This window comes from Giraffa tippelskirchi, chromosome 2 (genome assembly GCF_054371585.1).
Source record: "Giraffa tippelskirchi isolate mGirTip1 chromosome 2, T2T-mGirTip1v1.2.pri, whole genome shotgun sequence".
Taxonomy (NCBI): Eukaryota; Metazoa; Chordata; class Mammalia; order Artiodactyla; family Giraffidae; genus Giraffa; species Giraffa tippelskirchi.
The window spans coordinates 112,823,569-112,924,977 of NC_137276.1; the positions used below are offsets into that span (position 1 = coordinate 112,823,569).

General features: G+C 41.1%; 2 protein-coding genes across 9 annotated transcripts; one reads left to right on the forward strand and one right to left on the reverse strand.

Annotated features, from left to right (window-relative positions):
- Positions 1–11,569: 11,569 nt before the first annotated feature.
- Positions 11,570–23,008, forward strand: AGT (angiotensinogen). The gene is made up of 5 exons (XM_081574375.1): positions 11,570–11,606; positions 15,923–16,779; positions 19,754–20,021; positions 21,421–21,565; positions 22,306–23,008. The coding sequence occupies exons 2-5, from the start codon at positions 15,951–15,953 to the stop codon at positions 22,492–22,494; spliced, it is 1,431 nt and encodes a 476-aa protein (XP_081430501.1). The 5' UTR covers positions 11,570–11,606; positions 15,923–15,950; the 3' UTR covers positions 22,495–23,008.
- Positions 23,009–26,762: 3,754 nt separating this feature from the next.
- COG2 (component of oligomeric golgi complex 2) lies at positions 26,763–69,562 on the reverse strand. 8 transcript variants are annotated; one of them, XR_014078074.1, is made up of 18 exons: positions 69,367–69,562; positions 59,673–59,834; positions 58,483–58,548; positions 54,074–54,154; positions 52,169–52,272; positions 50,541–50,649; positions 49,321–49,500; positions 47,524–47,648; positions 44,584–44,710; positions 39,863–40,002; positions 37,313–37,374; positions 35,937–36,088; positions 33,517–33,714; positions 32,655–32,727; positions 32,249–32,392; positions 30,613–30,752; positions 29,227–29,410; positions 26,763–27,424 (listed from the first exon to the last, which is right to left on the reverse strand). XR_014078074.1 is itself a non-coding variant. In XM_081574377.1 (18 exons), exons 1-18 carry the CDS (start codon positions 69,436–69,438, stop codon positions 27,323–27,325), a joined length of 2,217 nt encoding a protein of 738 aa, XP_081430503.1. In that variant the 5' UTR covers positions 69,439–69,562; the 3' UTR covers positions 26,763–27,322. The 8 variants fall into 8 exon arrangements, 6 of the variants coding, with proteins under 6 accessions (XP_081430503.1, XP_081430502.1, XP_081430507.1 ...); XR_014078073.1 differs by having other exon boundaries at positions 32,249–32,395; XM_081574377.1 differs by having other exon boundaries at positions 32,253–32,392.
- Between the last annotated feature and the right edge of the window lie 31,847 nt (positions 69,563–101,409).

The window sequence follows — 101,409 nt, forward strand, 5'->3', positions numbered from 1 at the left end:
CTTCAGGTCTGTTCAGGGCCAATCCTGAACTAGGGAGGCACCCACAAAACAAACAGGATATGTGAGAATGTGCCATTTTAAATAAGAACACTGTATTCACAATTATATGACTCCTAATGAATTTTCATTGAAAAAAGTATTTTCTGGAATAAATTCTCTCATAGCTCAATTGGTAAAGAATCCGCCTGCAATGTGGGAGACCTGGGTTCGATCCCTAGGTTGGGAAGATCCCCTGGAGAAGGGAAAGTCTACCCACTCCAGTATTCTGGCCTGGAGAATTCCATGGACTATACAGTCCATGGGGTCACAAAGAGTCAGACACGACTGAATGACTTTCACTTCACAAGCCAATTTAATTCCTTAATCAATTTCTATATACTGTGGTTAAATCATTTTTATTTTTCTAAAATTAATTAATGAAACATTTTCCATTTTGATTTCTCAGAAGTACCTTTCATAAGGATAAATTCTTTTCCATTTAGAGTTTACAATGAAGAGCCGGTTAATCAATTAGACTCTGTCATCATTAAGTTTTCCTGATAATATCTTCTGCCATTGAAAGTTTTCTTTTATGGCCAGATACAAAATTTCCTTTTGTTTTTCTTTGTTTCCCCACTTTCGTCAAGTCCAGTGTCCAAGGCTTAAATTTTGCAGCTCTAAATTCAACCAACTATATTTTTTTTAAATCAAATTTCATCTGGTGACTAAGTTTATAACATGATGTTCTACCCATTCTCTGTGGATAGGCTACGTAGACAATTTCTACCTGTCATATTCATTATGTTATCTGACTTTTGCTTGTGTCATTATATTCAGAATTCTCTGCGTAGTAATCCCTTCATCTAGAAATGAAATAGTGTAAATTATACACGAAATAAGGGCTATAAATATAGCATACGTTTACAAAGCTAATTTTTAACTAAAAGGAGAGAATATACAAGTCTCTCATTGGCAATCTGAATTAACAGATTAGGTTAGAGTCAACAAGCTTTTTCTAAAAAGGACCAGGTAATAAATATTTTAGACTTTGCAGGTCATATGTTCTCTGTGGCAGCCAGTCATCTCTGCTGTAATAGCCTGAAAGCAGTCATAGACTGTATGAAAACTAATAAGCATGATCGTGTTCCAATAAAACTTTATTTACACATGGTCCAGATTTGGCCCATGGGCTATAGTTGGCAAATTCCTGGAATGGATGTTCATTCTATTTGTTTTATAAAAGTATCCTTTACTTGCCAGGATTGACCATAGACGACTACAAATAGGGAGCTCCTAGAATACATGTTAGAGATGGTTTCTTTTCACCTAGTCATTCAGGATGGCAGCTGTGATTGAAAGATTGTACACCAACAATGTGTGTATCCTGAAAGTCATACCTAGCTTTCTTAGAAGAACTCAACACCTTGAAGCATTACATTAAGAACCATAAACCTCCTGTGAATGGATATAGGGATGGTAATCATCTTCCAATCTTATTGAAAATGGAGGCAGAAATATTGTCCAGACCCTCATCACAGGGTTAATTATGGATGAAGCATATTATATGATAAAATAAAAACTAATAGCAAAGCAAAGTATAATACTAACCTTGTTATTCATTCAAGGTTTAGAGTCATTAACCTCATCTGGGCATAGCAGATTAAGTTCTGAACTTAATTGGGAAATTGCTATAGTTCATTATACTTTGCATGTTCCCTTTAAAATAAAACCAACTGAAACAAACATAAAATGGAAAACCCATTACAAAGAGGTTGAAATTTGACAGGAAATATACTATATCAATGGAATTGAATTTTTTTTTAATGCTCTTCTGGCCTCTTGGTGGGATTAAAATTTTTTTTATTTAGTTATTTACGGATGTTTTCAGCTTCATGTAACCATCTAAAAATGCCCCTAATTGTGTCCAGACAAGTAGATGTTAGAGACAGGCAATTGTTGGTACTAGTTTAGTAGCACTACATGTTGGTCAAAAGCCCAGGTGTTTTTCTGTCCCTCCACTCTAGCATTCTTGTTGGCCTTGGTCCTTAGGTTTGTTGTTTTTATGGTTGCAAGATGACTGCTCTGTCTCCAGATATTACATCAACATTTGAGGGAGGAAGAAGGGGTAGAGTCTGAGCCACTGACTCTGCTAATAAAAGGAAAGCAGAAACACTTCCAGAAGCCCTCAACAGAATTCTATTTATTTCCCATGGGCCACAAGTCTCTTACTTGGCTACTAATGGTTACAGAGGAGCCTAGGAAAGTGAGTATTTATTTTTCTCGATTTCTACGTGGATGTGGACAAAGGAGAAAAGTGTAGGGGGAGAGGAAAATTCAGTATCCATTTGTGTTTGGCATAAAGTTTATCACCACTTTTCACAAGAACGTGGAACTGAATTCACGAATTTTGTCACCTAATGTTAAAATTAATAGGGACAAATAACCCACTTCTTATTTATACAACTGCACTTGATGACCAAGAAAAGCCATCAGTTTGGCTATAACTCCTGAAACATAATCCAATCACATTTCCCAGAACTTGCTATCCCAAATTACTATCTTCTCCAGTCCATGACTTGCTGCATCCAAAGCAGCTGCCACATTTCTGCCAGCAAAGGCTGCATACAGCAGTCTGCAGGTGCGGCCCCAAGCATCATTATACGGATGATGAACTGTCTTCTCCCCCTACAGATTCCTCCTGGGGAAATGGGGAGCCTAGGACTATTTTGTTTTATTTACCAGAAATCTAAAGCTCATTGAACCAACTGAGAAAACTCTTTGTATTAATATGTGAGTGCTCTTTATTGGAAAGAAATGGGCTTTCCCTTAATGAGCCTTTTTTACAAAGGCAGAACCCTCGGGTCTGTCCCAAATCGCTTGATGAAGGTGAGCAGCAATGAGAACTCATAAAGGGAGGGAAGTGTCCTTATCACAAACAGAAAAGCTTGGATGTAGGACAGGGAGCTTCTCCCCATCCCCTGGTTCCAGTAAATAATGAGTTTAGTGGTTATGTGTCTTGAACAAAGCATACTCATAGTAAAACTGTCTGATTCAGGCAGAGACAAATCCTCTGTGAAGCAATTAGCTTTGTCCTAGGTATAAAAATAGAAACCCAGTTCTTGTGTTTACCCTTCATTGTTTCCTTACCTCCTGCAAGCTGGTTCCAAAAGGGATTGCCTCACATGTGTAAATAAATCACTTCTTCTTTCCTGTATTGGCTCTGTTTTACTTCGCAGTAGTTCTGTGTGTATTTGTCCCATGACGGGATGGTTGATCAGGAACTGGGAAAGCTGGAGTTCTGGTTTGGATCAAGCCTCATCTCACAAGTGCAGAACAGACTTGATCCACAAAGACCTGAACATCATCAGCCTGAGGGACATCTTTCACCACTACTTCACTGCAGCCCACAACTGCTGACTGGGCCCATGCTGTGTCTGTGGATCCAACTCTGAGTGAAGTCCTCCACAGCCAACACTTACTTTCATTCAAATCTTTATTCAGCCAGAGATAAATTGTCCCTAACTTCCACTGCTGCAGTGAAAGCACAAGAAATGGCACCTACTGGAAAGAAGTTGTCCTAAATCGTGCATGCTAAGTTGCTTCAGTTGTGTCTGACTCCTTGGGACCGCATGGACTATAGCCCACGAGGTTGCTCTGTCCGTGGGATTCTCCAGGCAAGCATCCTGGAGTGGGTTGCCATGGCCTTCCCCAGGGAATCTCCCTGACCCATAGATGGAACTCATGTCACTTGTGTTTCCTGCACTGGCAGCAGGGTTCTTTACCACTAGCACCACCTGTCCTAAATCTGACTGCGTCAAAATTCTGTGGTTTGTTGGAATGGGTGCTCCTTCCAAGGATAATTTACATTCTTGATAAAATGCTCTAGCAGTTTTCTGATTTATTTTAATGAGTTTAAAAGCCTCACATAGGAAACCCACCCAGCTGATAGTCAGCCTTGAAAGTTGATCAAGGGTGCACAGTCCTGCAGAAAGTGTAAGCAGATATAATCTATTGTGTTCTACCTGACAATGATTATTTCCTTATTTTTCCCCAATAACATATCATTACCAAGACAGAAACTTCTTCATTGGTTTAGAGCCTCTCTCATCATGACGAAGCTGAGATGAACTTTGGTATGAGTTGTGATCCCTGAGAAGCTGCTTCAAATATACTAAAAGATGTATGATCGTGGGCAAGCTCCCTCCCAGCTGAGAGTGAGCGGGACTCTCCAAGGAGAATTACTCAAGGGCAGGGTTTTCAGAAGCTCCCAGAGGAGGTGGAGGTAACCTGAGTCTAGTGGACATGGCCAAGGCTAGAGATGGGGAGGAGAGCCTTTGAGCTGAGCCCACAAAGGAGTGGTCATCCAGCAGAGTCAGGGCTAACCTGGGCATGAACTGGGGAACCAGTGAGTCCCCAGTTAGATGGATAGAAGGGGTCAGGATCAGCAATTCCTGGACTCAGGGAAAAACTGGAGAACAGAGGAAGGAATTGATATTTATTGGGAATAAACATGGTGTTTATTCCCCTCCAGTTTAGAGAGGACTGGGTGAGAAGCCAGGAGCCAAACATCTGGATGAGTCATCCGGGGAAGAGTGGGTTCACAGAAGAGCCACATGATGTTTGTGTGGGTGGGGAAATATCAGTCAATATGCCCAGCTCCCCACCACTACACATACCCCACCACATACATACAGACACACACCACACATAAATCCTTTACTGCACATTTACATATATATACCACATCACACACACACAAACTCCCCATCACACATGTACATACACACAAAAACATACATATACATATACAACACAAACACACTACTTACCACACATAAATACACACAGAATACACCACAAATATATATATCCCACCACATACATACATGGCTTCCCTCATAGCTCAGTCAGTAAAGAATCTGCCTGCAGTGCAGGAGACCTGGGTTCGATTGTTTGATTCCTGGGTTGGGAAGATCCCTTGGAGAAGGAAATGGTAACCCACTCCAGTATTCTTGTCTGAAGAGGATAGAGGAGACTGACAGTCTACAGTCCATGAGGTCGCAAGAGTCTGACACGACCTAGTGACTAAACCACCACTACCACATACATACACAAACACTGCCACACATACATAGATATATTACACACATACACACACACACACACACACACATACCACCACACACATATATACATATATCCCATATGTATATACATATACCCTGAACACATACATATATACCACACACACATATCACATCCTACCACACATTCACATACACATAACATCAGTCAGTAAGTTCAGTTGCTCAGCTGTGCACCACATACACTCTTTGCAATCCCATGGACTGCAGCACACGAGGCTTCCTTGTCCATCACCAAATCCCGGAGCTTGCTCAAACTGATGTACATCGAGTTGGTGATGTCATCCAACTATCTCATTCTCTGTCATCCCCTTCTCCTCCTGCCTTCAATCTTTCCCAGCATCAAGGTCTTTTCCAATGAGCCAGCTCTTCTCACCAGGTGGTCAAAGTATTGGAGCTTTAGCTTCAGCATCAGTCCTTCCAGTGAATATTCAGGACTGATTTTCTTCAGGATTGAATGGTTTGATCTCCTTGCAGTCCAAGGGACTCTCAAGAGTCCAACACCACAGTTCAAAAACATCAATTCTTTGGCACTCAGCCTTCTCTACAGGCAACTCTCACATCCATACACGACTATGGAAAAACCATAGCTTTGACTAGATGGACATTTGTCAGCAAAGTAATGTCTCTACTTTTTAATATGCTGTCTAGGTTGGTCATAGCTTTTCTTCCAAGGAGCAAGCATCTTTTAATTTCATGGCTGCAGTCACCATCTGCAGTGATTTTGGAGCCCCCCAAAATTAAATCTCTCAGTGTTTCCATTATTTCCCCATCTACCTGCCATGAAGTGATGGGACCGGATGCCATGATCTTAATTTTCTGAATGCTGAATTCTAAGCCAGCTTTCTCACTCTCTCTCCTCTTTCACTTTCATCAAGAGTGTCTTTAATTCTTCTTCACTTTCTGTCATCTGAGTGGTGTCACCTGCCTATCTGAGGTTATTGATATTTCTCCCTGCAATCTTGATTCCAGCTTGTGCTTCAACAAGCCCAGCGTTCCACATGATGTACTCTGCATATAAGTTAAATAAGCAGTGTGATAATATACAACCTTGACATACTCCTTCCCCAATTTGGAACCAGTCCATTGTTCCACGTCTGGTTCTAACTGTTGCTTCTTGACCTGCATACAGATTTCTCAGGAGGCAGGTAAGGTGGTCTGGTATTCCCATCTCTTTAAGAATTTCGCACGGTTTGTTGTGATCCATGCAAAGACTTTGGCACAGACGATAAAGCACAAGATGTTTTTCTGAAATTCTCTTGCTTTTTCTATGATCCAGTGGATGTTGGCAATTTGATCTCTGGTTTCTATGCCTTTTCTAAATCCAGTTTGAATATCTGGAAGTTCTCAGTTCACGTACTGTTGAAGCTGAGCTTGGAGAATTTTCAGTATTATTTTGCTAGCATGTGAGATGAATGCAATTGTGCAGTAGTTTGAACATTCTTTGGCATTGCCTTTCTTTGAGATTGGAATGAAAACTGACCTCTTCCAGTCTGTGGCCACTGTAGAAATTTCCAAATTTGCTGGTATATTGAATGCAGCACTTTCACAGCATCCTCTTTTAGGATTTGAAGTAGCTCAACTGGAATTCCATCATCTCCACTAGCTTTGTTTGTAGCGATGCTTCATAAGGCCCACTTGACTTCTCACTCCAGAATGTCTGCCTCTAGGTGAGTGATCACACCATCATGGTTATCAGGGTCATTAAGATCTTTTTTGTATAGTCCTTCTGTGTATTCTTGCCACCTCTTCTTAATATCTTCTGCTTCTACATATACCATACTACACCCATATACACATGCACACCCCACCACACAGATATACACATACCACACACACATCACTTCCCCTCACACACACACATACACACACCGTGCTATACCATACACATACACACAGCACATACACATACACACACCACATACACATGCACACCTCATCACTCATATCACATACCACATCACACACATAAACCATCGCACACCACACTACATCCACACCCAAACATAAATACACACATTACACCATACATACCACTCATCTGTACACACACAAGTATGCACACACACACACATCCCACATCCTGATACACACAGACAGTGAAACCAATCTTGTGCCAGCAAGCAAGAGTGATCTCACTAGTGGACAACCTTCCTCTAACTGAGATGTTCTATAGGCATGAGTCTCAGAGCTACTTTGACATATGATCAACCCCTTGTACCATTTGAAGAAGGAGTGCACTGAAGGAGAGAAACGGAAACCAGGGACCACACAGGTCATGGTCCTACCACTCCACAGGTCCCAGGAGTCAGAGAACTTAGAACATTTAGAGGAACGTGCCTGGAGAGTGGCGTGTGGGATCTAAGGGTGAAACTTTTGGGAGGCCTTTTCTAGTTCTGGTCCCAAGATTAAACTCTTCAGGACTCAGCTTTCCCACTGCTGTTGAGCCATTTTGAAATGATGCAGCAAAATCTAGTTACACACATATTTGGGGTTCAAGGCCCTTCCCCAAATTCACCAGTTCAATAAAAATATGTGCATTATGATTTGTCTAGATAGCAGATATCCCCCCATAACTTAATACTGTCATTTTTGTGAAACATTCTGGTCCTTTTGAGAGCTAGGCTAAGACCCATTTCAATTCTACGTTGATGAGCACAATCTAAATTTTATTTGTGATGCCCAAAACAAGTGCCTGAAGGGAAAGCAGACTGCCAAGTGGGATAGCACCTTTCTCAGCCAAGACCCTCCCCTGGGCTGAGTGCATCTTTTTCTCAATGCAGGGATATCTGCAGGGCCAGGTGAGTTTACTAAACAGATAGTAAGGGAGTCCTAGGGCTAGAAGGAGGAGAAGGCAATGGCACCCCACTCCAGTATTGTTGCCTGGAGAGTCCCATGGACAGAAGAGCCTGGTGGGCTGCCGTCTATGGGGTCGCACAGAGTCGGACACGACTGAAGCAACTTAGCAGCAGCAGCAGTAGCAGGGCTAGAAGGGTGCTCATGGTCACTCAGGGTAGAGAGAAGAGTGAGAAAACACTCACAGCCCAGCAGGATAGAGACCTGCCCAGGATAGTATGGGACTATGTCATCCTTTAGTCTGTCCCATCTCTGCAAGAATCATAGACTGTTATCACAGACTTAGAGAACGAACTTATGGTTCCAAGGCAGGAAAGATGGGGGAAGGGATAGTTAAGGAGTTTGGGATGGACATGTATACACTGCTGTATTTAAAATGGGTAACCGACAAGGACCTACCATTTAGCACATGGAACTCTGCTCAGTGTTATGCGGTAGCCTGGATGGGAGGAGAGTTTTGGGGAGAATTGATACATGTACATGAATGGCTGAGTCCCTTCACTGTTCACCTAAAACTATCACAACATTGATAAACGGCTATACCCCAATATAAAATAAAAAGTTTTAAAAAATCACTGACTGTTAGATGTGGATCCAGGTTGACCAGGGCAGTGTGGGCCCAGCCCCACTAGCACTGCTCCTGGGACCACTCCACTCATTCTCAAGGTCTTGTCCTGACTTCTCCTTTCTCAAGTGAGTCTTCCTGACTGTACAGGTTAGATCAGGCTTACTGTTACATCCTCAGGCTGCTCACGATTATTTTTCTTCCTAACATTTATCCAAACTGCAAATAAATCATTATTTATGTGACTATTGACTAATCTTGACACCTTGCAAAACTGTAGGTTTCATGAAGGTAGTGATCATGCCTGATTTGTCTCTAGTTGTCACCTCAGAGATGAATTCCAATCTTGGCATGTAATGGGTTTTCAATAAATAGTTGGTGGACAAATGAACAAAAGTGATATGAAAAGAATGGGTGTTGGTTTCAGACAAACCTGGACTCGTTCTGTGTGACATTTAGAAAATAGCTGAGCCTCTTTGGACCTCAGTTTTCTCTCCCTGGATAGTGGGTATGTTGCAGGAAGGAGGACCCCCTTCCAGGGCCCGAAAGTGGGCTCTTGTCTAACACTCAGAAGTGAATTGTCGGAGGAGACACATGTGCTGACAAAGCAAGAGATTTTATTGGGAAAGCCCACCCAGGTGGAGAGCAGTAGGGTAAAGGAACCCAGGAGAATAGCTCTGTCATGTGGCTTGCAGTCTTGGGTTTTATGGTGAAGGGATTAGTTTCCGGGTTGTCCTTAGCCAATCATTCTGACTCAGAGTCCTTCCTGGTGGTGCAAGCCTTGTTCAGCCAAGATGGACACCAGCAAGAAGGATTCTGGGAGGTGGTTGGACACACGGTGTTAGACCTTTCCTGAACTCCCCTGGTTGGTGGTGCTTATTAGTTCCGTGTCCCTTACCAGGACTTCCTGTCGTAAAACAACTCATGCAAATGGTTACTATGATGCCTGACCAGGGTGGGTGGTTTCAGTCAGTGTGCTTCCCCTGAGAGGTATAGTAAAATCTATATCGTAGCCTTGTTGAAAGATTTATATACCCAGCATGTAGCAACCGCTCAATAAATGTTAATTCCTTCATCCTTCTATTTTAGAGTTGAAAATACAGAATAATCCTCTTTTTTCATGATCACATTTCAATAAAGAGCAGCTCACTGTTCAATCTACCTGCTTCTCTTTCCGAGGTCTTATCAAACCGTCTCAGCCTGGTCCCTCCCTCATCCTTCCCTGAGGCTGCTCTCCAACTTGCCTATGATCTCGACTCACCTCCTCCTGGCCTTTGATGAGCAATAAAATGTTAGTAAATGATTCATCAAAAATAGTTTGGGAGGAGACATCTCAGTACTAATGACGCTGCCCAAAAGACCTCTTTTAGGCCCTAAGTCCTCACCTATCAAAACTACCTCCTGGCTTCTTGAATACCACTTCCTGTTTCTTTCACTGCCTCCTTGGATCCCTCCTGTGGTGGCCAACTCCTTTCCCATTCCCTCTCTCGCTAGATTTTCCTCTCCCTTCTTCCCCTCTCCTCTCCTCTCCTCTCCTTGCTTTGACTCTCCCTGGGTAAAACACCTCCTCCCACAGGCCTTGGATTACATGGTGGTGCCATTGCCTTCCACATCTGTGTCCCCAGCCTGGATCTCCCTCTTGAGCATCGGAACCATCTACGCAAGTATTCAGCACTGAGTTCCAATAGACACCTCAAAAGAATACCATCCAAACTCAGCTTTGCACAGTCCTTCGGCAGAGTTCTTGTACCTCCTGTGTCTCTCTCGGGGTTATTGGTTTTATTATTCTCTCAGGAGCCTAAACTTGGAAATGTGATGCCTGGACCATCTCCATCTTTCCTCATGAGAGTATTGCTACCAGAGAACATTTTTTAAAGCAGAAGTCAAGCATCATGCCCCTTGCCTCACCCAGGTATTTTCAGTCCCTCCCACAGCATTGTCTCACCCCTCCCATGTGGTGTCTGGCACTAATCAACAGCCTTCCTTCCCTCACTCACTTTACACCGCCCAGACCCAGCCTGACATCTTGTGCATAAGCTCTACTTCCTGCAGACCCTGGCCTGAGGCTCTGTGTCTGGGGTCCTCTCATCATCACTGAGAAGGAGGGGGAAGCCCAGAAGCAGGAGTAGTTTTGCTGCTGTCACTGCACCTCCCTCTCAGTCCCTGGGCCTGCTGGTGACCCCTAGACAAGCCCCATGCTTTCCCACCTCTGTTATTGTCTTATCAGCCTCTACCTCTGAAAAGCCCTTCTTTAACCTCAAAGAACCAACTTATTTATCCTTCAAGGTGTGACTCAAATGACAGAACTTTGAAAGCTTCTCCGGCTCTAACAGACTAACTATCTCACAATCTGAAAGCATTTGTGAGCACCTTTCCATCTCCCTATTGTTGGTGTCTAGTGGTCTCCCCAGATAAACCACGATTCTCTAGAATGTGCTTTGCTGGGTTGTGTGTTTCTCCCCATCTCCATCAGAGGCCTCTACATGGAGTGGGTACCCAATGGCTATTTGGACAGCTGCTGAGCCACTCAAGACCATTGGGTCAGGTGACCCCCAGGCTACCTGAGTAGGGCTTTCCCCTTCCCGCTGGGCCCATGAGCCCACATGTTCTTGGGGCGTCTCAGAAGCACACCCCAAGGGGGCTCAGTCTCAAGGCTTGGATGGCTGACCTCAGGCCATCACACCCAGGGGCAGAGACACATCACAACCCACATGGGATGCTCCCGTGTCCCATAACAGCAGCCCCAACTCGAGCAAACTTCAGTAAATGTGTAACTTGACTGTGTACCAGTTCACTGTCAGCAGCAACAGTGCATCGATCACCCTGGATTCCTGGAAGGAGGCCCATCCTAAGAGTCGCCTGGCCTGGCATTTGTCCCTCTAGTTGGGAGGCTGCTAAGGCCCCCACCCCCATGGCCTGGCCAAGTCATGTAAACACCCTCCCCCAAGCCTGAGCACAGGACGGTCTGGGAACCGCTCCATCCCCACCCCTCGGACATAAATAGGGCCTCGGTGGCCCAGCCAGAGGAAGAGGCCACCCTGTCTTGAGGACAAGAGCAGAAGGTGAGTGGGGGCCCTCTCCACACACACCCCTCCCCAGCTCTTTTCACGCGGCTGCCTTGTTTGCTGGTAGGAGAAAGCTGGGCGCTCTGGTGGACAGGTGTGGGGGAGAGCTGCTGGAAACCTGTCGCTAAATTTCACCTAGGAACCAGGGGACAGCGGTGACCTGGGCTGCAGGTGACATTACCACTGCAGATTTGGAGGGTGCCTCTCCCCTAGGCATGGGCTGTCCCTCCCCTGAGCGTATCATGGGTCTCACCAGAGGAACTGCTCCCTTCAGCAGCAGGCAGGCTGGCTGGGTCCTCCTCTCTCTCTGAGCAGGACTGGGTCCTAGGGGGCCGGCACAGGAGGAGTCTCCTGGGTCCTCCTCCAGCCAGAGGACAAGCAAGGCTTGTGCAGGCAGTGGAGCTGGGGAGAAGGGCAGGCTCAGTGGGCTCAAGGGAGCAGTGGTCTACTTTCCTGCCACTCTTTTGAGACAGTGCTGGCTTTGGTCCTGGGCTCAAGGCCCAGGTCTGAGCAGTCAAGCTCATCACTCTGTCTCCTGAGCCTTGGTTTGCTTGTCTATAAAATGGAACCAACAGCAATACCTGGTCTCCCTTTCTCGGGAACTATGCTATAGATTAAGAGTGCTACTACAACCTGATAGTGCTTTCTAAACTTTAGAATAAACTAAAAAGACACAGTCTTGTGATTTTTGTTCAAAAGTAGTATAGATCAGTGCTTAAGTGAATGAAGCATGTAGTCAGGGGCTCTGGGTTCGAATACTAGATCTGTCTCTTACCAGCTGTGTGAACTTGAGCAAGTCTCTGAACCTCTCTCTTCCTCTGCAAAACAGCATCATTTAGCCACCACTTGTTGTATTTTTGGAAATGTGGGACACATCAGTAAGCAAAACAGAGCAAGAACCTCACTCTTACGGGATTTTCATTCATGTGGAAGGAGACAGGCAATAAATGCTAAACATAAGAAACACATGAATAACTCAGTGATCAGAGTGTTGCAGGTGACTAGTGCCATAGGGAGAGGAAAGGAGGGCGGGAGTAGTGAGTTCAGAGTGCCAGGCAAGGGGGACCAGTCAAAGTGTGAAATCGGTGGTGAGGAGGCCTAGAGAGGAAGGTAGGGCTGCTGTGAGGGTTCAGACTTGACCCCTGAAGTCACTGAAACCGTGATCAACCTTACATTTGTGTTTGCTTACCGTCCTCATTATCCTTAAACACAAGCCCTGAGATGTAAGAAGCCTTGAAGGAGAGGCTGGTGAAGGGGGAGGCCAGGTATAGGCAGGTGGAAGAGAAAACCCAAGGTGTGGCTGTCAGGCTGGGAAGCTGTGTGCTGACTTAGTACCTAGGCCAATGAGACAGACCACAACTGAGAGCAAACAACAGCCTCTGTTCTACCTGGTAAATCACCTGAAATGGTGCCTGTGCCTGAAAGAAGCTGGGAGGCGGCTGCGATTACCTATATGGCCCCAGCCCAGGACCCTTAGGCCTGTTCCTGAAGGATTCTCCACACTCAGGCCCCGCCAGTTTCCCCTGGAGAGGCGTCAACAGGAAACTTAGGCCTGCCTGACAGGAAGGCCTATAAAGAGAGAAGTTTCTGTCCTTTTTTTCCGTGTTGTGTAACTCCTTGTGGGAACAGTGGGTTGAGTCAAACAGCTTGGAAGGAGAATAGATGGGGGTTAAGATCAGAGGTCAGAGTTCCCTTGGCAATTTGACACTGAGAGCAGAATGAGTACACAACGTGTGTCACCCAGATGCCCTCACCAAGCAGCTGCAGTCACTGCACCTGACCAGGCATGCGTGGGTGTGTAGGAACCAGCTAGGCTTCAAGGCGACCTGGAATTGGTGGTGATGTACCATAGCTCCAGGGAGGCCCAGGCCAGCTCTGGGAGGACAGGGGAGAGAGAGGAGGGAAATGGGAAGGCTGAGCGGTTACTTGGTAGTACAGCATTCCCCTTCCCTCAAAATGAAGGTGTCATATAAAAACTGCTAGAACTGAATGAACCCATAAAGGGAATATTCATTCTCTCAGTGAGGACCATTGTGGAAAAAGCCAGCAGAGCCGACCCAGGAGCCTTTTCTCCCAGGACCTCAGCCTACGCCCATTCTCTTGGCTAGAAGTGAGGCTGAGGCAGAGGTGCTGAAGACTGTCCCACCTGCCCTGGGTGAGGCAGGGAAGGTTTACACTGTTGATGCACATCTGCACCTCCTGGGAGAACTGGGCACAGACCAGTGAAATCTGGCTGTTGATGAATGGGCTTGGGCACAGATGACTTGGAGCCCCTTGGGGATCTACTCTGCAGGGCGGGTGAGAGCTAGTGAGGGGGTTGAGACAGGCAGGGATATCTGGGCTTCCCCAGGTTGAGTCTATGGTGCTTATTTCCAGCTGCATGTTAGGACCACTGGGAGACTAAAAACCCTTTCTCAGACCCTTCCCAGGGTCACTTAATTAGCATCTCTGGAGGTGAGACTCAGATTGTCATAGTTTCTCAGGCTTTCTGGCTGAGTCCTGTGAGCACCGGGGTGGAGAATAACCTATGAGAGTAAAGTAGGTTGGAATCGGATCTCTGTTACATCCTTGCAGTAACATGAGCTTGGGGATGTTTCTCTGTATCTCAGAACTCCCCTTTCTGTGTCTGCAAAGAAGTGAAACAATCTTAGCTTATGTGACACGTTAGATTGGATAATCTACGGGAAAGAGCTTTTGTGAACTGTCATGTGCCAAACAAATATGAGATCTCCATTCTAAATTATACACCTTAGCTGGAGAAATAAGGGAACATTCCCCAAACAGCTGGATTATTTTCTTGTCAGGCTAATTTGTAACACAGGAGAAACCTCTGTGTGAGTTGGTCTTGTATTCCAAAATGGTTTACCACCTACCCTAGGGCTTGGAGCCCCACAAAGACCCCTGCTGCCCCACATTTTTTTCTTTGGGGAAAATTTATAGCCTTGAACAGGTGGGCATATTGGTGTTATGGGCTGCCACCACAGAGCCACAGACTAGAGTCTTACACAGAAGAAATCTGTATTTTCATGATTCTGGAGGCTGGAAGTTCAAGAACAAGGTGTTGACAGGGTTGGTTTCTTCTGAGGCTTCTTTCTTTGGCTTGCAGGTGGTCTCCTGGCCATCTTCTCCTTATATTTTCATGTGGTTCTCCCTCTGCGTCCTGATCTCCTCTTCTTATAAGGACACCGGTCAGACTGGATTAATGCCCATCCTAAAGGCCTCATTTAACCTAAATTACCTCTTTAAAGACTGTCTCCAAATACAGTCGCATTTTGAGGCACCAGGGGTCAGGGCTTTTTAACAAAAATAATCAATAAATAATCTATAATAAGAATAGACAACTGTTCTATTTGAGCCAAACTGAGGCCTATCGCAGAGAGACACAGATTCAGGAAGCACTTGAGTTGTGTTCCACCAGACAACAAAATAGAGGAGGCTTATGGAGGCAAAAACTGCAAAATTACGTAAGTTGTTTGTCAAGAACTAGGACTGGAACTGGCAAGAAGTAAGGGTGTTTATTAAGCAAGGATTGGTTGGGGTTCAAAATGGTTGCATAGTTACAAGGGGAGACCTTGAGACCAGAAGGTTGCAGCTGGCAGCTACGACTACAGTCTTGAGTCTGATACAGTTCAGAAAATTCAAGTTCTCGGTGATATATGAACATGTCTGAAACAACATCCACAATGGTCACCCAGCTCCATTTTGGATAAACCAGAATGACTTCTCCATACTTCAGTATGTAAAAATTTCTTCCAGCAACTTTGACATATGAATTTTTAAATTTTTGCATAACAACTATCATGATACTTTTTTTTTTTACTCAAAGTGTTCCTTTAAAAATAAATTAAGATGCTTCCATATTACTCTTTTGTTAAACATGTAATTATTAACTGAAGCATCATAGCACTAATCAACAAAGGTAAAAATGGTATCAGCCGCTTACATGTTCTTGACAAAAAACACCTGCAGTATTTTGTGAAAACATGTGTTTACCTTAAAAATAACCCCATTTCGTATTTTTCTTTAAAATCTACAAATGTCTTAATATTCAGACATCCTTACCACATTAAAATTTAAACAAAATAAAACCCAAACCCAACCCCAGAATAAAGCCCCAGAAAAGCACAGCTCAGCCCACGATAGTGTACTTGCAACTGGAGCATATCTGTAGATGTCTTTCACAGAGCTTTGAGCCACTTATTCTCTTTGAAATTTATGAGACAAGGATGGATGTCTCATGTGCTGACTGGTTGCAGGGAATATTGCTGGAAGACACGTAATAATCCCCTTTAACTCTTCACGAAATATTTCAGGATAGCAGAAGCAAGTGCCTGGTCAGAGATGGCTGCTGCTGGCCTGAGCCTAGGGGCTTCCATCCTTTGCCTCTTGGCCTGGGCTGGCCTGGCTGCTGGTGACCGGGTGTATATACACCCCTTCCACCTCCTCGTCTACAGCAAGAGCAACTGTGACCAGCTGGAGAAACCCAATGTGGAGACACCTCCAGACCCGACTTTCACACCTGTACCCATTCAGACCAAGTCATCCCCAGTGGACGAAGAGGCCCTGTGGGAACAGCTGGTTCGAGCCACCGAGAAGCTAGAGGTTGAAGATCGGCTGCGGGCCTCAGAGGTGGGGCTGCTGCTCAACTTCATGGGCTTCCACATGTACAAGACACTGAGTGAGACACGGAGTGTGACCGGTGGGGCTGTGTTCTCCCCAGTGGCCCTCTTCAGCACCCTGACCTCTTTTTATGTGGGGGCCTTAGACCCCACGGCCAGCAGGCTACAGGCATTCCTGGGCGTCCCTGGGGAGGATCAGGGCTGCACCTACCGGCTGGATGGCCACAAGGTCCTGTCCTCCCTGAAGACCATCCAAGGCCTTCTGGTTGCCCAGGGTGGGGCCAGCAGTCAGGCCAGGCTGCTCCTGTCCATGGTGGTTGGCCTGTTCACAGCCCCTGGCCTGCGCCTGAAGCAGCCCTTTGTGCAGGGCCTGTCTTCCTTCACCCCCATCACTCTCCCACGCTCACTAGACTTGTCCACGGACCCAAATCTCGCTGCTGAGAAGATCAACAGCTTCATGCAGGCAGTGACGGGGTGGAATATGGGCAGACCCCTGACAGCGGTCAGCCCAGACAGCACCCTGCTCTTCAATGCCTACGTCCACTTCCAAGGTAAGGTCAGCCCTCGGCGGGGCTCTGCCCCTGGCCAGTGCAGGAAGGTGGCAGTTCTCTGTCTGTATGAACTTACTGTCCAGCATCTCAGCTCAGCTGAGCAAGGCCACGCCTGGAGATGGGCAGGGGGGCAGATGAGCAAGTACCTGGGGCCACCCTTACAGAGGACCAAGTGGCTGCCCCACTGGGCTCCTTGGATGAGCATTATCTGAGCATTGGCTTCCCCATCTGCCACCCTACTATGTGAAGCTGCTATGCTGAATCCTTTTACTTTCATCATTGGACCCCCTTGAGATGCAGTGAAGAGGTATGATTGCCTTTCTTTACCAGTGATGAAGACTCAGACAAACAAAGTGACTGCTCCTGATGGCACAGCCACAAGCAGGGTCCTGGCTTCTAAACACACATCTCGTGGCCCAGCTCCACACACAGAAGGGATGGGTTCCTGTCTGTTGAGATCAAGGGATCTTGTCCTTGAGAAGTTCACTGTCCCATGCAAAAATAACCAGTTTGTTTGCTGGGATCATTTTCATATTGGGAGAAGGTTATTACCAAAATAATGCCTAACACACAAGTTGTTCATTCATTCAGAAGTAATGATTGGGGATGTATTACTTGCAAGACTCTGAGCTGGTATCTCAGAGGGGAGAATAGGGAGACCACACAAGCCCCGACTCAGCTTCCTGACTGTGGTTAACCAGAAAGCTGGATCCCACAGGCCAATGCCTCAGCCCCAGAGCTGAAGGCAACGTGCTTTGTGCAGGTGCCTGGGGCTCAGAGTGCTCGGGGAAGGGTGTCACCTGGGAGAGGACAGAAGGAAGGCTGGGAAATGGTGCAAGACTGCAAAGGTCAGGGTGAGGAACCAGAACAGGGGCAATTTTGTTTGGCCTGAGCTCAGAGTGAGAGAATGGGATCAGTGTTAGGGAAGGCCAGAGAGATGGGTCAAGGCCAGATTTTGAGACTCTGAATGTGCTAATGGGAGGTTGGAGTTGTGGGTGGCTGGGAGCTGGGCGCCAGGCATTCTGCTCAGAGGTCCCTGGCCTGTGCTATGGGGACTGGAGGCAGGAAGAGTGGTTGGAAGGTTATGCAATTGCTCAGCAAACGGTTCCAGGAACAAGACTCTGAGGCTCTGTGAATGGATGGGTGGGCCAGGGAAGCTGTGTGTGAGGTCCCATTAATATATGCAACAAGTGGAACTGAGAGACAAGGACGTCGGTGCCGGAAGGCAGAACTATGGGGACAGAGGAAGGTTGAATGGAACAGTTGTTTTCTTACTCTGACAATAACCTGTAAGTCTGAAAATCTGCCAAGAAGAGGCAGCAGGCTGCCCCCGGGAGCAAAAGGAAGGTGACAGCCCAGGATCGCACAGATCCAGCACTGACAGGACTTGGGTGCAGAGTCCAGTCAGGGACCACGTAGCTGAGAGTGGCTGCACCCCATGTAGGACCAAGGGGGCCCCTGGGCTGAGCCAAGAGTCGTTAACAGGTGCCCAGGAGGAGAGCTCATTGAGAAAGGCCTGCTTCCCAAAAGGCAGAGTCAGAGAGAGCCACTGGCACCAGAAATGGGCCACACCTGTTGTCCTAACCTGGCGAGATGTTCTTAATGGATAAGGACAGTATGCTGTGCGATGAGATGAGCAGAGAGTAGGCGGCAGCTACCCTCGTTTCAGACTCCCATATCTTTGTGGAGGTAGCATCCTTTTTTCCTTTCAGTTAAAGGAAAAAATATTTTTTCCCTATAAACTAACAAGCCTCCTGTCAGTCCTGTGGGCCAGCTTCTTGTGTGCAGCCCTCCTGGGAGCTGAACTTGTCTCCTGTGAAGACAGAGGGATCCCAGGCTAGAGGACAAGGTGGGGCTGGGGACCCTGCCACTCCTGTCTCACAATACCTGTGCTCCCTTCCCCAGCTTCCTACTCCTGCTCCTCAGAGAACCAGAGCCCTGACTCATTTAAGTCACCTCTGCTCAGACCTCCAAGTGCCAGGGGCCCAGGGGCCACTCTGTGATGGGCTCATCCTCAACTTCACCTTGTTCTCCCAGGAACAACCACAAAATGGGCCTTTCAAGGGGCTAGGAAGACTGCAAAGGGAGGGGATATGCTTGTGTGCCCAGCTGCTGCTATGGAGAAGGCCCGAGTGACAGTGCTTTCAACAATTTGCTCAACAACAGCTGAGTCAGCTGGCAGCTCAGCACCACAACCCCAAGGCCATAGCCTACTGGCAGGGGTGCGAGGTGACAGAGGGCTTGCCCCTCCCCTCAAGGCCCAGCACAAAGGTTTTACACAGCTCACATCCACTGGTCATCCTGGGTCTCTAGCAGCGAGGGGTACCAAGAAATGTGAAGCAATTCTGTAAAACAGCATAATGGTAAATACGTCATTGTGTGTTTGTCTAAACCTGTAAAATGTCCAAGAGTGAACTCCAATGTGAACCATGGACTCTGGGTGATGATGATGATGATGTTCATCAATGTTAACAAATGTACCATCTAATGGAGTTGTTGGTGGGGGAGGCTGTGTGTTGCTGGGGAGTAGGGGGTATATGGGAAATGTCTGCACTTTCCTCTTAATTTTGCTGTGAATCTAAAACTTCTCTAAAAAATAGTGTTTTTGTTTTTTAAAGTGAGCATGGCAGAGCCCAGGCTTGGGGCCAGGACAGCTCTGGGCCTGAGTTTACCTGGTCTGTTAATAGTGGGGTAAGATTTTCCTCTGTGGGCTTCAGGTTGGGGCCTGGTGTGTTCTATGTTTTCAGCATTGACAGTTGGTGGATTTTGCAGGAGGAAGGCTTTGTCGGGTGCCCGGGGGCTGGTGAAGTTGTGGGGCCAGGAAAGGGCAGAGCAGCCTGGGGCAGTGGGAGGGAGAAGCAGGAAGGAGGCTTTGGTGGTGGTGGAGGCTTTAGAGGCAGCCCTGCACCTCTGCTCCACCAGAGCCCCGTCCTCTCCCTTACTCTTCCCTTCCTGTCTCCTGCTGGGTCCCTAGGAAAGATGAAGGGGTTCTCCCTGCTGCCAGGGCTCAAGGAGTTCTGGGTGGACAACACCACCTCAGTGTCAGTCCCCATGCTCTCTGGCACCGGTACCTTCCACTACTGGAGTGACAACCAGAACAACCTCTCCGTGACCCGTGTGCCCCTGAGTGCCAACACCTACCTGCTGCTTATCCAGCCACACCACACCTTCGACCTGCGAAAGGTGGAGGCGCTCACCTTCCAGCACAACTTCCTGACCCGAATGAAGAATCTCTCTCCTCGGTATGGCTCCAGGAAACTACTTGGACCTTCCTGGGCTGCCCCCCACCCCGGAGAGCGGGGATCTGCGTGGGCTGTTCTGCCTAGGGAGTGGGGGGGCGTGGGTGGGCAAGGGCGCAGTGTCGGCTGAGGCTTGGGTGCCCAGAAGGCAGGGGGGGCTGGTGGGAAAGGTGAGTAGAGGCCTGAGTACCCCCACACAAGCACTCCCTCCAGTCATGGACTCAGCTCTTTTTATCTTCTCTCTCTAGGTGCAGGAGAGGTAGGGGAGGAGGAATCCACTTTGCCTTGTGCTGACACTTACCTGCAGGGTTGGGAGGACCACATTCAATAGGCCCTCTGCTCTGAGACAGGCACTAAGGGGCACAGGGGGCCTTTTGAGGTCAACACTTTTTAAGTATTTAAAAAAAATTGTGATAGACACGTAACATAAAATCGAACACCTGAGCAATTTTTAAGTGTTTATCAACATGACATCAATACCTTCACATTTTTGTGCTATCCACCATCCATCTTCAGAAACTTGTGCTCTTCCCAAACTGGAACTCTGTACCCATTAAACACTTACTCCTTATTTCCCCTCCCCCAGCCCCTGACAATCACCCTTCTACTCTCTGTCTCTATGTGTTGACTCCTCAGTGTACCTCCAGTAAGTGGTATGCCATGTAGTATTTGTCCTGTTGTGTTGGGTTTATTTCTCTTAGCATCAAGGCTCATCCATATTGTATCATGTGTCAGAATTTCCTTCCGGCTAAACAGTATTCCATTGTGTGTATCTGCCACCTTCTGTGTATCCATCCATCCACTGATGGGACACTTGGGTTCCCTCTACCTTTTGGCTGCTGTGAATAGACTGCTATGGACATGGTGTGCTGACAGCCATGTACAGTCACTGGAAACATCAATGGGCTCTCAGGGATGCCCAAGGAAGGCAGGGCTTCTGTGTGGAGATGAACTGACCTGACGTAAGTGACACGCCCACACAGAGGCTGACCTTACACCTGCCCCCTCCCCTTTCCCTTCCACAGGGAGCTCATCACTGCACTGGAAGGTAATAAAACATGACATTATTTTAGAGGATAGCATTTTAGAATTACCCACTGAGTACGCTTTCAATGCAACCAACCTAAAAAAGGAACAGAAGATAGAACTGACAACTATTCACATCAATCCCTCAGAGAGCTCCATTGTTGAATTTTGTACCTCCCTCTCATAGTATTTCAAAGAAAATGAAAGCTTGTTAGTGTATTTATTGCTTAAAGTTTTCCCAAGACACCCTAGCTGAGTGAGCATGGCAAAAGTTCCTCATTCAGGAGCACATGCTTCCTGGGTTTTCTGTGAGCCCAGTGTGCCCCAGCGCCTCACACTATGAGACACCCTTGGTAACCATGTTTCATCTCCCCAGGGCCATCCACCTGACTATGCCCCAGCTGACACTGAAAGCGTCCTATGACCTGCAGGACCTGCTTGCCCAGGCCAAGCTGCCTACCCTGCTGGGAGCCGAGGCAAACCTGGGCAAAATCAGCGATGCCAACCTTAGAGTTGGAAAGGTACTGGGCAGGCGGTATCCGTGCCTGCCGTGGGCTCTGTGTGTTCGTGGAGTGGGAGGCAAGGGCGAGAGGGACACAGAGGAGGCTTCACTGAGGGGGTGGGGTGGGGGGTTGGGTAGAGGCAGTTAGGATGAAGAGGCGTGAGCACATGGCCAGGAGGCTGTTGGCCCAGGGCTGGGGAGAAGTGACCAGCGCTTTCTGGGTCTTCCCAGGGATAGCTGGAGAGCAGCGAAACTCTCCCTTGCATGTGTTCGTGGCTCTGCACAGCCAAGCCTCACCTTGGGTCTTCTCCAAATCCTACAGCAGGGTCAGGACTAGGGCCTGGAGAGCAGAGCCTTTAGGCTGGCTACCGGCCCTGGCACTCAGCTCCTGGCTTCAGGGAAGCACACAGCAGTGGACGGACTGTCCCAGGAGCACAGGGGTGATGCAACCCCACAGCTGAGAAGTGCCTTAATGCTGGGAGGGTAAGAAGTTGGGGGTGGCTCACAGCCCTGGCCTCGGAGCCCTCTGTGCTGTTAGCAGAGAGGGGAAGCAAGCCCTGGCAGGCCATGGTCCAGGGGCCAAAGACTCCACCTGCCCGGGACAGCAGGGGAAGGTGGAGATGGGCGGGTTTGAGGGACACTTTGGAGAGGAGCCATCGCATCACGTGAGTTGGGTCAAGTGAGGGTGAGCAGCCTGGAGAATGGTCCCCCCTGGGGCCCAGGCCTTCAGGAGTGACCCCCAGGCTCACTGCTTTGCAGGTGCTGAACAGCGTTCTTTTTGAACTAAAAGCAGATAGAGAGCAGGCCCCAGAGTTCGTCCCACAGCCGGCCGGGCCAGAGGCCTTGGAGGTGACCCTGAACAGCCCGTTCCTGTTGGCTGTCTTGGAGAGAAACTCAGCCACCCTACACTTCCTGGGCTGCGTGTCCAACCTGTTGAGTGCTGAGTGAGGCCGTCACCCGTGTGTCACCACCAGTGTCATTACACATCCCCGTTCTCTTCCTCGGAGTCCACCTGGAGCTGAGAGCAGCCGCTCCTCTCAGGAAACGTGCACTGTGTACAGTGAGCAGCCTTTGAGTGGTGGTGGTGGATGCAGGGCCATGAGCCCATGTTTTGCTCAGGCCACTGCTTCTGATAAGAGTTTGAATACATCAGCTTGACTGTGAAACCAAAAATGGTTTCCTTTTTCACTGAGAACAAAATTGGGCATTAAAATTAAAACACCCCTTTCTCATTGCCCCAGGCTTACCTTTGGCTTATTGACGGTGACCATGACCTGCAAGTGGTCCCCCAATGCCTTCCTTTCTCTGGGTTTCTCTGTTTTTCCTTCCCCTGATATTTGCGGTTTCTGAAAAACACATTATGAAAAAAACACAAGTGTCTGAATATGTTAATCCATAATCCCTGGCTGATTATCCCTGTGTTATTAATAAATGTCTTGCAACAATAAACAAAAGAGAAAAATTCTTTCACTTGGCAGCAGCAGGACAAATATGTGTGAGGTAGCTAGCAGGCTGTACCAAAGTAAAGGCTTTTTAGGACCTGGAGCCCTGTTTGCATGGGGCTTGCATGGAAGGCACAGGCTGTCCTCAGCCTTGTCTGGAGAAGTTCTGGGTGGTGGTAACCAGCTGCACAGACCCTGCTGGGCAAAACTGGGTGGGGGACAGCTGTCACTCATCCTCCTGGACACCCCCTGGAGTGCTGTTCACACTGTGCCTGGAATCAGATGGAGAAAGGTATCTTCACTCATGAACACGGGCACATATCCCCCTCAGTGGGGACCCCACCTTCTAAATCTTGGAAAGGAGGTGGGCCCGTGCTGTTTCCCCTGTGAAATGAACAGAAAGCACATTCTCTCCCTCCCTTCCATGAATACTCAGAGGACTAAGTAGGCTTGCAGTGTAGCCACTATCCCAGCCAAGGAGCAGGGGAGGGAGGACAGGGAGGCTTGAGGGGTGGAAACGGGTGGTGTCTGTGGCCTGCTTGTAGGAGCTGCCCAGTCTGCCCTGGCTGGGCCGTTGCAGCTATTCCAAGGGTCTGGTTCATCCAGAGGGAGCTGAGGATGGAGGCAGGGTCTGCACCTGGACCAAGGCCAGCACAGCAGAGCATCTCAGGCTCTCTCCCTACACAACCAAGTGCCCCTTCTGCAGCTGAAAACCCTCTGCCTAGTTTTGACGTCAGGGGAGATGGCTGTCCTTCCCACCTCTGTGTGCCTCAGAGGCTTCTAGTCTGCTGCACCGGGCACACAAGGCAGCATGGAATTGCTTAAGAGCAAGGGTTCCAGAGACAGCAGGCTGGCAGAAGTCCAGCTCCAACACTTACTAACCCAGATCCAGTTATTTCGCCTCTCTGGGCCTCCCCATCCTTATTTGTAAAATGGGAAACAGAACGCTTGAGTGAATAAATGAATAACCACCATTACATCAATGGACCTTGGTCCATACAGAGTTCATGACCTCCACCTGTCTATAAATCCTGTTCCACAGAATTACAGCAGGGATTGGGGTGCCTACCTGTGGGCAACTGTGGCAAGCTGAATAATGGTACCCAAAGACACCCAGGTCCCGGTCCCTAACATCCATGAACATGATCTTAGATGGCAAAGGGGGGCTTTGCAGATGTGATTAAAGGTCTTGAGATGAGGTGATCCTGGACTGTTGGTGAGCCCTCAGTGCAGTCATGGCCATCCTTGTTTAAGAGGGAGGAACAAAGAGATTGGAAGAGGAGAAAGGATATGTGACTTGAGGCCCCAGTGCAAGTTGTAAGCACAGCCCCAAGAAGCTTGAAAGGTAAGGACAGGACCCTCCCGTAGAGCCTCGTGGCAGCACTGCCCTGGGAGCCTGTGAGAAATGCAGGCCCTTAGGCCCCACCCAGACCTCCTGAGTCAGGATGTGTATCTTTACAGGAGGCTCAGGGATCACACTAGAGTTTAGGGAGCACTGCTTTAAGTGATGCTCAAAAGCTCCCCTCCAAACATAGGCTTCTAGAAGGGAATGAGGCCACAGCCAGTCAGGACCCACCACTTGGATTTAGGATCTCAAGGGGACACATGTTCAAACCAGAAACATAACTTTTGCAGTGTCTTCTGTAATTTCTAAGACAACTTCAAACAAAAAATGGTTATTTTCAAAATATGTGATTACTGGATTCAGAGCTGCTTGCCAAAAAATATCCTCCCAGGAAATGCCTTTCTTTATTTGATATATATTTGTGAGGGGCCCACTCTAAGTCCAGCTTTGTGCTGGGTGAGGGGACCCAGCCTGGCAAGAGTTATCCTGAGTCATAGCTGTGGTTCTGAAGTTGTCTGCATAGACCTGAGATAGCACTACCACGGCAGCGGGAGGAAGAGGAATGGTATTTTTTACTTTATTTCAGAAAGCAACTGGCAGTAGACTAATGGATTCGCTGCCCTTGTTGCAGAACTCTTTTATACTGACAAAAGGAAAGTTGGGTCAGGATACTCAATAGCAGCATGTTCTAGGTTATTCAACACAAAAATATTAATTGTAGAGATTTCTCTTCAATATTTCCACAGCAAATCCTATGTCTTCCTGGGGTTGCAAAGTGCTTATCCAGTAGATAAGGTCATCATCTAGCAGCCACTGCTGCTGCTGCTGCTAAGTCGCGCTTCAGTCGTGTCCGACTCTGTGCGACCCCAGAGATGGCAGCCCACCAGGCTCCCCCGTCCCTGGGATTCTCCAGGCAAGAACACTGGAGTCGGTTGCCATTTCCTTCTCCAATGCGTGAAAGTGAAGTCGCTCAGTTGTGTCCGACTCTTCCTGACCCCATGGACTGCAGCCTACCAGGCTCCTCCCATGGGATTCTCCAGGCAAGAGTACTGGAGTGGGGTGCCATGGCCTTCAGTTATCTTCAATCTGATATTCCTGGTGGGCACGAGCCCTGGCCTGAGGACAGCCAGGAGGAGTCATCTCAAGGCCCCATGAAGAACGTCATCAGATCCCAAATCTCTTACTCATTTCAATCCTTAATTTCTGTTCCCTCTTCTGCAGACTGGGAAAAGCAGTGCTGGCAATGAAGGGGCTGATACACCTGATTGCTGTCCATCACATTGAGAAACAATCAAGAGAGGTAAAGTGGCCGGAGACAGTGCTGGAGCCCACCTCCACCCAAGGCTGAACGGCACAGCTGCCAGGGCAGGTTGTGCTGGTGCAGAGAGCGCTCGGCGTGGCCTCAGGGAACATGTGTGACTTGAAGATGTGGCAATGCAGCATGTGCCATGCACCCTGTTACGCTGTTACAGGTTCACCTTGGCACACGAGGCTGTGGGCACCATAGGCCTTTTCCCTTAGCTTCTTCAGATCCTAGGTGTTTGTGCCAGGCACCCCAGCACTGAACATGGAGTCCCAGGGCGACCAGTGTCCCACCCAGTCTGCAGGTGCCAGCTCAGCAGTACTGTACTGCTCCACTGTACACCCACCTCCCTTCCCTGTCCTGTCCCTGCTGCCCACGAGCCCAGCATCACACAAGGAAGCACAGCCTAGCCTGGTGAGCTGGCTCCTCAGATGAGGGCTCACACCCTTAGGGTGAATCCCTCCTGCTGTCTCACTCAGTGCTGTTCCTCTGACCAGCTTCCTAAAATTAAGACACACATCTGTCCAAAGGCAGGGCCCTCCCTGCTAAGATGAGAGTACCTGTTCTCCAACAGAGAGCAGAGATGCCAGAGCACGTCCTGCTGGAGGCTGGCAGCCTGGACAGGGCCTGTGCCCCGCCTGCAGTGCTCACTGCTCTCTGGGGCCTCGCTCCTCTCCCTCCTGCTTCTCCAGTTCCATCTCGTCACTCCTGCCAGCTCCCAGGCCTGCTCTCTTCCTTCCCTGACACTTATTCTTTCTCTCCCCCTACAGTTAACCCAGAGAAGGAGCTGCACCTGCTCTCATGTCAGTGTTGGGCTGAAGGGGCAGAGCCAAAGACACGCACAAGCGTCTGCACTTATGTGTGAATATGAGAGCAAACAAAGCAACCACATGCTTCCAGTACCACTTCCCAACATTCCCAACAATCCCCCTTCTCCCACACGCAGGAGTAGGTTGCTAGAAAGGGGTCCTGCTGACTTCAGTGGGAAGGTGCGTCTGGTCACCTTTCCACAGCCCAGATCTGCCACATACCTGAAGGGCACTCCATGATGGATAGGACCCTGCAGGTGCAAAGGAGAGGGGACGTGGTATCTGACTGTGCTGAATTCAAAAATAAGAGGTGCATATGTTTGGCAGACTCTTTTATTTGGGAAACTGATCCCCCTGCTGCTTCTTGCTGTTGACAGAGGTCTGGGTGATGAGTACTGTTCTGAACACCTAGTGGGAGAATGGAAAGCCACAAGTATAGCCCCGTCTAGAAAGTCAGTGAGTCATCAAGGAGAAGGGTGTTTGTATAGTGTAGTCATCCCTATGCAGCCAGTCACTTCTAACTGCAGGACCAGAAAGATGACGTTTTATATTCATACATACATGTATTTACTTCAATCATATTTTAGAAATCATCTCTTCCACGCTAAGATTTACAATAAAAATAAAATAATTTGCTCTGTAAACTATAGTAGAAAGTTTCAAACATCTTAAAATTATCTTCCATACAACGGAAAAAAGGCTTTTGTATACTTTTTGGGTGAAAGAAGACCCAAAGACGCTGAGGGAAGCTGCCCTGGCACACTTTTGGGGACCAGTGGACGTGTGTCCTCGTTGCAGCCTGAGAGAGAACAGAGCCGCTTTCTTCCCTGCAGGTGTGAGATCCAACTTTCTATTCCCCTGGGCTCTTCCAAGATGCTTAAGGCTGCTCCGCCGTTGCCTGGTCCTTGGCAGCAGCAACGAGCTCTGCAAGAGCCGGAAAGCTTCTTATGTCCTTTGTTCGCAGGCCCATCTTTTCTATCTGTAAAGGCCACAGGAATGAATCAAGTTAGGTGAATGTGGAAGAGACCCTTACAAAGAAGAAAACAAGATATCCACCCTCACCTCACCTTCCACTAAACCAGAAAAAGGTAGTTTCCTGAAGACTGGTAGAATAATTTTTTACTTTCAAATAAATGAAGTAAAAAGTGTACTTATTATAATATTTATTTCTGGAGGTCATTCTAAGAAGTCAGTGTCAATTTATCTCTGTTCACTAAATCATACTCTCACCAGGATAAGAGTCTCTCTTATAGGCTGGAAGGGAAAATTCACACTAAGAAAAGGAACTTTTTAAGTGCAGAATTCTCAAAAAACGACTCGCCTGAGGTCTTAATCTCTTAGCATATCATTAACAACTTTAGAAACAACTCTGGCACAGCAACCATATGGTAACAGAGATGCAGCACAGTGTTCGTCACCCTTTATTCAATACCACCACCAAGCACATGTGACACATGCACAGCAGAGTCTGGAAAACTCCAGACCGACTATCTAGTCTCTGCTGGCATGCTGTGGCTTGTCTGGGGGCTGGGAAGAACCCATCTCCCTGTTCTTTTGCTTATTTGCTCTTCATTTGTCTATGACCAACTTTTTTGCCCATAAAAAGACTTTAAGTTTCTCTTGTGAAATAGAGTAAGTAAACAGAAGAAGGTAATAGACTTTCTGCCAGGATATCCCTGTAAATTCACCTGAAAAGGGAAAAAAATATCTGGATTTTCAGTGATGACATTGAGCCATAAGAAAGAGTGACTAGGAAACCAAGCATCTTTTGATGGGAATGTTATGATATCACTTTTTATCTAGCAAAAAGGTCTTCCTGGTGGCCCAGTGGTTAAGAATTTGCCTGTCAATGCAAGGGACAAGGGTTCAATCTCTGATCCAGGAAGATTCCACATGCCTCAGAGCAACTAAGCCCACATGCCACTATTGAAGCGCCACAACTACTGAAGCACCACATGCCTTAGAACCTGTGCTCTGCAACAAGAGAAGCCATTATCTGAGAAGTATGTACTACAACCAAGAGTAGCTCCGCTTGCCCCAACGAGGGAAAGCCCATGAGCAGCAACAAAGACCCAGTGAAGCCAAAAATAAATAAATAAATAATTTTTAAAAAGGTCTTTCTTGAGGATTTATTGCTACAGAAAACCTAAGCAGTTGAGAAAGCTAGCTTCTGAACATTCAAAAGTTTGACACTCAGTAAGGATGGAAGGCCCTGCGTAGGATCCATACTTGCCCATAGGTGATGGTACCTACATGAATGTCCACCCATCCACTGTGTGACACCAAAATTTGTGTTTTATAGAAAACCTAAAAATGTAGGCAGGGAGGCAAAGAAACTGTGCTGAGATGATTTCTCAAGCACCACACAGAGAAATCAATGGCCTAATGCTTCTCTAGTTATTCTAAAGCCAAACTAACAAATATCTCAAAGGATCCTCAGCCACCCAGCACCAATGCCATATCAAGCATGTTTTAGGCACTGGACCAAAAGGACACCACCTCTGCCTATGGGCTCATGTCCCAGCAGCTTTGGGAACATGAATGCCAGCAAGCCAAGAGGATATCAATTCACTGCACCTCAAAGTCTGCTTTTTCCTTCTCATATTCCCTAGGTGCACATTCTCTTCGTTCAAGTGTCTGGGGCCTTGGTCCTCTTTTCTAGCACCAGGAATGAACTTTTGGTCCCTCCCAGTATCTCTGGGCTCAGGGGCATTGCCGGGTGCCTGCTGGGCCCTTGGAATGCAGTCAGGCCCCTTGGAAAGGCAGCGGCGCTCGGGTCACCTGCTCTCCTAAATATGCAACGTCCAAGGCCAACTGCAGTCGGATCTTGTCATCATCACTCATGCCACTGCCACTGAGCCCAGCCAGGTTGGCAGGAGTGGTTCTCCTGGCTTGTTTGAGCCTCTTCAGGCTCTCCTCCATCTTCCTCACAGAGTTCAGGACATCCGACACGGTCTCATAGTATCTTGAACATAAGACAGAGAGGTCAAAGAGACGTAGTACCAAATACATCCACGAGCTTTTTGGACCAAAAAAGGGATTTTTTAAGTTAAAAATTCAATTCCAATAAAAGATCAGCCATGGTAAATACTGTTTAAGACTGAAAGAAAAACAGGGTCTTGACTCTCTAGCATTGTATTCCCTCAGAATTTAAGAACTATGTATATGAATTTTGTCTAAAATGTCCATCCTGAACACTAAGAGAAATCACAGGCCAAAGTCTTTCCTATAGCAAGGCTGACCAGCAGCTCATTTCCCAAATGTAAGTAGCAAATTCATTTACAATCAGTTCTAGGAACAGCTCATCCTTTTTAAAAAGTATTTCAAGAATTTTAAATAAAATTAATTGCCTTCAAAATGATTTCCAAATTATAAATGAGCTATATTTCAAAATTTTATTTTCAAGCTGGTTACCTGGCATTTAGAATACATTTGCCCACAGAAACCACATTATAACTCGTTGCTGTGTTCTAAATTAACTGCCAAATGCTGCTTAATTCATAAGCAGTAGAAAGAAACAAAATATTATTGCAAAATTAATAATTAAAATTCAACAACAAAATCAAATAATATATTTTGATGTAACTCAATGCTGGATTTGGGGAAAATAGTTGGTTGAATTAGAACTGAAGAGACATTCAACTAGACATTCAACCAAACTGAAGACCTCCTCTAGTCTCATTAGCTTGAGGATTTGACAGCAATCCTGTAAGAGTTATAACTACACTTCACAATGAACAGGTTTGCTTCCTTGATTACCCTAGTCTCCCCAGTGCAAGTCTGCTGATTATCTGGCATGACTGGAGCCATTATGGACCGACAGAGTTGAGGAAAAAGGACCTGAAAGGAGAAAGTGTGCCTAGACTTGCAGAACATTCCTACATCAAGTGACATTAAGGACAGTCAAAGGCAGCGCGCTCAGGGGGACTGTGGAATATGCCTGCGTCCCGAAAGGTGTGTGAGCTGTGAGAGGCGTGGCTGGCGTGGCTGCAGGCCAGGCAGAGCCTTGGCTGGGGTGGAGTGAGCACAGATGGGAAGAGACTGGGTGCCCACATCCAGCCTTGTCCAGTGATGAGGCCATAGACAACAACTTGTGATGGTCCCAGTGATCTTTGACTTAGGACTTTTCTAAGAAAGTCCAGAATAGTCTACTTGTAAGTTACTTACTTATGCGTGCTCTCAGAGAGAGTGGCTTCTAACCATTGCTGAATTGTGGCTTGCTTGAGCTTGTCCTTGTGCCCGCTCTGAAGCTGGTACAATGGCTTCAGAGCGCTGTCCACGTAAGAGGAGGCTGTCACTGGCACCTCCTGGGATAATGTTGGTAGAGGTTAAAGACAAACAGAAAAAGAGAAAGTAAGTTACTCAAACCTCATGTTCAAAAGGACATTACTAAGGTACCAGTTTTGAGACACATACAAGTGCTGTCTACAGAAAGACCCTGGAGACCAAGAGGGAGCCACAGAGGACGATGGCCGGAGCTGACTGGACTCAGGTTCCCTAACCTTGTGTTCACACAAATCACCTGGCCACTTCGTTAACTCTAGGTCTGATTTTGTGTGTGTGTACTGGGCAGGAGGTGAGTGCGGCCAAGTTTTGAGAGCACGCGTTTATAACAAGCTCTAACCGGTGACCATTTGCTGCTGCTTAACAGACCACCATTTAAGAAGTGAGGATCTAGGACTTCTCTTAATTTTGGTTTCTTCCTCTGTAAATAAGGACACTAGCACTCACTTCACAGGAAGGATGACAGTATAAAGTGTTTAGTACAGTGTCTGACCCATGAGGCAAGCACTTTGTAAATATAACAACACCCTGCTGATGAAAAAGGGAAAGCTGGTAGATTCCTAAAGAAAAAGTAATGAATTTGGCAAACTAAAATAGGTCTGTCTCTCCCACTTCAGACCAGAATATCAGGAGATTAGATACTCTTGCTGATGTTCCCAGAAGTGGAAATTCTGCTATACGTCCTAGATTTTAAAAGGAAAAGGAGAATAGCCACAGAGATGAGTTCAACTCGTCTCAGGACCCAGCCCAGCCACTCCCTGCATCCAGAGGAGGGGCTGGGTGGGAAAAGTAACACCAATAGCAGACCAGGCCCCACACTGGGTATACGTGTAGAAACTCCAGGGATATTCCAAAATAGCACAATGCTGTAGGACATTTTCACAGCTCCTGAGACTAATTTTAGTTGTAAATTAAAATCCAACTTTACAACCAGGAGAAAAGAAAATTAGAAGGAAAATAAGAACTAGCAAGAATGAAATGAATATAAACACTTGAGAATAAGAGTTCAAGAGAAAAACTAAAACACTGCTAAAAACAAATTCCCCAATTCCTATTCTATAAAGTGAAGACAAAGGAGAATTTGACTTTGAATACCAGTATAAGCTCAATTTTTCACCTTATAAATACCTTTAAATGTAACTTTTTTATACCATATCCAGTAAAAGACAGAAGCAGTACTTCCAATGGCAATATAAAAGAAATAAGGTAAATTCAGATCTTCTCAAATATAGAATATGAAGCCCAAAAGAAGGGCAGGACTTAAAATATTTTATTAAAATGCTTTCTTTGAAAATACTATTTTCCCTTAAGGCCCAAAGTCCATACTGCCCAAGTCCAACTACCTAAATTATGTTTGTGCCAAGGCCCTGGCCATCTACTGAGGAGCCTCCTTCTCACAATTGAATGAGACGGATTCTGCCCTGGAGAACCTATTTCTATTCTCACTTAACCATTTCTTCCCTCTCTGGCCTTCCTGATACATATTTCCCCACCTCAAAATTTTTTTCAATGAGTGCACTGACCTTATTGGTTCTTCGGTACAGCCTGGGAACCTCCAGGGCACTTTTCAGGTGACTAAAGCAAGACTCACTTAAGTCCTGGGTGATTTTCTCACTCAAGGCGGGTACACAGGCAGACAAAGACAGCTGGGAGTCCTCCAGGGCTGCTGCGGAGATGGAAAGATGTGTTTTATCACTCTATTCAAGCCCAGGCCTAAAGAGAGTATACAATAAACTAAATCAAATCAAATTATTAGAATTAAAATATCTAATTCAGAGAAGTTAAAAATCACAGAACAGAATACAGAAACAACCAAGGATTTACCACTAGAGAAAACTATTAATTAAATATATTCTAGTCTCTAAAATTCTATTTTAAGTTATCTCTTATTCAAAGATTTGCTGAATCTAAAGATTCATTTTTACCTGAGATGGAAGAAAAATTCTTAAAGCCCATCACTTCAAGTTTTGGCTTGATTGTTTCTAAGAGTTCTGGAAGCTGAAATAAATATGCAATTTATATATTCAGTTACTTTTTATTAATCAAAGGAAGAGGCAATTCTATATGCACCTACAACTCTAGAATGTTATTAACTAATGATAAAACTAAACTCGGAACTCTCAGTAACTTTCATTGGAAGAAAACAAAATTCTTAATTAATGCTTTTACTAGAAAATAATTCAACAACATGGAAAATCATATTTTCACAGCTATTAGCACTATTCTGTAGCTCCCCTCAATACCAAAAAAATCTTATGATAAAGACCATGTTTTTGCTCAACACGTACAGTATTTGTCCAAGCACCACAAAACACTTAAACCTGAAAAAAGCAGAATTATGTATCACAGCACTTAAACATAGTTCTTAAACAAAGTTCTATTAATGGTAAAAGCAAGAACATGAAACCTATGTGGAGGAAATAGGAAGATGTTTTAATAGTTCAGCACTTTTAAGGTATAAGTACTGGGTAAGTAGACTAGAAATAATTAGAATCCAACACATTCAAGACCATGGCTCCACAGAGTAAGCTGAGCTAATGAGGGCCTGGCTTGCTCCTGGCCTGTGGCGTCACTGCTCAGGGGAAGCCAGGGCTCCAGGCAGGCACGCTGTAGACAGGCTGCTACCCAAGGAGGAGAGCATGCCAGTCAGGGGGTGGAGACAACACCAGAAGGGAGGTAAATGGATGCTCTCTCTTAGGGGCCCTGGCCCACAAGTCTAAACCCCATGAGGCCAGACAGTGAGAACACTGAACTCCACACTTAGAATCCTCTGTGACACAGGCTCACCTGCTCCTGAAGCCTGTCCAGGTCTGTGACCACATAGACAAGTTGAGTGCTGGAAATGGAGACAATGGGCTTTGTTTCAGAAGGGCCACTTGCTTGGTCTTCGCAATTTCCTTGGGTGATAGAAAGATCTTTGCTGCCAGTTACCAAAGGCTTTTTAATATCCTTAGCATTTTCATTAGAGATGGGCCTGAGTAAAAGCTGAAAAAGGATTTCAGTGATAAAATGTTTCCACCTGCAAGATACATGAGCATGTAACTCTACACAAAATGCCAGCTGTCTACAAAGTATTAAGTGAAAGTTAACTCATGAAAAAGTGTCAGACTTTATTTTTTTGGGCTCCAAAATCACTGCTGATGGTGATTGCAGCCATGAAATTAAAAGACGCTTACTCCTTGGAAGGAAGGTTATGACCAACCTAGATGGCATATTTAAAAGCAGAGACATTACTTTGCCTACAAAGGTCCGTCTAGTCAAGGCTATGGTTTTTCCAGTGGTCATATATGGATGTGAGAGTTGGGACGGTGAAGAAAGCTGAGCGCCAAAGAATTGATGCTTTTGAAGTGTGGTGTTGGAGAAGACTCTTTAGAGTCCCTTGGAGTGCAAGGAGATCTAACCAGTCCATCCTAAAGGAGACCAGTCCTGGGTGTTCATTGGAGGGACTGATGTTGAGGCTGAAACTCCAATACGTTAGCCACCTCATGCGAAGAGGTGACTCACTGGAAAAGACCCTAATGCTGGGAAGGATTGGGGGCAGGAGGAGAAGGGACGACAGAGGATGAGATGGTTGGATGGCATCACCGACTCGATGGACATGGGTTTGGGTAGACTCTGAGAGTTGGTGATGGACAGGGAGGCCTGGCGTGCTGAGACTCATGGGGTCGCAGGGAGTCGGACATGACTGAGCAACTGAACTGAACTGAACTCATGAAAGGATACCATATCCTGTCTCTCCAGGTAGGTGTGAAAACAGAAACAGGACAAACTTTGACCCTATGTGCATTTCCCCTCCTTGACTTAAGTAACAGTCAAAAATAAAGCAAGAGGTCCCAAAACTAAAGGAAAATTAAGATCTGGAACATCACAGGTTTTAAAAAGTTAATTAACTGCTTAAGGTAAACAATTTACTGTATTTACTTAATAAATTATTATCATAAGGGTAAAAAATAAAAGTCTCAACCTCAATTATGCTTCAAATAATACAAACGACATAAGTGTTCTCTGTATAATGGATTGCTACAAGGGAAAAAACCTAAGAGAAAAGCACTTGCATCGAGAAAAGAATGGAATATTCTAGGTATAAGAATAATCACTGGCTGGCATCTTGCTGGGGATGATGAAGCAAGCCCAGGCCTCACAGAATCATATCAAGTCCATGGTATCCCAGGAACTGCACGATCTTCATGAACAGTTTCATAGGGCACGGTGCTCTACTGAGATGACTCTGAGTAGAGGGAGGCAAAGGAGGAAGGGGAGAGGAACTTGGATGGAGCACCATTATCTGCTGGGCACCTTCATTATCAGTTTGCTGGGCAAGAAATCTCTTTACTCCTCACAACAAGAACATGTAAAAGCTGTTTTCCTGTTTTACAGATGAAGAATCTGGGATTCAGCCAATTTCCCTAAGACCACAAAATTAAAGAGCAGCAGGGCCAAGGTCTGACTTTGACTTGAAGCCTGTGCTTTTTCCACTGAAACACTCTCCTCCAGTTGACAGAGTGCTTTCGTGTCTGTGGATGATGGCTTCTCCATGTCATCTTTCCTAAACTTCTGCTCACGCTCTCTTATACTCATCACCTTGCACTGGCTGGGGTGTGTGTCTGTCATGAGCTGTCTGTGCAGCAGGCATCTCTGAGACCTGGAGCGGACCTGGTGGGGCCAGGTGCTCAGCACTGGACCACATGAATGCTCCTGTGGCTTTATGCACAAAAACTAATCAATCATCATAGGCATGTGAATATCTAATACATCCAAGCTGAAAAGGGTTTCTGAAACGAAGGGAAGGTTAATCAATTTTATGACCTTCTAATCTCAGCCATTTGGTGTTTTTAAATTTCCAAATATTAAGGAAAAATATGCATATCTTTATCATCTTCATTAAAATGATCATCTCTGTTTTATGGTGCCTCTATATTGGAGGCACCATACAAAGATTCTGGTTTTCCTAAGGGAAAATGAGGTCAATGCGGTGTTTTTCGAAAAGACAAAGCAATGAATATGTGACAACTGATGCCCCTAGAGGTCACATAAACAAGAGTGAAAAGGAAATCCAGTGAAAAGGATAGAAACTTGGGTAGTTGGACTATAGCCCTTGCATCAACCTCTCATGACCACATGGGCTTTAAAAATCTTGGCACGTTTAGCTTAATCTATCTTTAATTCATTTCAGTCTTGATTAGGGATGAGCACCAGCCAGCCCTCACCTCCTTGACAAATATGGAGTACCGCGCCAGAATCTGCAGCGTCAGTCTCCACAGACGATGCGCTAGCAGCGGCAAGAACATCTTGTCAGACCAGCACTTCTGAAGGCTGCTCCACATCCTATGAGAAGCCAAAAGGCGATAGGAGCTCCCAGCTAGAAGTAAAAACGCACAGTTAAGGAGTCGCAGCAGAAGGGCTAACAGCGAAAATCTTCAAGAGTGAAGCCAGTGACATTCTGAAGAATCCTATGAGGTCAGCAAAGCTTTAGGGAGGTGGTGTGGACAGCCAAGAGACCATAATGTGTACACATTACTACATCTCTCCTGTAACGCTGTTTTCTAATTTTACATGACTCCTTCTCCCAGGTATTTGATAAATATTAAACATATATAACAATCAGGAATAATCAGTTAACGGTACTTTATAATAAATCAACAAATGCGAATTGGAGTAGCAGTCACTTGCAAGGGTTTAATCTTGGGTTTTGAATTTGTCCTGTCTTCTCTTCCACTCCTGAATATGCTATTTAAATATAGGAAGTCAATTACACATGGCTACTTATGCAAGGACAGCTGAAAATAAACTTTTGAGGCCAAAAGAGTGCAGTTTAGATGGAACTTGGCTGCACAAAAGGGAGCACAGTGGAGTGGAGCTTTGTGGCGACGGGAACAGCCACCTAGGTGAGTAGTCACCAGGGATGCCTAAAGCATGACTAGATGCAAACATGTCTGGGAAGTGTAGGCTGACCCCAGTCACCTGCCCGCTGTCCCAGGACTGGGGCAAGGGCTCTGGAGGCCTGAGGCAGCAATCCGAGCTGACAGTCATTCTCTAGAGGGAAGGGTCATTCTGATCCTTTACCTCAGCTTGAGAGGGAAGTGGAGGGTGGCCACATGGCTACAAAAAAGGCTGTCACTTAAGCACAGCAGGGGTTATAGCCCCTTGACACATTATATTCAGAAACGAAAATGTGGTCTCCTTACCGTGTTCTTAAAGCATCCTTTACATCGTCTCTATATAGCTGGAAGCTCTATAAACCTTTTTTTAAAAAAGAAGTTAAACTATATCTTCAGGGTCTAACTTACTTCCCTGGTGGCTCTGATGGTAAATAATCTGCATGCAATGCAGGACACCTGGGTTTGATCCCTGGGTCAGGAATGGCTACCCACTCCAGTAATCTTGCTTGGAGAATTTCATGGACAGAGGAGCCTGGTAGGCTACAATCCATGGGGTTGCAAAGAGTTAGTCACAACTGAGCAAGTAACACTACTGGAAGATAGCAAAAGGTCAAAGTGCTCCCAGGTTGCTAAGGCCACCAAGAAGACTTGGTGAATGGAATTAACCCACTTAATGATAGCCTCTGTCACTTTGAGGATGTTACCTGGTGCATCTTCCAGGACATCTGTAAGTGCGGCTTCTAAGGATCCCGCTATTTCTCTAAATCTGAGAGAAAAACAAGAGTGTAAATTGCTGTTTTCTCTGCTTCAGGTGACTGTCCCCCCAACCTCCCCCTGCCCAGGCAACAGGACCATTCTCCTGCTTGCTCGTAGGGCCAGTGCCTCAGAGATGCCCCTGCAGCCCTGATGCCGGGCCTCCAGACTTTTTTTCTTACTGAGCAGGAAATAAACTTATCTGGATTACTTGACCAGGAAGCCATTTCTGGCAAGTCCCACCACCTATAATCAGGTAATCACTTCAGGGCCATAAAACTGGTTTTTCCAGTCCTCTTACCTCCACACTATCAGAAGAAAGCAAATGTCCCTCAAACTAAGAAATGGAGAAGCTATATTCTGTATCTTTGTTTGCAGCTTGAAACATATCACTGAAAGTAGGCAGTTAAACTAGAACAAGTCTCTGCCTGGCACTCATCAAATGTCTGCTGCCCGTCTCTCATGCTGCTATTGGTATCTGCATGCCCACCCTAAGGCTCAGGATCTGCTTTCTCGGTGGGTTTTCTGTTTTCTCTGCTGGGCCATTTGTCATTTCATACCATCTTTTCACAGACTTCTGTTTTAATATCTTATGTGGACACATTTTTATGACTGTGAAATGAAACAGTGTGTGTATTTATTTTCCCACCTATATAACCCTTCCATGTTCATACTTTCTTTACCATACATTCTTCTGTCACTCACTAGTTCCCTTGCTACCAATAAATTCTGACACATACTTAACATCAATTTACCTAATCCATAATCTTGGTTTTTTTGATAGTACTTATATGCTTTTTAAAAGCAATTCAGAGACTGATCTTCAGGAAACTGGAGAGTAAACGGAGCAGCACTTCATACAAAGAGCAGCAGCCCTGCTCTCAAAGGCCCGAGTTGCTGAGAGCAGAGGACTCTGGACCACCCTGACTGCTGGAGCTAGCCGCTCCCCACAGCTTCCCTATGCCACACAGAAGAAAGAACTCAGCAACTGCCCCGTGAAGCTTGCGAAAGGCGGGTCTGTCCAAGCAGCAGGGAGAGGCACAGAGGGAACAAGTGACAGAAGCGAAGTGGAGGAAGAGAAGAGAGCATTGGAGAACCGCAAGGAAGGCGGTACTCCTGAGCACAGTGAGGAGGAGAGGGCAGGGGTTGCCCTGCAGTGAAGACAGCAGACCAGCTCCCGCATTAGCCCTAGACCCCTACTCCCACATTTTACCCAAGTGTACTAATACACAAAACACAGGAAGTAAGCTTCAACACAGAAAAGGCCTGACACTAACACAGACCTGGGACTATCTGATTGCTACTGAGAGTGCAATATTAGTACTGATATTCCTTCCTAGAAATTTGTTGAAACATCACCACCCTACTGGCATTTAGGCTTACTTTAAATGACCCTGAAGTGAATCAGATAGCAATACAGCTTTGACACTAGCCATGTTTACAGAACATTCTGTTATCCCAGAGAATAAATAACCCAACCACTGACAAAAATCAACAGAATGGTGTTCTATAAAGTATTACTTGAATTTCTTTTTAAGTGGAAGAGCAAATGCACTGAAAACAGGTTCCACACTTCATAACTCAAATGTAACTTTTTTAATTTCATAGATTTTAAATAAAACTATTTACAAAGAAAAGTTAAGCAATTCCTTTGAATGCTTATGGCTAAACTCTGGTGAAGATTAAAAATGTCTTTCATGGGACTGGCTGAGTTTCAGCATAGTTTAAAAAAAGCTTGCAAGTCTTTAAAAACCATTCTAACTGAAATGCTCTAGTTAACACCATTCTATGAAGGAACTTACTGTGATCTCATTCAAGAGAATCTGCAAAAATGGCTGTATTACATCTATTTTTCTAGGGGAACATACATTGTTAAGAATTTATCCTAAATTGCCCCAAATTGTCTACAGGACCACTTACTGACACTGGTGATATCATTATGCTATCTGGAAGGAAAGTGTCACCATTTTCCAGAATACTCACCAAGATTATACAGGAAGTCAAAATAATAACTACAATTCTTATAAATCGATGGATGGAATCAGCTACAAAGAATATTTCAAGAAAGAACACTCTTCCTGATTCCCTCTGAGGATAAAAATGTTACAGATGAGCAAAACTACAGATGAAGGATAGGTCTGCTATTTGAAGCAAGTGATGAAAGAGGAAAATGGAGAGGAAGAGCTGCTAGGTGACCAGCTCTGTCTCTTCATGGTGAATGAATACATAGCACCTAGGAATGAAGCTGGGCCTGGTCTAGCTCCCTTAGAGTCTAGCGTTCTCAGCTTGCTAATGACAAAAGAGTAAAACTTAATCCTTTTGTCATATAAGCCAGAACTTTGGCAGTCATGATACTTCTTGTGCATTTCTGCTCTAAATTGTTTCCCAAGGAATAATATGATGATCTCCAAGAAGGGGCTGTGAGATGGAGTTCAGTTCATCTGAACTGGTGTTCAAATTCTATTTCAGAAAGGTAGAGGTGATGGGAATAAATTACTGACCTTATTTGAAAATAAACAGGCAAGTTCCACTTATTATTGAAGCTGTGATAGGCAGGATGTGCTCTTAATCTTTTTACACTGGCCTGTGATCCACATTGCCGTTCAAATGTTCTTACAAAATCCATACTTATGGTATATTTCTAAAATAAGAACAAACAGGTAGAATTTTCATTTTAAGTAAACTAACCAGAATCGGGATCATATACTGAAAAATAGAAATCAAGATAAAGATCATCACACAGAATCATAGGCTTAAGATCTCATTAGGACCTTACAGGATCTTCCTTTGAAGATCCCCACACTGAGTAATGCCCAAAGTAGTTTTATGACTTGCTCAAGGTCTTAGGTGGCAAGCCCATCAAGAGACCCAGGTATTCTAAGTCCAGTGGTCTTTAAGTGACAGCTCTCACTCATCTTCTAGGGCACCCCTAACTGTCCATTGGAACCACAAGAGATCACAGATTGAGTGGTATAATATTCACTGCCTTTCAAGAAGAAGTAGAAAATTTAAAAAAAGGAAAGAAAAGGGGGAAAAAAAGGGAAGAAATTACTCAAACCATGTGAGTAATTACATCATTTTTATAGATGGGACAGCATGAAGACTGACAAGGGGAATCTAGCAACACCACTAAGAGCAGCAGGTAACACTTACTTAACATATATCATCTGGACACAGTGCTTACAATTGTATTATTTAATTTACCCAGAAAACTACACTACTAGGTTAACTGCTTTTATTATCATCTCCCATAGAGATGACACGTCCTCTTCTGCTGAGGTTCAGAGAGAATTTACTCAGAAACAAAGCATGGAAATAGAGGAACCAGAAGCCCAGATAGTCAGCAGTGCAAAACTGCAGCTGCACATCCTTTGGCAAGGGCTCTAAATCCCCAGGCTCTAGGGAGAACACTGCAGGATTTCCCATGTACTTCTCACTTAAGAGAAGCTCTACTCTGGGTCACCAAACCAATCACCTAAATATGATGTCTGTGATTACATGGGAATTGTAGTACAGTAAACACTACTATAGTGTTAAATTCCTTTCAGCTGGTTTTGAGCTGCTGCTGCTGCTGCTAAGTCGCTTCAGTCGTGTCCAACTCCGTGTGACCCCAGAGATAGCAGCCCACCAGGCTCCCCCGTCCCTAGGATTCTCCAGGCAAAAACACTGGAGTGGGTTGCCATTTCCTTCCCCAGTGCATGAAAGTGAAAAGTGAAAGTGAAGTCGCTCAGTCGTGCCTGATTCTTAGCTATACTTACTGAATTCCCTAAGTGTGGTCTAGATGTGAGGAGCTGAGAAAAAGAAAAGTATTACTCAATCCCTTTTGGGATAAAATTACACCCTTGCATATAATGGATGTTAAAGGAATGCAAAAATACTTCTCTCTTCTCAAAAGCATGTCCCATTAACACTGAAAACTGAAAGCACTGCTTGCAAGAAATGTAACCATGAACATTAAGTACTGGTTTAGAATTCTAAAGTCAACATTTCATCAGAAAGCTTCATTTCTGAGCTGAAAAATCTCCTGAGCCTAACATGATCAATATGATTCTCTAAAGAGGGATGTAAAGGGTCTAAATTGCTAATGCTTAAGACCATTACTTCATTCTGCTTATGGTATCTATTTTTAAAAGCCCTATTTTATTTATTTATAAAGATCAATTTTATGAAGTCACAAAACTCAGCATCACACAACTTGTTGAAAATCATATTACTTAATTATATGGTTCAACACACTGTAACAAGGGCCAAGAGAACAGATAAGTGGTATTTCTGGGATAATAAAGTTCCAAATTTGGTGTCTTACCTGTTGTGAAGTTATTAGGCCCAGGCTCACCACACTCAACTTGTGCCTCTCTACACTTTAAAAATTAGTAAGCAAAGTGACCAAGCACAATTAGAAAACGAGGCAAATAGAGCTTCTAGAATTGAAAATAATGATAAATTTAAACAGGTGAAAAGGAATTTAGAAACAACTGAAGAAGGAATTCTTGAACTAGAAGAAAAGTCCCAAGAAATTACTCAGAATGTAGCACAAAGAGATGAAAAATAAAAAATTCAGGAAACATGAAAGATAAAGTGAGGATAATTAATTAAGAGTTCTAAAAGCAAATAATAAAAGAATGAGACAGAAGCACAACTGAGATAATGAATAAAAATGATATAGAAATGACTTAAAAAACCACCAATCCTCAGATTCAGAAAACCCAACAAATCTTAAATTCAGCAAATAAAAAGAAGTCCACACTAGATATATCACAATGAAACAGCACACCAAAGTCACTGGGAAAATTTTAAAAGGAGCCAGGGGAAAAAGCCATTATAACCACCAAGAAATAACAGCAACACCTACTTTCAAGTGACAAAGTTCAAAGTGCAGAGAATTCGACTTCCAGCAAAACTACCTTTCAAACATAAAAGGTATAAAGTTATTTTCAAACAAATATTAACTGAGGGTTTATCATAAAAAAGTAATTTATTATCAACAGAAATTCGTAACAGATGAATTTCACGAGGAAGGAAATCTAAGAGAAAAGGTATAACATCCAAGAAGGAACAATAAGCAAAGGAAATGATAAACATGTGGAATAATTTTGAGAGGGGGATGATGGCCATGTTAAAGCAATAAAAATAATGCCCAATTGGGGGGCATAAAAAAATCAAAATAGAACTAAGACCCTGGTAACTAATATATGGAACAACAGACTGGTTCCAAATAGTAAAAGGAGTACGTCAAGGCTATATATTGTCATCCTGCTTATTTAACTTATATGCAGAGTACATCATGAGAAACACTGGGCTGGAAGAAACACAAGCTGGAATCAACATTGCCAGGAGAAATATCAATAACCTCAGATATGCAGATGACACCACCCTTATGGCAGAAAGTGAAGAAGAACTAAAGAGCCTCTTGATGAAAGTGAAAGAGGAGAGTGAAAAAGCTGGCTTAAAGCTCAACGTTCAGAAAACTAAGAGCATGGCATCTGGTCCCATCACTTCAGGGGAAATAGATGGGGAGACAGTGGAAACAGTGTCAGACTTTATTTTTTTGGGCTCCAAAATCACTGCTGATGGTGATTACAGCCATGAAATTAAAAGACGCTTACTCCTTGGAAGGAAGGTTATGACCAATAGAGATAGCATATTTAAAAGCAGAGACATTACTTTGGCAACAAAGGTCCGTCTAGTCAAGGCTATGGTTTTTCCAGTGGTCATGTATGGATGTGAGAGTTGGGACAGTGAAGAAAGCTGAGCGCCGAAGAATTGATGCTTTTGAAATGTGGTGTTGGAGAAGACTCTTGAGAGTCCCTTGGACTGCAAGGAGATCCAATCAGTCCATCCTAAAGGAGATCAGTCCTGGGTGTTCATTGGAAGGACTGATGTTGAAGCTGAAACTCCAATACTTTGGCCACCTCATGCAAAGAGTTGACTCATTGGAAAAGACCCTGATGCTGGGAAGGATTGGGGGCAGGAGGAGAAGGGGACGACAGAGGATGAGATGGTTGGATGGCGTCACCGACTCGATGGACATGGGTTTAGGTACACTCCGGGAGTTGGTGATGGACAGGGAGGCCTGGCGTGCTGGGATTCATGGTGTCGCAAAGAGTCGGACACGACTGAGCAACTGAACTGAACTGAACTAATATATACTATGGAATGGCATGATTGGCACCTAAGATCTTTGTGCTGTTTGGGAGGCTGAAGAACACCAGTAATTTTAAATTCTGTTAAGTAACCACTAAGGTTACTTAATACACAAATAAACAGAGGGCAGAACTTCCAAATTAGTAGAGGGGTAAAAGAGAATAAATGAGAAAAACAAATTCCTGAAAGTGCAAAATACAAAGAAGGTGGAAAAGAAAAAAAAAAAGAAGAGAGAAGGGAAAAGAAGGAAGAAAAATGGGACAAATAGGAAGAACTAAAAAAACCGCAAATATATCAATCACTACGATCATTGTAAATTTAATAAATTACCTAATTATAAGACAAAGATTGTCATATTGAATAAAGAAATAAAAAAACAAAAATCAAAATCCAGAACAGGAACAGGAGGAGAGGCACCAAGAGGCTGAGCAACAGGGTATTGAGCAGGAGAGCGGGGTGCAGACTCAGGCCATTTGGCCTAGAGTCTTCATTCTTCTCCAGGACACTACATAACATCTTTAAAAAATGGAAAATTAACATATGGGTTTACTTTTGATATATCAACCACGAAGTCCTTTAAATAAAAAAATGATTTTTTTTAAAAAAAAGAAATATCAAGCCCTCCTAATCTTTCAAATTATATAGGACATTTTTATACTACACTAATAATTATAATAGTAATTATATAATATATACTACAATCCAATTACCACTTTTGTTTTCCTTCAAAGCGATATAGTAGAGTTCTACAAACTTAATTTTTCATCAAAAACAACTCTAAAGAGATTTGTTTTCAATGGTCCTTAAGATCTTTTTTAAAATTTAGATAAAAAACATCCATATCTAGTCATAATTGCTTCTCGATTGAATTCTACCTTACATTTTAAAAATATTCTTAGTCCCCAAAGTATCAGAGACTATGACTTGAATAAAACAATGTGTGTATTTTTAAGGTAAATGCTGGCTCCACAACTCAGATTGTGATTTTCAATAAACCACAGAACCAAGACTGTGCAAAAAAGACATGATTATCTCAGATTAACACCTTCAAGAATCAAGACAACAGAGGGAAAGGTACCTGGTGAAATGCATCAGGATTCCCAGGATTAAAAAGCGAGGGTAATTTTTCTTCTAATCCTCGTACTATTTCTGGCCAGACAGAATTCACCAAAAAATCATAGCCAGGAACAGTACTGCCCTTTTCACTGTAAGATAAGAGAAAAATTTCAGTCAAATACACCAGAAACATCTACTTACAAAAAGCAAAATTCCATTGTGGTGTTTTATTAAAATAAAAGTTCCTCAGCCTAAAATTTACTTCAACCTTTTAAAAACAACTATATTTGTCAATTATTTTGTTTTTAGGCCCAAACTTCTATTTCACTCCTTGATCTCATTCTCACCTAGAACCTGACACATCCTCTGTGTCCTGACTCCTACAATTATCACATAGCAGACAGCTGGGGTCAAGGATAATGGAAAACTACGCAGACTTGCCGTGGCACAGTTTTCTCCCCTAAAATGGGCTACCATGCTTATACACTAATCTTGAAAAAGCAGCAATCTAATACCACAAGAAAAGCAATCTTTGTATTCAAACTTAACACCACTCAACTCTAAAACACTGTAAATCACACTAATTTACCAATTACGAACAGCTTTGTGACTCAGCTATCTCTGATTACCTTCAGGTCTAATGTTCTATGACTATTTCATGTAAAATCTGGATTACAAATCTTACTACAAAAAAACTGATAACATTCTTGGTTTTCATATGCACATGCTTTATTTTGCATTGTCAGCAAAAAGGCTAAATTCTGAGCTTCTAATTCACACACTTAGGTGAAAGAGAACACTGAGATAAAATCATGCTCTCAGGAGCCATAGCACCTGAGTTCAAATCTCAGGTCATTTAACTTCTCTGTGTTTTGGTTTCCTCATCTTTAAAATCATAGGGTCATTATATGGAATAAGATTTGTAAAGCATTTAGCACTTACTAGCATATAGTAAGTGCTATGTTAATAGTGTTAAACACACAGTACATAAATAAAAAAGGTGGGTTCCTTAAGTTTCTCTGTACTTAAAAATCTGTAAATATCTTTAGGCAACACCATCTCACTGACCTACCCACTTTGCTGCATTGTTAACATGCTCTATATTAAGGTAATTTTCTTTATATTCGATGAGGGAAAGGAGATGCCTATGTCCCACAGACCCAATTCCACGTATCATATCATATACTTTTAATCACAATAAGAACTAGCTCTAATAAGGTATAGGAAGAGAGAACAAAATTCAAGATTTTATAATACAAATGCACATAATATGAGCAACAATGAATGACAAGACCACCTCATTTCCAAACTAAATATGCAATTAAAGCCTCAAAAAGAAAATTTAAATCTGCAAGATCAACAATTAGAAAAGCTAATTTACATTCTCTGGAAAATAACTCCTGAACATCACTGGTGTTGCCGGGTATACAGAGCACACAAAGGCAGATGCTGATCAAGGGAAGGTCCAGGGCAACAAGACGATGGGGTGTGAAGCCAAGGCAGATGACCTACCAAGGTACAGTCTAGATACTCAAATTTCTGAGCTTTCTACATGAGTTCTGCCACACTGAAAACTGTGGAAAAGAACAAACACGTGAGGCATGAAACTTGACATTTCAGGACCAAGACTAGGCTTGTCAAATCTAATGATTGGTTGTTTCGTTACTATGGCCTCTTTAATTTCACATGATGACTTCTACTAAATTCTTACCCCAAATCCAAATCCAACTAAATCTTCATGATTATTAAACAAAAGTGGCAAAACAAAGCTTCATCTGAAATCATCTAGTGGAAACAGAGAGGGTACTTGACAGTCAATCGGCACATTTATTCCCCAGGTTTCTCTTTTCAAAGAAAAAAATTTCAAGACTAAATATAATTTTTACTCCATGAAGAAAGGGACTTTATTTGCCTTTCTAATGCTGCAAATTGACGGAGTCTTTCACTTCGCAAACACTGGATAGTTGCTGTCTTAAGACACTGTGCCAAGGGTGGGGAGTATGGGTTGTGCAGGATGGGAGCAAGCTGTTAAGATGGAAATTAGTCCTCAACAGAAGTGAAAGCAACATGCGATCGCCTGCAGAGAACAAGATTAAAGCTAGACTTTAGGATGAAAGGTGGTCTCTTAAAGGAAGTGGCATCTGAGTTGGGGCTTCACATGGAATGACAGATCAACAAAAAGAAAGGGAAAGGCAGAGGACTCTGAGGAAAAACACAGACCCACCAAATGTGTGCTGGGGACCAGCGGAGCAAGGGAAGCCCACAGAGTGCCACACACAAGGACCACTGAGGCCAGAGTGTGAAGGGCCTCGTATGCCACATCAAGAAGCCTAAACTTTCCTCGATAAGCAACAAGAAGCCACTAAAGACTTAGGAAGAAGGCAGTGCCTAAATGTCAGAATTGTGGGTAAATGTGACAGCCGAAGAGCAGAGGGAAAGGGTGAGAAGGGAGAGGGTGGAAGCAGGGAGAGGAGGTGGGCAGCTCCTGTTATTCTGGATAAAACTATGACAAAGGCCCAGATCAGGCCAGTGGTGATGGTGAAAAGCAGGTGGGTATTTATGAAACAAAGCTAAAAGTATGGAAATCAGGCAAGAGGAGGGAAAACTGAAGATGACTTTAACCATAGTTAATATAAAACGTGTTGAACTAAACTGAATTGATATTTATAAACAGATTACAACATTAGAATAATCGAAGGAAACCAACTTTTATTTCACATGTAATTTAGGAAAAAGTATAGAAAAGGGGAAAGTATAGGTTGTGAATTCAGAAAGATGTGCCCTTTACCTCTGCCCTACTCGTTACAGTTTCCTTCTAAGACGATGATCTTCTGAGGCGATGACCCACACCCACCTCATAGTGCCATGCTAACAATTCACTAGGGGAGTGCATATGATTCCGACCCAAACGAGGCAGCAATAATCAGCAGACACAAGTTCCAGGTACAGCTGCTTAAACTACCTTGAGATGGCTCCTCCTGTGACCTCTCGAAGAAGGCGGCAGTGATGGGGAACGAACTCCAAGAGTTTATCATACATGAGCTGGAGATCACTCAGATGACTATCAACAGTCTGCTCTAGAATCACCTATTAAACGAATAGCATTTTTTAAAAAGCATCTAAAAGAGAGGTATGAATTACACACTACAGGAAAAATAGAGAAAACCTCAAAAGTATGCTTCCTCATGCCCCCTCCTCCCCAGCTAACAGTTTTCTAACAGTAACAGCTATACTCAGAACTAGTTTCAGGATTTGGAAGCACAGCTCTGACCCAGGGGAGACACAGGCTGGGTGACAGAGACTGGCCTGAAGCTGGAAAGCCAAGCACATTTGTCTCCTCCCCTCCAGAGATTGAAAACAAAATAAAATGACAATTTCCCATAACAACAGCCCCTCCCTGTACTGACCTCGGCCTTTTCTTCTACCATAACTTAGATCAGGGAAAGGTGTGAGACAGAGAAAGATGGAAATATATATTTTATTTTATTTTATTATTTTATCTTTTGTGTTAAAGTTGAGAGTCAAGATGTTAATGACAAGATAAGCATACGAATTAAAAAAAAATAAAATGTGGCCTTGGTTTATTTAATATGCCACTGAAACATCAAATGTTTCTCTAATTTGGCACATTAGGTTCAGTTCAATGAAAAACAAAGGCATAAGTTAGTAACGATTTTCACTTACTGATAAAGAAATAATGTAGGTAATTTGTCTTTTTCATTCTTATCAAGTTAGATATGAAATATAACAGGATAGGAAGAGAGGAAACTAACAGATCATTTATTTTTAGTAACTCTAATAAAAGCTGAAAGGATTACTGAAGTTAATCCTTAAATTCCATTTTTATCAATGAGATTCAATTTCCCCCATTTATAAATGGAAGACTTTCATCCCAAAGTCATGGTGAACAGGGCTTTGTACTTACTGGACAGAAAGAGCATCCACACTGACAGAGGACTGAAGAAAGTCTGCAAACATTGAGGATGGGCTTGTGACTTTTATCAGTTTGAACCAAATGAAGCTGCCATTTTTGTGTGTCAGAAAATGTTGAGTATTGGCAACTTCATATGGTACAGTCTATATTCTGGCTGCTCAAAGGCAGAATATGTTTACTTTCCAAAGTTTAACTGTATCCTTGTAGATGAAGGACACTGGATAATCAAGTTCTGGACTCACGGAATTATGCTGCTAATTTGCCTATGAAAGTCCTGCATCAGTGACTATTTCCTCTCTCTCACCTTTCTGGCTAAGAGACTCCTCAGTATTTAAGACTTAAGCCACATCTCTGTGAAGACAACCTTCAGCACAGACTTTCCATGGTCAGGGTTTCAGCAGGCTCCCTTACCAGGAACTTACACTGCGGTTTTGGTATCTGCTTACTTGTTCCATTTTACCCACTAGACCAGTAGTTAAAAATTCATTTTAAGAATTTAGTGGCAAATAATTTACATACCATAAAACTGACCTAAAAATGTTTTGATACATTCCTGCTCCCTAGGCAAGACCCTCCTCCCACTAAATTAACATGATCCCTGGGCTATAGCATCACTAAAAAACACTTGAGAAGGTGCCTGACTCCTGCATGCTGGTTGTAACCACCAGGGACCAACCTTTTCTTACAACTGATGGTACTACAGAAACTGAGAATCTTTACAGAAAGGCCTCTAAACTACCCCTTACACCCAGTAAAGCATCCAAGACAGAGCAGATGCTCTATGAACATCTGCTGAATGAAGGCCTTATTCAACAGTACACAAACCTCATCTACGTATGGTTTCACGAGGACTTGACCAACTAATGCCTCTGCATCCCGTGTCTTGTCAATTGTGGCGTAAGTCCGTAAGCAGTGCCGAATAATATCGACACTGGAAGTCTGAAGACCTTCTAATAGGAGGCCTTCCAGTGACTGTTGTAACATGGCTGTAATACCAGCTATACGCTGCAAGAAAGACAGGTTAAAAAGCTCCAGTTGTAATAATTTCTAAAGATCCAAACACACACATAACAAATTTCTTATTCCAACAGAAGATATGTAAAATTAAATATTAACATTTTCTGGAGAGTAACAATGAATCTCTCCTCTTCCTCACATCTCTTTGTAAGTTAATCTTTGCTGTATCAAAGGATTTAGATATCACTTCAGAATGAGGTTCTTTTAAGCTACAGAGTAAATCTGACAAACATCATGATTCTAAAGTCCAGTCAAGAGTTTTGGATAAATTAATTCTGACTAAATCATATAGTGTGTCAAGTTACATGAAATTTAGAATTAATTTTACCCTTATAATTCAGAGAATATGCCTGTGTCTTTACACAAAATCTATAATGTGCGACACTTAGGAGGTAGGGGCCTAAAAAACAAAAACTGAAAGAGAAAATTCAAAGCTAGTTTCAAAATCCTGCAGATCAACAACTGTCAGAACAATACAGGCATACCTTGGTGATACTGCAGGTGTGGTTCTAGGCCACCACAGTAAATTGACTACTATCACAATAAAGCTAGTTATGGGGGTTTCTTGGATTCTCAGCAGATATAAAGCATATGTTTATACTGTACTACATACAGTATATTGAGTTTGCAAAAGCATTATGTGTAAAAAAAAACAAGATACAGACCTTAATTACTTTAATTAAAAAATGCTTTATTGCTAAAAAATGCAAACATCATGTGAACCTTCAGTAAGCTATAATCATTTTGCTGGTGGAGGTTTGAAAAACTGTGAAAACTACCAGAATGAGATACAGAGATAACAGCACTTGAAGTGAGCAAGTGCCGTTAAAAGGGTACTAGCATGGTGATAGACCTGCTTGATGCAGAGCTGCAATAAATCTTCAATTTTTTTAAAAAAAGAAATGCAATATCTGTGAAACACAATAAATCTAAGGGCAATAAAACAAGGTCTACCTGTACCAGATAAAATCAAAATTATTTAGCAAATTCCTAAATACTAAAGCGTGAAAATCTAAAATGACACTTACTGGTCTTATTTTGTCCAAAAGAGGCAAGCCTTTGCTTTGAACAGCATGAAACTGTAACTGATTAAATTCTGTGGCAATTCTCTCCAAAATTTGTCCAGTCAAAAGCGGGCTAGTGGAGACAATTAAAAAGAGTTAATTCCTAAAGGTTTTTAATTTCCAAGAATATATCACATGATCAGCAGTCCTGATGCTTTCATTGTGCTTTTCCATAGCCCCCTTGTTATAAGGTAGAAGCTATAGCATCCTTTGTGCCATGAGCTTTTACAGCATGTTCTAGGACAGTAGAAAACTATAATAGTTAAGTATAAACCCCTGACAATGCCAGGCCCTGACCACAGGGTCCAGCCAAGAAGCAAGAGCCGGCCCAGGGCAGTGTGGATGTTTACATCTCCTCCCCCAGTCTCTCCCATTCAGGGCCTTCTTCATTTTTAACTTCCTTTCCCTCTCTCTAGCTCGACCCTGTTATTTATATTACACTGCCCTGGTTTTCCCTCCTCTACAACTCAAAGTTGCTGATCTGAATTTTTAAAAAGTCCTCGAAGGTGATTCTGAGCAAGAAACAGCATAATATCTATTACATTAAAGATGGAATATCACAAAGGAACAGTATTATAGAAAAAGACATTGTGATGCATTTCTATCAAAGGAAGAGTAGGAATGGACAAAAATGGAAAGAAAACAGGAAGGTAGGTATGGTGGATGTCGAGTGAGGATAAGCTGGCAGGAGCTGCCAAGGCAGCTAAGGACAAGAGATTTGGAACAGTTTGAGACAAACAGCTCCCCTGGATGGGTCAGAAGGGATGACCCATCAAATGGGGTCACAAACAGTCGAACATGACTGAGCAACTGAACTGAACTGAAGGCCTACTACATGCCAGGTATGGGCTGACAGTATCTCAGTGTCAGACAACCCTGCCAGAGGAGTTCCCATTAGCCTTCCACTGTCAATGACACCAGGAGTCGAGTTCCATGGCTCAGGCTGCCCAGTGGAATATACAGCATAAAGCTGTCCACGGCACCACGGTGCTTCCCATGGTGCTGGTATGAGCTACTCATTTTCTGAGTCACTCACCTACCCGGCTCATTTAAAATTCAGACTAGAAAGATAAGAAGACAGTTGCAGTATGTAACAAAGAAAATGGTTGTCTTTTTCTAATTTCACAAGTTTTTTTTTTTCTTGTTGACAAATGTTAACTAAACGTGCCTATCCTGTTTCTTAATGATGTAATGCTAGGGTAAGATACATAAGTGGCAATACTCTGGGCATTACTCTGGTCTAAATGAATTTAGGAAAGATGAAAGCTATTTCATATCTTGAAGGTCAACAAAATTTTGCTACTGCTTCTATAAGGCAATTCCAAAGATAAAATTCTTCCAATAAAAGCACACTCCTCTGATTCCCTGTGAAGTGATGTATTGGAACTGTGACCCATAACCATGAAGGCTTTATAAGGATGTATTATAAACTTTACCATCTCACACCCTCCACTTTCCACAAGCTACACTCAAAAACACTGAACCACAGACTTGGCTTTTCTTCTTTTTCAGAAATGAATTTTAACTAAAAAAAAAAAAATTTACGCTAGATGTGAAGAATTAATTTATGTAATATTTAGTAAAGAAAATACCTGCTTGCTTCTAGTGCAGATGTTTCTTTAGAATGTTGAGAATTTAAGATTTTTTCAATTTTCTCAACTGATCGAATAACCTGTATAAGCCGCAACACACATATCTATAAAACAATAATTAAGCAAAAAAAAAAAGTTATCACGATATTTAATCTTAATCATCTTATTTCCCCATTCTAAATACCGGGAAATACAAAGTAAAAAGTCAACTTAGAGTATGTAGGGCATTCTATATTTTGAATACTTCTACATAAAACTGAATTCTCAAGAATGCAAATCTTAATTTTAGGTGTCAAGAAGAAGCACATTTTCAATATTCTACTGCAAGTTTATAGTTAAAAAAAGAAAAAAACTAGACTTTTTGTTTCATCATTTCCCACACTTTTATTCCTTTCTTTTCCTATCTTAAATGAACCTCTCTATAGGTACTACATTTATTTTCTTGTGACCCTTTTTCATGTTATAACTGTAGCTTCTGATCATCTTTATCCTATTTACATGTATATGACACAATTATAAGCTTAAGCATCAATTCATTAAAGATATTATTACACATTATCAAAGAAGTTGAGCATTATAAAAAAATCCCATCCTTAAAAGAACGGAAAGATATAAAGTCACTCATTAAACAAATAGTTACCAGAACCTACTGTATAGCACAGGGAATTCTATTCAATGCTCTGTGGTGACCTAAATGGGAAAGAAATCTTAAAATGAGGGGATATATGTGTATGTATAACTGATTCACTTTGCTGTACAGCAGAAACTAAAACATTGTAAAGCACCTATACTCCAATAAAAATTAATTTAAAAAAAAGACAAAATAAAATATGTAAATAGTTACTGAGCACCTACTGTGCACCAGACATTGTTCCAGACAAGGAGGACATGAGTTAATAGAACAGGCAAAAAGTCCCTGCTCTCACAAAGCTTACAATCTTTTCTAGAAAGGTACTACATTCTTGAAATCTCTGGACAAAAGCTGATAATTGTCTCAAATTCTAATCCTATTATATTCAACAATAATGGATACATATATAATATATATTATCATAATATATATAATAATGGATATATATAATATTATATTATAATGTAATATATCCATTAAAGTCAGAAAATAAAATCAAAACATTAAGACTGCTAAAAATTAAAAGTAGTGCACGCAGAGGTATAGTTAAGAAGTGGAAACAAAAGAAGTAAATGTAGCAGAATGAGAAAGCAACACACTAGTTTTTCAACCTGCAGCAGAACATTGGAAGAGTTGGCCTTAGAAGGCCTACTTGCTCCCTAATCACTAAAATTTGAGTATCTTCTTTACAAGGGTGCTAAGAAATTAGTTTTATGCCTGTTAAACTGTAAAATGCTTCACTGATACCAGTTATTACTGTTTCTTATTCTGGAAAAATTGAGGAATGTTAATTTTGTGTCCATTTGGGTACCTCTAAAATTCTGCTTTATTTCAAATAGTTAACATGACATTATAAGCATAGAAACAGTTTTGGGAGAAAAAAAAAAGTTTCATATGGTGAGAAGTTGAGAAGACATGAGGCTTTTAGCTGGCATGTAGCATAAGAAATCTACATTAAAAATTTTTAATGCTATCATTAATAAAGCACAAGAAGAATATGCAATATCCTGTCTTTTTCTTCAATTAGTTACTTTAGTACACCCTTCTTATTAATAGGACTTTAATCAGCCAAGGAGTGAGACGACCTGGGCTCCAGCTCTGGCTGAATCCCTCAGGAGCCTGGCTGAATGCTTATGCCTAAAGAGAAAGGAAGATCCCACATTCCTCTCTGCAAAGGTACCAAGAGGAGTATATCACATCGCACCCATGAAAGTGCCATTAGCTCCAAGGTGCTACCATAAGCCCATGTTTAACAGTATGATACTCAAGGATACCTTTTTTTTCCTAATGTCCTCTTGTTTAGACATTCGTTCATCTACTGCCCGAATTCCTTCACTGACAGCTGACCGAAGACTCTTTAAAAGAATAAAGAAAACATATTGCAGAAACTGTTTTGTGGTATTATGAAACTTATACATTAAATTCCACATAACTTAATTAACTTTGGGCCGGTATTATGTAGATATTGACAAAAATCAGTTCAGTTCAGTCGCTCAGTCGTGTCCGACTCTTTGCGACCCCAGGAATTCCAGCACGCCAGGCCTCTCTGTCCATCACCAACTCCCGGAGTCTACCCAAACCCATGTCCATCGAGTCGGTGATGCCATCCAACCATCTCATCCTCTATCGTTCCCTTCTCCTCCTGCCCCCAATCCTACCCAGCATTAGGGTCTTTTCCAATGAGTCAACTCTTCGCATGAGGTGGCCAAAGTATTGGAGTTTCAGCTTCAACATCAGTCCTTCCAATGAACACCCAGGAATGATCTCCTTTAGGATGGATTGAATGGATCTCCTTGCAGTCCAAGGGACTCTCAAGAGTCTTCTCCAACACCACAGTTCAAAAGCATCAGTTCTTTGGTGCTCAGCTTTCTTCACCGTCCAACTCTCATATCCACACATGACCACTGGAAAAACCATAGCCTTGACTAGACGGACTTTTGTTGGCAAAGTAATGTCTCTGCTTTTAAATATGCTATCTAGGTTGGCCATAATCTTCCTTCCAAGGAGTAAGCGTCTTTTAATTTCATGGCTGCAATCACCATCAGCAGTGATCTTGGAGCCCAAAAAAATACATAATATCAAATACAACTGCTGTTGAGGGTACTCATGATTGGAGGGCAAAATGACATATAAAGCCAAGATCACAGAGGATTAACGGCCAAAAGAATAATAACATTGAGTTGGCAAAAAAGTTAGTTTACTTTTTACCATAAGATGGCTCTAGTAGTGCTTGGCTGTCTTTAATTTCATTAGAAATAATTTTGTAAGATTGTATTGTGACAGCTGTCATATCAGGGTGCATTAAAAAGAAAAAAATCAAGACTACTGAATTTTTGTGTAGTCATTTTAATATTAAAGGAGAAAAAAAGCAACATTTTCTGCATATTATGCTTTATTATTTCAAGAAAGGTAAAAATACAACTGAAATGCAAAGTAAGATTTGTGCAGTGTATGGAGAAGGTACTGTGACTGAATGAAGTGTCAAAATGGCTTGTAAAGTTCTGTGCTGGAGACTTCTCACTGGATAGATTTCGCCACGGTTGAAAAGAGCACTTGAAGTTGACAGCAATCAAATTGAGACCTTAACTGAGAACAATCAATGTTATACCATGCAGGAGACAGCCAACATACTCAAAATATTGAAATCAACTGTTGAACACCATTTGCACCAGCTTGGTTATGTGAATCGTTTTGATGTTTGGGTTCCACATAAGTGAAGAGAAAAAAGAACCTTCTTGACCATATTTCTACAGGTAATTCTCTACTTAAACATAACAAAATGTTTAATTTTTAAAACAAATTGTGACAGGAGAGAGAAAAGTGGATTGCTGTTGTTGTTCAGTTGCTCAGTTGTGCCCCGTCTGCAATCCCGTGGACTGCAGCACGCCAGGCTTCCCTGTCCTTCACTATCTCCCAGAGTTTGCTCAAACTCATGTCCATTGAGTCAATGATGCCATCCAACCATCTCATCCTCTGTGGATACTGTACAATTATGTGGAATGGAAGAGCTCGTGAGGCAAGCAAAATGAACCACCACCATCATACGTAAGGCTGCTCTTCATCCAAAAGTGATGCTGTGTATATGGTGGGATTGGAAGGGAATTCTCTATTATGAGCTCCTTCTGGAAAACCAAATGATTAATTCTAACAAGTACTTGCTCCCAATTAGACAAACTGAAGGCAGCACTAGACGAAAGCATCTGGAATTAGTCAACAGAAAATGCATAATCTTGCATCAGGATAACTCAAGACCACATTTCTTTGTTGACCAGGCAAAAACTGTTACAGCTTGGCTGGGAAGTTCTGATTCATCCACCATAGTCAGCAGACATTGCACCTTCAGATTTTCACTTATTTTGGTCTTTACAAAATTCTCTTAATGGAAAAATTTCAATTCCCTGGAAGACCATAAAAGACACCTGCAACAGTTTTTTGCTCAAAAATATAAAAAGTTTTGGGAAGATGGAATTATGAGGCTGCCTGAAAAAAACGGCAAAAGGTAGTGGAACAAAACTGTGAATACACTGTTCAATAAAGTTCTTGGTGAAAATGAAAACTGTGTTTTTTATTTTTACTTAAAAACCAGTGGAACTTGCTGGCCAACCCAATACATATACAATCACCGTCATACGTGGTCAGAGTACAGAAAGAATCATCTGAATCAAAGAATAGGAAAATCTGGCACAGGGGATGGAACTCGAGTCTGACTTGGAGAGCCTGTGGAGGCCGACGGTGGAGGAGAGGAGTCACTAGAAGACAGAGGGTGGAAATGTACAATTGATAGGGCACACTCAGGGTTGGAGGGTGCACCCGGGTACACGGCAGGCTTCATTTTGGAGAGAAGCAAAAATAAACGGCGGGGGGGGGGTGGTGGTGTGTGTTGATTTAAGAGAATTTTAGACTCGATTCTATCAGGAACTAAACAATCCTTAAGCACTGATATATCATGATGCCATGTTGTTCTAAGGATATTACGAATCAAGGAGTAAGGAACAGAATGGCCAGGAAAAGGCAGCTCATAGGTGGAGAAACATGTTCAGAAGCTAATAAATTAAACAAAATATGAAGAATCAGGACAAAACAAAGGTGAAAGAAACGATTAGAATAAACTAGACATGGCACCCCACTCCAGTACTCTTGCCTGGAGAATCCCATGGACAGAGGAGCCTGGCAGGCTACAGTCCATGGGGTCATAAGAGTCAGACACAACTTAGCAACTACACCACCTACCACCAGACAAATCACAAAAATGTTATAGAAAAGTGAATTAATTCATTCAATAAACATGAAATGTCTACTAACTGTCAGTCAATGAGGATACAATGATGAATTAGATAGAAACGATCTTAGAATCTCAGAGAAGCTTCTTGAGCTGAGATTAAAAAGGCAGGTGAGGTCTATGGTTGATGAGGAGAAGGATGGTTATAAAGACAGCTGCAGAGTAAGGGATGGGAGGTAGTGCTGGCAGCTGGCAGTATAGGACAAGAGCCTGAAGGCATGAGAGCAGTCGAGGAAGTTCAAGCACAGGTCAGCAGAGTGGAGAGAGTTCAGAGAGAGGAGTAGAAGGTTAATAAAGGATGGGGTTCGGGAAATGTCATGGCTACAGGTTGGGAGAAGGAAGAGGAGTCCTGAAAAGGAGGCAGGAAGGCCACGCAGAGGCTGGTGTGGAATCCAGCAAGAGACCAAAAACTTCTTTCTCTTCCATTCCAACAAAAGGCACTTTGATAAGCTTTGTAAAATTCAAACAAGACACAAACTTTCAAACAATCTCTAGTTCAAGGCATAGCTCACAACTTAACCTCTTTTACGAATTTTTTCTTGCCTACCCTCCTCGGGACTTCTCAGCCCTGACATTCCCATTGTCCTGCATTTCCTACAGCTTTATCCAAGCAGAACCTCTTTACTACATTATCTACTGAGAGCCTTGCATGTGGCAGGTACTGTCTCGAGGCAAAGTGCATAAGGCCACTTGGTCTGGCATGGTCCGGTGCTGACATACACAGGAAGTGATAGTGCAGTGCTTCACAACTAAGGGAGAATGGAGGTCGAGGTGCCTAGCACAGCCTAGAGGGTGAGGGAAGGACAGGGCAGCACAGTCTTCTGTTGGAGGTGATACCAAAACTCCCTCTCCACTGTTCACCCAGATGAAGTCCTTGTTCTCATGGCTTAGAGGCAGACAGTTCCATTCCCAAGGGAGAGATTTCTCAGAGAAACTAGGTATTACATGACATTTATATTATCCTTCAGTTACATCAGGGGTTAAATGGCTGGTATAAACTGGTCCACGAATCTAACTACATATAAAATATTGTCTGGGAAAATACTTGTAAAATGACAAATTTTAAAATATAAGTAAGCCAGTTCTAAGCTGGAGACCACTTACACATGGGTGAGGTGGTATTAACAAATTGAAATTTTGAAATACCCTTCTCCTCCTCCCCAACATTTAAAAGTGTCTACTCTTGAGAATTTGCCGTCTTCAAACCAAATATGTTTCTTAGGTTGTAATATCACCTGCAAATCATTTACATTTTGAAAGTATTATACTATAATCATGGAACATTAAAAAACACCAACGACAACAATCACAACAATCTAAGAGATTAATAAAAGAATTCTTGGAGAAGGCAAACAAATGTAATATGTTTTATGGTAGACTGTTTACTATTATTTGGGGACTTACCAGAACTTCTTCTCGTAACTGTCCCAAAGGCAGAGAAAGCTGATTGAGGGCCTTGTCCATACCAACCTAAAGGCAAAATCATGTTGGCACAAACACATCAGGGCCAGGATTAACAGTGAAGCCTATGTTTAATGATCAAGGCAGTTTTAGACTTAGGTTATTCTTTCTATACAATTATATGCTGCTAGTAACTACGTAACAAAAATGTTATTTTGCCATAAATATTGCTCACTGAATGTGAAAAACCTGTTGATATATAAGAACTATAAAAATAAGGAAAGTCATAATAAATCAAAAATTCCTACGCACAATTTGCCTTTGGATGAAATTTTAAATGACTTAAAAAAAACTAACAGGAAAAATAGCTATCTCTGTTGTTTATGATATTCAACCAGCTGATATCAAAGTCTGATGGACTACATCTCTCCTAAGCATTATTACAACCCTTCAGAAAAATCCAAATTAAATAGGATGGAAATAAAATTTTCAGGGTTGCTAATCCTACTGGAACATTTATCTTAGTGGTGTATTTCCCAAAAGCAAATATGGCTTATTATTCTCAATGCTTCTTGAAATTCCCATAGAGATGCCTATTTTCCACACCTCTTTTGACAAACAGACTTAAAAACAAAATATGAACAAGATTTTCACAAGTATGAAAACTCAAGTATTTCTAAACAACTTTTCCAAGTAATTGACATGCTTCTTATAAACAATTCCTACATTTTTATAAAATGTATAAAAATAGGTTTCTTAATGATCAATATTGGCCATGTTTTCTCAACCTATCTCTGGCTAGCACATGTACCTGAAAGTAAATTAAACATTTCCTTAAGAAGAGTTGATACCTGCTCTCGGAAATTAGTCTAAACTGGTGAGAGTTCATGGTAATCAATCAGCAACTAACAAAAACAAACACTCTTGGTATTGCTATCCTTTACTTTTCACCACTTCTTAATAAATCATTCAAAAAATAATCAACCTAAACTAAAAACAAAAAATGTGTATCAAGAAAGTTTAGTTCCTTTATTAATAAGATTAGCAATCCCTTCAAGTTTCTGGGGAAAAAAAATAACTAAAAGGTTTCTAAAAAGACTCAGAGCTGTTAAGAATAAACATGAGTGAGAAAAAAAGTGTGCAGTACATGTGTAAATACACTGACAGGTAGGAACTGTGGATTTCAAGTTTACCAGGTTTGTTGACAGGTTGACAAAGTCCGCGTAGTCCTTGTTGATGAGCTCAACCATGGCTGTTTTAAGCAGCTTATAGTAGAGCTCCAGGTCATCTCTAAGTGCTTCCAGCTGGACTCGCTTCCGACAGTCAGACACAAAGTGATCGACATCAAAGTCTTCCTGAAAATGGAACCAGAAAAAAAGAATTATTGCAACAATATCACATTTTACATATAAAAATAAAAGAAGAGAGAATAACAGAGAAACACCATTCTATTCATTTGAAAGGTTAACTGCTATCAGGATAAAGCACTTTAAAACACACAGGACATTAAGGTGCTTGCACACTATCAAGGTGCCAAGAGGGAGGCCCCTGACCAACAGCATTCTCTCCTGCTGCCTAAATCCTAAAAGGTATTTCATTTGTTTTTAACTACACACATTAAGTAGGCTCTTCTCAAAACAGAAACAGTTTCTTTTCCCTTAAGTTTTAAAAGTAACAAATATTCACTGTGACAATTTCAACCTATAAATAATGCCATCCCTCAGCATACATGGGGGCCTGTTTTCAGGACCCCCAAGGACACCAAAACTTAGGTATGTCCTAGTCTCTAATATAGGAGAGGGCAATGGCACCCCACTCCAGTACTCTTGCCTGGAAAATCCCATGGATGGAGGAGCCTGGTAGACTGCAGTCCATGGGGTCGCTAGGAGTCGGAGACGACTGAGCGACTTCACTCTCACCTTTCACTTTCATGCTTTGGAGAAGGAAATGGCAACCCACTCCAGTGTTCTTGCTTGGGGAATCCCGGGGACGGCGGAGCCTGGTGGGCTGCTGTCTATGGGGTCGCGCAGAGTCGGACATGACTGAAGCGACTTAGCAGCAGCAGCAGTCTCTAATATAAAATGGCACAGTATTTACATACAGTTTAAATCATCTCTAGATTACATAATACCTAATAAAATGTAAATGTTATATAGATAATTGAAAATACTACGTAAATAGTTGCCAACTGTTTGTCGCAGCAAATTCAAATTTTGTGTTTTGAAATCTTCTGGAATTTTTTTCCCAAATATTTTCACTGTGAGGATGGATGAGGTAACATCCATCACACAGTTACAAATTTCCTTTTCTTGCTATGATAAATTTTAAGATTTACTCTCTTAAACTTTCAAATATACAGTACAGTATTATTCACTATAGTTACCATGCTATACATCACATCCCCATGACTTATTTAACTAATTAACTAGAAGTCTGTACCATTTGACCCTTTCACCCATTTCGTTCATTCCCCACCCCCTGCTCTGGCAACCACCAATCTGTTCTCAGTATCTTTGAGTTAATATTTGTTTTGTTTTTTAGATTTCACATAAAAGTGAGATCATGCTCATCTTTGTCTAACTTATGTCATGTAGCATTAATGCCCTCAAGGTCCATCCACGTTGCCACAAATGGCAGGATTTCTTTCTTTTTTTAAAATATTTTTATCTATTATTTTTGGTTGTGCTGCATCTTTATTGCTGCATGTGGGCTTTCTCTAGTTGTGGTGAGCAAGGGCTACTCTGTGTTGCAGTTTGCAGACTTCTCATTGTGGTGGTTTCTCTTGCTGTGGGCAATGGACTCTAGAGCACAGGCACAGTAGCTGTGGCTCAGAGGTTTATCTGCTCTGTGACATGTTGCATCTTTCAGGACCAGGGATCAAATCTGTGTCCCCTGCATTGGCAGGCAGATTCTTAGCCATTGTACTGCTGTAGAAACCAATAATCGAGAAACTAAGCACCACACTCAGAGAGTTGGAGAACTCACGTTTATTATGCCAGCGGGCCCAGAGCAGTTAACACTCTAAGCTCTGAGCCCCAAACAAAGGGGTTAGAGTTTTCATAGACAGACTACAGTGGGCAACACTAGCTGCTAATAGGCTGGTTTAAACTAAGCAGTTTCGTCCACACGGAAACAGCAGTCAAGATGGGGAGGGGAATGCCTGACCTTTACACGGACAGGCATGATTAAGCAGGTTTACAGGGGCTGGGGAATTGCAAAGAGCAGGACAGGGTGGTGAGATAAGCTCCAGTTCCTAGTATTTTAAGTCCTCACTTTCTAAGACTACGTGAACTACGTGATCCAGACTTTGCAAAGAGCAAGCTGAGTTACACAGGCAGAACGAGCAGGAGGTTATGTAAAATTTTAACTTTTCCTTTTCAGTACCACCAGGGGAGTCTAGATTTATTTCCTTTTCATGGCTGAATAATATTCCTGTGTGTGTGTGAATGTGTTTGTGTGTGGTGTGTATATCATGGTTTCTTTATCTATTCATCTATCGATGGATACTAAGCCTGCTTCCATGTCTTGACTATTGCAAATAATACTGCAGTGAACAATGGGGACCTACAAGTGTAATCCTCACTGGCCACCAAAGCCAGGTGACCTAGAGTTGTCTCTGGGAAGCAACTGCAAACATCAGGGTACCAGACAAGTACACAAGTTCCTTTCTAGGAGATACTGTCCAGCTGGAATGAGGCAGAGAGAGCCAAGACGGCTCCTGCCAGCCTCCAAGCCCCCAGAGAGTGTTAAATTAGAGGCCGGCCCCTCAGGCTGATGCTTTAAGATAAACAAGCCTCTTTCACAGTAACTCTGGGCCCTTTTCAGCCATTGTTCCTGTGCCAGGCTCCAGGAGGGTGACCAAGTTCATGCTGCCCTTCAAAAGCTGTTTCTCAGATCATGAGCCTGGTGGGTCTTACAGATGCCAGTTCCACTGACTTTAAAAGGTAGATGTTTGGGGGCTCATCGCCCAGGTGCAAGTCTTTAAAGGAGGGGTACCAAGTTTAGGGTTCAGACCCTTCACTTCTCAGGGAGTAGCTGGGGATGGTAGCTTCCTTCTAATTATGGGTCACCACGCTGGGAGTGGGGTGGATGGTGAGACCATGTCTCAGCCTCTCCTATCCACTTTGATGTGAGTTGTTTGCCAGATGTGCAGCAGTTGGTCAGAGGAGGAAACTACTCCATGTGTAGCTACTGATTTCATGTGTCCATGGGAGGAGGTAAGTGTTGTAGGATCCTCCTTGAATGAACCCTTGACCTTTCTCTATGTTCACACACACACTCACAAACACACACACATACACAGAATCTTAATAAACCTTTTCCAAGCTATTTTTCTCCTTTTACACATAACTTCAATGTCTTTTCATAATACATATTAATTGGTATTGACATTTTATATGGATGTTGAGTATTCAACTGAACAGATGTTCAAAATCTTTCAAAACCAACTTCCAAGCATTGTTCACAGAATCATTATGCCCTGTTTCCCTTTATAACATTCTGATGCCCCTGGTAGGCACACAGGCATACAGACAGCAAATTACTGTCTACTTATGACTTCGGTACAAACTGAGCTGTTTAGTTATCAAGTATCAGGTATGATGATTCCCAAACTTGTTAAGGCCACTTATACTTATCACCAAAATTACATAATTTTATTAAACATTGTATAAACCAACAAAATATAAGTACAAAATGATAACTGTTTTCATGAAAACTAAGGCAGATGCTTTGCAAAGACCTGATACTGAGAAACTGATAAGACAATTTTTGCTTAATTAAATATTAAATATGAGATGACCATGAACCAGGTAGTGCTGTGGGAAGGAGGATCATACAAATCTTGAAGGATTCTATACCAGATTCTCTGCAAATGTCTTAGGGTTCTCATTCAACTTAAAGTATAACAAAAAAATCTAATTCACAGACAAATTTTCAGAGAAAAGAGTTTTGCGCCACATCAATGCACAATAAATGTACACATATGTTAAGGACAACATGTACCATTCCGTAAGAATACTTATAAAACACCCAAACACTTTCTTAATCACCCAAACACCTGCTATAATAGTGTCAGATAAGAGATTTCTTACCAAACTATAATTTCACAGCCACCTAGTGAAAAATCATCTGTTTCTTTTACCTCTTGAGACAACCTCAGATAACAACTTAGACTCACAGTTACACAACAATCACAGAAAGAATGTGGGGGGCAGGACTCAGCCTGACATCTTGGCCTTGGTACTGACCAGCTGTATGACTCGACGCAGAGCACTCGGCTTGTTACTTTGAAAGTATGAACTTCAAATGGATGAAGTTCAGATCTGAACTTCATGATGGCATTCTAAATCATATAACTTGAGCTCTAAAAAATGCTATTTGGCAATATTAGTGCTCAATTTGCCATTTATATATTTGTTCTTGGATAAACAAATGTTGCACTACACAAGAGAAAATGACTTAGAACATCTGTGAATATTGGATTAGGCAGCTTTTGCTATGACAAACTCATATAAACAACTTCAAACTCACAGTGGCATATAACTGCCACATTTCATTTACCAGAAAGTTTCACTTTACACTGTTGATTTACTAAATATCCAGCAATTGATATTATTATCTAGAAAATATCCACATGGAAGAGAATGAATTTAGATACCAACCTCATACTATACCCAAAAATTTAACTCAAGATAGATTAAAAGACAAATAGAAGAGCTAAAACAATAAAACTCTAAGAAGAAAACAGGTAAAAATCTGTGTGACCTTGAATTAGGCAGTCATTGACACAAAACGTATCAAGATAACAGATAAACTGAACTCAATCAAAATTAAAACTTGTGTATTAAAACACACTATTTAAAAAGTGAAAAGACAACCCAGTGAGTGGGAGAAAATATTTCCAAATCATGTATCTGACAAGGGTCTAATATCCAGAGTATAAAAACTCTTACAACTCAACAGTTAAAAGACAAATAAACCAATTAAAACATTAGCAATGGATCGGAATAGACATTTCTCCAAAGAAGATATACAAAGAGCCAATCAGCATATACGAAAGTAAAAACAACTCAAGAGTTTGGCTGTGATGTGGAAGAGAGTGATATGAAAATGACTAGAGGCAGGAGGGTCAAGAGGAAGAGACCAAAGCAGGAGCGAGTTTGAAAGCCACTGGGGATGAGGTCAGCGGAGAGGGGAATCAGAGGGTGCGGCGAGTACCAGGGGTCCAGGCTCCAAGCATGGGGAGGGGTGGGGTAGGAAGGCCCAACCTCAGGAAGGAAAACCCCTTTTCCAAACAGGCGCGGAGGAGAAAGGGAATGGGTACATATACAAGAATGGAGTTGTCATCAGTTAAGATGAAGAAGTTCCCATCTGATGGCACTATTTTGTCTATAAAATAGAAGTCATATGCTAGGATAGGATAGATTTCAACAGCACACCTAGGTGAATGGGTCTAACTTATCTTTGTCAGCAGCCTCCTCTCTCCCATCTACTAGTATCTTATGTCCTATTTCATGTATTAGTTGGCTATCAACCCTCGCTAAGGATTTTTGTATTTTTTAAGCTGACAAAACTAGTGGTATGATGTCATCACCACCTCTACTACCAAGAGATAGAGGTACCCAAGTGATGGTACCTCTACTACCATCTGCCACTCTTGTCTTTTGATCACCTACATCTTTCACACATCTGTCCTCTGCTCTGTATTTCTCATTAGATCTTACAAGGACCACTGCAGCATTTTAAGTCGCCTCTTTTTTCTGTGTTCAGAAAAGTAGTTGGTTGCTTCTTAAGCATTTATTAAATAATTTCCTAAAAGTCTGAGATACCACAATGACATTGAGTTAGGACTGAAATACATGTGCAAGAATGGCCCAAATCAAAATATTAGCTCATCAGTTCAAATCCAACATAATTTCCTCTTGAAATAGAACCCTATATTAACTTGTAGTAACCAGTGGCATAGCATCCTCTAACATGGGTTCAATGCAACAGACATGACTACGTAATTTCCTGCTTTACACCTGACTGTAACTCATCAAGCGCAAACCCCTCAGTGCAGTACACAAGAACAACTTGCAGTCCCACCCAGCTGTCTTTCTACTTTTCCAGTCTCAATTCTGGTCATCCTCCCAGCCTCTCTGGACTAAATCCAATTTCTCAGCACACACTGTGGTCTTTCTGTGACCATACTCAAAAGCCTAAATCGTATCTACCCTTGTACTATTCAGTCTAGACTGCTGGTTGACACAAAGCAGGTGATCAATGAAGTGAAGTGACAGTCACTCAGTCGTGTCCAACTCTGCAACCCCATCGACTGTAGCCCACCAGGCTTCTCAGTCCATGGGATTCTCCAGGCAAGAATACTGGAATGGGTTGCCATTTCCTTCTCCAAGTGATCAATGAGTGCCTGTTTATTACATGAATGATTGCTACCATTGTCCTAACAGGGCCTCATCATGTGTGTGACAAAGTTTCCTTTGACTGGAAACAAAGTTGCCGATGACTGGATTTTTTTGAGTAACCTCCACTCTCCTAATGCAAATCGGACATTCTCTAACTTTCTCACAGGCACAAATTACAATATGCATTGAATGAGACAGACTTAAGAAATATAACCCCAAAGGCAAACTCTCTAACTATCATTTCTGCCATGTGACCAAAACTTTTAAAATGCCTCTCTGAAGGAAACATAAATTGCAAGTAACCTTTATCTCCAAGTCTCACCCAGAAAATCAACATTTAACACAGGGCAGCTGTCCTATGTATTTTTCTTTTACATGTGAAGTGGTCACATTTATCAGCACTACAAATTACAGAGCATATTCAGAGGCTTAGGAGGCATGAAAGAATATGAAACTGCTGCCATTTCAGCCACCTCCCCAGTTTGCTCTCTCCTTCATCAAGTTCTACTTTAGAACTTATTTTGAAGTTTCTACTTTCTGAAGCCTCTCTTCCCAAAGGCATTCTATCAGTTCAGAGCAAGAAACATGGTGGGGCTAGCAAGTCAGAAAGAATGCTGGTGTTGAGCCTGAAGGAAGCCTTGAAGAAGGCAAAAGCTGGTCAAGTTAAGCTCTCTGTATTCTGAGATTCTTGAACAGGACAAAGCCCCTAATCTCTGCTTATGCCTTGGCTTCTTTCAGCACACCTTGCCTCATCATGCTCTTTCTTTCTACCCTTGCTCCAGGACAGTTCTCAGCCAGAGGGTGGAACAAAGTGTCTCTGGATCAGCAAGTTCACTTTGTACTCCCTTTCAAATTACGCCCTTCATTACAGACCTTTAGCAGAAACATCACTGTACAAGAACAAGAGTACATTATTCCTGGGTCTAGATGGGCTGCATAATACAAATGACATGGCCACACTGGAGAAGATCCAGATGTAAATGCTTACTTTTTAAACTACATCACTTAATTTTTTTTTTTATTATAGTTGACATACAACATTGTGCTAGTTCCAGGTGTACTGCAAAGTAGATCATTTGTATGCATACATATATCCACTCTTTTTTGGATTCTTTTCCCATGTAGGTTACTACAGAGTGCTGAGTAGAGTTCCCTGGGCTATATAGCAAACCTTTGCTAATCTATTTTAATATAGTAGTGCGTATATGTTAATCCCAATCTCCTAATTTATTACCTCTCCCCATGTTTCCCCTTTGGTAACCATAAAGGTCCGTCTAGTCAAGAATATGGTTTCTCCAGTAGTCATGTATGGATGTGAGAGTTGGACCATAAAGAAAGCTGAGCACCAAAGAATTGATGCTTTTGAACTGTGGTGTTGGAGAAGACTCTTGAGAGTCTCTTGGACTGCAAGGAGATCCAACCAGTCCATCCTAAAGGAGATTGGTCCTGAATATTCACTGGAAGGACTGATGCTGAAACTGAAACTCCAATACTTCGGCCACCTGATGCAAAGAACTAACTCATTGGAAAAGACCCTGATGCTGGGAAAGATTGAAGGCGGGAGGAGAAGGGGACTACAGAAGATGACATGGTTGGATGGCATCACCAACTCAATGGACATGAGTTTGAGTAAACTCTGGGAGTTGGCGATGGGACAGGGAGGCCTGGCGTGCTGCAGTCCATGGGGTCGCAAAGAGTCAGACACGACTAAGCAACTGAACTGAACTATAAATTTAATTTTGAGATCTATGCGTCTGTTTTGTAAATAAGTTCATTTGTTATCACTTTTCAGGCTTCCCAGGTGGCTCTGTGGTAAATAATCTACCTGCCAATGCAAAGAAACAAGGGAGGCGTGAGTTTCACCCCTAGGTTTAGAATATCCCCTGGATAAGGAAATGGCAAACTATTCCAGGATTCTTTCCTGGAGAATCCCATAGACAGAGGAGCCTGGCAGGCTACGGTCCATGAGGTTTCAAAGAGTTGCTTAAGACTGAGCATACACACATGCACGTATCATTTTTATTAGAGTTCAAATGTAAATGATATATTTGTCTCTCTCTGTATGACTTACTTCACTTAGTATGATAATCTCTAGGTCCATCCATGTAGCTGCAAATGGCATTATTTTGCTCTTTTTTATGAACAATATGGAAGTTCCTTTAAAAACTAAATATAGAACTACCATATCATTCAGCAACCCCACTCCTGGGCATATATCTGAAGAAAATCATCATTTGAAAAGATACATGCACCCTAATATTCACTGCAGCACTATTTGCAAATAGCCAAGACATGGAAACAATCTAAAAGTTCACAGGAATGGATAAAGAAGATGTGGTGTTGTTCAGTCCCCAAGTCATGTCTGACTCTTTGTGACACCGTGGACTGCAGCACACCCGGCTTCCCTGGCCCTCACCATCTCCCCAAGTTTGCCCAAGCTCATGTCCATGTGGTACATACTACTCAGCTATAAAAAAGAACAGATATAAATACTTTTTAAAACCAGAGACTGTGAACTGAGTGCAAGTATCAAAAAGATAAACTAATGAAGCTAAAAAAAAAAAAAATACTATGACTTGAAGTCATCAAAAAAACAAAAAAAGTAAAACTTAAATTAAGTTGCTCAAAAGTTTAAGTGTCTACTGAGCCAAAACATTTAACTTTTTAACACTGAAAGCAGCCACTAAGTGGTATCAAAAACCCCAATCCTTAGAAATAAAGCATAACTGTATTTCTTGATGGTGTATGTACAGTCCCAGAGCATTATACCAAAAAAATATGCAAAGTTCCTCCCAGATCTGATTCAAATCTTGGACATTTTCAAGGCTGTGCCTGATAAACCTTTAATATCCATAATATTTCAATTCTGTTTATGTAAGCTTATGTCCTACATTTACCTGCAGACCAACTTCAAGTTCACCTTATAAAAAGTAGAGTAACTTTAGAAAAGCAAAATGGTTTGCTTTGTTGTACTGCAACAAAATCAGTAATAAGATTCTAATCTTTTAAATATCCCATTCAGAAACTTTAGACGAACGTTAAGGAAAAACTTTCGACTGAGTGCCTTTTCCACCCACCTAATCCCTGGGTAGGGACGTGGGTCCAGAGATTTGGTCAATACATTCGTACTGAGCTTCTAGGTTCAAGGCAGCCGTCGACAAACTTCTGTCTGCCCAGGATCTGGCAATTCCGACTGCACTGCATGGTAACAGGACCTTTTACACCTAGCTCAAAACCACTTGCCCACAACTTCAGGTCTTTTCGTCACTATGCACAATTTCACATAAGTGCCTTCTCACAGAAGGCTGCCCCGGCCACACCTAAGGCCAAAAGACTCACTGCGAAGGCAGCGAGGTCCCGCCGGGGGCTGATTCAGGGCGTGCCCGGCCCAGGACCCAGCAAGAGCAGCCCGAGGAGGCCCCAGAGGGAAAGGAAGGCAGGCCACCCGCCTCGGCTCGGGGAGCGCAGCCCCGGCGCGCACCTTCATGAACTCGTCCTTGTCGAAGCACAGCGTGTCCGGCCCCTTGGGCAGGCTCATCCTACTTTTCTCCATCCCGCCGGACGCCGCCTCTCGGCGCCAACCCCGGTCGAGGGGAAGAAGGAAGACCCTGTGCGCACACCCGGCAGCCGCAGCCGCAGCCAGTTTCCACGGGACAGAGAGCGCCACTTCCGCCAACATGGCAGCGGCAGCGCCGCGGCCAATCAGCGAGGGGCTCCGCAGGCCGGCCTCCTCCCGCCGCCGTCAAGAGGAGCGTGGGGATCGCCGCTGCCACCGCGCTGCAGGTCATGCTGCCTCCGTTCGGCAGAGGGCGGCACTGCAGCTCAGGCAAGCTGGGTTGGGCAGTCTGGCTCCCAGTGAGGTAGGTCTGAGGCTGAAGAGCACTGGCTGGAGGAGTCTGGGGCTCCCTCTCCAGCCACCGTTTCCACTGGGAAAAATCTACCTGCAGTATTCTTCTAGAATCTTCTCCCTGACCTTGCTCCAGGGCCTGGCTCAGATCCAGATGGGAGGTCGGAGTAACCTTGGGTCTTCATTCTTCTTAAGGGAGTACCTTTGAGTAACTTTGGTCTTCAATCTTCTTAAAGAGCACCTGATCACCTACCTAGTCAGAACACAGCACACAAATACATGTGCATACATCTTTATTTTTAATCTAAGCCAGTGTCTACTTAAAAACCATTCACAACCTAACAGTTGAGAGTTATGTTTTATTCGGTGAGAATTTTTAGGACTTCAAGTCCGGGAGATAGCAGCTCAAGTGACCCTGAGAGAACTGCTCTGAGGAGTCAGGGAGGTGGAGGACAGGTTATATAGAAGTTTTGCAACAAAGTGTAGGTAGTCTGAACGTCAAAAATGTTTTGTAACTTAAAGAAAACCAGATATCCCAAGTTGAGAAATTTAGTGCTTTTCTATGTAAAGGAAGATGCAAGAGACTAGGCTTACTGAAATTATTCCTTTGATATGCCCCTCAACTATCTGGGGCCAGTAGTCTGTTTTAACATCCTGAGCTTCCTCAGGACTCACCATAAGGAATGGCTGCAGTTTGATGGCTACTAGATGGCAGGCACTATTTTCATCCTGAATACCCTCAGGGCTCACTAGCTCACCTTCCATGGTGGCTGCAATTGCTGATGACTGTGATATCCTTTGTTTATTGATATGGCAGAAACTATTCCATATCTCCTTCCTCAGTGATCAATTCAAAGAAAGCCTTCTTTAGTGATCAATGCAAAGAAATAGAGGAAAGCAATACAATGGGAAAGACTAGAGATCTCTTCAAGAAAATTAGAAATACAAAGGGAACATTTCATGCAACGATGGCCTCAATAAAGGACAGAAATGGTATGGACCTAACAGAAGCAGAAGATATTAAGAAGAGGTGGCAAAAATACACAGAACTATACAAAAAAGATCTTCACGACCCAGATAATCACGATGGTGTGATCACTCACTTAGAGACAGACATCTTGGAATGTGAAGTCAAGTGGGCCTTAGGAAGCATCACTACAAACAAAGCTAGTGGAGGTGATGGAATTCCAGCTGAGCTAGTTCAGATCCTCAAAGATGATGTTGTGAAAGTGCACTCAATATGCCAGCAAATATGGAAAACTCAGCAGTGGCCACAGGACTGGAAAAGGTCAGTTTTCATTCCAATCCTTAAGAAAAGCAATGGCAAAGAATGCTCAAATTACCACACAATTGCGCTCATCTCACACGCTGGTAAAGTAATGCTCAAAATTCTCCAAGCCAGGCTTCAACAATGCATGAACCGTGAACTTCCAGACGTTCAAGCTGGTTTTAGAAAAGGCAGAGGAACCAGAGATCAAGTTGCCATCATCTGCTGGATCGTCAAAAAAGCAAGAGAGTTCCAGAGAAACATCTATTTCTGCATATTGACTATGCCAAATCCTTTGACCATGTGGATCACAATAAACTGTGGAAAATTGTGAAAAAGATGGGAATACCAGGCCACCTGACCTGCCTCTTGAGACGTCTGTATGCAGGTCAGGAAGCAACAGTTAGAACTGGACATGGAACAACAGACTGGTTCCAAATTGGGAAAGGAGTACATCAAGGCTGTATATTTTCACCCTGCTTATTTAACTTATATGCAGAGTACATCATGAGAAACGCTGGGCTGGAAGAAACACAAGCTGGAATCAAGATTGCCGGGAGAAATATCAATAACCTCAGATATGCAGATGACACCACCCTATGGTAGAAAGTGAAGAAGAATTAAAGAGCCTCTTGATGAAACTGAAAGAGGAGAGTGAAAAAGCTGGCTTAAAGCTCAAAGTTCAGAAAACTAAGATCATGGCATCTGGTCCCATCACTTCATGGGAAATAGATGGAGAAATAGTGGAAACAGTGTCAGACTTTATTTTTGGGGGCTCCAGAATCACTGCTGATGGTGATTACAGCCATGAAATTAAAAGATGCTTACTCCTTGGAAGGAAGGTTATGACCAACCTAGATAGCATATTTAAAAGCAGAGACATTACTTTGCCTACAAAGGCTATGATTTTTCCAGTGGTCATGTATGGATGTGAGAGTTGGATGCTGAAGAAAGCTGAGCGCCGAAGAATTGATGCTTTTGAACTGTGGTGTTGGAGAAGACTCTTGAGAGTCCCTTGGACTGCAAGGAGATCTAACCAATCCATCCTAAAGGAGATCAGTCCTGGGTGTTCATTGGAAGGACTGATGTTGAAGCTGAAACTCCAATACTTTGGCTACCTCATGCGAAGAGTTGACTCATTGAAAAAGACCCTAATGCTAGGTAGGATTGGGGGCAGGAGGAGAAGGGGACGACAGAGGATGAGATGGTTGGATGGCATCACCGACTCGATGGACATGGGTTTGGGTAGACTCTGGGAGTTGGTGATGGACAGGGAGGCCTGGCATGCTGGGATTCATGGGGTTGCAAAGAGTCAGACACGACTGAGCGACTGAACTGAACTGAACTGAACTGATAAATTCCCAGGGCTTAAAAATCTTCACATTGTGGGGGCAGGGTTAAAAAAAAAATCACTCAAGGCAGTTTTCTTCTTTGAAAAATAACACAGTGTCTGTTACTTAAAAGTTAAACCTCAACAAAATTAGCCAAAAGTCTACAAAATAATAAAAATAATTCCTGTCATGTTTTCACATAGAGAAGGACCTATAATAAAGTGTTAAATGTGATAATCTCAAAATAAAGAGATTATAGTTTACTTTTTACTTTCTTCTTTGTTACTTTCCAATTTCCCAACTTTTCTATAATTACTATAGTTAAATGCACAGATTGTGGAGATTCTCTAGGTTCTACTTCCACCTCCATCCTTGTGATTTGAGACAAGGTAATTCTTCGTTTCCGCACCTGTTAAAATGGGGATACTACTAGCATTCACCTTATGGGGTTACTGAGAGAATTAACTGAGTAAATATATATATATATATGTAAAATGCTTGGAACAATGTCGAGCACATAATAAACACAACATAAACATTGTCTAGGGCTTCCCTGGTGGTCCAGTGGCTAGGAGTCTGCCTTGCAATGCAGAGACATCGGGTGGATCCCTGGTTCAGGGATCTTGGTTGTGTTCTGAACAGTTTAGCGTGGTTAACAGCTCAGGCTGTTTCATTTTCAACTGATCAAGGAGCTGTTCACGTGGCTGGGTTCTCACCAGTGTTGATGGGTAAACATAATTTTTCCTCTGTGGGGTCATACCTTTAGTGGATATAAGTGGTAAAAATTGAAATGTGGCTTATGAGAAAGGTTTTTTTTTTAATTGAAAAAAATTGTTTTATAATATTGTATTGGTTTCTGCCACACATCAACATGAATCAGTTATAATTATACATATGTCCCCTCCCTCTTGAACTTCTCTCCCAGCATTTTTTTTTAATGCTAAAACTTATACTCCCAAATAAGTCTTTGTCTTCCAAAAATATAACCACTGCCACATATGAGAATCAATTTTGTTATCTGTCAGGCATATATTGCTTAAAATATTTCCTAAATTGACAACTCAACCAATTGCAAGATCCAACTTATGCCAAAACATGAAATTTTCCACCTACAGAAGATGTATTGTAGGCTCTAAAAGGATTCAGAGTGTTCTGAAAAAACGTGGCAACATTATTGGAATAAGACACAATTTTCTCAGCATGATCAGTTAGATAGGAATAATCATTTTACTGTAAATTTGGTGGAAAGTAAATATTAACCAGTTACATTTCTTTATAATAATTCATGTTCTCGTAATTTGCACAGGCTCTGGCCTTTTCACTTAACATTTATATTCTTAATTTCATTGAAAAATGGATAATAAACATCAAGTGTCTTGGGGAAAAAAATTAACTAGCATCCATTATTGCCATCTCCTTTTATAACTGCTTAAAAAAAAAAAAGAACAACTTTAAAGTATAATTTACATACCACAAAATACACTCAATGATTTTTAGTAAATGTACAGATTGTCACCACTACCGCAACCTAATGAATAACTCAATTACTTATCCTGTGTTAAATAGTTTGTTACACCTTCTTTCCTGAAGCCTTCGCTGAATACATTATAGCTTATACTACTCTGACCTCCCAAAATGGTAATTCCTGTATACCAATCTAAACGGTCCATGACAAAAGGAGAGGTATACATAAAAAATGTACAATGTGGTAAACCTTGCATTAAACTAAATTTATTGAATTACATTCCTCCATTTTTGGTATTAAAATGTCCTTTTATAAACATTGCTAGATAGATGGTAGGCTTACTTTTTGTGCTCTCTTTAGCACATTTCTAAAATATTCTCTCTTAATAAAGCCAGTTCCCTGAATGTTTGTAAACTTTTACTGAATTACACTTGCCCAAGTTTCTGGGAGTATATGCCATGTATATCATCTGCTGCTGCTAAGTCGCTTCAGTCGTGTCCGACTCTGCGTGACCCCATAGACGGCAGCCCAACAGGCTCCCCCGTCCCTGGGATTCTCCAGGCAAGAACACTGGAGTGGGTTGCCATTTCCTTCTCCAATGCATGAAAGTGAAAAGTGAAAGTGAAGTCTCTCAGTCGTCTCTGACTCCTAGCGACCCCATGGTCATCTAATGCTTGATTAAACCTAGTCTAGGATTCTAGTTTTTCCATATTTGAGTTAATCAGAGTGAGATGGTAAATCTGTGTCAAGGAATGGCTGGACCCAGTTTCTAGGAACAACTAGCACTGTATACAGTTGAATTCAACTTCAAAAATTTTTAAATTCAATTTCCCTTTAAAAGTATCTGTTGGGATATCCAGTTTCAGATCCTGTTGTAGAAAGCAGTTAAGCTTAGTCAAACCTAATTTTACAGTTTTATTAAGTTCTTGACTTCATGTCATTAATTCTTCTTCATCAATAGTTATCTGACTGAGAAAAAAGTTTTGCTGGTTCTCATTAGCTGCTTTATGCCCACTTAATTAATTGTTCAGTAATCTCGAAGCTTGAAGTCTCACAGCCTTGGTTTACAACCTGTAAATGATGCAAATAAGATTTCATTACTAAGATCAAAGTTGTCAGTGCTTTATGCAACATTTTAACTTCTTACCTTGAAATTTTCCATAACAAAGGTTTTAGAAACACATGTAAAAGTATAAATAGTAATAGTAATAACCCCTTTATATTCACTACGCAGCCTCATCGTTTATTACTACATGGGATATAGATCAATTAAGACTGGCCAATCACTCCTGCTCTCCACCAAGAGAGTTCTGAAGCAATTTCTGTATCATTTTATCCTTTTACGTCTCGTACTTCTCCAAGACTTACGAGCTTTCTAAGACCACTCTCACATCTAAATGGCATCACTGACTCAATGGACACGAGTTGGGGTAAACTCCGGAAGTTGTTGATGGACAGGGAGGCCTAGTGTGCTTCGGTCCATAGGGTTGCAAATAGTCGGACACGACTGAGCGGCTGAACTGAACTAAATTCATATCTAAAAAATTTAGCATTCCTTTCTTTACATCAAATGTATAGACAGTGTTTAAATTTCACGAGTTCGCTCGTGTTTTTCAGACTTGTTTGAATCAGAATTCATCATTAGATTTGGTTGATATGTCTTAAGTAAGTGACTGTATAATTTCTCATCAAAACTGAAATATTCTAAGAGTAAAAAGGGCCATTAATAATAATTACCCCAGTGTGATAAATATCAACAAGCACTATCCTAGGCAAACGAGGGCTTAAGGCCTTCTAGGTCTTAACTCTCTTTTGATATAGGTTATCCATACTTTCTGATTTGAAAGAAAATTTCATTGAAGAAACCAGGTATTTGTGCTCTACTGAATATCTCAATTATTAGATATGTTCAATTGCACCTCTGTTATTTTCACATGTTCATTTGTCCTCTATATTTTCTACAAATTAGTTAGATCGAAAGGCTTGATCTAGACCAGGTTTTAACTTTTTGGCAAGAATATTTCATAGGTGGTACTGAAAGTACATAATGATGCCTGGTTGTGTCTCTCACATTAAGATTAATCAGTGTGAGGAATTCCCTGGTCATCCAGTGGTTAGGATGCTGTGCTTTCACTGCCAAGGGCTGAGGTTCAATCCCTGGTTGGGAAACTAAAACCTCACAAGCTGCATGGAAAAAAATCAACCAGTGTGTTAGAGTATGGTCACCTTCTTAATTATAAAGATCTCCATCAGCTTTTCGTCAAATGGTGTACGTACTCACTAATGTCCACAAGGATTATTTCACTGGGGGTTTTGCAAGATGGAGATATTGAGAGGTTGTTGCTGACCCACGAAAAGATGCTGGGATTCTTGGCCTCTGGAAGAGAAGAATTCAATCTGGGGCCAGAGATGAGGCTTGATCCCTCAGAGCTTTTGTGCAATAGAGTTTTATTAAAGTATAAAAGGGATAGAGATAGCTTCTGGCATAGACATCAGAAGGGGGCAGAAAGAGTACCCCCTTGCTAATGTTAGCAATGGAGTTATGTATCTTTTAATTAGTTATTATAATGAATCAAAAGAATGTCTCAATTTTGTGAAAATTTTACTAGACCTACTACCACAATTTACATTTTAGGATAACAAGATTAGAATTTAACAATAGAAAGATCTTCCAGACCCACTCCCACAATATACATTCTAAGATATGTCAGCAGGTTTAGTCAGCAGGTTTTCAGGAAGGAGAAACTGTCTTCCAGCTGGATACATTTTTGTTGTATAATCTCTAGTACAGAATTTAAACTGAGTTGTGTAATTGACTAAGACTAAGGAATGTAGAGGAAAAAAAAGTTTGTCTTTTTTTCTTCCTTGAGAATTCCAGACCCCTAATCTCTACTTCGAGAGCCCCAGACCCCTTTCTCCTCCTTGGGGACCCTGAACTTCTTATCAATGTGCCTAGGAATTGATTCTCTCAATATCCTAATTCTATCATTTCTTCTGCATTTTACTAGCTGGAATTCTTCTTTGAAACACTTTTCTTCATCCATCACCCTGCTAAACCAAGATAGAGTTCTTTCAGGAAAGACGGATGACTTTTCAATTGTTTCCCTTCATTTACCACTTTTTAGAATAATTTACTGCTTCCCTAGCATGATCCAAAGGAGACTAATGAAAATTTTTATGAATTTATCAATTTTAACATATTTGCTATATCTTAATCTATTGTAGCAATTATTCCTCATGATGCTCAAATCTTACCACCTCTAAATAAGGGAGTGTCTCAGGTTGGCTCCTAAGTCTTTTTGAGACAATTCCATTAATCTTTAACAACATCTTTACTTTCTGGTATGACAAGATCTATAGGCTCATCTGGTATATTTCCTGCTCCAAACCTGAAATTACCTATTTCTCTACTAGTCATGGTTCCTTTTTGTGAAAATAGGTTATATACCTTAAAATACTTAAGTTCTTTTACCTAATTTCTAAGAATAATAGTAAAATCCTTTCATTGCACAGAAGAAAAACCAAGCCACAAGAGGCTCATGCAAATGTTAAGTTCAAGCAAACCCACAAACCTATCAGATATCTTCTGAGTAACCAGAATGATATCCTAAATACTTAAAGCAATAACGTTTGAATGTACCCGGACAAAAGTAAAAATTATTTATAAGTGAAAAGTATTATATACCAAAAGACAGCGTGCTCTAAACCAAAGTAACTAACAAATCAAAAACCAAAGACAGATATAGGACAGATGAGACAAATGTTAAATCATCTAGAGATCTAGGAAACGTGTATGTGAAACAAGATCATGTATAAGCACACCAACTGTTATCCTTACAATTTTAAGTGGCAGATAGATGGGGAAATAGTGGAAACAGTGGCTGACTTTATTTTTCTGGGCTCCAAAATCACTGCAGATGGTGATTGCAGCCATGAAATTAAAAGACGTTTACTCCTTGGAAAGAAAGTTATGACCAACCTAGACATCATATTAAAAAGCAGAGACATTACTTTGCCAACAAAAGTCCGTCTAGTCAAGGCTATGGTTTTTCCAGTGGTCATGTATGGATATGAGAGTTGGACTCTAAAGAAAGCTGAGCACCGAAGAATTGATACTTTTGTACTGTGGTGTTGGAGAAGACTCTTGAAAATCCCTTGGACTGCAAGGAGATCAAACCAGTCTTATCCTAAAGGAGATCAGTCCTGGGTGTTCATTGGAGGGACTGATGTTGAAGCTGAAACTCCAATACTTTGGCCACCTCATGCGAAGAGCTGACTCATTGGAAAAGACCCTGATGCTGGGAAAGATTGAGGGCAGGAGGAGAAGGGGACGACAGAGGATGAGATGGCTGGATGGCATCACCGACTTGATGGACATGGGTTTGGGTGAACTCAGGTAGTTGGTGATGGACAGGGAGGCCTGGCATGCTGCGATTCATGGGGTTGCAAAGAGTCAGACACGACTGAGCGACTGAACTGAACTGAACTGATTATACTTCAGCGTGTGTTTTGAAGCCAATTCTTAGCCAAGAATATAAAATTTTCTGATGATCATTGCTCTCCCCAAGGGAGGTTCCAGTTACAAAGTAATTACCTTCAATACATTCTGAAGTTCCTCTTGCCTTTTACTTAACCAAGACGCCCACTGTTTAGAAAAACAAAACACATCTCTGTTTGGTCTCTTCAGAAATTATTTCAAGGTTGCTACTGAGTTTATCACAGTGTTTCTTAGACTCCTCGACCAATTTTGTATCTTTGTGGTTAAAATGTCTGAGTTCCTCTGACAAATCATCAAAATCAGCACAAAACTTTTCACTGTGAGAAATTGTTTTGCTAATTATATCTTTAGATTTCCTTTAGGGAAAGCGAATAATACTGTTTAAATGAAAAAACTAAGAATCAAAGGATACATAACTTGCCCAAGATCACACAGCTCAAAAATGGCATATTCAAACCTAAGTAGTCTTATTCCAGAGTTCAAGTTCTTGTCTTTTCACAGCAGACTGATATCGCATCTGTGACTAAATGACTTTTGAAAATATCTCTTTTCTTATAAAACCTTTTTCAGCCCTTTTCCAGATGTGACACTTTACTTCATACCTCTTAGAATATTAACTATGTGTTTATTAAAATGAACTCTGCCTAAGTGTTTTACTCCTTCCAGGTTGCTCAGTGGTAAAGAATCCACCTGCAATGCAGGAGAAGAGGGTTCAATTCCTGGATTGGAAAGATCTCCTGGAGAAGGAGATCCACTCCAGTATTCTTACCTGGAAAACCCCATAGACAGAGAAGCCTGCCAGAGTACAGTCCCAGGGGTTGCAAAAAGGCTGGACACAACTTTAGCAACTAAACAACAACAACTGAATTATGTTACTTAAGAACATTTCCTATTGCCTGTAGCCTCTAGTTTATAGTCCCTAAACTGTCCACAATCAGTTAAGTCATTCTGTTCTTAAGCAGTTTTGCCTTGTCTATGACACAAAATAAATCATAAAAATTATAAATATTATAGAACAAAGTCAATTATAAAACTTTCTAATAATTAAAAGACAAGTATATTGAGGTGTGACAAATTATACATATAGCACATATAGTGCAATGTAACATAATGCTGTTACGAAACTAATATCAAAATATATATTTACAATTCATCAATGGCTTCCTTCTCTCCGTAAAGTTCTCTATAATATCAATAGCATTCAAAGTCATCTCACAGGAGCAGAGTTAAACTATGGGGAATGAAGGTTACCCTCTACTACCAGTAGGTAGTACAGTATGTGAGCAAATCAAGTGGGGAAGCAAATGTGCCCAAAACCAAAGTTCAGCTACAGATAAAGTGGAAATAATTGAAAACGGACAAAAGAATTAAGTGGTAAGCTCGCAAGCTATTGACAAAAATCCATCCCCTCAAGGACTCACAATCCACTAGAAATAAAAATGGGGAAATGCTTCCTAGATTCAGAATCTAGAAAGAAGAGTTCAGAATGGAACATGCTATAATGAATAGTACCAACAACAGAATTGAAAAACTGATGACGGGAGTTAGTAATAGGATAGGTGACATCCAGAATTCTAGAGCTGTGTCATTCAATAGAAACATGAGTCATATACACAATTTAAAAATTTCTAGAAGCCATATTAAGAAAGAAAATAGATAAAGCAGAGGAACAATGTACTGGCTAAATATAGCATATGTATAAGTAAAATACATGAAAACAACATATATGAGATAGGAAGGAGGAATTGAGAATATACTGTTAAGGTCCTTTCATTATACATGAAACAGCAAACTATTTGGGGGTGGATTAAAATTATTTTAAAATATATATTATTAATCTTAGGAAAACCAGTTTTAAAAAGTAATTTTAAAAGCATAAATGACAAGTCAATGGGAGATAAAATGAAAACATAAAGATGCTTGACTTAAATTAGGAAAGGAAAAAAAGAAAACAAAGCACAAATGATACAACAAATACAAAATGACAAAATGGTAGGTTTTAATCCAACCGTACCAATAGTTAAATGAGAATGGTCTAATCACACCAGATAAAAGCCATACATTGTTAGATTTGATTAAAAAGAAGAAGCAAGACCCAATTATATGCTGTCTATAAGAAATCCACTTTAAATATAAAGACTTACTTCCAAAGTAAAGAGATGGAGAAAGCTATATTATGCAAATAGCAGTCAATGGAAAACTGACGTGTTTGTATTGAAAGAAAATGAAAGTGAAGTTGCTCAGTCCTGTCTGACTCTCTGCAACCCCACAGACGGTAGCCTACCAGGCTTCTCTGTCCATGGGATTTTCCAGGCAAGAATACTGGAGTGGGTAGCCATTTCCTTCTCCAGGAGATCTTCCCTACCTAGCAATCGAACCCAGGTCTCCTGCACTGCAGTCAGACTCTTTACCGTCTGAGCCAGAAGTTTTTGAATTAATTGCAGACAAAGTAGATTTCATAACAATGAAAATATCAAGGATAAAAAGGGACCCTATTAATACTTAATGATAAAAGGTCAATTCTCCAAGATATATCAACCCTACTGTGTGTGCATCTACAACAGAGCATCACTTATATGAGGCAAAAACATGACAGAACTGAGGAGAGAAATAGACAAATGTACAATTAAAGTCAATTTCAATACCCCTTTATTAGTAGAACAAGTAAACAGAAACGCAGTAAGGATATAGGTGACCTGAATAGCACTACCAATTGTCCTAAATGACACGTTTAGAACAATTTATTCATCCAAAGCAGAATACATATTTTTCTCATATGGGTAGCACAGGAATGAAGCATGCCATAATGAAACTACTAGGGCTCTGAAATTAAAAGACGCTTACTCCTTGGAAGGAAAGTTATGACCAAACTAGACAGCATATTAAAAAGCAAAGACATTACTTTGCCAACGAAGGTCTGTCTAGTCAAAGCTATGATTTTTCCAGTAGTCATGTATGTATGTGAGATTTGGACTGTGAAGAAAGCTGAGCACCAAAAAATTGATGCTTTTGAACTGTGGTGTTGGAGAAGACTCTTGAGAGTCCCTTGGACTGCAAGGACATCCAACCAGTCCATCCTAAAGCAGATCAGCCCTGGGTGTTCATTGGAGGGACTGATATTGAAGCTGAAACTCCAATACTTTGGCCACCTCATGCGAAGAGTTGACTCATTGGAAAAGACCCTGATGCTGGGAAGGATTGGGGGCAGGAGGAGAAGGGGATGACAGAGGATGAGATGGTTGGATGGCATCACCGACTTGATGGACATGAATTTGGGTAAACTCCGGGAGTTGGTGATAGACAGGGAGGCCTGGCGTGCTGCGATTCATGGGGTCACAAAGAGTCGGACACGACTGAGAGACTGAACTGAACTGAGGGCTCTGAAAATTAAATTGTTATTGGAATCACAGCCCCAAAAGGTGGGCCAAGACCTTCCCACTTAAAAAAGATTTAAATAGGGTTCTGAATCGCCTAACGTAATAAACAAAATGTTCAGGAAACAACTGAAAACCCCTCTGGAGAATCAAACCTTGAATGAGTGAAGACAACAGGTACCAACACTGAGATAATTCAAATCTTGGAACAATTTTGTAAGGATTTTAATCAACCATCATAAAAATGTTTTCAATGAGCAATTAAAATACATCTAGAAAAAAGAGAAAGATCATCTTAACAAATAAATAGAAGAGATTTTTAAAAAGAAGTAAAAAGAAATTATAAAACTGAAAAAAGCAGTAATTGAAATAAAACATCTCACTGAACGGGTTCAACAGTAGATTAAACAGGACAAAAGAAGGGTCAATGAGCATAAAGACAGATTATAGAATTTACTCAATCTTATCAAAGAGAAAATAGACTATATATCTACAGTCTCAGAAAACTATGGGGCCACAATTGAAAAAAAAAAAAAACCCTAACATTTGTGTCATCAAAGTTCTAGAATCAGAGGAGGAGAAATACAGTGCTGGAAAATGTTCAAAGAAATAATGGAGGGAGTTCCCTGGTAGTCAAATGCTTAGGACTCAGTGCTTTCACTGCCATGGCCTGGGGTTCAATCCCTGGTTGGAGAACTAAGATCCCACAAGCTGTGTGCCAAGGCCAAAAAAATCAATCGATCAATCTTGGTTTAAAAAAAAAAATGGATGAAAATTTCAAAGTCTGGTGAAAGACATAGGTCTACAGATACAAGAAGCTGTTGCTAAGTTGCTTCAGTCATGTCTGACTTTTTGCGATCCCATGGACCATAGCCCACCAGGCTCCTCTGTTGATGGGATTCTCCAGGCAAGAATACTGAAGTGGGTTGCCATGCCCTCTTCCAAGGGATGTTCCTGACCCAGGGATCAAACCCACATCTCTTACCAGTTCTTTACCACTAGTGCCACCTTCAAGAAGCTGAGCAAACCCAAAGATGATTAAATCAAAGAAATACATAAGTGAACACAATATAATCAAACGTTTAAAAACTAAGGACAAAGAAAATATCTTGAAAGCAGCTACAGAGAAATTGCCTATACATGAACAAGATTTGAGTAACTGGATTTCTTATCTCTTGGAGACCAAAAGGAATTGAAACAACATATTCCATGTGCTGAAAGAAAAGACTTGTCAACCCTGAATTCTATATCCAGTGAAAATATTGTTCAGGAATGAAAGGAAAATCAAGATATTGTCAGACAAAGCAAAACAGCATTTGTGGGCAGCAGACCTACCCTAAAGACTAAAGGAAGTTCTCCAAACAGAACAAAGCTTGAAACTTCAGGAAGGAACAATTTAATGGGCAAAAATAGGGGTAGATATCAGAATATCTTTATCCTTGTGAGTTTATAATATCTACAGGCAAAAATCTTGACAAACCCCATCCCTTACACAAAAAATTAAAAACCAGATCTTGAGGAATTCCCTGGCAGTCCAATGGTTAGGACTTCGTATTTTCACTGCCAAGGGCTCAGATTTGATCCCTGGTCAGGGAACTAAGTTACTGCAAGCCACGTGGTATGGCCAAATTTTTTTTAAAAAACTCATGGAGTTATTTTTTTTTCTTTTTTTTAAATTTATTTTATATTGGAGCATAATTGATTGACAATATTGTGTTAGTTTCATGTGTACAACAAAGCAATTCGGTTACATATTTACATGTATCTATTCTCTTTCAAATTATTTTCCCATTTAGATTATTACAGAATATTGAGCAACATCTCCTGTGCTATGTGTTGTTGTTGTTCAGTTGCTAAATCATACCTGACTCTTTGTGACCCACATGGACAGCAGCAGCACACCATGCTCCTCTGTCCTTCACTATCTCCCAGAATTTGCTCATATATCTTGTTATTTATCTATTGTAAATATAGTAGTGTGTACATGTCAATCCCAAATTCCCAATATATCCCTCCCCCCACATTTCTGCCCTGATCTGGTAGTCATTAATTTGTACTCTAAGTCTGTGAATCCATCTTGTAAACAGGTTTAACTTTTTTTTTTTTTTAGATTTCACATATAAGCAATATCATATGATACTTGTCTTTTTCTGACTTACTTCTCAGTATGATATTCACCATGTCCAACCATGTTGCTGCAAATGGCATTATTTCATCATTTTTAATGACTGAGTAATACTCCATTATATATACACCATATCTTTATCCATTCACCTGTCTGTGGACATTTATGATTTTCTCATATTTGTCTATATCATATGATACTTGTCTTTTTCTGACTTACTTCTCAGTATGATATTCACCATGTCCAACCATGTTGCTGCAAATGGCATTATTTCATCATTTTTAATGACTGAGTAATACTCCATTATATATACACCATATCTTTATCCATTCACCTGTCTGTGGACATTTATGATTTTCTCATATTTGTCTATTGTAAACAGTGCTGTGATGAAAACTGGGGTGCATATATCCGTTCAAGCCATGTTTTTCTCCAGATATATTCTGAGGAGTGGGATTCCTGGATCATATGGTAGCTAAATTTTATTTATTTATTTTTTTAATTTATTTATTTTAGTTGGGGGCTAATTACTTTACAATATTGTAGTGGTTTTTGCCATACATTGATATGAATCAGCCATGGGTTTACATGTGTTCCCCATCCTGAACCCCCCCCACCTCCCTCCCCATCCCATCCCTCTGGGTCATCCCATTGCCCCAGTCCTGAGCACTTGTCTCATGCATTGAACCTGGAATGGTGTTCTGTTTCACATATGATAACATACATGTTTCAATGCTATTCTCTCAGATCGTCCCACCCTCACCTTCTCCCTTAGAGTCCATAAGACTGTTCTATGCATCTGTGTCTCTTTTTCTGTCTCGCATATAGGGTTATCGTTACCATCTTTCAAATTCCATATATATGCATTAGTATACTGTTTTGGTGTTTTTCTTTCTGGCTTACTTCACTCTGTATAATGGGCTCCAGTCTCATCCATCTCAATAGAACTGATTCAAATGTATTCTTTTTAATGGCTGAGTAATAGTCCATTGTGTATATATACCACAGCTTCCTTATCCATTCATCTACTGATGGGCATCTAGGTTGCTTCCATGTCCTGGCTATTATAAACAGTGCTGCGATGAACATTGGGGTACACATGTCTCTTTTAATTCTGGTTTCCTTGGTGTGTATGCCCAGCAGTGGGATTGCTGGGTCATGTGGCAGTTCTATTCCCAGTTTTTTAAAGAAATCTCCACACTGTTCTCCATAGTGTCTGTACTAGTTTGCATTCCCATCAACAGTGTAAGAGGGTTCCCTTTTCTCCACACCCTCTCCAGCATTTATTGCTTGTAGACTTTTACATAGCAGCAATTCTGACTGGCGTGAAATGGTACCTCATTGTGGTCTTGATTTGCATTTCTCTAATAATGAGTGATGTTGAGCATCTTTTCATGTGTTTGTTAGCCATCTGTATGTCTTCTATGGAGAAATGTAGGTTTAGTTCTTTGGCCCATTTTTTGATTGGGTCATTTATTTTTCTGGAATTGAGCTGCAGGAGTTGCTTGTATATTTTTGAGATTAATTCTTTGTCAGTTGCTTCATTTCCTAATATTTTCTCCCATTCTGAAGGCTGTCTTTTCACCTTGCTTATAGTTTCCTTCATTGTGCAAAAGCTTTTATGTTTAATTAGGTCCCATTTGTTTATTTTTGCTTTTATTTCCAATATTCAGGGAAGTGGGTCATAGAGGATCCTGCTGTGATTTATGTCAGAGAGTGTTTGCCTATGTTTTCCTTCTTTAGTAAAGATAAGGTGTCCATAGGAGCATGCATTTATCTCTGGGCTTTCTATTTTGTTTCATTGATCTGTATTTCTGTCCTTGTGCCAATACCATATTGTCTTGATGACTGTGGCTTTTTAGTAGAGCCTGAAGTCAGGCAGGTTGATTCCTCTAGTTCCATTCTTCTTTCTCAAGATTGCTTTGGCTATTCGAGGTTTTTTCTATTTCCCATACAAATTGTGAAATTATCTGTTCTAGTTCTGTGAAAAATACCATTGGTAGCTTGATAGGGATTGCATTGAATCTATAGATTGCTTTGGGTAGTATACTCATTTTCACTATATTAATTCTTCCAATCCATGAACACGATATATTTCTCCATCTGTTTGTGTCCTCTTTGATTTCTTTCATCAGTGAAAAACTCATGGATTTAAATCTTACATAAAATTATAAAACTTCTAAAAGAAAACGTCAGTCTGATTGAGCTATACGATAAAGATATGAGACTGGCAAGCAATGAGCTATAAAGTAACATTAAACACTAATGCAGGAGTCAGCAAACTTTTTCTTCACAATCCAGATAGCAAATATTTCAGGCTTGCAAGTAGTCTTTGATATACTCTTTGTGGTGCAAAAGCAGCTAAATACAGCCAAAGGCAACACATAAACAAAGTGGCAGGTGGAGTAACCAAACATAGTTATGTCCATACAATTATCTGCAGTAGCAGGCATCCAGCCCAGAGTCATAGTTTGCTAAACCCTGCTCTAATTAGTAAATATATATTTCATCATGAATATGAGTTAGAAATTGTTAAATTACTTAATGTGTATTCTAAAATTGAGCAAATATGTAAATATATTGTGGGTGAGAGCCAAGTTTCTCACAGTCTGAAAAAGCAGCACAAATATAGACTGAAAAGATACTTATGTGCACTTACATGTACACATTCACACATATATTTCCAGCTAAGTCCACCTGAGAAGCCTTAGAAGAAATGACACCCCAGTAGCAGGTAAGAACATCTAGTGCCCAGATCTTGGGTTTTATTGCTATGATTTTAGAGCTGGAGCTGAGAAAGTACAAGATTACTGGAACACCATGCTGTATGTGTGTCTGTTAGTTGCTCAGTTGTGTCTGATTCTTGGCGATCCCTCAAATGAGACAGATCATATCAAAAGGACACAGAAGACAGCTTGAAGAGGCTCTCACTAGTCAAAACTGGGACAGGGATTTCCCTGGCTGCCCAGTGGTTAGGGCTCCATGCTTCTACTGCAGGGGGCACAGGTTTGATCCCTGCTCAGGAACTAAGATTTGACACGCCATGCTGCACAACCAAAAAAAAAAAAAAAAAAAAAACCCCAATAACAACAACAATACAAAAACCTGGGATAATTTGAGCATCAAAATAAAAAAAAAAATAGTGGATGATAACCCAGAGGATAAAAGAATCCATGAGTACATGATAACATAAATGAAAAAGAATAAGTGGCAAGGAAAAGGGAAAGCTCTTCCTCTCAGTAGAATGTCAGCTAACACATGTAGAAAGAATGATGGGGTTAGAAAAAGATTATTTGACAACCACTATCATAATTATTTCAGACATATATATCAATGGATTCTAAGAAGAACAGGATACTTATATAGTTTCAAAGTATCTCTCCTTAAGTTCTTTATTAATTGCAAAGGAACTTTACAGGGAAGAAATCTAGAGGACAACACTATACCCAAATTATCAAAGTTAAAATAAACCTCTTGATATCTGATATGCACTAAAAACACACTACTTCTGTGTTATTCTTGACAACTCCAACTAACCATGAAGGCCACCCCAAATGAGGGACACTCTACTAAATAAATATTCTATGCTCATGGAAAAAGAAAAGACCATGAAAGACAAAGACTAAGCAACTGCTCCAGATTAAAAGAGACTCAAAGAGACATGACAATTAAAGGTAATGTGTGATTATTAAATCCTGGACCAGGAGGAAAATCTTTTTTTTTTTTCTTATAAAAAACATTAGTGAGAGAATTGGCAAAATATGAATCATGTATGTATATTAGATAACAGTAGTTCTCAGTTTAAGATAATTGTTACAATAGATAACTAATAAGAACCTAATACACAGGGAATTCTAGTTAATATTCTGTAATAACCTACACAGGAAAAGAATCTAAAAAGAAATGGGATATATGTATAAGTGATTCACTTTGCTGTATACTTGAAACTAACACAACACTGTAAATCACCTATATTCCAATAAATTTTTTTTAAATTTTTTAATAAAATAATTATTATATAAGACAGTAACTTCTGTTTTTAGGATAGACACTGAAGTATTTGGGGGAAAGTGGAGATTACAAAGACCCTAACTTATTCAGAAAATTATATATATATATAGTATTATATATTATGTTATATTATATATATATATATTTGTATCCACTGTCATTCAAAAGATTGTTCATCTACAGGCAATATTGTATAATACAACATACTAACTATATGGGCTTCCCTGGTGGCTCAGACAGTAAAGAATCCACCTGCAATGTGGGAGACCTAGGTTCGATCCCTGGGTTGGGAAGTTCCCCTGGAGAAGGGAACAGCTACTCACTCTAGTATTCTGGCCTGGAGAATTCCATGGACAGAGAAGCCTGGTGGGCTACATTCCATGGGGTCACAAAGAGTCAGATACGACTGATCAACTTTCATTTCAATATACTATATAGTATTTTATAATATTTAATATAATATATAATATTACAGAGAAAGGAGGAGAGAGGAAATGAGGATGATAAAATGAACATAATAAAATATATGAGAAAGTGGGTTGATTGTATTTGTACTACTTAAACTTTTTATTCAGAAAGAATTTCAGGTAGAGAAAAGCTAAAGCGAATTTAAAAACAGCTTACTGCTCTGTATTTTCTTGAACACTGCTAACTGGTTTCTGGATGTTTTTACACTTTTCCTCCAAATCACAGAATCTCTCCTCCCAAAGACTGATTAACTGGTAAAGTTCTTGTAAGAAAGGTGTGGGGAGGGAAAAGATTGAAATTGTAATGGTTAAACTCTTTACTACATACTGATATAAAGTATTTTCCCATAGGTGAGAATGATGCACATTCCTGATAAGAGATCTTTAACTCCACCTCTCTGACAGAGGAAGGCAGCAGAAGTGATGTTAAAGGAATAATCATATTACAGGCATTTTTTTAAAAAGTAAATAATTAGCAAACTTTTAAATTAGCAAGCTATTTTAACTGTAAGTAACAAGTTACTTTCAGTGTACCTCAGAACTAACCAAATATACCAAAATGTCACATTGTGTTTGAGAACTATTTTGACGGATATACATAGTAGCTTCTTAGCTGATAACACTACTAGAAGGAAAATAATGCTGAAAATCTAATGGGTCAAGCAGTCCGAAAACATTTTCAACTAATATAGCTGAAACATTTTATAGAACCTAGTTGGATCATTTTAATGTCAAAAGAGCTTATCATCTTCTCTTATGTGGCATCTTGAAACACATCTCTGAATAACACAGCAGCTGACGATACACATTTAACCCGTTGATTTTGAATAAAATGTCAGTATTTCTGCTAATCTCAAAGCAGAGGGAAATGCAGGTATTAGATTTATCTACATGTAAATAGGTTTGTCAGTGCTAACCTCTCAAGTTCTAGAATATCTAAGAAACAGCTCAGTTACTAAACCTGCTTCTTTTAAGTCAAGGAAGTCAAGTCACTCATGCTAAAATTCTTCTCACATCATAGGTGTTCCTCAGAATATATACCTAAAAAGATCTGAACAGGTTTAAGGCAAACACTCTATGAAGAGGTATAAGAAATTGCTGCAATTTCAAATTTCAAGAATATGTTCTAGAAACATATAGAAAAGCTCCTCCAAAAATGGATTCCTTTCAGGCAGTATAATCACCACCATAGATACACTGCTGTTGCTGCTGCTAAGTCGCTTCAGTTGTGTCCGACTCTGTGCGACCCCATTGATGGCAGCTCACCAGGCTCTGCCGTCCCTGGGATTCTCCAGGCAAGAATACTGGAGTGGTCTGGGAGAATAGCATTGAAACATGTATATTATCATATGTGAAACAGAACACCATTCCATGTTTGATGCATGAGACAAATGCTCAGGGCTGGGGCAATGGGATGACCCAGAGGAATGGGATGGGGAGGAAGGTGGGAGGGGGGTCCAGGAAGGGGAACACATGTAAACCCATGACTGATTCATGTCAATGTATGGCAAAAACTACTACAATATTGTAAAGAAGTTAGCCCCCAACTAAAATAAATAAATTTATTAAAAAAAGAATACTGGAGTGGGTTGCCATTTCCTTCTCCAGTGCATGAAAGGGAAGAGTGAAAGTGAAGTCGCTCAATCGTGTCCGACTCTTAGCGACCCCATGGACTGTAGCCTACCAGGCTCCTCCGTCCATGAGATTTTCCAGGCAAGAGTACTGGAGTGGGGACCATAGCTATAATGGGATCTAAATATTGTCAGATGTTCTCAAGGACTCAGTTTCCTCGTTAGAAAACTGAGCTAGTAATAGAACCTGTACCTATGCTGGTGGGAGGAATAAATACATACTGAGTTGCTCAATAAATGTTAACTATTACTTGTACGAATTTCAATATTAACCTTTTGTGTGAAAAGTTTTATGCTTATCAGTTAGGGAAACAATCTTATTTTAAAGTTGTTTTTTTTTTTTCCGTTCCATCCAAGACGGGTGTTTTTGTTTTGGTTGGTTTGGTTTCTCTGGTCGCAGTGAGCAGCTCATGGGATCTTAGTTCCCTGGCCAGGGGTTGAACAACAGTTAAAGTGTGGCATTCAAAGCACTATACCGCCAAAGAATTCTCTCAAGAGGTTATTAAATGATTACACATGATAACGGATGATACACAAGCTTCACTCCCATCTAGAACTTTACATGGCACCATAATTCAAGTTAGATATATTGCATAGGATGTGCCAACAATCGTATTAGTAACCTAAAAACTCCATAATTTTGCTCGGGTGACCTTTTTAGCTGTGAACACCAGGTCATAACACAGTAACTGTTAGTTCAACTACACCAAGCTTTCTGAAGACAAGGGCTTCTCCACCCAAGCAGGCTGTAAAGAAATTCAGAACCCAGCATCTCCCTGAAGGAAATCTGACTTCACACTGTTGGGGTAGTTTACCAAAATGGCTTCAGAGCAGACTGTTTTTAAAAAGACACATTTATTCAGTGTCATGATCAGACTATTACATTTAGCAATCAACAGAATAGGTGCAAAAAAATAAAATCTACATTAAAACCTTCTGTTGGAATGCTTTACACTTTCCACAGAACAGAAACTAAAATAAACTGTTACACAATCAGTCACAAATATAGTCCTCAAGTTGTTCTGCCCATACACATAAGTATTGTCTAAAACGTGTCTTCTTTGAAGCAGCTAGGCTCTGCCACCACTGTTCTTGGCTGAGTTCATAAATCTGTTGCAACCTATAGCTTTCCCTGTCACTTCTCTGGCTCTCCTCTCCTGCTAAGCTTTGTTTCCTTCTGCCACGACTACAGCTACTGCTGCTGCTGGAACCACTAGAGTCACCTTGGTTATAATGTAGATATAAGTTCACTTTAAATGTTATAATCATTTTCTTCTAATTGTACTCCCAATGGTGTATTTCTGCAGCTTCATCTTTCTTCTTGATATGAAGAAAGGACTGTCTTGTCTCACTGTGCTCTAAATGTAGCAAATCATCAAATATTAACTGATCAAAAGAAGTACCCTTGATCATTTCACGTTAATTACTGCTATTAGCAAAAGTGCTGACAGTATTTTTAGGTTTCTAATTTAGTTATATAGCATTCAGTCTGTAACAGGGATCTAAAGATAATAAAGCTTTCTGTTTACACTCAAATCACCTATATACCTGTGAATGGATTTTCTTTGCTTTCTTCACGTCTTCAGTTAAGTTTTCACACACCTTCCTTCAGCCAAGGAAGAAACTGTATTTTCTTTTAGTTCATGTAGATTGTTACACAGTGTATTAAGAAAGCCATCCATTTACTTCTTCTGATCTTCTATCTTTGAAGAGGAAAAAATTTTTTTTCTTTCTTTTCTTAAATGTCCTGGGGGCTTCCCTGGTGGATCAGTGGTAAAGAATCCACCTGCCAATGCAGGAAGACACAGATTCGATCCCTGATCCAGGAAAATTCCACAAGCTGTGGAGAAACTGAGCCTACAAGCCACAACTATTGAGCCTGTGCTATAGAGCCCAGAAGTGCAACTACTGAGCCAACATGCTGCAACAACTGAAGCCCATGCACCCTAGAGCCTGTGCTCCAAATTAAGAGAAGGCACCAAGATGAGAAGTCCACACACCACAACGAAAGAGTAGCCCCTGCTCACCGCAACTAGAGAAAAAAGCCCTTCCAGTAACAAAGACACAGCACAGCCAAAAAAATAAAATTATTTTCTTAAATGTTCTAAGTTTATTTTTTATTTTTACTTTTTTGAATACATATAAAATAGGAAAGGTAGAAAACAGTATTGCTGAGAAAAGTCCCTTCCTTTCCCCTCCAGCCCCTAGAACCCCAGTCCCACTCCCACCTCTGAGAGGGGATTGTTACCATTTTTAAACACATCTAGAAGTATTTTGGGGCTTCCCAAGTGGCCCTAGTCATAAAGAACCCATCTGACAATGCAGGAGATGTGGGTTTGATCCCTGGGTCAAGAAGATCCCTTGGAAGAGAGCATGGTAACCCACTCCAGTATTCTTGCCTGGAGAATCCCACTGACAGAGGAGCCTGGTGGACTACAGTCCATAGGTCACCAAGAGTCAGACGTGACTGAAGTGACTTAGCACGCATGTAGAGGTATTTTATTATCCATATTTAGGCAGGTATTCATACATATGTATGTATAACCACATGTGGACACACACCATGTGATAGACCGCTATGTATGCTATGATGCTTGAAGATCATTTCCTCTCGTTTTTCTTAGCCATGATTCTGCTGACCACATCGACAGTCAGCATCCTGACCACAGCATCCTGTCTCCTCCCTCCTCCAGATTCCTTCTCATAACCTGCGTGTTCTGCATGTAGACATTTCTCAACTAACAAGTCCTGGGTCCCTTGAATTCATGTGGAGTTTCTTTCTTAACAATTTGAGATAATAAGATTATTCATTACCTTATTAGCCACAATCGACGAAGTCTCGAAAATATTCTTCAGTTGACTATTGATTTCCAGTATAGATGCCACCGTGGGAGATAAAGCTGTTCCCAGTGAACTGAGGTCAGTCTTAAGTACATTCTGGCTTGAAAAATAAATACACAAGTCTTTAAAAAGGATATTTTCACTTCCATAAATCTGGCTAGTTAAATGATAACATCTTAAATACCCTGTTAACTAAACACATGTATATTAAAATCCTAAGTGTCCGTTCTCTTTTTTATAGCCTACAGAGCCTATTACAAGAGTTTATATTCATCATAAATCACTTAATCCTGCATATAGGAATTAAGAAATGGTCACTTTATCTACAATAAATTCTTAATAGTCTACTGTAACATAAGTCAGAAGAATTCAGAAGAGGGGAAAATGACAGTCATTTGATAAAATTTCAGCAATGCAAACAAGGAAAGGAAAAAAACACCTACAATTATATTTCAAAGAAATAAGTTTCAAACAACTTTAGGTTACTAAGTCAAAAGGGCTGAAACCAAACAGCCTTGAAAAGTAGGCTTTGGGTTAGAGGCGTTTAAGTTTGAAGAACTCGTGACATTTTATCGGATAAGAACTTGTCATGGTTCTGGTTCTTGTCAAGGTATATAGAAAAGTTAAAAAGTATTGTAGATTGGGAATTTTTATAAAAAGAAGAAAAAATTCTGAACTAAGCTCCTGTCACTAGGGCAAGGATGAAGAACTAAAACAAAATAATTAGTAAATGCTTAAATGAGTACTGGTTTTCTTTTGAAAGAAGAGCTATCATACTAATTTCAACTCACTTTGTGGGAACAGCAATCACCTCTTCAGACTCAAGCTTGCTTGTGACTTAGTAGGAAGACATCAATAAACAGAGACTACCATTTGTTTAGAGAGTGAATCAACTTTCATACAGCAGGAACTAACAGAACATTGTAAAGCAATTATACTCCAATTAAAAAAAAATTCCCCAAAAGTAAGTACCAGTGAACATCTTTTAACTTTGTCAAATTTGGGTGACTAAAGAAATCTACTTAATAATGTCATGCAAGCACTGAATTTAGGCAGAATGTTGGCTAACATGAGCAGTATTTACTTGGAAAATGTTCAATAAATATTGTTAAACTCAGAAAGGGAGGCAGAGAGCCTATACAGAGGGAAAAACCAAAGTAAGTTATATGGCCAAGAACTTCCTAGACAAATGATACAATTACAAAATAAAGGGTATAAAGAAATCAAGTGTGGAGAAGGTAAACAACATTGTGTAATTAGATGACTGGCTTCTACAGAATTATGGAAAAAAGCTTCACAGTTACAGGCCAGAAGGACCTGATTACACATATTGGACTCCATAAATTGTTATATATGTTCCCCAAATTCTATAAGTCATTTTTCTTACATGTTTTTCTGTATCTGTAGTGTTAAAATTAACTACTTAATATACCCTTCCAGTTGGGTCGGTGTAACATTAGCATGACTATTCCAGGACCCTTAAGAAAAGGATAACTGACCAATTTCTGAGCCAGCTAACAAGTCATAGGTCCCTTGAATTCGCTAAACCTATAACTTTTTCTAGTTATTAAAAGACATACGAACTCCTACACTCTATGTTACAGAATAGCAGTGAAAAAGGTTTCGAAGGTTATATATATGCTATTGGAAATTAATCTTTCTAGGAGGAAAAAAAAGCAGTGAAGAGACCTGTCTTTAAAAATATAAACCTACTCTATTAAAGTAATCTGTTTACCACTGTGTCTAGTAAAGCTTAAGATGAAACATGAGCAGTTAACATTGTTTTTGGAGACTTATCAAATGTAATCGAAGATTTACTAACAATCAATTCCTGAAGTACAGTTTTACTTTCTGCTGCTAATGACTATTCTTTCAATATCATATTAGACATCTGAGAAACAAGTGTAGACACATTTTCTGGAATCGATGTGAGAGATCCAAGTGCTGCCGCAGTAATGGTGTCTAATGCAGAGACACTGGAAGTCAGCAGGGTAACTACACCAAAAAGAAAAAAGATGTCAACTTGGACATAAACATATTTAAACACGAATAAACCTTGGCAAAATTTATATCCCCGTTATGGAAATTTGTAACAAATAAGCTTAAAATAATTGACTCACTACATAAGCAAGGAATTATTTTAAACAAAGTATGTTCTAGAGTATTCAGGAAACACTTGGCACATCTGTAAGTGTATCAGACCCAAAATTGTAACTTAGTGTAAGAGTCACAATAATCTAAAAATTAATCTCTAATTAAAAGTAATACACAGGGTTACTGTAGGTAAAAAAGGTTAAAGAAGAGAAACTAGAAATCAATAAATAAATTTTTTAGTGGTTAGCTTAGAGTGACTAGACTCTAGGATTATGTTAAGGATTTTTGCATCTATGTTCATCAGTGATATTGGCCTGTAGTTTTCTTTTTTTGTGGCATCTTTGTCAGGTTTTGGTATTAGGGTGAAGGTGGCCTCATAGAATGAGTTTGGAAGTTTACCTTCCTCTGCAATTTTCTGGAAGAGTTTGAGTAGGATAGGGGTTAGCTCTTCTCTAAATTTTTGGCAGAATTCAGCTGTGAAGCCATCTGGTCCTGGGCTTTTGTTCGTTGGAAGATTTCTGATTACAGTTTCAATTTGCGTGTTTGTGATGGGTCTGTTGAGATTTTCTATTTCCTCCTGGTTCAGTTTTGGAAAGTTGTACTTTTCTAAGAATTTAAATCGGTGAAGATAACCCTGTATGCGAGACAGCAAAAGAGACACAGATGTATAGAACAGTATTTTGGACTCTATGGGGGGGCGGATATGGGAGAGGGGCATTGAAGCACATAAATTATCATATGTGAAACAAATCCCCAGTCCAGGTTCGATGCATGATACAGGGTGCTTGGGGCTGGTGCACCGGGATGACCCAGAGGGATAGGATGGTAAGGGAGGTGGGAGGGGTGTTCAGGAAGGGGAACACATGTACACCCATGGCGGATTCATGTCAATTTATGGCAAAACCAATACAATATTGTAAAGTAAAAAAATAGATAAATAAATTTAAAATAAATAAATAAAGAAATAAAAATAAGAAAGTGACTAGACTCTAAGTGACTTTTTAAATTTTTCATGTCTGCATCTTCCAGATTTTCTATAGTGAAAATAATACTTTAATATCAGTTTTGAAATTAATCTCACACTAAACACAGTAAGACTGGAATAAGAAATGCTTGAACTAAAAGAAATGCTTGAACTAAATGCTTGAAATCAGTTGCAGGGCAGCCAAGGAGACACAGATGTAGAGAACAGACTTATGGACATGGGCGGGGGGAGGAAGGAGAGGGTGAGGTGAATGGAGAGTAACATGGAAACGTATTACCATACATAAAAACAGATAGCCAATGAGAATTTGCTATATGACTCAGGGAACTCAAACAGGGGCTCTGCAACAACCTAGAGGGATGGAATAGGGAGGGAGATGGGAGGGAGGTTCAAGAGGGAGGAGACATATGTATACCTATGGCCCATTCATGTTGATGAATGTCCAAGTTGACATCATTTTTCTTTTTGTTGTAGGTACCCTGCTGACTTCCAGTGTCTCTGCATTAGACACTATTTACTGCGGCAGCACTTGGATCTCTCACATCGATTCCAGAAAATGTGTCTACACTTGTTTCTCAGATGTCTAATATGATATTGAAAGAATAGTCGTTAGCAGCAGAAAGTAAAACTGTACTTCAGGAATTGATTGTTAGTAAATCTTTGATTACATCTGATAAGTCTCCAAAAACAATGTTACAGAAACCAACAAAATTCTGTAAAGCAACTATCCTTCAATTAAAAAAAAGAGAGAAATGTTTGTACTTACCAAACGAGTTCTTATGAACTTCTAGCATGACCTTTTGTTTCATGCTGCCATCCTTAATAATTCTTCCATGTTATTAAACAGGCTATTCAAGTTTTTGCCAAAAACATCTTGAGCTTCTGCATTATGCTGATCAACTGCCTTCTTACAATCCAGTTTAGAATGGAGACCAAATACATCTTTTGTAGTTTCTTCAACTGTGTTAAGCAACTATATGGCAAAACAAATACAATATTGTAAAGTTAAAAAATAGATATATAAACTAATTTAAAATAACAAAATAAAGTTAAATAAATAAATAAATAAAAATTAGTGATGATAAGATGGATATGACAAAAGCAATCTAATGAAAATATCTGTGCTTCATTAAAGACTTCTAAAAAGAACTAGTAAATTTCATATAGTATCAGAAGAAATTTTTAAATTCATACCAATATTTATTTCTCCTACGCTAGCCATCTAGACTAGGAAAACTGATTTTGCCAATCAATTTTAATAATTATGCTCCCTTTCACAAATTTTTCCCCAATATGTGTTACTATTTCAAAAGACCCTGGTTCAATTCCTGGGTCAGGAAGATCCGCTGGAGAAGGGATAGGCTACCCACTCCAGTATTAATGGGCTTCCCTTGTGGCTCAGTTAGTAAAGAATCTTCTGCCTGCAATGCGGGAGGCCTGGGTTCGATCCCTGGGTTGGAAAGATCCCCTGGAGAAGGAAAAGGCTACCCACTCCAGCATTCTGCCCTGGAGAATTCCATTGACTGTACAGTCCATGGGGTCGCAAAGAGTTGGACACGATTGAGTCACTTTCACTTTCATGTGTTACTAATTTCCGAAGGATACACCTAGTAAAAAAGTGAGTACTTTCAACATCGTCCATCATTAGAAGATACTAAATTCTTGTTGACTAATTAGTCTCAACCATGACCACAGGTAAAGCAGTAGGACACCATTATTCTAAACATCCACAAAGTATATTAAAGTCAGGTTCTATTTTCAAAACTTTAGGAATAGATTTTTCTTAAATAAGCATCTCCAGTGAAGAAAACCTAGACGAAATAGTAAAATAATGTTTCTTAAATGGACAGAAGTTATCATTCGGAGTGAATAAATAGAATTTCACAATTTCTTAGCTTATGCTAAGAAAGTTACTTCTAGCCATTCTTTAACTTCTTTAACACAACTACAAATAAAAACAAAAGACAAACCCTGTTGGCAGCATCATGAAGTCTCTCCTCAGTACTTTCCAAAGCCAAGGTGATATATTCTTCTTCAACAAGCTGTAATTTCGTTTCCTGCAAATGTCTTTGAGTGGTTTCAAGTTCCTGTGTCTTACTTTGCAGGTCAGATTTGCACTGGTTAAGTTCATTTTTAGTATCCATAAACAATTCTGTAATCTACATATAACACATGAAACATTTTTGTTTTAGAATTTAAAAATGTCGAACTCGCTGTTGACACACCTGGCTAGTTCATAATACTAAAAGAATAAAACAAATTATTTCCATATAAAAGTTGTAACAAGTTACCAGGTAGCTTAGAACATTTCATATGGTAACTGGTATCTTCCTATAACTACTACTACTACTAGTGGTCCAGTAGTTAGAACTCTGTGTCCAGTGCTATGGGCACAGGTTTGATCCCTGGTCAGGGAATTAAGATTCTGCAAATCGTGGGGCACAGCCAATCAAACAAAAACAAGTAACAGGTCTAATGAAATGGTGTTAATTCTTCAGATTCCTTTCAACGCTGCCAGTGTGAGGGTGGCACTGAAGGGTCAGGTCTTTCAACCTTAGTTATTTAACATCTGGTTTCTCCCAACATCTGCTTTTCGTCACCTGATAAACATGCTGATAAAAATGTCTTAGCATTCACTATACAGCTTTCATATTAAATTACACAATTCAGTTAATTTCTTAAAATGCTGCATTAGTATGTGTCAAATAGAATAACTTCTTTAAAAAAGACTCAATTCTTCATTATCATTAAGGATAATTTTAAAAAAAAAACTGTGATACAACATAATTTTAGTTTAGAGGTCAGCAAGAAAAAAAATCTTAAAGAAAAAGTATCAGGTCCCTCACATTCTCAAATTGCCTTTTAACATTTGCTTTTTACATGACAGTCGATACAGTTTTGAATTCTTACCCTATTTAGCTCTTTCTCAACAGCAGCTATTTTTTCAACCAATTCTACAATTTCTTCCTCTTGAACAGTTACTTTTCCACTCATAGCTCTAAAATAAAATTTAAAAGGATTTTAACAGTGAATATTGTTTCCTAATGCCTAGAAAATTTACTCTAACACAATTGAGGCAGTTACATATCATCTCTACTGTATATCACTATCATGATAATGATGCCTAAGTATCAATAAGCAATAGATACAAAGTGCAAAAAACAAATGTATTCTTTGTCTTAGGTTTATAAACAGACTGTTATTTTGAAACTGAGAACCCCTACCGATTACGGGGGAAAAAAACATGTATGTATATAAAATTTGAGAAGCTACAAAGGTGATAGAGGAATATAACCCACATAAAGCAGAGGTAGGGGATACAACTAGGTGTCTATAATCAGGAACATGAAAAATAATAAACAAGACAGGCAGAATCCCTAAGAGGCTTGTGGTGTGAAAGCATCAGGTGTCACAGGAGGAAGGGGTAAAGATAAGGGGCTAAAACCTGGAAAACTCAAGTATGTATACAGAGCAATTAAACCTCCTGCTCCCAGCACACAGACCCCGATACACACCCCAACACACATACCACTATCACACCAACACAAAAGTCCTCATGAGATAAATGATTCTTCTCTAGAGCACAGCTTCTCAGCTTTAGCACTACTGACATTTTGCACCAGACAATTCTGGTCTGCTTTAACAAGCCTCTCTGATGTCTTGAGATTAACAAGTGTCAGAAATGAGTGCTGTCGTTTGCATTCTTCTAGTTCCTTCCTAACTACCAACCACTTTCTATTCCACATTGTGCTTAAATGACAGAGAATTTTAATAATGTAGATTTCCTCAAACTATTTGCTAGAGATATTGATTAAAGAAAAAGATAAAGTTGAGGTGGTTTAAGAAGAGAGTTCATTCTAACAGTCTTTTGATATCAGTTCTTTATTGGAAATAGCTCTTCAAAGTAGATGAGATATTTGAAATACTTTCCTATATTAAATGTACAAGAGGGATGCAACATTGTTATTAAATGAATGATATAGTTTATGTAAATAATTTTTAATTGAAGTATAATTGACTTACCATATTACGTTAGTTTTGGGTGTACAACATAGTGATTTGATACTCTTATACATTACAAAATGATCACCACAATAAGTCTAGTCATCAGCTGTCACCACACAAAGGTAGTACAATACTACTGACTACACTCCCTATGTTGTACATTCTTAGAAATTAATTCCATAACCAAGGGCTTATCTAAAATTTTCTTCAGAAATGTACACTCCATTTTCTTCATGAGTTGCAGCAAGATCCCGTTTCAGACGCTCTGTCTCTTCTGTATATTCCTATGCAAGAAGAATGTTGTGTCAGTTTAGCACTTCACTTTTTTTTCATTCAGTTTGGGGAAGATTTATAATAAATAAAACAAAGTTAGCCCTCTTATCTTTTTTAAAGCATAAAAATATGTGATTAAAAAGTCACAACCTTACTTTTCATTCAATATTAATATGGTTAGAATAAAGTCAATAGCTTTCATTCATCATAAAAATACAAGGCTTCTGAAGAAAAAAACAACCCCCAGTAGCCAGGTTGGTCTTCAAATCTCATCTCACAAGAAAAGGAACCAGGGTTTCTTAGGGAAGTGTCTGACTCCAGGATTGGGGCAAGAAACATTCAAGATGAACCTGGAACATCTCGTAAAACAAAATAGGAAGGAAGCGAAGGAAGCTTAGGCCAACAAAAAAGACTCAAGAACCCACAGAAAAGGCACCCAATGGCCAGAGAAGGAACAATTTGAACATCAGTGAGGTTATTGACTACAATTGTTAGCACAAATATTCTAAATCCGTGAGTTTATAATGACGTTAAGAAAGCTGGGAAACCAACGCATTATTCTGCAGACTGTCAAAGGAAATGAATCAAGCATTCGTCCTGTCTTTCCTATAAGAACTACAGCCTTGGGGAGCTGAGGGAATGTTCCTCTTTATAGAGTTAGTCCAGCAGTCAACTAAGGAAGAACAATTCGAAAATTATTATTTTGCAACCCTTAAAGAACTAGTGGCTCAGGTCATTTGAATATAATCAATCCCTTGCCAAAAAAAGGGAAAGAACCAGACATTATGTGCTTCCAAGTGGGAGAATATACCACCACTTATGAAGTATTTTGGCCAAAAATATATAAATAAGATAAAGCCTGACTCTATCAAGCCTCAAAATCCAACTACTAATTTATGGTAACCCTTATTTGGATCCTAAAACAAAATATTTAAAGTCTACTCTGAAACAACTGGAATTTTAAACAATGACTGAATATTTTATCATAATAAATTTCTGTTAAATATTTTTGGATTGAAAAATAGCAACAGGGTTCAAAAATTCAAGTGTCTAAAATAAAATGAATGCTTATAAAAGAGCATGGCCTTTAAAAAATAATGAATATAAAAATCACCATAGTTTTTCTCAGATCCTGACAGTTTTGACACCTATAAAGAGAGGTTTGCTCATATAAGCTTCCTTTTAAACAGTCTGATTCCAAGAGTTAGTATAAAGCAACAGTAATTAAAGCTGTGGTAATAGTGAGGGACAGACATAAGTCAATGCAACAGAATAGAAAGCCCAGCCATTTTGGAAAACACCTTGGCAGT

Bases quoted from the DNA above. Each gene is read 5' to 3' on its own strand.
- AGT (XM_081574375.1), top strand. From the start codon at position 15,951: ATGGCTGCTGCTGGCCTGAGCCTAGGGGCTTCCATCCTTTGCCTCTTG. The intron at 16,780-19,753 runs GTAAGGTCAGCC...CTGGGTCCCTAG, and splicing joins TGCCTACGTCCACTTCCAAG to GAAAGATGAAGGGGTTCTCC. The intron at 21,566-22,305 runs GTACTGGGCAGG...ACTGCTTTGCAG, and splicing joins CCAACCTTAGAGTTGGAAAG to GTGCTGAACAGCGTTCTTTT.
- COG2 (XM_081574376.1), bottom strand. From the start codon at position 69,438: ATGGAGAAAAGTAGGATGAGCCTGCCCAAGGGGCCGGACACGCTGTGC. The intron at 40,003-44,583 runs GTACCTTTCCCT...TTCTTATTTTAG, and splicing joins ATCCTGATGCATTTCACCAG to AAATATACCATAAGTATGGA. The intron at 32,728-33,516 runs GTGAGCCTGTGT...TATTTATTTCAG, and splicing joins TGGACAGGCTTCAGGAGCAG to CTTCCAGAACTCTTAGAAAC.